This window comes from Coregonus lavaretus (genome assembly GCF_964263955.1).
Source record: "Coregonus lavaretus genome assembly, chromosome: 10".
Lineage (NCBI taxonomy): Eukaryota > Metazoa > Chordata > Actinopteri > Salmoniformes > Salmonidae > Coregonus > Coregonus lavaretus.
The window spans coordinates 38,040,292-38,183,972 of record NC_139997.1 but is presented as its reverse complement, the minus strand read 5'-3'; the positions used below and the strand labels follow the sequence as shown (position 1 = coordinate 38,183,972).

The window sequence follows — 143,681 nt, the reverse complement described above, 5'->3', positions numbered from 1 at the left end:
AACACTTTGTAGTCAATTTTGACACTAGAATAACTGTTTCTGACTCATATCGATGCCACATAGGCCATTTTCAAATGGATTCGTTGCTTTTTAAAGGCAGTCTCTCTTTAGGTTGTCCTCTTTTTCATTTAATATATACTGTAGATCTCAAAAATCATGGGCTGCGTTTTTTGGTTTTAAAAACAGAGTCTGGTGCATTTAGCATTTGAACGAGCGAGAGCTGGCTCTGGTCTGAATAACTCGACTGCCCCCGCATGGACATAAAGAGAACTGCGTGTTTTCAGGCTCATTTGACTTTCCTGATGCACGGGAAAATGTTCCACGACAAAAGAGTGATCAAATTAAGATCCAACATCTGTATACCTGCAGGACCAGCCATGTATTAGTGGCTTCAATAACACAAAAAACATCCAGTTAGCCCCTGTAGGCCTAAGCCCTTTGATCGCAATTTCTACTAAGCTAACATATGGAATTGTTTTAAGATGGTCATAAAAATGATAATTTAGCCATTTGATTTTGAATTTTAGGACCCCTGTAAGTATAAGAAAATGTATATTAAAAATGTATTTGATGAAACATTGAATTTGGCCTTTACTACTATAGCCCATAGAAACACATTGAATATAACATTTGTACATGGCAAAACAGACAGTCAAAAAATAAATCATAAGGAGTAAGGTTTTGAAGTGTATGTCCCATATTGAGAGATATAAGAAAACTCAGGATTTTATTATTTTAAATTTAGACCCATGTGTGGTCAAGTTATTCGTGGCACTTGTTACCCCTTATGCACTTTGTGCCATTTTACAGCCCAGTACTGGGTTACCTTCAGAAGACTCCCCTGAAGCTTGTGTGCGTTGTAGAGCACACAAGCTTCCTTCAGATGACACCTTTGTTTTCGTGATAGTCTCATCTTTCGATGATGGTGACTACTTAGTTTGTGGCTCAAACAGTTCAGGTTTTACAGATGATTTTGTGACGATTTTCTTGTCCGGATCCTCTCATGTGTATTACAAGAAGGCTTTCACCAGCCCCATGTTATGGAATAGGCGCAAACTTTATTTCCACACATTACATAGCTAGAATAATTTTTGTCTTTATCTGTTGTTGTCTAGTACTGTCTTTTTGCTAGCTAGGGCCATTTACTTTAAGTGCTGTCTCTCTTCCCAGTAGCCTACTTGGTGTGTGAACTGCTGACTGCTCAGAATTTGCAGATAGGCCCTCCTGTAGCTCAGTTGGTAGAGCATGGCGCTTGCAACGCCAGGGTTGTGGGTTCGATTCCCACGGGGGGCCAGTATGAAAAATGTATGCACTCATTAACTGTAAGTCGCTTTGATAAGAGCGTCTGCTAAATGACTAAAATGTAAATGTAAATGTGTTGTATTCGTAATCAGTGGCTGTATTGGAGGGGGAGTGGTTTCTCCTCTCCTAGGCAATCAGCAATTAGGTGAAGAGGTGTGCTCTTCACCTTTGCAAGGCAATTAGCAATTAGTATTAGGCAAAACCAAGACCGTCACCGAAACAAAGACGGTTCTGCCGGAGGAGGGAAGTGGAAAGGGGAGAATGTAAGGAACTTGTCTGTCGGCCCTGCATTAAAGACCAAAATTGTGATAAATAAAAAAGTATACCAGTTTCATTTAAGGACCAAAAAAATTTAGAGCTGCGCCATACAGGTTGCAAAATAGTTGGGAGGAGATTTTGGATGTACCGATTCCATGGTTTATGTACCGATTCCATGGTTTATGTACCGATTCCATGGTTTATGTACCGATTCCATGGTTTATGTACCGATTCCATGGTTTATGAACCGATTCCATGGTTTATGTACCGATTCCATGGTTTATGAACTGATACACAAAACGACACCGGATTCAAACGTAGAGGTTTTCAATTTAAATGATTATACAAAATTCTTGCAACCAATAGAATGTTACATATATGGGGGATACAACCATCCCAGCTCTGCAGATTTTGCTGCGAAGAGACAGAATCATTGGATCACTTGTTTTGGTACTGCCCATATGTAGGTTGTTTTACATACTACATACAGTGCATTCGGAAAGTATTCAGATCCCTTCCCTTTTTCCACATTTTGTTACGTTACAGGCTTATTCTTAAATGATTAAATAAATACAAATCCTCATCAATCTACACACAATATCCCATCATAACAAAGTGAAAAAAGGTTTTTAGAAATGTTTGCATATGTATAAATAATATGAAACTGAAATACCTTATTTACATAAGTATTCAGACCCTTTGCTATGAGACTCAATTGAGCTCAGGTGCATCCTGTTTCCATTGATCATCCTTGAGATGTTTCTGAAACTTGATTGGAGTCCACCTGTGGTAACTTCAATTGATTGGACATGATTTGGAAAGGCACACACCTGTCTATATCAGTGGCGATTTTAGCATGTAAATCTTGGTGGGGCAAAAAATTTTTGGGGGGGGATGCATGCAAGCAAAGCCACTAAACAACACAACACAACACTAAACAATACATCAATTGCACTATAACCGTGACAAACGGTGCCCACAAACTGTTAGGGCCTACATAAAGCTGTCTCAACAGCAGTCACAACGCCTTACCACTGCTCCACCTGGCTATCAGCGGAGCCTTGTCTGGCAGCGAAACAGTTCATTCAGCCTCAAAAAAACATAGCTGATATGGCTGACTTGCTTAAACAAATGTGGTTTCTACTGACAATTGAGATGTACAGACTATGGCATAAGGGGACGACAAGCAGATAAGAGGCAATCCGTAATTTCGATTAAGACATTAATGAGCGAGCTAGGACGGACGTAGTCAATATAACTATTTGTTCTGCACTTTTGAAATGTACAGCGACATCATTCAGAACATGGGCCGTTCTTACAGCTTTTATTGTCTGCTTATATGCCCCCTTTATTTATCCTACGGTTCTGAGCCCCCTTTATTTATCCTGTACAACAAGTCAAAACCGTAGCATAAATAAAGGGGGCATATAAGCAGACAATAAAAGCTCTTACAATATTTGATGATGTCACGTTCGTTTAAGGACGGGTCAGACCAAGGCGCAGCGTGAAATGCGTACATGTTTATTACAATAATAAACACACGACAAAACAACAAACCAAACGTGAAGTCCTAAGGCTGAACACTAAACAAGCCTCAACACGGAACAAGATCCCACAACTAACTAGTGCCAATAGACTGCCTAAGTATGATCCCCAATCAGAGACAACGAGCGACACCTGTCTCTGATTGGGAATCACACCCGGTCAAACATAGATATACAACACCTAGACTGCAACATAGATATACACAACATAGAATAACACACCCTGACTCAACATATAAGAGTCCCCTGAGTCAGGGCGTGACAGATGATTACATTTCTCTAAAACAGGTTATAGGCTACATGTACACCACCAAGTCAGAACAATAGGTGAAATTAAGAGGGGAAAATAGACCAAATTATTAGGGTGAGGCACATGTAGCTACTAACAGCTTACTACACAACATACACTTAGTATTACTTTTTTAGCTACAGTATACATATCTACCTGTCATATTACATCATTTATGCAGCAGCATACAATACATTTTCGGACTCACCTTGTTGTGCTGTGCTCACTTGAACAGGAAGGTGGCGTGATGGTCCTTCGTGGGCAAATTCTGTCATCAAACTTTGTTGTCAAAATCTGGCATTCTCTGGATTATGGTGCTTTCAAGACAACTGGGAACTCGGAAGAAAACAAGGTCAAATCAGGTTGACGTCAGTGATCTTCAGGTCGTAGCTCTAGAAAGAGGCCCGAGTTCCCAACTTACAATTCCGAGTTGGATGACCGTTCAAAATGTATTTTCCAGTCGGAGCTCGTTTTTTCCCGAATTCCCAGTTGTCTTGAACTCACTGAAGTCAGATTTCCCTGTTCCGAGTTAACAGTTGATTTGAGCGCAGCAGAAATCATGCTGTATTGACAGCATGGCCAATGTTGAATGTTTAACATTTTAAGCTTGGAAAAGAGACCCTTAAACCCAGACTTGGGACCACACAACCACTCCACTGAATAGCAGGCTAGTGATTGCTTTGCAATGCTTGCAGTTAGCAACTGATTCCTTCCAAACCACTCATTGTTGAATTTGCCATTTCCAACTTGTTGTGTAATGTTTATGTCTAATGGCCGATGAGCACCGATACGTTTTATCTATAATTTCTCTTCAATATTTCTCTTCATATGACAAGGATGAAAAAGGATTTGCCAGTAGATTGTCGAATTGATTCATGATGATGACTGCTAGCTAAGATTTTGAAAGTATGATGTTGACATGATCAGTCCAATCAAAGCTACTGTAGATATAATGTGATTTGACGTCATTTTATCTGTGGCGAACGACATTGAGCCTTATTGGATGGGCACTTCTAATGTAACTCTATGGCAGCACCCAAGGGGCTTGAATTTTCGAGCTCTACCCTTAGATTTGGCGGTGACGTAGTTTCCCCATGAGTGAGAGAACACTGAGCCAATCACGACGCAACTAGAGAATATATCCAACCCCTACACTGAGCTAGGCTGAAACAAATGCATTTTGGAGCTGCCTTAAAAAAAGAGACCATGTTTGTATGCAGCTTTATTAACTCAATGTTTTTGACGTTTTTTTTTTACATTGTTTGCAAACTGATGTGTGACATGTATCAATGCCAAAATAACATCTAATACTTTTTTAATTTGAATTGTTTTTGCTAAAAATGCGGGGCTCAAAACAGGTGGGGCCCTGCCACTCCTGCCCTGAATGACGGGTCGCTACTTGTCCAAATAAGGTCCCAACGTTGACAGTGCCTGTCAGATCAAAAAACAAGCCATGAGGTCAAAGGAATTGTCCGTAGAGCTCCGAGACAGGATTGTGTCGAGGCACAGACCTGGGGAAGGGTACCAACAAATTTCTGCAGCATTGTAGGTCCCCAAGAACACAGTGGCCTCCATCATTCTTAAATGGAAGAAGCTTGTAACCACCAAGACTCTTCCTAGAGCTGGCCACCCGGCCAAACTGAGAAATCGGGGGAGAAGGGCCTTGGTCAGGGAGGTGACCAAGAACCCGATGGTCACTCTGACAGAGCTCCAGAGTTCCTCTGTGGAGATGGGAGAACCTTCCAGAAGGATAAACATCTCTGCAGCACTCCTCCAATCAGGCCTTTATGGTAGAGTGGCCAGACGGAAGCCATTCTTCAGTAAAAGGAACATCACAGCCCACTTGGAGTTTGCCAAAAGGCACCTAAAGGACTCTCAGACCATGAGAAACAAGATTCTCTGGTCTGATGAAACCAAGATTGAACTTGTTGGCCTGAATGCCAAGCGTCACGTCTGAAACTTGGCACCATCCCTACGGTGAAGCATGGTGGTGGCCGCATCATGCTGTGGGGATGTTTTTCAGCGGCAGGGACTGGGAGACTAGTCAGGATTGAGGGAAAGCTGAACAGAGCAAAGTACAGAAAGATCCTTGATGAAAACCTGCTCCAGAGCGCTCAGGACCTCAGACTGGGGCGAAATTTCACCTTCCAACAGGACAATGACCCTAAGCACACAGCCAAGACAACGCAGGAGTGGCTTCAGGACAAGTCTCTGAATGTCCTTGAGTGGCCAAGCAAGAGCCCGGACTTGAACCCGATCGAACATCTCTGGAGAGACCCAAAAATTGCTGTGCTGCAACGCTCCCCATCCAACCTGACAGAGCTTGAGAGGATCTGCAGAGAAGAATGGGAGAAACTCCCCAAATACAGGTGTGCGAAGCTTGTAGCGTCATCCCCAAGAAGACTTGAGGCTGTAATCACTGCCAAAGGTGCTTCAACAAAGTACTGAGTAAAGGGTCTGAATACTTCTGTAAATGTGATGCTTCAATTTTTTTTTTTTAATACATTTGCAAAAATGTCTAAACCTTTTTTTGCTTTGTCATTATGGGGTATAGTGTGTAGATTGATGAGGGGGGGGGGGAACAATTTAATCAATTTTAGAATAAGGCTGTAACGTAACAAAATGTGGAAAAAGTCAAGGGGTCTGAATACTTTCTGAATGCACTGTATGTAGTATGTAAAAGCTGGAAGTAGAAGCCTAAGTATTGTTGTCCATTAGTTTACTACAATTTTTGGAGGGTTGGCAGGTTTAGAGGAAAATAATAAAGAAGGAAAATATATTCAAATAGTTTAATCCAATTAGGGGAGGGGTGGCAGGGTTAGGGGAAAATAATAAAGGAACATATATTTAAGATATATATATATATATATATATATATATATATATACAGTGGGGGAAAAAAGTATTTAGTCAGCCACCAATTGTGCAAGTTCTCCCACTTAAAAAGATGAGAGAGGCCTGTAATTTTCATCATAGTTACACGTCAACTATGACAGACAAAATGATGGGGAAAAAATCCAGAAAATCACATTGTAGGATTTTTTATGAATTTATTTGCAAATTATGGTGGAAAATAAGTATTTGGTCAATAACAAAAGTTTCTCAATACTTTGTTATATACCCTTTGTTGGCAATGACACAGGTCAAACGTTTTCTGTAAGTCTTCACAAGGTTTTCACACACTGTTGCTGGTATTTTGGCCCATTCCTCCATGCAGATCTCCTCTAGAGCAGTGATGTTTTGGGGCTGTCGCTGGGCAACACAGACTTTCAACTCCCTCCAAAGATTTTCTATGGGGTTGAGATCTGGAGACTGGCTAGGCCACTCCAGGACCTTGAAATGCTTCTTACGAAGCCACTCCTTCGTTGCCCGGGCGGTGTGTTTGGGATCATTGTCATGCTGAAAGACCCAGCCACGTTTCATCTTCAATGCCCTTGCTGATGGAAGGAGGTTTTCACTCAAAATCTCACGATACATGGCCCCATTCATTCTTTCCTTTACACGGATCAGTCGTCCTGGTCCCTTTGCAGAAAAACAGCCCCAAAGCATGATGTTTCCACCCCCATGCTTCACAGTATGTATGGTGTTCTTTGGATGCAACTCAGCATTCTTTGTCCTCCAAACACGACGAGTTGAGTTTTTACCAAAATGTTCTATTTTGGTTTCATCTGACCATATGACATTCTCCCAATCCTCTTCTGGATCCTCCAAATGCACTCTAGCAAACTTCAGACGGGCCTGGACATGTACTGGCTTAAGCAGGGGGACACGTCTGGCACTGCAGGATTTGAGTCCCTGGCGGCGTAGTGTGTTACTGATGGTAGGCTTTGTTACTTTGGTCCCAGCTCTCTGCAGGTCATTCACTAGGTCCCCCCATGTGGTTCTGGGATTTTTGCTCACCGTTCTTGTGATCATTTTGACCCCACAGGGTGAGATCTTGCGTGGAGCCCCAGATCGAGGGAGATTATCAGTCGTCTTGTATGTCTTCCATTTCCTAATAATTGCTCCCACAGTTGATTTCTTCAAACCAAGCTGCTTACCTATTGCATATTCAGTCTTCCCAGCCTGGTGCAGGTCTACAATTTTTTTTCTGGTGTCCTTTGACAGCTCTTTGGTCTTGGCCATAGTGGAGTTTGGAGTGTGACTGTTTGAGGTTGTGGACAGGTGTCTTTTATACTGATAACAAGTTCAAACAGGTGCCATTAATACAGGTAACGAGTGGAGGAGCCTCTTAAAGAAGAAGTTACAGGTCTGTGAGAGCCAGAAATCTTGCTTGTTTGTAGGTGACCAAATACTTATTTTCCACCATCATTTGCAAATAAATTCATTAAAAATCCTACAATGAGATTTTCTGGATTTTTTTCCCTCAATTTGTCTGTCATAGTTGACGTGTACCTATGATGAAAATTACAGGCCTCTCTCACTCTTTTTAAGTGGGAGAACTTGCACAATTGGTGGCTGACTAAATACTTTTTTCCCCCACTGTATATATATATATATATATATATATATATATCTATATATATATACACACAATTGAAGTCGGAAGTTTACATACACTTAGGTTGGAGTCATTAAAACTTGTTTTTCAACCACTTCACAAATTTCTTGTTAACAAACTATAGTTTTGGCAAGTCGGTTAGGACATCTACTTTGTGCATGACACAAGTAATTTTTCCAACAATTGTTTACAGACAGATCATTTCACTTATAATTGTCACGCCCTGGCCTTGAGAGGCCGGTTGTCTTTAGTTGGTTTGGTCAGGGCGTGAGATTCTATGCTAGAAATTCTATGTTTTTGTTCTAGGTATTGTATTTCTATGTTTGGCTGGGTGCGATTCCCAATCAGAGACAGCTGTTGCTCGTTGTCTCTGATTGGGGTTCATACTTAAATAGCCTGTTTGCCTACCTTAGTTATGGGATCTTGTTCCGTGTTAGGCTTGTATGTGTTTAGCCTGAGGACTTCACGTTATGTTGTTTCTTGTGTTGTTTAATGTTTATTTGGTTTAATAAACATGTTCGCATACCACGCTGCACCTTGGTCTGATCCGTCTCTCAACGATCGTGACAATAATTCACTGTATCACAATTCCAGTGGATCAGAAGTTTACATACACTAAGTTGACTGTGCCTTTAAACAGCTTGGAAAATTCCAGAAAATGATGTCATGGCTTTAGAAGCTTCTGATAGGCTAATTGACATCCTCTGAGTCAATTGGAGGTGTATCTGTGGATGTATTTCAACGCCTACCTTCAAACTCAGTGCCTATTTGCTTGACATCATAGGAAAATCAAAAGAAATCAGCCAAGACCTCAGAATTAATTTTTTTGGACCTCCACAAGTCTGGTTCATCCTTGGGAGCAATTTCCAAACACCTGAAGTTACCACGTTCATCTGTACAAACAATAGTACGCAAGTAGAAACACCATGGGACCACGCAGCCGTCATACCGCTCAGGAAGGAGACCCGTTCTGTCTCCTAGAGATGAACGTACTTTGGTACGGAAAGTGCAAATCAATCCCAGAACAACAGCAAAGGACCTTGTGAAGATGCTGGAGGAAACAGGTACAAAAGTATCTATGTCCACAGTAAAACAAGTCCTATATCGACATAACCTGAAAAGCCGCTCAGCAAGGAAGAAGCCACTGCTCCAAAACCGCCATAAAAAAGCCAGACTACGGTTTGCAACTGCACATGGGGACAAAGATCGTACTTTTTGCAGAAATGTCCTCTGGTCTGATGAAACAAAAATATAACTGTTTGGCCATAATTACCATCGTTATGTTTGGAGGAAAAAGGGGGTTGCTTGCAAGCCGAAGAACACCATCCCAACCGTGAGGCACGGGGGTGGCAGCATCATGCTGTGGGGGTGCTTTGCTGCAGGAGGGACTGGTGCACTTCACAAAATAGATGGCATCATGAGGAAGGAAAATTATGTGGATATATTGAAGCAACATCTCAAGACATCAGTCAGGAAGTTAAAGCTTGGTCGCAAATGGGTCTTCCCCTACCTTTGACCAATTGTGTGCCACCCATGGTTCTCCCGGTCGCGGCCGGCTGCGACAGAGCCTGGACTCGAACCACTGCGCCACTCAAGTTTAATGGCTGTGAAACTGAGGATGGATCAACAACATTGTAGTTACCCCACAATAACCTAATTGACAGAGTGAAAAGAAGGAAGCCTGTACAGAATAAAACATATTCCAAAACATGCATCCTGTTTGCAATAAGGCACTAAAGTAAAAGTGCAAAATGTGGCAAAACAATTAACCTTTTGTACTGAATACAAAGTGTTATGTTGAGGGCAAATCCAACACATCACTGAGTGCCACTCTTCATATTTTCAAACATAGTGGTGGCTGCATCATGTTATACGTTTGCTTGTCACCGGCAAGGACTAGGGAGGTTTTTGGGTAAAAAGAAACTGAATAGAGCTAAGCACAGACAAAATCCTAGTGGAAAATCTGGTTCAGTCTGCTTTCCAACACACTGGGAGACAATTCACCTTTCAGCAGGACAAGAATCTAAAACACAAGGCCAAATATATAGTGGAGTTGCTTACCAAGATGACATTGAATGTTCCTGAGTGGCTTACTTACAGTTTGACTTAAATTGGCTTGAAAATCTATAGCAAGACTTGAAAATGGCTGTCTAGCAATGATCAACAACCAACTTGTCATTATGGGGTATTGTGTGTAGATGGGTGAGAATTAAAAAAAAATCAACTTTGAATTTGGGCTGTAACACACAACAAAATGTGGAATAGGTCAAGGGGTATGATATTCTGAAGGCACAGTAAGTGGAGATTTTCTATTTTCTCCCTCTCACCTGTCCATCTCCTCATTTGAATTCCATGCTGTCACTGTCACTTGTCCGCTCAAGCTTAACGTTGTTGTCATCTGTCGGCCACCAGGTGCCCTTAGAGTTCTTCAATGAGCTTGACACCTTGATAAGCTAATTTCCAGACGATGGCTCACCGCTCTTCGTACTTGGCGACTTCAACCTCCCGACGTCTGCCTTCGATTAATTTCTTTGCAATTCTTTCTGTCGCCTCCTTGACTATTTTGACCTAACCCTTTTCCAGTCCCCCCCCCCACAAATCATTCTCCCTCCTGTCTCCTGATTCTGCCTCTTTAATCCTACTCTCCTCCCTTTCCGGATCCTATGACTCACACTGTCCCCTTTCCTCCCGGCCGGCTCGGCCCTCCCCTCCTGCTCCATGGCTGAGTGACTCACTGCGAGCTTACAGAACAGGGCTGCGGGCAGCTGAGTGAAAATTGAGGAAAACTAAACTTCCTGAGGACCTATCATCCTTTCTCTCCCTCCTCTCTACCTTCTCTTTCTCTATACAGTGGGGGAAAAAAGTATTTAGTCAGCCACCAATTGTGCAAGTTCTCCCACTTAAAAAGATGAGAGAGGCCTGTAATTTTCATCATAGGTACACGTCAACTATGACAGACAAATTGAGAGAAAAAAAATCCAGAAAATCTCATTGTAGGATTTTTTATGAATTTATTTGCAAATGATGGTGGAAAATAAGTATTTGGTCACCTACAAACAAGCAAGATTTCTGGCTCTCACAGACCTGTAACTTCTTCTTTAAGAGGCTCCTCTGTCCTCCACTCGTTACCTGTATTAATGGCACCTGTTTGAACTTGTTATCAGTATAAAAGACACCTGTCCACAACCTCAAACAGTCACACTCCAAACTCCACTATGGCCAAGACCAAAGAGCTGTCAAAGGACACCAGAAACAAAATTGTAGACCTGCACCAGGCTGGGAAGACTGAATCTGCAATAGGTAAGCAGCTTGGTTTGAAGAAATCAACTGTGGGAGTAATTATTAGGAAATGGAAGACATACAAGACCACTGATAATCTCCCTCGATCTGGGGCTCCACGCAAGATCTCACCCCGTGGGGTCAAAATGATCACAAGAACGGTGAGCAAAAATCCCAGAACCACACGGGGGGACCTAGTGAATGACCTGCAGAGAGCTGGGACCAAAGTAACAAAGCCTACCATCAGTAATACACTACGCCGCCAGGGACTCAAATCCTGCAGTGCCAGACGTGTCCCCCTGCTTAAGCCAGTACATGTCCAGGCCCATCTGAAGTTTGCTAGAGTGCATTTGGATGATCCAGAAGAGGATTTGGAGAATGTCATATGGTCAGATGAAACCAAAATAGAACTTTTTGGTAAAAACTCAACTCGTCGTGTTTGGAGGACAAAGAATGCTGAGTTGCATCCAAAGAACACCATACCTACTGTGAAGCATGGGGGTGGAAACATCATGCTTTGGGGCTGTTTTTCTGCAAAGGGACCAGGACGACTGATCCGTGTAAAGGAAAGAATGAATGGGGCCATGTATCGTGAGATTTTGAGTGAAAACCTCCTTCCATCAGCAAGGGCATTGAAGATGAAACGTGGCTGGGTCTTTCAGCATGACAATGATCCCAAACACACCGCCCGGGCAACAAAGGAGTGGCTTCGTAAGAATCATTTCAAGGTCCTGGAGTGGCCTAGCCAGTCTCCAGATCTCAACCCCATAGAAAATCTTTGGAGGGAGTTGAAAGTCTGTGTTGACCAGCGACAGCCCCAAAACATCACTGCTCTAGAGGAGATCTGCATGGAGGAATGGGCCAAAATACCAGCAACAGTGTGTGAAAACCTTGTGAAGACTTACAGAAAACGTTTGACCTGTGTCATTGCCAACAAAGGGTATATAACAAAGTATTGAGAAACTTTTGTTATTGACCAAATACTTATTTTCCACCATAATTTGCAAATAAATTCATTAAAAATCCTACAATGTGATTTTCTGGATATTTTTTTCTCATTTTGTCTGTCATAGTTGACGTGTACCTATGATGAAAATTACAGGCCTCTCTCATCTTTTTAAGTGGGAGAACTTGCACAATTGGTGGCTGACTAAATACTTTTTTTCCCCCACTGTATATCATGCTAAAGCCACTTTCTATCACTCTAAATTTCAAGCTTCTGCCTCTAACCCTAGGAAACTATTTTCCACCTTCTCCTCCCTCCTTAATCCTCCACCCCCTCCCTCCTCCCTCTCTGCAGACGACTTTGTCAACCACTTTGAAAAGAAGGTTGGTGACATCCGCTCCTCATTCACTCAGTTTATTGAGTCCACTGGTCCCACAGAACTACCCAACGCCTTGCCTTTTTCTCCCCTCTCTCTCCAAATGAAATCCTGTGACTCGTGAGATCCAGCCACCTGACAACCTGCCCGCTCGACCCCATCCCCTTCTCCCTTTTCCAGACCATCTCTGGAGACCTTCTCCCATTCCTCACTTCTCTCATCAACTCATCCCTGACCACTGGCTGTGTCCCCTCTGACTTAAAAATGGCCTGAGTCGCTCCCCTCCTCAAGAAACTAACACTCGACTCCTCTGACGTCAAAAACTATAGACCGGTATCCCTTATTAATTTTCTTTCCAAAACGCTTGAGCGTGCTGTCTCTGACCAACTCTCTCGCTATCTCTCTTAGAACAATCTTCTTGACCCAGCCAGTCAGGCTTCAAGACAGGTCACTCAAATGAGACTGCTCTTCTCTGTGTCATGGAGGCTCTCCGCACTGCCAAAGCTGACTCTTTCTCCTCTGTTCTCGTCCACCTTCGACACCGTGAACCATCTCCTCCTCTCAACCCACTCAGGGCTTGACGTCTCAGGATCTGCAAACATTTGGATTGCATCTTACCTAGCAGGCCGCTCCTACCAGGTGAAGTGGAGAGGATCTGTGTCTGCACCATGTACTCTCACTACTGGTGTCCCCCAGGGCTCAGTTCTAGATTCTGTCATATCCTCACATGGTCTCTCCTATCATTGCTATGCAGATGACACTCTGCGTGCCTGGCAGATATCTCAGCTTGGATGTTGGCCCACCACCTAAAGCTCAATCTTGACAAGACAGGGCTGCTCTTCCTCCCAGGCCTGCCCGCTCAAAGAGCTCTCCATCACGGTTGGCAACTCCAGTGTCCCCCTCCCAAAGTGCAAAGAACCTTGGCGTGACCCTGCACAACACCCTGTCGGTCTTTGCAAACATCAAAGCAGTGACAATCTGGACCCTTTCTTTCTAAAATTAGCCGCCGAAATTGTCGCAACCCCTATTACTAGCCTGTTCAACCTCTCTTTCGTAACGTCTGAGATCCCCAGAGATTGGAAAGCTGCCGCGGTCATCCCCCTCTTCAAAGGGGGTAACACTCTAGATCCAAACTGTTATAGACCTATATCCATCCTGCCCTGCCTTTCGAAAGTATTTGAAAGCCAAGTTAACAAACAGATCACGGACCATTTCGAATCCCACCGTTCCTTCTCCGCTATGCAATCCGGTTTCCGAGCTGGTCATGGGTGCACCTAGGCACGCTCAAGGTCCTAAACGATATTATAAACACGATCGATAAAAATCAGTACTGCGCCGTCTTCATCGACCTGGCCAAGGCCTTCGACTCTGTCAACCACTGCATTCTTATTGGCAGACTAAATAGCCTTGGTTTCTCTAATGACTGCCTCACCTGGTTCACCAACTACTTCTCAGATAGAGTTCAATGTGTCAAATCGGAGGGCCTGTTGTCTGGACCTCTGGCCGTCTCTATGGGCGTGCCACAGGGTTCAATTCTCGGGCCGACTCTATTCTCTGTGTATATCAATGATGTCGCTCTTGCTGCTGGTGACGCTCGGATCCACCTCTATGCGGACGACACCATTTTGTATACATCTGGCCCTTCATTGGACACTGTGTTAACAAACCTCCAAACGAGCTTCAACGCCATACAACACTCCTTCCGTAGCCTCCAACTGCTCTTAAACACTAGTAAAACTAAATGCATGCTCTTCAACCGAACGCTGCTTGCACCCGCCCACCCGACTAGAATCACTACTCTCGGCAGGTCTGACCTAGAGTATGTGGACAACTACAAATACCTAGGTGTCTGGTTAGACTGTAAACTCTCCTTCCAGACTCACATTAAGCATCTCCAATCAAAAGTTAGATCTAGAATCGGCTTCCTATTTCGCAACAAAGCCTCCTTCACTCATGCTGCCAAACATGCCCTCGTAAAACTGACTATCCTACCGATCCTTGACTTCGGCGATGTCATTTACAAAATAGCCTCCAACACCCTACTCAGCAAATTGGATGTAGTCTATCACAGTGCCATCCGTTTTGTCACCAAAGCCCCATATACTACCCACCATTGTGACCTGTACGCTCTTGTTGGCTGGCCCTCACTACATATTCGTCGCCAAACCTACTGGCTCCAGGTCATCTATAAATCAGAGCTAGGCAAATCCCCATCTTATCTTAGCTCACTGGTCACCATAGCAACACCCACCCGTAGTCTGCGCTCCAGCAGGTATATCTCACTGGACATCCCCAAAGCCAACACCTCCTTTGGCCGCCATTCCTTCCAGTTCTCTGCTGCCAGTGACTGGAACGAACTGCAAAAATCTCTGAAGCTGGAGACTCTTATCTCCCTCACTAACTTTAAGCACCAGTTGTCAGAGCAACTTACCGATCACTGCACCTGTACACAGCCTTTCTGACATTAGCCCACCCAACTTAGCCCATCCCCATATTGTTATTTATTTTGCTAATTTGCACCCCAGTATCTCTATTTGCACATCATCTTTTGCACATCTATCATTCCAGTGTTATACGAAATTGTAACTATTTTGCACAATGGCCTACTTACTGCCTTACCTCCATAACTTACTACATTCGCACACACTGTATATATATTTTCTGTTGTATTTTTGACTTTATGTTTTGTTTACCCCATATGTAACTCTGTGTTGTTGTTTTTATCGCACTGCTTTGCTTTATCTTGGCCAGGTCGCAGTTGTAAATGAGAACTTGTTCTCAACTGGCTTACCTGGTTAAATAAAGGTTAAATAAAAAAATAAAAATAAAAACTTGCTCCTGCAGGTTCATGCTCCGTAGAGTACGACCCTACCTCACACACAGAAAGCGGCGCAGGTCCTAATCCAGGCACTTGTCATCTCCCGTCTGGACTACTGCAACTCGCTGTTGGCTGGGCTCCCCACTTGTGCCATCAAACCCCTGCAACTTATCCAGAACGCTGCAGTCCACCTGGTGTTCAACCTTCCCAAGTTTTCCCATGTCACCCCGCTCCTGCGCACACTCCACTGGCTTCCAGTTGAAGCTCGTATCGACTACAAGACCATGGTACTTGCCTACAGAGCAGCAATAGGAACTGCCCCTTCCTACCTTTAGGCTATATTCAAACCTTACACTCCAACCCGAGCACTCCGTTTGGACACCTCTGGTCTCTTGGCCCTCCCACCCCTACGGAGGGCAGCTCCTGCTCAGCCCAGTCCAAGCTCTTCTCTGTCCTGGCACCCCAATAGTGGAACCAGCTTCCCCCTGAAGCTAGGACAGCACACTCCCTGCCCATCTTCTGAAAACATCTGAAACCCTACCTCTTCAAAGAGTATCTTAAATAATCCCAGAGCCCCCACCCCCTCAAAATGTATTTTTTGGAATACCTTTCGTGAACTAACACTCACACTTGGCTTTTTTCCCCCTTACTAGCTTACTAGCTAATAGCTATTTTGAGGAAAAATGTACTTACTATGACTGTGATATGTGGTTGTCCCATCTAGCTATCTTAATATGATGAATGCACTAACTGTAAATTGCTCTGGATAAGAGCGTCTGCTAAATTACTAAAATGTCAATGTAAATCACACACACACTCCTTCTTCCTTAATGAGTCTGGTTTAATTAAGTGAACATAATCTTCTGGTGAATGCCCAATACAGCTCTTACAGCAAACAAATACATGGCCAGTGTATTTAATACTGACTGGCTATGTGCAGCATACACAGAACAGTCTCCCATCATTACTTTGTGGTTAGAGACTGACTGACTATTTGCATGATGATCAGAGCAGTCATGGCTCATTTCTGCTGATTCTTTGTATGGGTGTGCATTATATTATCGAATGATACCCTCGTACCCTTATGTATTAAAGATGTGAACACGATTTTAGTCACCATATGCCAACAGCTACACAAAGCTTGGATTAAACATTGAATCACTGGACTGCCTCCGATTATGACATGTAGGAGAAATCTATCCTGGTGCCTTGACCCAGGTCTACTCTCTGCTCCGTTTGGTGCTTGTGTGTCTAGCGGATGCAGAGAGCTGCACAGTGCACACCCCCCTCAGGCAGTCCATCTCCCAGGGCTGTGATTTACAGCCAGAGGAAAGAGCCATTGGCAGGTTTAAAACACTCTGTTAACAGGCCAGCTCCCCAATGCCAAATATAACACAGCCTGGCAGCTATTCAATAAGACTCCTAACACACTACTGCTGTGACTCTCATAGATATTCTAAAGACTGTTACTGCTGTGACTTTCAGAAATATTCAATTATATCATTACTGCAGTGACGCTCAGATATTCAATAACAGCGATTCCCCAGACTCCTGGTACATTATCTCTCAGAGGTGACATACAGTGCCTTCGGAAAGTATTCAGACCCCTTGACTTTTTCCACATTTTGTTACGTTTTATTCTTAAATGGATTAAATTGAAGAAAAAAAATCCTCAGCAATCTACACACAGTACCCCATAATGACAAAGTGAAAACAGGTTTTTAGAAATGTTTAAAAATAAATAACAAATACCTTATTTACATACAGTGCCTTGCAAAACTATTCATCCCCTTGGCATTTTTCCTATTTTGCTGCATTACAACCTGTATTTTAAATGGATTTTTATTTGGATTTCATGTAATGGAAATTAAAAACATAACTTGTTTTAAAAAAAATCTACAGAATCAGTAACGGAAAAGTGGTGCGTGAATATGTATTCACCCCCTTTGCTATGAAGCCCCTAAATAAGATCTGGTGCAACCAATTACCTTCAGAAGTCACATAATTAGTTAAATAAAGTCCACCTGTGTGCAATCTAAGTGTCACATGATCTGTCACATGATCTCAGTTTATATACACCTGTTCTTAAAGGCCCCAGAGTCTGCAACACCCCTAAGCAAGGGGCACCACCAAGCAAGTGGCACCATGAAGACCAAGGAGCTCTCCAAACAGGTCAGGAGCTGCAAGGCTCCACAGCGGAGATTGGAATATCTGTCCATAGGACCACTTTAAGCCGTACACTCCACAGAGCTGGGCTATACGGAAGAGTGGCCATGAAAAAAGCCATTGCTTAAAGAAAAAATAAGCAAACACGTTTGGAGTTCACCAAAAGCCATATGGGAGACTCCCCAAACATATGGAAGAAGGTACTCTGGTCAGATGAGTGTAAAATTGAGCTTTTTGGCCATCAAGGAAAACGCTATGTCTGGCGCAAACCCAACACCTCTCATCACCCCGAGAACACCATCGGCAGGGACTGGGAAACTGGTCAGAATTGAAAGAATGATGGATGGCTTGAAATACAGGGAAATTCTTGAGGGAAACCTGTTTCAGTCTTCCAGAGATTTGAGACAATGACCCTAAGCATACTGCTAAAGCAACACTTGAGTGGTTTAAGGGGAAACATTTAAATGTATTGGAATGGCCTAGTCAAAGCCCAGACCTCAATCCAATTGAGAATCTATGGTATGACTTAAAGATTGCTGTACACCTGCAGAACCCATCCAACTTGAAGGAGCTGGAGCAGTTTTACCTTGAAGAATGGGCAAAAATCCCAGTGGCTAGATGTGCCAAGCTTATAGAGACATACCCCAAGAGACTTGCAGCTGTAATTGCTGCAAAAGGTGGCTCTACAAAGTATTGACTTTGGGGGGGTGAATAGTTATGCACGCTCAAGTTTTCAGTTTTTTTGTCTTATTTCTTGTTTGTTTCACAATAAAAAATATTTTCCTTCTTCAAAGTGGTAAGCATGTTGTGTAAATCAAATGATACAAACCCCCCAAAATCTATTTTAATTCCAGGTTGTACGGCAACAAAATAGGAAAAATGCCAAGGGGGGTGAATACTTTCGCAAGCCACTGTAGGCATTTAGACCCTTTGCTATGAGACTTGAAATTGAGCTCAGGTGCATCGTGTTTCCATTGGTCATCCTTGAGATGTTTCTACAGCTTGATTGGAGTCCACCTGTGGTAAATTCAATTGATTTTACATGATTTGGAAAGGCACACACCTGTCTTTATAAGGTCCCACAGTTGACAGTGCATGTCAGAGCAAAAACCAAGCCATGAGGTCGAAAGAATTGTCCGTAGAGCTCCGAGGCAGGATTGTGTCGAGGCACAGATCTGGGGAAGGGTACCAAAAACTGTCTGCAGCATTGAAGGTCCCCAAGAACACAGTGGCCTCCATAATTCTTACATGGAAGAAGTTTGGAACCACCAAGACTCTTCCTAGAGCTGGCGACCAGGCCAACTGAGCAATCGGGGGAGAAGGGTCTTGGTCAGGGAGGTGACCAAGAACCCAATGGTTACTCTGACAGAGCTGTAGAGTTCCTCTGTGGAGATGGGAGAACCTTCCAGAAGGACAACCATCTCTGCAGCATTCCACCAATCAGGCCTTTATGGTAGAGTGACCAGACAGAAGCCACTCCTCAGTAAAAGGCACATGACAGCCCGCTTGGAGTTTGCCAAAAGGTACCTAAAGACTCTCAGACCATGAGAAACATGATTCTCTGGTCTGATGAAACCAAGATTGAACTCTTTGGCCTGAATGCCAAGCGTCACATCTGGAGGAAACCTGGCACCATCCCTACGGTGAAGCATGGTGGTGGCAGCATCATGCTGTGGGGATGTTTTTCAGCAGCAGGGACTGGGAGAGTAGTCAGGATCGAGGCAAAGATGAACGGAGCAAAGTACAGAAAGATCCTTGATGAAAACCTGCTCCAGAGCGCTCAGGACCTCAGACTGGGGTGAAGGTTCACCTTCCAACAGGACCATGACCCTAAGCACACAGCCAAGTCAATGCAGGAGTGGCTTCGGGACAAGTCTCTGAATGTCAATGAGTGGTCCAGCCAGAGCCCAGACTTGAACCCGATCCAACATCTCTGGAGAGACCTGAAAATAGCTGTGCAGAGAAGAATGGGAGAAACTCTAAAGACTCCTTCTGCTGTGACTTTCAGAAATACTCTATAATATCATTACCGCAGCGACGCTCAGAGATATTCAATAACACCGATTTCCTAGACTCCTGTTCGAGATACAATAACATTGTTTCTACAGTGACTCTTACAGATAATACACTCTACAGTAGTGTCGTTCATAAACACATATGTATACTTGAGTTACTAAGCTCCTGGTGATATTCAATAAGGGAGCACTTCAGGCCAACACAAATGGCCTCAAAGTTCTCACCTTGAAAAAAATTGTTTTCGCAAGTAGTCTTGATTCCCAAAATTCCCTGCTGTCTCCTGTCCTCCATGCTTGATTTAAGGCACATCTGGACAGTTATTTTCACATCTGCTAGTGCCTAAATGAATCAAAACACAGAAGGCCAGAGCAGCGTAGAGTCAGTTACAGTAGGAGCACATACATCCTTCATCACTTTCAGAGCAGAGGTCAAACAGAAACTCACAAGCACGCGTGCACAGAAACACACACACTTCATATTGTGTTAGAGCAGATGAGCACCCCGGTAGAACTCAGTAGTCTGTTAGTACTGCTGTTAAAATAGGCAGAGTGCTTACTTAAAGGAGAAGTTCACTTTATTTGAACCAAATTTCTATTTTCGATGTAAATGGCATGTTATAAAGTGCCCAGACACTTTTTTTGTGATCTCACTTGTTTTTGAGAAACGTACCCCATCAGCGATATACTTCTTCATGCTTGTTCAGCAGTTGAAGGGGCACAGAAAAACATGAACAACGGCTCCAAAAACACCCAAATACGTAATTTTAGAAATGGCAATGCTCTCAGTATAGTGATGCAGGTCTTTATTAAATGTTGTACACATTAAATTGTGTAATTCTAACTTTATCTGCAACGTTATATTCCATTTTGTGAGGGAAAAGTATTGTGAGCTACACGGAGCAGTATCGCTCTAGATGCATAAAACTGAATATACATTTTATATTTACATAGAAAATAGAGATTTGGTTCAAATAAAGTGAACTTCTCGTTTAACCTCACTATCTCTCTCCTGTAAGATCTTCCAATGACTGTATATGAGATCACCACAGTGATCTGGGGAAAGGGGGGTCGAGGTAGGATGGAGAAGAGGTGGGGAGGGGATTCTTGTGCTGCTGCCAGCATTGAAGAATGTCCACAGAAGAGCAAAGGCCAGCACTTTTCAGAAAGCTGCTGTAGTGTAGAGTGGTGATCTCTCCCTCCTCCCTCCCTCCCCCATCAGCTCCAAATCATGGGCCTCCCATGGGGAGCGCCTCCTCTCCCCTCCTCACATACAGAGCAGGACGACCAGTCTGAGCTCAGCTCCCATGCTAATTATCCATATGTTCATCTGCAGCAGCAGTTCATCTTTGTCATTGCCACATGCTGCTGTGCTGTGCTGAACTAAACCCTGCTACCTCCACCATCCCTACACGGTACACATGCCTTTCCATGGGCCACTAGCTGGTTGACATAATTTACTTAGCCATTTTTTTCTAAACCCCTTCCCTCCAATCTCTAAAACCATCCCCCAACACCAGAGGAGGCTGGTGGGAGGAGCTATAGGAGGACAGACTCATTGAAATGGCTGAATTGGAATAAAGGGAACGTATCAAACATGGAAACCACATGTTTGACTCAATTCCATTAATTCCATTCCAGCCATTACAATGAGCCCGTCCTCCAATAGCTCCTCCCACCAGCCTCCTCTGCCCCATACATGCACATTCACCTTCCAAATCAATACATGGCTGCATAAATTAGGTGCAGGCTAATCTTATTTCCTAATTGCCCCTGACAGCAGGTTGCTGCCATCCATCAGCCCTGTGCTACTGCTAGTAGTACTACTAGCACGGGCAGCAGAGAGAGCAGCACAGAAGGACCTGCATGCCAGGCTATGGAAGGGGTTGTTGCTCTTTCTTTTTCAGACTGACATAATGTCCATCAGACCATGTCATTTTTCTCTCTATCACTTCTTTCTCCTCTGTTGGATGGTGATACTGGAGGTGAGAATTCGTTAAGGTGTTATGATTTGAGTGCCTCTCTCATTCATACATACACACACACACACACACACACACACCTTCATCACCTTCAAACAACCCTCTGCATTCTCTGACACTCAGGTATTCCTGCAGTTTCTTTGAACACATTTTCACACAAAATTAACCATGAAATACCATAATCATGTCATGTAGCATCTTTCTTTGCTGAATTTCCTTATTTTCCTTTTGGGGTTTTTCTGAAATATATTTTCTGTGAAATGGAAATGGAATATCTCATACCGTTATTGCATTCAACAAATTAGTTGCAATTAGTAATGAATCATGAGAAAAAATAGAGCGTCGTTTGTCCCTGAACTTTTGTTGTCGACGATCATTTTGCTTACGGTTTTCGTGTACACCTCTGGCGCCACCCTGTGGATGTGGATACGATATCCTAATAAAATCCATCTGACTTCTAGTTCTTTTCTTTTACTCCAGGTGATCTTTGTTCATTCGGTGATACTAACAGTTAATGCAATCAAATTAATTGATGGTGGTTTCAAGGATCAAGACCATTTGGACTATTATGCTCTTCAAAAGACAGACAGACATATGCAATATAAAGCAGGCTTTCAGAGCAAACCCAGCAATTGTCTGTAAAGGAATGTATTGACTGAGATGAATGAAGCCAAAATGAAATGAATAATGTATTATCTGACTATCTCACTGTAAATATGAAAATGGCAGTACCGAAGATACTGGTAATCAGAGACATGTACAGTAGTATTTAGAGCGCTGCTGGTAACTAACCAGGTTTCCCCTTTAGTCTGTGGCAGTACTGTAATAAAGGACCAATCAGATATGCCATTACACGCATGCGCGCAGGACCTACTTTCACTGTATTTTGATCCTTCTAACATTAGACTGGAGAGGTTGGGAATTCCCCAGGACAACTCTTTAGCAAGACGCCTTGACTTGTAAACAACTTAACACGGTAACATTTATTTTACTCCTTAAATAACCTTTTAAAATATGAACTTTGATGATATCAGTTAGAGCTTAGTTGCAGCGCCATGCCTGGTCCTAGCACTTTAACTTGCTAGCTAGCCAACTGCTAGTGCAGACAGTTGCCAGCTTGACAGCACAGCTAGCCTGCTACTTTGCTTTAGCAAACGGTCTATCAGGTTAGCTACTAAAAGTAAATATACATCAATTCTAACCAGCTGTTATTGCTATTATTGCAAAGGAGTCTATACAAATTGCATAGCTAGCTAGCAACAGTATTCGTAATGGCTGGTATTCAGCCCAGGTGCGATTCTGGAATGCCGACTACACGGCCTGAACTTCGCTTCGGGCTTGACAAACACGAAGCTCTGGGTACTTCTTCACCGGAGGATTGGTGCGACAGTGGGCTAGAATGTCTTAGTGGAGCAGCGCTGAGTCTGGATGACCCCTTCAGCAATGAGACATCCCAAACCTGGGGGCCCAGGGCCCCTCCTTACACGACCTCCTACCCATCACTGGATGAGACTGACAAGCGCCCCATGGACTGTAGTTCACCGGGAGGTGAAGAGAGGTTGGACTCCGCTATAGGGGACTCAATTACAGATGAGACGATGGGGAGTATATCACAGGGGCTGGGGACCATGCACCTGAATGAACCAGTTATCAGTGATACAGTGGATGACAGTGGGAGGCAAGCAGCACCAAGCCCGGAGGAGGAAAGACGGAGAGAGATGTTCAACACACTGAACTTTGTGTCTGAGGATGGAGACACGTGAGCAGCCTCTCCTTACTATTCACATGATGAACAGCAGTTTGTTGGCTATTTGTACTTGTTATCTCAAACATCTCCTATGCTCATAGGGCTCTTCACTTGGCTCTTATCCACGAGCACTGGGCCTTCGTACAGTACCTTCTGGGGGTGATAGCACTGGACCGGAGCTGGGTGCCTTACCTGGACATCCAGAACCATTTGGGACAGGTAAGCTCAGGGACACACTGCTGCATTAGTAACACTGGAGTATTTACGGGGGAATTTGCGATAAAATATCTAAAGGAACGTATTATTAAAGACTTTCCAAATGTAGGTCTGTTGTAGACCGACTTCCTCTCTGCTAACCGTCATGTAAAAATAAAAGTCCTGCAAGTGTGCCTTATGTGGACAAAAAAGGAATAACTTGTGGGGGACTTTTATTTTGACATGAGGTAAGCAGAGAGGAAGTGGGTCTACAACAGACCCACGTTTGGGAAGTCTGTTTAGTAATACATTCCTTTAGATATTTTGTAACAAATTCCCCCCCTTTTAATGACCAACCGTCCTGCCCACCGGCACAGTAAGTTGAAATGGAATTGTATTTAACTTCTGGCTTCCCACAGACTGTTATTGCGCAACCCAATACAATAGGGAGCAACGCTGTAGGTTAAATCCATTTGAATTCAATCACTTGACAACACCCCTTTTGATTTGAACGAAACCTTCCATATATATTTTCCCATTGTAGAAATGCTCAGAACAGTGACTTTTTGGACCTGAATGCCAATACATTCAAGAGATAAAGGTGGTTGAAGTTGACCTATTTTGCATACCCCCACCATACAATGAGACATCCATGTCTTCATCACTGTAATGGATAAACGGTTGAGATTCATATCATTTAAAAGATTACAAACCGGGTTGTCAAACTGTTTTTATAATTTCTTTAAAATACACACGCACACACACACACACATACACATACACAGTGCATTCGGAAAGGATTCAGACCCCTTCACTTTTTCCACATTTTGTTACATTACAGCCTTATTCTAAAATTGATTAAATCATTTTTCCCCTTATCAATCTACACACGCCATAATGACAAGCAAAAAACAGGTTTTTAGAAATGTTTGCAGATTTATAAAAAATAAACTGAATTATCACATTTACATAAGTATTCAGACCCTTTACTCAGTACTTTGTTGAAGCACCTTTGGCAGCGATTACAGCCTTGAGTCTTCTTGGGTATGACACTACAAGCTTGGCACACCTGTATTTGGGGAGTTTTTCCCATTCTTCTCTGCAGATCCTCTTGAGCTCTGTCAGGTTGGATGGGGAGCATCGCTGCACATCTATTTTCAGGTCTCTCCAGAGATGTTCGATCAGGTTCAAGTCTGGGCTCTGGCTAGGCCACTCAAGGACATTCTGAGACTCGTCCCAAAGCCACTTCTGCGTTGTCCTGTTGTAAGGTGAACCTTCACCCAAGTCTGAGGTCCTGAGAGCTCTGGAGCAGGTTTTCATTAAGGATCTCTCTGTACTTTGCTCCGTTCATCTTTCCCTCGATCCTGATTAGTCTACCAGTCCCTGCCGCTGAAAAACATCCCAACAGCATGATGCTGCCACCACCATGCTTCACCGTAGGGATGGTGCCAGGTTTCCTCCAGACGTGACGCTTGGCATTCAGGCCAAAGAGTTCAATCTTGGTTTCATCAGACCAGAGAATCTTGTTTCTCATGGTCTGAGAGTCCTTTAGGAAAAAATTCAAAAAAACGGTTTTTGCTTTGTTATTATGGAGTATTGTGTGTAGATTGCTGGGGGAAATATTTTATTTAATCCATTTTAGAATAACGTAACAAAATGTGGAAAAAGTAAAGGGGTCTGAATAATTTCAGAAGGCACTCTATATTTTTGTTCAGCACATTATTGCACCCACCCTGTATTCAAGAGTATGCTGTGTCTCAACCGATGGCTGGCACAACACAAAAACCTCAGATGATGTAAAGCAGGGTCTAAGTAAGCTAGAACATATGCAAATATGGAAAAAAATCGGGAGTTGACATTTTATTTTACAATTGCCGTTAAAGGTTACATTTTTATTACAAAACATTTGACAACCCTGTTTGTAAGCATTTAGATGATATCAATCTCAACTATTTATATTTTCCAGTGATGAAGATATGCATGTTTCATGGTATGGTGTGGTACGCAAAATGGGTCAACTTTGAGCACCTCTATCTCCTGAATGTTTTGGCATTCAGGTCCAAAAAGTAACTTTCTGACCATTTCTTCCGTGGGCAAACACATATGGAAAGTTTGGTTTAAATCAAAAGGGATGCTGTGAAAAAGTGATTTAATAAATACACCAGCATTGCTAATAGCTAAGTGTTACACTGCTCTACTGAACTGAGATTCGCCACGCCAGCATATGGGGATTTCACAATGGGGGATTTATTACTGCTAAATAGCTAACAAAATGGCTACATGGACTATCTGCATTGAACCTCACACTGACACTCCAACACACACACTCCACCCATTCATACTTACTCTACATACACGCATACAATCATCATACGCTGCTGCTACTCTGTTGATCTTATATCCTAACGCCAAGTCACTTTACCCCTATACCAGTGGAGGCTGCTGAGAGGAGGATGGCTCATAATAATGGCTGGAACGGAGCGAATGGAATGGCTTCAAACACATGGAAACCATGTGTTTTGATGTATTTGAAACCATTCCACTAATTCCTCTCCAGCCATTACCATGAGCCCGTCCTCCCCAATTAAGGTGCCACCAACCTCTTGTGCCCTATACATATCTAGCCCTACCATGTCAGTATTCCTGCACATTGTAAATATGGTATTGGTACTGACCCTGGAACTGACCCTGTATATACAAAAGTATGTGGACACCCCTTCAAATTAGTGGATTTGGCTATTTCAACCACACCCATTGCTTACATGTGTATGAAATAGAGAACATAGCCATGCAATCTCCATAGACAAACATTGGCAGTAGAATGGCCTTACTGAAGCGCTCAGTGAGTTTCAACGTGGCACCGTCATAGGATGCCACCTTTCCAACAAGTCAATTCGTAAAATGTCTGCCCTGCTAGAACTGCCCCGGTCAACTGTAAGTGCTGTTATTGTGAAGTGGAAATGTCTAGGAGCAACAACGGCTCAGCCACGAAGTGGTAGGCCACACGAGCTCACAGAACAGGACTCCCGAGTGCTGTAGCACGTAAAAATTGTCTGTCCTTGGTTGCAACACTCACTACCGAGTTCCGAACTGCCTCTGGAAGCAACGTCAGCACAAGAACTGTTCGTCGGGAGCTTCATGAAATGGGTTTCCATGGCCGAGCAGCCACACACAAGCCTAAGATCACCATGCGCAATGCCAAGCGTCGGCTGGAGTGGTGTAAATCTTGCCGCCATTGGACTCTGGAGCAGTGGAAACGCATTCTCTGGACTGATGAGTCACGCTTCACCATCTGGCAGTCCGACGGACGACTCTGGGTTTGGCGGATGCCAGGAGAACGCTACCTGTCCAAATGCATAGTGCCAACTGTAAAGTTTGGTGGAGGAGGAATAATGGTCTGGGGCTGTTATTCATAGTTCGGTCTAGGCCCCTTAGTTCCAGTGAAGGGAAATCTTAACGCTACAGCATACAGTGGCATTCTAGAAGATTCTGTGCTTCCAACTTTGTGGCAACAGTTTGGGGAAGGCCCTTTCCTGTTTCAGCATGACAATGCCCCCGTGCACAAAGCGAGGTCCGTACAGAAATGGTTTGTCGAGATTGGTGTGGAAGAACTTTGACTGGCCTGCACAGAGTCCTGACCTCAACCCCATCGAACACCTTTGGGATGAATTGAAACGCTGACTGCGAGCCAGGCCTAATCGCCCAACATCAGTGTCCGCAGCAATGTTCCAACATCTAGTGGAAAGCCTTCCCAGAAGAGTGGAGGTTGTTTTAGCTGCAAAGGGGGACCAACTCCATATTAATGCCCATGATTTTGGAATGAGATGTTCGACGAGCAGGTGTCCACATACTTTTGGTCATGTAGTGTAGCTTACTTACTTTCTCGTATTTTTATTTCTATTTCTGGTGTATTTTTTGTTCTACTTTATTTTATAGTATATATTTTACTACTGATATTGATTACTGCATTGTTGGGAAAGCGCTTACACATGGGACAATAAAACTAACATGCAATTAACACATGTCCACTTCCATTTTCTTGGTCTCCTTACCCTTCTCTTGTCCCTCTCACGTCGCCTCCTTTGGTTACTATTCGTCCACTTATTTTCTTCTCCCTCCTTACTTCCTCTCTGTCTGTCAGACTGCCCTTCACCTGGCTGTCATAGTGGACCAGGCCCAGTTTGTGCGAGGGCTGCTGTGGGGTGCTGCGAGCGCTGAAGTCCAGGAGAGGGGAGGGAACACACCACTGCACCTGGCCGTCAGGGAGCTGAGGCAGGACTGTGTACGAGAGATCACCTCCAACTGCCAGAGCACTGACTACCTGCATGTCACCAACTACTCAGGTACACGGATCACCCAGAGGACATGGAGCCAGTTATTGTACCGTTAGAAACTCTGCATACTGTAACTATCATCCCTGCTTACCTTTGTTTCTCTATTTGTAATGTCTCCCTCCCGCTCTCTCTCTTTCTCGCTCTCTCTTTCAGGGGTGAGTGCACTGCATTTGGCAGTACAGAGGGGCAAGGAGGACATAATCAGCATGCTGATTGAGGCAGGAGCCAATGTTAACCAGAGGGTGAGTAGCCCACATGAGTTACTGTATCAGACTGCTGTAGACAGGGTGGGTCCTCTAAGCCCGCTAGGTTCCAACATGCCTCAGTACTTCATCCATCAAACTCATTATTAAAGGTCCCCTTACTTAATGAGCAAGGTTATGATGATGCCTCTCTCCCCTCCTGCCCCTCCAGGACCTGGGCTCAGGCCGCTCCCCTCTACACTGGGCCGTGGAGTCCCAGAGCCCCAGGCTGGTGCAGCTACTGCTGCAGGGGGGGGCCAATGTAGACCAGCCCTCCTATGCAGGCCACACAGCCCTCTACTGCGCCCTGCACAGGCCCAACAAGGAGGTACAGGCCCTGCTCAAGGCTAGAGGGGCCTCTGACACACAGGCCCAGGATGAAGAGGAGGAGAGGGAGAGCGAAGATGTGAGGGTGGTCTGGGGGAGTTACAGTTAGCATTGTACATGTTTGAGCTTCCTTTTTTTGTCTGTCATAAACTTGTTGACATTTCATGGCTGTAAGTGTTATTATGACGATTAACTCTGCTGTTCTCTCTGTTTTCCTCCTGTAGGAGGAGTTTGATGACGTTGTTATCAATGGACAACGAGTGCACTAACCATGAACAAGGACACTAAGCCACATGGAGCCATGGCGCTGCTGCTTGGCTAAGCTATAGATGTAGATTGTGCATTTGTGTGTGTGGTTTGTGTATGTATGTGTGCCTGTAAATTGTATAAAGCAAGGCTGCTGGGGAACTCCAGTTCTCAACCCAGTCAGGAACTAAGTCGTTCGATTTAGCTGATCACAGTTGTTCCTTCTTCAAATTAGTTCCCTTAAATTGTGCAGCGTGCGAGCTAATATTAGTTGGATCACATGGTTTTAGTGTCTGGAGCTAAGCTTACCAAGACTAGTGTTGCCTACCCTAAGCATGGGAGAATGATCCAACCATGGACTCAGCTGTGTGCTGTCAAACTCGAATCATGGCCCCACCCACTAGTGGCCACATCTCTTGTAGAAATCAAATTTTATTTGCCACATGCGCCGAATACAACAGGTGTAGACATTACAGTGAAATGCTTACTTACAAGCCCTTAACCAACAATGCAGTTTTTAAGAAAAAAATCCAAAAATCAAATAATTAAAAAGCAGCAGTAAAATAAAATAACAGTAGTGAGGTTATATACACGGGGTACCGGTACAGAGTCAATGTGCGAGGGCACCGGTTAGTCGAGGTAATTGAGATAATATGTACATGTGGGTAGAGGTAAAGTGACTATGCATAAATAATAAACAGAGTAGCAGCAGCGTAAAAGAGGAGGGTGGGGGTGGGGTGGGGTGGGGCAATGCAAATAGTCCGGGTAGCCATGATTAGCTGTTCAGGAGTCTTATGGCTTGGGGGTAGAAGCTGTTAAGAAGCCTTTTGGACCTAGACTTGGCGCTCCGGTACCGCTTGCCGTGCGGTAGCAGAGAGAACAGTCTATGACTAGGGTGGCTGGAGTCTTTGATAATTTTTAGGGCCTTCCTTTGACACCACCTGGTATAGAGGTCCTGGATGGCAGGAAGCTTGGCCCCAGTGATGTACTGGGTCGTATGCACTATCCTCTGTAGTGCCTTGCGGTCGGAGGCCGAGCAGTTGCCAAACCAGGCGGTGATGCAACCAGTCAGGATGCTCTCTGGTGCAGCTGTAGAACATTTTGAGGATCTAAGGACCCATGCCAAATCTTTTCAGTCTCCTGTGGGGGAATAGGCTCTTCACGACTGTCTTGGTGTGTTTGGACTTGGACCACCCCACCGTTAGCTCACATTTAACTCCTCTGCTTATGGGCTGCTGATACCCCTCTTCAGGGGAATCTAGAGTGCAAAGTCAGAAAAGGTTTTGATGTCTAAATACCCAGTAACACATTGATACTGCAGTGTGCTGTAAAACAGTCCCGTTGGATTGGATTTGTTTATTTAAAATATATATATATATATATCAATAAGCTAAAGAGTTGCAGCTCAATTAAGTTCTCAAATGACCCATACTGTATGTTTTAAGTTCAAGCTATTGCTAAGGGGCAGATATAGCTGGTATTTGGGGACTCTTTTGTTTAGCTTTACCTTCTGTATGTTTAAATAGCCTATCACTTTATCATCATGATTTTCTTGCCTCTGATGCTGATCTTTAGCTGCATGTATTTTTTTCTTTTATTTATTTTTCTCATAATGCTAATCTGTAAAATTAGGCTATAGATAAGAGATGTGGGTTTGGGATTAAAGCAGTTGGATTATCTGAGATGTTTGCATTATTAACAGGTCAGGGTTGGGGGAAGATGTGAATGTACATAAGGTAGGGGTTTATGCATGCCAAGGTAAGTAGTTAACAAGGGATGGAAAGAGAAAGGAGAGGGGCAAACTCAACACATTGGTACTAAATCATTTTAGCTTCCAGTTGAAAGAAATGATAAATTAACGTATTCGAGAACCTCTGCAAGTCTACATGAATTGAGATTTATTGACCATGGGTGATGTGATCCAACTATTTCAGTAATGGATCAATCCCTGAATAGGAGTGCTCTAACCAGGGCCTGGAATACCCTGGAGTGATGTCGTCATTCAGTCCATTTGATGTACAGTTCACCAATTAAAGACAGAACTACAAGAAGCAAACACAGGGACCGACCCAGAACAATGGTTGGAGATCCCTGGTCTAAAATAATGTGGTGTATATTCGCTTTGTGTATTTTGACTTATTTTTGTATTATTTTGAAGGACTGACTGGTGATTTGACAGGCTAGGATGCCTCTGTGTTTGCTCGTCAGCAGGAGCATGGTGTGTACATGATTATTGTAATTAAAACTGGAAAATAAATACAGTATTAAGAATGTATGCAGTGTCTGCTGTTTATTCTCACTGAACACTCAAAAGTATAGATGTAGCCAAACTTTACTTCAGTGCACTACTTTGATACCGTTTGCACACAGTTACAGCATCCGGGAGCCGAGGCTACGTTATTATATGCACACTTTCATGGTTTATCTAACTTGCAAAGAGTTTGACACAGTTTCGCAGGCTATTGTACAATCCATTCGGCTGCTTCTGACCATCAATCATCTTTACAATCTCATATGGTACCTGCACTCACATTCGTCACACTCGTCAGGGACTCCTTCGTCCTTGAATCCAAAATTGAGTCTGCGCTTCTTAACATTTTAATTATGGGGAAGCTGGTGTAGTAACTTGGGTCCAAATACTGCTATATTCATTTCGAGAATAAATAATTAATGTATACTCAAGTAGGCCTGATGTTTTTAAATGTTTATAGTTGAAACGTATTGAGTAATTTAGTTAGCTGAAACTGCAACATTCAAAGTGAGCCAGGCCAACTTCATTTAACAATTTTTCATCATCCCAATATCAATTTTTGTGAAAACGGCGCGTTTCTATGTTTTGTAGTAAAAAATATGCACGCCAGATGATATCATCAAAAACACTTTTGCATCATGTGATTTTAACCAACTATGAGCAGGCAAAGGTTAGTAAAGTACCAGATAATGTAAAAAAAATAAAAAATAATCGGGATGCCTTATAACAATAATAATTTGCCATTTAGCAGACGCTTTTATCCAAAGCGACTTACAGTCATGTGCGCATACATTTTTACGTATGGGTGGTCCCGGGGAACGAACCCACTTCCCTGGCGTTACAAGCGCCATGCTCTACCAATTGAGCTACAGAGGACCACATGCCTTCAGAAAGTAAATACTTAAATCTAAAATGTAAATGTATTCACACCGCTTGACATTTTCCACATTTTGTTGTGTTACAGCCTGAATTTAAAATGGATTCAATTGAGATTTGTTTTACACTGGCCTACACACAATACCCCATAATGTCAAAGAGGAATTATGTTTTCATTTTTTCCCCAAATTAATTCAAAATGAAAAGCTGAAATGTCTTGAGTCAATAAGTAGTCAACCCCTTTTATGGCAAGCCTAAATAAGTTCAGGAGTAAACATTTGCTTAACAAGTCATATACAGCGCATTCGGAAAGTATTCAGACCCCTTCCCTTTTCCCACATTTTGTTACATTACAGCCTTATTCTAAAATTGATTAAATAAAATGTTTTCCTCATCAACCTACACACAATACCCCATAATGACAAAGCGAAAACAGGTTTTTAGAAATTGTTGCAAATGTATTAAAAATCTAAAACAGAAATACCTTATTTACATAAGTATTCAGACCCTTTGCTATGAGATTCGAAATTGAGCTCAGGTGCATCCTGTTATCATTGATCATTCTTGAGATGTTTCTACAACTTGATTGGAGTCCACTTGTGGTAAATTCAATTGATTGGGCATGATTTGGAAAGGTACACACCAGTCTATTTAAGGTCCCACCGTTGGCAGCGCATGTCATAACAAAACCCAAGCCATGAGGTCGAAGGAGTTGTCAGTAGAGCTCCGAGACAGGATTTTGTCGAGGCGCAGATCAGGGGAAGGGTACCAAAAAATGTCTGCAGCATTGAAGGCCCCCAAGAACACAGTGGCCTCCATCATTCATAAATGGAAGAAGTTTGGAACCACCAAGACTCTTCCTAGAGCTGGCCGCCTGGCCAAACTGAGCAATCGGGGGAGAAGGGCGTTGGTCAGGGAGGTGACCAAGAACCCGATGGTCACTCTGACAGAGCTCCAGAGTTCCTCTGTGGAGATGGGAAAACCTTCCAGAAGGACAACCATCTCTGCAGCACTCCACCAATCAGGCCTTTATGGTAGAGTGGCCAGACGGAAGCCACTCCTCAGTAAAAGGCACATGACAGCCCGGTTGGAGTTTGCCAAAAGGCACCTAAAGACTCTCAGACCATGAGAAACAAGATTCTCTTGTCTGATGAAACCAAGATTGAACTCTTTGGCCTGTATGCCAAGCATCACATCTGGAGGAAACCTGGCACCATCCCTACGGTGAAGCATGGTGGTGGCAGCATCATGCTGTGGGGATGTTTTTCTGCGGCAAGGACTGGGAGACTAGTCAGGATCGAGGCAAAGATGAACGGAGCAAAGTACAGAGAGATACTTAATGAAAACTTGCTCCAGAGCGCTCAGTACCTTAGTCTGGGGTGAAGTTTCACCTTCCAACAGGACAACGACCCTAAGCACACAGCCAAGACAATGCTGAAGTGGCTTCGGGACAAGTCTCTGAATGTCCTTGAGTGGCCCAGAGCCCAGACTTGAACCCGATCGAACATCTCTGGAGAGACCTGAAAATAGCTGTGCAGCAACGCTCCCCATCCAACCTGACAGAGCTTGAGAGGATCTGCAGAGAAGAATGGGAGAAACTCCCCAAATACAGGTGTGCCAAGCTTGCAGCGCCATACCCGAGAAGACTCGAGGTTGTAATCGCTGCCAAAGGTGCTTCAACAAAGTACTGAGTAATGGGTCTGAATACTTATGTAAATGTGATTTTTCAGTTGTTACTTTTAATACATTAGCCAACATTTCTAAAAACCTGTTTTTGCTTTGTCATTAAGGGGTAATGTGTGTAGATTGATGAGGGGAAAAAAAACAATTTAATACATTTTAGAATAAGGCTGTAACCTAACAATGTGGAAAAAGTCAACGGTTCTGAATACTTTCCGAAGACACTGTATATTTTTGATGTTGGGGTTGTGCTGGAGATGAAGTTGAACAATTTTGAAATGTCCCTTTAAACATCATGTTTTTGAATTTGGGAACAGATGAAAATGTATTATATAGTTACAAAATATGGAATGCAGTTGTTTACTTTGAGTAGGCAGGGCAAACACAATTTGTTGATTTTTGGTATATCATCAAAATAAATCAATTGCAGCACGTTTTTTTCGACTCATTCAGCAGTTTTTACCTGATTAAGTACAATACCATTGGAAATTAATGTTGAAAGTTCTATTCATATTCCTAAAACTTAAATTGAAAATTATGCTTTGACTGCTTCCTGTTGACAAGACATTTTGATAAATAGCCCAATGTCAAAACACAGCTTTAAAAACCTCTTAGATGTAAAGTCCCCTGTTTAGGGGACCTGCGTGGTTCTGGTACCGGTTCCGACCGACATTTTCACTTATAAATCGATCTATGGACACCATTGATTAATAGCCCTGGTTCCCACGGACACAGTAGTACTGTAAATTTTTTGTGCCTGTGTGACATAGGATTTGAAATCTGAAACAACTTGAAGCTGGGATGTCCCTCCTACCATTTCATTCACTCTTCTGACTGTCCTTCAACTCCTGGCTTAAACCTACAGTGGGGAGAACAAGTATTTGATACACTGTCGATTTTGCAGGTTTTCCTACTTACAAAGCATCTAGAGCTCTGTAATTTTTATCATAGGTACACTTCAACTGTGAGAGACGGAATCTAAAACAAAAATCCAGAAAATCACATTGTATGATTTTTAAGTAATTAATTTGCATTTTATTGCATGACATAAATATTTGATACATCAGAAAAGCAGAACTTAATATTTGGTACAGAAAGCTTTGTTTGCAATTACAGAGATCATACGTTTCCTGTAGGTCTTGACCAGGTGTGCACACACTGCAGCAGGGATTTTGGCCCACTCCTCCATATAGACCTTTTCCAGATCCTTCAGGTTTCGGGGCTGTCACTGGGCAATACGGACTTTCAGCTTTCTCCAAAGATTTTCTATTGGGTTCAGGTCTGGAGACTGGCTAGGCCACTCCAGGACCTTGAGATGCTTCTTACGGAGCCACTCCTTAGTTGCCCTGGCTGTGTGTTTCGGGTCGTTGTCATGCTGGAAGACCCAGCCACGACCCATCTTCAATGCTCTTACTGAGGGAAGGAGGTTGTTGGCCAAGCTCTCGCGATACATGGCCCCATCCATCCTCCCCTCAATACGGTGCAGTCGTCCTGTCCCCTTTGCAGAAAAGCATCCCAAAATAATGATGTTTCCACCTCCATGCTTCACGGTTGGGATGGTGTTCTTGGGGTTGTACTCATCCTTCTTCTTCCTCCAAACACGACGAGTGGAGTTTAGACCAAAAAGCTCTATTTTTGTCTCATCAGACCACATGACCTTCTCCCATTCCTCCTCTGGATCATCCAGATGGTCATTGGCAAACTTCAAACGGGCCTGGACATGCGCTGGCTTGAGCAGGGGGACCTTGCGTGCGCTGCAGGATTTTAATCCATGACGGCGTAGTGTGTTACTAATGGTTTTCTTTGAGACTGTGGTCCCAGCTCTCTTCAGGTCATTGACCAGGTCCTGCCGTGTAGTTCTGGGCTGATCCCTCACCTTCCTCATGATCATTGATGCCCCACGAGGTGAGATCTTGCATGGAGCCCCAGACCGAGGGTGATTGACCGTCATCTTGAACTTCTTCCATTTTCTAATAATTGCGCCAACAGTTGTTGCCTTCTCACCAAGCTGCTTGCCTATTGTCCTGTAGCCCATCCCAGCCTTGTGCAGGTCTACAATTTTATCCCTGATGTCCTTACACAGCTCTCTGGTCTTGGCCATTGTGGAGAGGTTGGAGTCTGTTTGATTGAGTGTGTGGACAGGTGTCTTTTATACAGGTAACGAGTTCAAACAGGTGCAGTTAATACAGGTAATGAGTGGAGAACAGGAGGGCTTCTTAAAGAAAAACTAACAGGTCTGTGAGAGCCGGAATTCTTACTGGTTGGTAGGTGATCAAATACTTATGTCATGCAATAAAATGCAAATTAATTACTTAAAAATCATACAATGTGATTTTCTGGATTTTTGTTTTAGATTCCGTCTCTCACAGTTGAAGTGTACCTATGATAAAAATGACAGACCTCTACATGCTTTGTAAGTAGGAAAACCTGCAAAATCGGCAGTGTATCAAATACTTGTTCTCCCCACTGTATGTCAAAGCCGCTGACAAAGCACATGCCTGCAATCCTTTATCATTCATCAAAAATAATATATAGATAAGAAAAATGTTTTACAACGTTCTGTTTGTCATAGATGGACAATATTAATATTATATGAAAGGAAAGTTCCTAACAAATTCAGGAAGCCAAGCTAGAGCTCTGTGTGACATTCACAGCGGTGGGGGCAGACGTTTTGATCAAGAGAGACCTTTAGAGAATATGCACATTTTCTCTAACACTAAACATACAAATATGTATTTTACAGTTATAAGGAAAGTGAAACCTTATAGTTAGTGGTTTTCTAATTTCATTATACTATATTTAGAAAGCATATACAGTATCAGTCAACTTTGGACACACCTACTCATTCTAGGGTTTTTCTTTATTTTTACTATTTGCTACATTGTACAATAATAGTGAAGACATCAAAACTATGAAATAACACATATGGAATCATTTAGTAACCAAAAAAGTGTTAAACAAATCAAAATATATTTTATATTTATACAGTTTTGTTGAATAGGAAATGCATCATATAAAATATTTCAAATTTTCATATTTTTATCATATTTGTACTATACTTGAGCTTGTGTCCTCAAAAGTGACTACACCTCAGCAATTTATAAAAAAATTTACCAGAAAGGTGAGATTTTAACATTTCTTGGAGTATGCAGCATTACTAGTTATTGTTTATAGTACTCTCATTATAAATATTTACTTTCGGGATAACATACAGTCGTGGTCAAAAGTTTTGAGAATGACACAAGTATTGGTCTTCACAAAGTTTGCTGCTTCAGTGTTTTTAGATATTTTTGTCAGATGTTACTATGGTATACTGAAGTATAATTACAAGCATTTCATAAGTGTCAAAGTGTTTTATTGACCATTTCATTAAGTTTTTGCAAAGAGTCAATATTTGCAGTGTTGACCCTTCTTTTTCAAGACCTCTGCAATCTGCCCTGGCATGCTGTCAATTAACTTCTGGGCCACATCCTGACTGATGGCAGCCCATTCTTGTCAGAATTTGTGGGGTTTTGTTTGTCCACCCGCCTCTTGAGGATCGACCACAAGTTCTCAATGGGATTAAGGTCTGGGGAGTTTCCTGGCCATGGACCCAAAATGTAGATGTTTTGTTCCCCGAGCCACTTAGTTATCACTTTTACCTTATGGCAAGGTGCTCCATCATGCTGGAAAAGGCATTGGTCGTCACCAAACTGTTATTGGATGGTTGGGAGAAGTTGCTCTCGGAGGATGTGTTGGTACCATTCTTTATTCATGGCTGTGTTCTTAGGCAAAATTGTGAGTGAGCCCACTCCCTTGGCTGAGAAGCAACCCCACACATGAATGGTCTCAGGATGCTTTACTGTTGGCATGACACAGGACTGATGGTAGCGCTCACCTTGTCTTCTCCGGACAAGCTTTTTTCTGGATGCCCCAAACAATCGGAAAGGTTCATCAGAGAAAATGACTTTACCCCAGTCCTCAGCAGTCCAATCCCTGTACCTTTTGCAGAATATCAGTCTGTCCCTGATGTTTTTCCTGGAGAGAAGTGGCTTCCTCGCTGCCCTTCTTGACACCAGGCAATCCTCCAAAAGTCTTCGCCTCACTGTGCATGCAGATGCACTCACACCTGCCTGCTGCCATTACTGAGCAAGCTCTGCACTGGTGGTGCCCCGATCCCGTAGCTGAATCAACTTTAGGAGACGGTCCTGGCGCTTGCTGGACTTTCTTGGGCGCCCTGAAGCCTTCTTCACAACAATTGAACCTCTCTCCTTGAAGTTCTTGATGATCTGATAAATGGTTGATTTAGGTGCAATCTTACTAGCAGCAATATCCTTGCCTGTGAAGCCCTTTTTGTGCAAAGCAATGATGACGGCACGTATTTCCTTGCAGGTAACCATGGTTAACAGAGGAAGAACAATGATTTCAAGCACCACCCTCCTTTTAAAGCTTCCAGTCTGTTATTCTAACTCAATCAGCATGACAGAGTAATCTCCAGCCTTGTCCTCATCAACACTCTCACCTGTGTTAATGAGAGAATCACTGACATGATGTCAGCTGGTCCTTTTGTGGCAGGGCTGAAATGCAGTGGAAATGTTTTTTGGGGGGGGATTAAGTTCATTTTCATGGCAAAGAGGGACTTTGCAATTAATTGCAATTCATCTGATCACTCTTCATAACATTCTGGAGTATATGCAAATTGCCATCATAAAAACTGAGGCAGCAGACTTTGTGAAAATTAATATGTGTCATTCTCAAAACTTTTGACCACGACTGTAGATTACATTTTAAATTGCATGTAGTTACAATTAAAAGGTTTTAACGTGTACAAATCAATAACCAATATGCAGAAATTGTTTGTGATATATGCACCAATTTGTAAGTCGCTCTGGATAAGAGCGTCTGCTAAATGACTTAAATGTAAATGTAAATATATTGATAACATAAACATAAAATGTACTATCTACACATACTGTACATGTGCAAAAGTAGTACTATTGAATACTTTGATAGACTACTACAGTATATCAATCTTATAACTTTTGGTTGTGGGGCAGTTAAATCACCAAAATGGCTAATCTACAGTTGTTGCGTGTGAAAATGGAAAGAAGAAAGACATACAGTGGCTTGCGAAAGTATTCACCCCCCTTGGCATTTTTCCTATTTTGTTGCCTTACAACCTGGAATTAAAATTGATTTTGTGGGGTTTGTATCAATTGATTAACACAACATGCCTTCCACTTTGAAGATGCAAAATATTTTTGGGGGTGAAACAAACAAGAAATAAGACAAAAAACTGAAAACCTGATAGTGCATAACTATTCACCCCCCTGGTGACTGGTGTTCTCGGGGTGATGAGAGGTGTTGGGTTTGCACCAGACATAGCGTTTTCCTTGATGGCCAAAATACTCAATTTTAGTCTCATCTGACCAGAGTACCTTCTTCCATATGTTTGGGAAGTCTCCCACATGCCTTTTGGCAAACACCAAACGTGTTTGCTTATTTTTTTCTTTAAGCAATGGCTATTTTCTGGCCACTCTTCCGTAAAGCCCAGCTCTGTGAAGTGTACGGCTTAAAGTGGTCCTATGGACAGATACTCCAATCTCCGCTGTGGAGCTTTGCAGCTCCTTCAGGGTTATCTTTGTTCTCTTTGTTGCCTCTCTGATTAATGCCCTCCTCGCCTGGTCCGTGAGTTTTGGTGAGCAGCCCTTACTTGGCAGGTTTGTTGTGGTGCCATATTCTTTCCATTTTTTAATAATAGATTTAATGGTGCTCCGTGGGATGTTCAAAGTTTCAGATATTTTTTTATAACCCAACCCTGATCTGTACTTCTCCACAACTTTGTCCCTGACCTGTTTGGAGAGCTCATTGGTCTTCAAAGTGCCCCTTGCTTAGTGGTGTTGCAGACTCTGGGGCCTTTCAGAACAGATTGAAGTCGGAAGTTTACATACACCTTAGCCAAATACATTTAAACTCAGTTTTTCACAATTCCTGACATTTAATCCAAGTAAACATTCCCTGTCTTAGGTCAGTTAGGATCACCACTTTATTTTAAGAATGTGAAATGTCAGAATAATAGTAGCGAGAATGATTTATTTCATCTTTTATTTCTTTCATCACATTCCCAGTGGGTCAGAAGTTTACATACACTCAATTAGTATTTGGTAGCATTGCCTTTAAATTGTTTAACTTGGGTCAAACGTTTCGGGTAGCCTTCAACAAGCTTCCAACAATAAGTTGGGTGCATTTTGGCCCATTCCTCCTGACAGAGCTGGTGTAACTGAGTCAGGTTTGTAGGCCTCCTTGCTCGCACACACTTTTTCAGTTCTGCCCACAAATTTTCTAGGATTGAGATCAGGGCTTTGTGATGGCCACTCCAATTCCTAGACTTTGTTGTCCTTAAGCCATTTTGCCACAACATTGGAAGTATGCTTGGGGTCATTGTCCATTTGGAAGACCCATTTGCGACCAAGCTTTAACTTCCTGACTGATGTCTTGAGATGTTGCTTCAATATATCCACATAATTTTCCTTCCTCATGATTCCATCTATTTTGTGAAGTGCACCAGTCCCTCCTGCAGCAAAGCACCTCCACAGCATGATGCTGCCACCCCCGTGCTTCACGGTTGCGATGTTGTTCTTCGGCTCGCAAGCATCACCCTTTTTTCATTATGGCCAATCAGTTCTATTTTTGTTTAATCAGACCAGAGGACATTTCTCAAAAAAGTACAATATTTGTCCCCATGTGCAGTTTGGCTTTTTTAGAGCAGTGGCTTCTTCCTTGCTGAGCAGCCTTTCAGGTTACAGTGGGGGGAAAAAAGTATTTTGTCAGCCACCAATTGTGCAAGTTCTCCCACTTAAAAAGATGAGAGAGGCCTGTAATTTTCATCATAGGTACACGTCAACTATGACAGACAAAATGAGGAAAAAAAATCCAGAAAATCACATTGTAGGATTTTTTATGAATTTATTTGCAAATTATGGTGGAAAATAAGTATTTGGTCAATAACAAAAGTTTCTCAATACTTTGTTATATACCCTTTGTTGGCAATGACACAGGTCAAACATTTTCTGTAAGTCTTCACAAGGTTTTCACACACTGTTGCTGGTATTTTGGCCCATTCCTCCATGCAGATCTCCTCTAGAGCAGTGATGTTTTGGGGCTGTCGCTGGGCAACACGGACTTTCAACTCCCTCCAAAGATTTTCTATGGGGTTGAGATCTGGAGACTGGCTAGGCCACTCCAGGACCTTGAAATGCTTCTTACGAAGCCACTCCTTCGTTGCCCGGGCGGTGTGTTTGGGATCATTGTCATGCTGAAAGACCCAGCCACGTTTCATCTTCAATGCCCTTGCTGATGGAAGGAGGTTTTCACTCAAAATATCACGATACATGGCCCCATTCATTCTTTCCTTTACACGGATCAGTCGTCCTGGTCCCTTTGCAGAAAAACAGCCCCAAAGCATGATGTTTCCACCCCCATGCTTCACAGTAGGTATGGTGTTCTTTGGATGCAACTCAGCATTCTTTGTCCTCCAAACACGACGAGTTGAGTTTTTACCAAAAAGTTCTATTTTGGTTTCATCTGACCATATGACATTCTCCCAATCCTCTTCTAGATCATCCAAATGCACTCTAGCAAACTTCAGACGGGCCTGGACATGTACTGGCTTAAGCAGGGGGACACGTCTAGCACTGCAGGATTTGAGTCCCTGGCGGCGTAGTGTGTTACTGATGGTAGGCTTTGTTACTTTGGTCCCAGCTCTCTGCAGGTCATTCACTAGGTCCCCCCGTGTGGTTCTGGGATTTTTGCTCACCGTTCTTGTGATCATTTTGACCCCACTGGGTGAGATCTTGCGTGGAGCCCCAGATCGATGGAGATTATCAGTGGTCTTGTATGTCTTCCATTTCCTAATAATTGCTCCCACAGTTGATTTCTTCAAACCAAGCTGCTTACCTATTGCAGATTCAGTCTTCCCAGCCTGGTGCAGGTCTACAATTTTGTTTCTGATGTCCTTTGACAGCTCTTTGGTCTTGGCCATAGTGGAGTTTGGAGTGTGACTGTTTGAGGTTGTGGACAGGTGTCTTTTATACTGATAACAAGTTCAAACAGGTGCCATTAATACAGGTAACGAGTGGAGGACATAGGAGCCTCTTAAAGAAGAAGTTACAGGTCTGTGAGAGCCAGAAATCTTGCTTGTTTGTAGGTGACCAAATACTTATTTTCCACCATAATTTGCAAATAATTAATTTTTTCTCAATTTGTCTGTCATAGTTGACGTGTACCTATGATGAAAATTACAGGCCTCTCTCATATTTTTAAGTGGGAGAACTTGCACAATTGGTGGCTGACTAAATACTTTTTTTCCCCACTGTATGTCGATATAGGACTCGTTTTACTGTGGATATAGATACTTTTGTACCTGTTTCCTCCAGCATCTTCACAAGGTCCTTTGCTGTTGTTCTGGGATTGATTTGCACTTTTCGCACCAAAGTACGTTCATCTCTAGGAGACAGAAAGCGTCTCCTTCCTGAGCGGTATGATGGCTGCGTGGTCCCATGGTGTTTATACTTGCATACTATTGTTTGTACAGATGAACGTGGTACCTTCAGGCGTTTGAAAATTGCTCCCAAGGATGAACCAGAATTCTGAGGTCTTGGCTGATTTTATTGATTTTCCCATGATGTCAAGCAAAGAAGCACTGAGTTTGAAGGTAGGCCTTGAAATACATCCACAGATACACCTCCAATTGACTCAAATGATGTCAATTAGCCTATCAGAAGCTTCTAAAGCCATGACATCATTTTCTGGAATTTTCCAAGCTGTTTAAAGGCACAGTCAACTTAGTGTATGCAAACTTCTGACCCATTGAAATTGTGATACAGTGAATTATAAGTGAAATAATCTGTCTGTAAACAATTGTTGGAAAAATTACTTGTGTCATGCACAAAGTAGATGTCTTAACCGACTTGCCAAAACTATAGTTTGTTAACAAGAAATTTGTGGAGTGGTTGAAAAACAAGTTTTAATGACTCCAACCTAAGTGTATGTAAACTTCCGACTTCAACTGTATACTGAGATCATGTGACAGACCATGTGACACTTAGATTGCACACAGGTGGACTTTATTTAAGTAATTATGTGACTTCTAAAGGTAATTGGTTGCACCAGATCTTATTTAGGGGCTTCATAGCAAAGGTGGTGAATACATATGCACGCACCACGTTTCCGTTATTTATTTTTTTGAATTTTTGTAACAAGTTATCTTTTTCATTTCACTTCACCAATTTGGACTATTTTGTGTATGTCCATTACAAGAAATCCAAATAAAAATCCATTTAAATTACAGGTTGTAATGCAACAAAATAGGAAAAACGCCAAGGGGGATGAATACTTTTGCAAGGCACTGTCCAGTAGGACAAAGCGAGCTTCTGTCAGAAGATGGGAGGGAATAAAAGGCAGGATCATGTGGACCACAGAAATAGAATGAATTCCATTTCTATGATGTGGACAACACTTAGGAAAGCAAAGCAACTCTGAATCATTCATGCTGTTGGTCTCATCTAAATAGATGCATGATTTACTTTTGTAAAACGTTCTGTGTAAATTAAGTTTGATTTTAGTTGAATGATTATGTAATGATCAAACAGTTCAGAGTATTGAAGGAAATGCATAGGTCTGCTGTTCAAAGTCAGATAGAAACTAGAATTTTATTATAGTGTTTCAAGTTAAGTTTTTAATGTCACATGTACAAGTACAGTGAAATGCATTTCTTGCATCAATGTAGCACTAAAAATAACATAAGGTAGAACAAAAACACACACGAAATAAAAATAAGAACATGAGAAAGTAAGAAGCTAGATACAGGGTCAGTTCCAATACCATATTTACAATGTGCAGGATTACTGGAGTGATAGAGGTAGATAAACTATTTATACAAAAGTATGTGGACACCCCTTCAAATTAGTGGATTCAGCTATTTCAGCCACACCCGTTGCTGACAGGTGTATAAAATTGAGCACACTGCCATGCAATCTCCATAGACAAACATTGGTAGTAGAATGGCCTTACTGAAGAGCTCAGTGATTTTCAACGTGGCACCGTCATAGGATGCCACATTTCCAACAAGTCAGTTAATCAAATTTCTGCCATGCTAGAGCTGCCCCGGTCAACTGTAAGTGCTGTTATTATGAAGTGGAAACGTCTAGGAGCAACAATGGCTCAGCCGCGAAGTGTTAGGCCACACAAGCTCACAGAACAGGATCGCCGAGCGCTGAAGCGCGTAAAATTGTCTGTCCTCTGTTGCAACACTCACTACCGAGTTCCAAACTGCCTCTGGAAGCAACGTCAGCACAATAACTGTTTGTCGGGAGCTTCATGAAATGGGTTTCCATGGCCGAGCAGCCGCACACAAGCCTAAGATCACCATGCGCAATGCCAAGCGTCGGCTGGAGTGGTGTAAAGCTCTCCGCCATTGGACTCTGGAGCAGTGGAAATGCGTTCTCTGGACTGATTAATCACGCTTCACCATCTGGCACTCCAATGGACGAATCTGGGTTTGGCGGATGCCAGGAGAACGCTACCTGCCCCAATGCATAGTGCCAACTTTAAAGTTTGGTGGAGGAGGAATAATGGTCGGGGGCTGTTTTTCATGATTCGAGCTAGGCCCCTTAGTTCAAGTGAAGGGAAATCAATGCATATTCAATTACATTCTAGATGATTCTGTGCTTCCAACTTGGGGAAGGCCCTTTCCTGTTTCAGCATGACAATGCCCCTGTGCACAAAGCGAGGTCCATACAGAAATGGTTTGTCAAGATCGGTGTGGAAGAACCTGACTGGCCTGCACAGAGCCCTGACCTCAACCCCATTAAACACCTTTGGGATTAATTGGAACGTCGACTGCGAGCCAGGCATAATCGGCCAACATCAGTGCCCGACCTCACTAATGCTCGTGGCTGAATGGAAGCAAGTCCCCGCAGCAATGTTCCTGCATCTAGTGGAAAGCCTTCCCAGAAGAGTGTAGGCTGTTTTAGAAGCTAAGGGGGGACCCACTCCATATTAATGCCTATGATTTTGGAATGAGATGTTCGCCGAGTAGGTGTCCACATACTTTTGGTAATGTAGTGTATGTATAGGGTAAGGTGACTAGGCATCAGGATATATGATAAACAGAGTAGTATCAGCATAAATGATGATTGTATGGGAGTGTGTTCGTAGTCAGTATAAATGTGTGTGCATGTTATGTGTGTGTTGGAGTGTCAGTGTGCATGAGTGTGTAGAGTCCTGTGAGTGTGCATAGAGACTGCAAAAATAAAATGAAAAGGGTAAACTCAGATAGTCCGTGTAACCATTCTGTAAGATATTTAGCAGTCTTATGGTTTGGGGATAGAAGCTGTTCAGGAGCCTGTTGGTGTCGGACTTGTTGAACCGGTACTTCTTGCCATGCAGAAGCAGAGAGAACTGTCTATGGCTTGGGTGGCTGGAGTCTGGCCCCATTGATGTACTGGGCTGTCCGCACCACTCTCTCATGCGATCGAGGGTGGTGCTGTTACCATTGCCATCTCAAACAAAACATTTTGCTCATTAAAATTCCAAAAATGTCTCTTTATAATAATGCAAAACGTACCTAAATATCACTCACGCATTATTATAAAGGCACATTTTAGGAATTTTAATGAGCAAATTTTTTTCTGAGCTGGGGTTGAGTAACTGGGGGGGTTGTGTCAACTATCACTGACGTGGATCAGGCCCTTAACCCTATAATTTTTTTATTTCCCTGTTTAAGGGTAAAAGACCAATGTAATCCTTGGTTTACATGTGAATTGTCTGAGAAATGACAGGAAATAAATTTAGCTTGGGCTAAGGCTAGATGGACTGATTCTACATCTGATTGGCAGTCCTTCAGATATTTGAGAAATAGATGTCTATCCCTGGTTAAAAAGGCAAGATCAACATATTTCTTGAATTGTTTTTCAGTGGTGGTAATCCAGCCAACTTCTGGAAAGTGGTAAAATCTTTTAAACAAAACTCCACCCCCTCGTTGCCCCAGCAGGTTGACAGCCTCTGGTCCCATTCTAGACAAAATAGAAATTTGTGATGCTTTTAATAACCATTTTGCTTCAGCTGGCCACCTGTTTGAAAGGATCATCTCTGAAAATGCATCTCATCCCACTAGAGGGGGTCCTTTAGTCACCTCAGAACAGATTGTAGAGAATGATGCACGAACAGACTCAAATACTTTATTTTCATTTCAAACCTTTGATGTCTATGATGTACTTTGCTAAAGATTTATGTTTAAAAAAAAGCCTAGGGGCTGATTCAATTGATTCCTTCTTATTGCAGCTCTCTGCCCCACTTATTGCAGAACCACTGACCTATATTTTTTACTTGACAATTGTTTCTGGTGTTAGCTCTAAGATCTGGAAAGCCGCAAATGTCCTCCCCCTACATAAAAGGAGGAGATCCTTCTGCCTTAGGTAACTACCGTCCAATTTACAAATTATATTGCCTTCCCAAAGTTTTAGAATCTCAGACTAAGTTTCTTCTCACTCTATTCTTAATGTGCACCAATCCTGTTTTAGACCTGGACATAGCACAGTTTCAGCTGCTACCCTTGTTTAAGATGTGTTAAATTGTTAAATCATTGTGCTGCCTTATTTATAGACCTTTCCAAGGCCTTCAATACCGTTGACCATCACATTCTTATTCAAAGGTTGACTGAAATAGGCCTGGATCAGGCTTCTTGCAAGTGGTTTGAAAATGATCTGTCAGACAGGACTCAATGTGTGATCTCTAATGGTGTTAAGTCTAGTTTTCTGGATATTACAAAAGGTGTACCGCTGGGGTCGGTACTAAGACCTGTTCTCTTTACTATTTATATAAATAATAGTCTATCTGTTAAAACTTGTAATATTCATCTGTATGCAGATAGCACTTATGTCTGCCATTGCCCCAACTGTTGAACAGGTTATATTAGAGCTGTAATCTGACCTTGTTACCTTTCAAAAAGCCCTGGTTGGTTTCAAACGTGTACTTAATGCAATCAAGACTAAATACATGTTCTCTAGTTCTCACAATAATGTTTCAGATGGACTACATATTTATTAATTGGATGGTTCTCCCATTGATCGGGTTCCCGCCTACAAATATCTGGGCAAATTAATGTTTAAAAAAACATACGGATGACCTAGTTAAAAAGCTAAGATTTAAAGTGGGCTTCTTTTTTTAAAATAGATCATGCCTCTCCCTAAATAGCAGGAAGCAGATTGTACAGTCAACTTTCCTGCCAGTTCTTGACTATGGTGACACCATTTACCAGATTGCAGCAGCCACTACTCTTAAACCTTTGGATGCTGTCTACCATAGCGCCCTTCGTTTTTATCACTGCTTTTAATACTCACCACTGCATCCTGTATCAAAAGATTGGCTGGTCCTCATTAAAGTCACGTAGATCAATTTATTACTCCCATTTTGTTTACAAAGCCTTACTACACAAGCTCCCAACTTACCTAACTTCGTTGCTAACGTATAAAAGAATGAGATACCAATCCTGTTCACAGGGTTGGTTAACTCTTCAGATTCCACGGAATTAGGTAAATCCGCTTTTAGTTTTCACGCTCCACATTTTTGGAATCACTTACAAAATTCATTACATTTGGATTCCCTGGTGCCAATAGGGCATTGATGATACGAGTTCACCGAGGTGTGCAATTGTTTTGATTGATTGATTTAGTAACTTGTTTATGATGGCTGTGATGTTAGTGATGTTCTAGTGTAGTGTACTTGTAGTTGTATTTGCTATATTTTTTTGCTTTGTGGTCTCAGGGCACCATTTAAAATGAAATAAAAGTTAACAGTAAAATACCAAGCAGTGATGCAGCCAGTCATGATGCTCTCAATAGTGCAGCTGTATACCTTTTTGAGGATTTGAGGGTCCATGCCAAACCTTTTCAACTTCCAGAGGGGGAAGAGGCGCTATCGCGCTTTCTTCACGACTGTGCATGTGTGAGTGGACCATTTAAAGTCCTTAGTGATTTGGACACAGAGGAACTTGACGCTCTCGACCCGCTCCACTGCAGCCCCGTTTCCTGTAGTCCACGATCAGCTCATTGGTCTTACTGACGTTGAGGGAGAGGTTGTTGTCCCGGCACCACACAACCAGGTCACAGACCTCCACCATGTAGGCTGTCTCATCGTCGCCGGTGATCAGGCCTACCACCGTCGTGTCATCAGCAAACTTAATGATGGTGTTGGAGTCGTGCATGGCCATGCAGTCGTGGGTGAACAGGGAGTACAGGAGGGGACTAAGCATACACCCCTGTGGGGTTCCTGTGTTGAGGGTCAGCGTGGAGGAGGCAATGTTGCCTACCCTCACTACCTGGGGTTGGCCCATGAGGATGTCCAGGCTCCAATTGCAGAGGGAGGTGTTCAGTCCCAGGGTCCTAAGCTTAGTGACGAGCTTGGAGGGGACAATGGTGTTGAACGCTGAGCTGTAGTCAATGAACAGCATTCTCACATAGGCATTCCTCTTATCTAGATGGGTGAGGGTAGTGTGGAGTGTAATTGAGATTGCGTCATCTATGGATCTGTTGGGGCAGTATGTCTGGTGTCTGAGATGATGGAGTTGATGTGTGCCATAACCAGCCTTTCAAAGCATTTCATTACAGATGTGAGTGCTACAGGACGGTAGTCATTGTGGCATGAAGCCTTAAGAGTTCTTGGAAACAGGAATAATGGTAGTTATCTTAAGACGTGGGGATTACACACTGGGACAAGGAGAGGTTGAAAATTACAGTGAATATGCCTGCCAGATGATATGCGCATGCTCTGAGAACAGGCCCGCAGCCTTGCGAGTCTTGACCTGATTAAAGACCTTACTCACGTAGGCCTCGGAGAGCGAGATCACCCAGTCCTCTGGGTTGGTGGGGGCCCTCATGCACGGTGTTGTTATTGTCGAAGCATGCATAAAATCCATTGAGTTAGTCTGGAAGAGAGGCATTGTTGGGCAGATCACGGCTGGGTTTTCCTTTGTAATCCGTAATGGACTGTAGCCCCTGCCACATGCAGCGGGCGTCGGAGCCTGTGTAGTATGATTCCACCTTATTTTTTCATAGCGGGACTTGTACTTGTTCCTGTCCTTAGCCGTAGCCTCAGGGTTGTCTGCGATAGGCCTGTGTGCGGAAGCCCTGTCCTTTAGATTAGCGCCAACCTCTGTGTTAATCCAGGGATTTTGATTGGGGAAGCAGCGAATCTTCACTGTGGGGACAACGTCACCGATGCATTTCCTTATGAAGCCAGTGACGGTGGTGGTTAGCTCGTCGATGTTATCGGCGGAGTCTCGGAACATATTCCAATCAGCTCTAGCAAAGTCCTGTAGCATAAACTCTGATTCTGATGATCATTTCTCAAATGGTCCTATTGGACTCACTTTGTCTTGTTGGCATTATGCAGTGCAACTTTAATCAGATGTCGTTTTCCCTGCTGCAAATCCATTCATTAATTCAAGCTTTGCTAACATCCTGTTTCTGGTTGTTGTGGTCAGTCATAAAATGCAGTCTGTGTTGAAACGAGAGAAAATAAATCATGGTTCTACAATTATTATGTTTTGCTTTCTGAATTTGAAGACTTGTTGTTGTGGTGGAAGGGAGGAACTCATAAGGAATTGAACGTTTTAGGCTATTATTTGGGTAGAGAAATATGATGGTGCATCTAGTGATGACAGCTCTTTAAAAGTATTTTTGTGGTAGTTGAAGAACTATGTAGAATAGGCTTGTATGTAAACCTACTGATAGCTAGCGATAGTTCCATCTAATAAATAAACTCTTTAAGCTAACAGTGATCACCATTTCAGCTTGAATAGCAGTGAAGTAGAGGAAGATGTCATACAGTAAGTTTCTGTCTAGCCTGATAGGAAAGTGTTTAGAAGTTTGAAAGAAAAGCAGAAAGGCATGACATTACAGCGCGAGCCCTACCCATGCTGTCGACGTTCAGGCCCTACCCTACCCTGGCCCGATTGATCAACACAAAATTAGAAATACAGTAACTTTCTCCGCTAGTATTGATAGGTGATTGTCTCGGTCTTGTAGCTTAATTGCCCAAAAGCACGACCATTTTGAATATCTACCTCTGTATTCCTATGGTTCTCATTCAAACCCATGTAAATCTAAGTGGGCTCAGTCTGAACATCTCAATGTTGGTTTGGAGTTGATAGCTTAAACAGTGAAAGAGGAGATGGACCTAGTTTTTATTTTTTTATTTACCATTGTAGTCTATGGCCCTTTTTTTGCGAGGCATGAGACAGCTGTTAGCTGGCGTTAGCTAGCTACTTTTCATCACTCGAAACTCAGACAAACTGTGGAACTTTTGATTGGTAGAAGATCATTCTGTTCTGATTTGAATAGCAGAGATGTAGACCAAGATGTCATAACCTTTACGTTTTTGCAAGTATCCATAGCAACGGCTATTTGGGCTGCTCAATGACAAGCTAGAGAGCGGTTAGCTGGCGTTAGCTGGCTGCTTTTCATCACTCTAAACTCAGACAGCTGTAACTTCTGATTAGCAGTCAATCATTTTGTTCCGATTCCAGATTTGAATACCAAAGAAGTAGACAAAGATGTCATACCCTGTAAGATTTTGTCTACATTTCTGGGAAAGTGGTCAAAATGTCAGTTGTTTATAAAAAATGTTAATGTGGTTACTAAAAACAGATAGTTAGACTGGTAGGAGATACTTTAGTTTTTCCAATTCTAGATTTGAATAGCAGAGAAGTAGAGGAAGATTTCATACGCTCTAACTTTTTGTCTAACTGTGGTTGGGAAAGTGGTCAAAGTATCTGATTTGTGTCAAAAGTTGCATTGTTCACAGTAAATGGAATGTTGGAAGTCTAGGAGTTGATGTCACAATGGTACATTTAGAATGTTGAAGAAATCCCATGAAAGTGAAAAAGGACTAAAAGCTTAATAGTTTAAAAAGTATAAAATATATCAAAAAGTTGAATGCAAACACACTGGTCCTGACTGTTCTGCACGTTTTAAAGTTTGAATGATGTTTCTAGCTTAAAACAATGTAAGAGAATGCTTCTCACAAGCCTTACTAATAAGAGGAATTATGACGAAGATTTAAAGTGGGGACTCTTGCTTCGCAAGCCCTATTAAATAGAGTCAATTCCAATAGGGCCTTGGTGAAATGTCTCCATTCTGATGAAAACCCAGATCTCCATCTAGGTACATGCTTTCATCATGCACTGTCCTCAGATGCCTCAGCAAGTCGTCATTTAGTTTAAAGCTCTTTCCACAGCGAGTACAGAGGAAAGACTCCTGGGAGTGAAGAAGTTTGTGTTTTGTCAGGGTGTGGCTGTGGTGGAAGCCCTCCCCACACACACTGCAGCGGAATGGCCTTTCTTCTGTGTGGATGTTCCTGTGCTCCTGCAGCCCTTTCAGCTGAGCAAAGACGTCCCCGCAGTCTGTACAGGTATAAGGGGACTCACCTGTGTGGGTCCTCATGTGACATTTCAGATTATACTTGTCCCTAAACTGCTTCCCACACTCAGAGCAGCCCAGAGCCTTATTATGGCTCCTGCGGTGGTGGGTCAGGCATTTCTGAGAGGCAAAGATTTGGGCACAGTCAGGACAGATGAATTTAGGGAAGGCACTGCAACTGTGTTTGCTGAGAAATGCAGCTCGTTTGTAGCTCTTACCACAGTCATGACAGCAGTGGCTTGGTCTATGGGAGGGATCTTCTTTGTTCTTCCGCTTCAGGCAGTAGGGTGTTTCTCCCTCTGTCTCGGCGGTGTTAGGGCTGGACGAGGAGATGTCAGGGGCAGATACACCTCTCTTGGCCCTTCCAAAGACGGGCATTTGATTTGCTATGTTTCTAAACTGACCCCTCTCAACATTCTCAGTATTTATAGCCACATCAGCAGACTGTGCCATCTCAGAGGCTGACCTGATCTCACCCTCTACCTCAGCCTGGTTATTGTATTTTATCTCCTCCTTAATCCAGTCCTCATGTTCAGCAAAATTGTCTTCCTCAACCAAATCATCTTCCCCATCAAGTCTCCTCTCCTCACTGTAAATGTCCTCCAGATGTCTGGCATCTATATTGAAACTACTGGACTGGCAGACTTTAGAAAAGTCTATCCTCTTCAGAAACAACCCTGGCCGCGGTCTTGTGACTTTCATCTTCTCACTGTTAACTTGATGTTCTGCATGTCTGAAAATAAACGGAAATAGACAGTATATCAACAAATGCATTCCAATAAACACACAATATTTGTAGGCAACATATTTTACACTTCCTTAATCTCTTTGGATGTGGAAGAAACACTCAAAACATGATCTGGCCCTACCCTGCTTCTTCCTCCTCTCTCAGTTGGTCTGCAGGGTATCCCTCTCCATCAGCGTGGTTGTCCATCTCACTGCTCTTATTCCCAGGTGTGTTGTTCAGGTACTCCTCAGCCATGTAGATAGCCTCCTCCATGTCCTGGGGGCACTGTTTCAGCACACAGTCTCCAACGTCTGTGGGCAGGAGCGACACAAACCTCTGCAGGGCCACACACCTCACCACCTCCGCAGCCGTTCTCCTCTCAGGCCGGAGCCAGTGCTGGGCAGCACTCTCCAGTCCCTGCCCCAAATCCCTGGGCCCTCTCTCAGGGTCGTACCTCAGAGAGCTGAAGTCCTGCTGCCGTCGGCTCTCTTCTGCCCTGACTTGGCTCCGCAGGCTGGCCCTCAGTGTCTCGTAGTCTGGCTCGCCTGACCTGAGGCGCTCCCCACCAAGGAGACCCCACTTCACATTAGAAAGCCTGGAGTTGGAGCCTGCCTTCTCCAAAAGCAGCAGGTAGGCCTCAGGATCCTTCACCTCCTCCATCTTCACATCGGGCTCCATTCTCCTGAGCTCCTCCTTCTCCAGTAACTGTGCCAGAGCCTCAGTCTGGATCTCCCCCTGTACAGCTAGGGCCTGTAGCTGCTGTCTGTGCACTGCTAGTAGGTTTGTAAATAACCGCACCACATCCATGGTTCCACTCTTGGAGTCTCTTGCAATGGCCTGTGAAATATGAAATGATTATAAATGTATGGTAATGACAGTGCCACTGGGCAATGAAGATAGCAACTTGGGTGTATAATAAATCCTGTGAAAATAAAATATTGATGCCAACTCTCAATTATGTCTCTAACACGTGATCCACGAGGTTGTGTTTAAAAGGCTGTACATGTAGCTATGATCTAAATTATAGCATCTAGCTAGTTAATCTTTCTGGCACCACATTCAGATGTTTGCATCATTTTCTCTCTGGATGAGGGCTAGCTAGCTAGCTAGCTAGCTAACGTTAGGTCAGTTAGGTGGGCTAGCTAGCCAAGTTAGCTGACAATCCAGGCAAAATAGACACATTCCACCATAAAATGTGATTATCAAGCTGACCAAAACCACAGGTAGAAAAATAACGTTACTCACCGAAAGACTGGGGCGTCGTTTTGTATTTTACTCGTATTGTATGTCTTGCAAGTTAGTCTACAGTTAGTTAGCTACGTACACCGTTTTTTATTGTTGTTTCCGGGGGTACCATTTGATCATGACAACGTCTGAGTCTGCTGGGTGTAACATGGTAAGCATTCCCCTCGTCTATTGTCCAAACATTATATGTAGCTAGCTAACGTTAGCTACTGAAACGTCCACGGCGAGTAATTAACCATCACAGGTAACTAATAATTTATTACAGTTGTTTTCCATTCTTTGAAAATCTATTTTGACATAATATGATCATTTTGATAGCGTTTTTTTTAAAATGTTTAAATCGCCCACCCAGCTAACTCCCGAGTCCTGGTACATTTGTCCACCTTGTTAACGTTAGCTAGCTACTACCTAAATTGCAGTGATGGTAGTGGAAATTTGACTAGTTTCAAATAATTAGCTAACAATTATTTTTCGGTGATAATAGATGCCTTTGTGATCAACCTGGACATTCTGTCCCTGCCAGCTAGTGAAAAGTATTTTTTACTTACCTCACCATAGGCACCTGCAATCAATATGGATGTGGTTGAGTTCCTGGTGTCCTTGCTGGATGTGCATAAACAACAGCTGAAAGCTCTGACCAGACAGGGGGAGATCCAGGCCAAGGTCCTCAGCCAGCTTGTCAAGGATGGTTTGACCAGAACCCTTGACCGGCCTTCACCCCAGGATGAAGAGGAACAGAGAAGGCCTAGGATGACACCAGGGAGAGATAAAGACCCGGAGGACTGGGGTGCTAGGCTTGCTGGGCTGCTGCAAGAGGAGACACAGAAGAAGTGTCAACCGATCAGACCCCAGGGGTTGTCAAATGCATTCCAGTCTAGAGTACTGGGACAGATGTGGACTGTGGAGGACCAGAGCAGGCAGGACTTCCTGTCTCTGCGGTACGAACCCCAGAAGGGAGCCAGAGAGCTGGGGCAGAGGCTTGACTCAGCTGCTAAGCACTGGCTTAGGCCTGACCTAAGGACTGCTGCACAGGTAGAGCAGTGTGTTGCCATGGAGCAGTTTCTGTCCCTCTTGCCAAAGGAGGCTGGTGCCTGGGTGCAGAAGCAGCAGCCTAGGGATATGGAGGAAGCGATCAGAATGGCTGAGCAGCGACTTGGGTCTGGTGTCTTCACCGTCTCCTCGCCTGCCCCTGACCGTACACAGACAGACACAGCACAGGGCTCAACAGAGACACAAGAACAAGGGTAGGTCAATGTGTGGCAGCTATTGAACTAATCATATCTGCAGTTATTCTATCATCCTCAGTGTCTTTAGTTTAATTGTTCAGTCACATGCAGGTCCTAAGAACGATTCACTATGATTAATCTTAATTTTTTGAATTTACAGGAGTGTCAAGATGCAGAGCACCAGTGATCACCCAGATGCTTTGACCAAGTCATTTCTCAACCAGCTGGAGACTGTTAAGTCTGCCCATTTCAGCCTAGAGATTCCAGACATGGGAGTAGCCAGCTACCAGGAGGAGAAGGATGAGCATAAGGGGGTCTCAGAGGAAGGGTCCATATTTGTGTGTAAGCAGGAAGTGGAGGACCCTGACTGGCATCAGGAGAGTGCTCCTCCAGAGCCTATCCAAATGTATGGGAGCACAACAGGACATGAGAGCATGTCTGTGGACACACCTTACATCTCCCCTCCCAGACACAACTCTCTCTCCTCCACCATGTACACTCATCCAACACCTAGAGTGTCCAGTCAGATCCCCTCCCCACAGTCGCCCCGATCCCAAGCTCCTGATGCCTATCATCCACATGTCCAGGATAGCCCAATGACAGACAGACTTCAGAGTAACAATCATTCTAGTGACGAGACGGAGCTTACTGCCAGGTACACAGGGCTAATCTCTGAAGACGGACAGCTGACCTGGGGGACCCTCCCAAGGGTTCCCTCACCCTCCTTCCACACTCGCCCTCCCTCGCCCTCGCCATCCCACCGGTGCCCAGACTGTGGCTGCTGCTTCACCCAGCAAAGGAGCCTGGAGGAGCACAGGAACATTCACACAGGGGCGAGGCCCTTCGTCTGTGGGGTGTGTGGGAAGGCCTTCTGCCACCGCCGTACTCTGAACAAACACACACGTATCCACTCCTGGGAGAGACCCTTTCAATGTACTGACTGTGGACAGACCTTCAAACTCAAAGACACCATGAAGAGGCACCAGGTGTCCCACAGCAGGCCAGGGACAGGGCCAGGGGCACGTCAGCTCTCTCACTCACCCTGATACTCCATCTAGCAGCTAGCTGCTCACTCAGCACTTCACCTGGCAGGGAGGAGGCCTCGTAGTAATCAGCACACAACAAGGACTGGTCAGATGGCTTTCTCTGGAAATATCCTAAATAGGCAGATTTGTGTGAGAACGCTACCAGTGTTTTCTGTTGGTGTGTTCCATAAACAGGACACTGCTTTGGATTTCACAGGTGAACTGGTTGTTTCCATGTAAACAAGCTCAAATTACTTCTGTTTCATTGCTCCCTTTGTGTTTTTGCAGAATGCCCCGCCATGGTCCAAGTTAGAGGTGTTTCATGCATTTGGATATTGTGATAGTTAATCTTGAATAATTATTTATTATGCAGAATTGTTTTTTTGTGATGTTTGTATTTCATTTAATTCTTCAGGAGAGCAGAGATCAGAACATATTGTGTCACAATGTACTGTACTGGTTTATGTATTTGTTGTTTTATGCGTAGTGTGTATATATATATATATATCAGTTGAAGTCAGAACTTTACATACACCTTAGCCAAATACATTTAAACTCAGTTTTTCACAATTCCTGACATTTAATCCTAGTAAAAATTCCCTGTCTTAGGTCAGTTAGGATCACCACTTTATTTTAAGAATGTGAAATGTCCGAATAATAGTAGCGAGAATGATTTGTTTCAGCTTTTATTTATCACATTCCCAGTGGGTCAGAAGTTTACATACACTCAATTAGTATTTGGTAGCATTACATTTAAATCGTTTAACTTGGGTCAAACGTTTTGGGTAGCCTTCCACAAGCTTTACACAATAAGTTGGGTGAATTTTGGCCTATTCCTCCTGACAGAGCTGGTGTAACTGAGTCAGGTTTGTAGGCCTCCTTTCTCGCACACGCTTTTTCAGTTCTGCCCACACATTTTATATAGGATTGAGATCAGGGCTTTGTGATGGCCACTCCAATACCTTGACTTTGTTGTCCTTAAGCCATTTTTCCACAACTTTGGAAGTATGCTTGGGGTCATTGTCCATTTGGAAGACCCATTTGCGACCAAGCTTTAACTTCCTGACTGATGTCTTGAGATGTTGCTTCAATATATCCACATAATTATCCTTCCTCATGATGCCAACTATTTTGTGAAGTGCACCAGTCCCTCCTGCAACAAAGCACCCCCACAGCATAATGCTGCCACCCCCGTGCTTCACGGTTGGGATGGTGTTCCCTCGGCTCGCAAGCATCCCCATTTTTCCTCCAAACATAACAATGGGCATTATGGCCAAACAGTTATATTTTTGTTTCATCAGACCAGAGGACATTTCTCCAAAAAGTACGATCTTTGTCCCCATGTGCAGTTGCAAACCGTAGTCTGGCTTTTTTATGGCGGCTTTGGAGCAGTGGCTTCTTCCTTGCTGAGCGGCCTTTCAGGTTATGTCGACATAGGACTCGTTTTACTGTGGATATAGATACTTTTGTACCTGTTTCCTCCAGCATCTTCACAAGGTCCTTTGCTGTTGTTCTGGGATTGATTTGCACTTTTCGCACCAAAGTACGTTCATCTCTAGGAGACAGAACGCGTCTCCTTCCTGAGCAGTATGATGGCTGCGTGGTCCCATGGTGTTTATACTTGCATACTATTGTTTGTACAGATGAACGTGGTACCTTCAGGCGTTTGAAAATTGCTCCCAAGGATGAACCAGACTTGTGGAGGTCTACAATTGTTTTTCTGAGGTCTTGGCTGATTTCTTTTGATTTTCCCATGATGTCAAGCAAAGAGGCACTGAGTTTGAAGGTAGGCCTTGAAATACATCCACAGATAGACCTCCAATTGACTCAAATGATGTCAATTAGCCTATCAGAAGCTTCAAAGCCATGACATAATTTTCTGGAATTTCCCAAGCTGTTTAAAGGCACAGTCAACTTAGTGTACAGTGAGGGAAAAAAGTATTTGATCCCCTGCTGATTTTGTACATTTGCCCACTGACAAAGACATGATCAGTCTATAAATTTAATGGTAGGTTTATTTGAACAGTGAGAGACAAAATAAACAAAAATCCAGAAAAACGCATGTCAAAAATATTATAAATTGATTTGCATTTTAATGAGGGAAATAAGTATTTGACCCCTCTGCAAAACATAGCTTAGTACTTGGTGGCAAAACCCTTGTTGCCAATCACAGAGGTCAGACGTTTCTTGTAGTTGGCCACCAGGTTTGCACACATCTCAGGAGGGATTTTGTCCCACTCCTCTTTGCAGATCTTCTCCAAGTCATTAAGGTTTCGAGGCTGACGTTTGGCAACTCGAACCTTCAGCTCCCTCTACAGATTTTCAATGGGATTAAGGTCTGGAGACTGGCTAGGCCACTCCACGACCTTAATGTGCTTATTCTTGAGCCACTCCTTTGTTGCCTTGGCCATGTGTTTTGGGTCATTGTCATGCTGGAATACCCATCCACGACCGATTTTCAATGCCCTGGCTGAGGGAAGGAGGTTCTCACCCAAGATTTGACGGTACATGGCCCCGTCCATCGTCCCTTTGATGCTGTGAAGTTGTCCTGTCCCCTTAGCAGAAAAACACCCCCAAAGCATAATGTTTCCACCTCCTTGTTTGACGGTGGGGATGGTGTTCTTGGGGTCATAGGCAGCATTCCTCCTCCTCCAAACACGGCGAGTTGAGTTGATGCCAAAGAGCTCGATTTTGGTCTCATCTGACCACAACACTTTCACCCAGTTCTCCTCTGAATCATTCAGATGTTCATTGGCAAACTTCAGACGGCCCTGTATATGTGCTTTCTTGAGCAGGGGGACCTTGCGGGCACTGCAGGATTTCAGTCCTTCACGGCGTAGTGTGTTACCAATTGTTTTCTTGGTGACTATGGTCCCAGCTGCCTTGAGATCATTGACAAGATCCTCCTGTGTAGTTCTGGGCTGATTCCTCACCGTTCTCATGATCATTGCAACTCCACGAGGTGAGATCTTGCATGGAGCCCCAGGCCGAGGGAGATTGACAGTTATTTTGTGTTTCTTCCATTTGCGAATAGTCGCACCAACTGTTGTCACCTTCTCACCAAGCTGCTTGGCGATGGTCTTGTAGCCCATTCCAGCCTTGTGTAGGTCTACAATCTTGTCCCTGACATCCTTGGAGAGCTCTTTGGTCTTGGCCATGGTGGAGAGTTTGGAATCTGATTGATTGATTGCTTCTGTGGACAGGTGTCTTTTATACAGGTAACAAACTGAGATTAGGAGCACTCCCTTTAAGAGTGTGCTCCTAATCTCAGCTCGTTACCTGTATAAAAGACACCTGGGAGTCAGAAATCTTTCTGATTGAGAGGGGGTCAAATACTTATTTCCCTCATTAAAATGCAAATCAATTTATAACATTTTTGACATGAGTTTTTCTGGATTTCTTTGTTGTTATTCTGTCTCTCACTGTTCAAATAAACCTACCATTAAAATTATAGACTGATCATTTCTTTGTCAGTGGGCAAATGTACAAAATCAGCAGGGGATAAAATAATTTTTTCCCTCACTGTTTATAAACTTCTGACCCACTGGAATTGTGATACAGTGAATATAAGTGAAATAACCTGTCTGTAAACAATTGTTGGAAAAATTACTTGTGTCATGCACAAAGTAGATGTCCTAACCGACTTGCCAAAACTATAGTTTAACAAGAAATTTGTGGAGTGGTTGAAAAACAAGTTTTAATGACTCCAACCTAAGTTTATGTAAACTTCCGACTTCAACTGTATATATATATTTGTATCAGATACTAGAACTGGAGGATGTGCATATTTCTTTACTTGCACAGATTTGAAAGAGAACCTTTGACAGATATTTTCTTGCCTTGAACATGTCATGTTATAAAATTGTCTGGATAGATGGAAAATTAATCACAAATATTTTTTTTACATAGGTAAACATTTTTACAAAGATTACATGTCACAGTATTAAAGTCAAAGGAATGATTCATAATGAGAATATGCTTAACTTCACTCATACGGTTTTATATTTTATTCAAATCTAATGAATTTAAATTATTCATAATGATTGTGTGTTTACGTAGTCCTATTTACATTGAGTAGATTCCCCTCAGTCTGTTATCACCGTGCTCAGTAAGGTTGGAGGTTCTCCTTTAGTTGGCAGAGGGACACAGAGGAGCCCACTCCAAAGCCTGCATACAGAGGCTCAGAGAACTGGGCCTTGAATTTGTGGATCAGCTCCATGGCCTCTGACACAGAGTAGAAGGCCACCGTGTTGGCAGCGTAGTCCAGGTACACTCCAATCCGTGTGGCCCGCGAGGCCTCTGGCAGGTCTTTGTCCATCTTGTTGTGCCATGCGGAGTAGCCCGAGTCAGAGCAGAGTAGGCTCCAGGACTTGTCGTTGTAGCCCAGCAGACTGTAGGAGTTCTTACCCTTGCGGCTGATGCTCTTGTAGGCCACTCCGATGGAGAACTCCCCGCTCCACTCTGCTTCCCAGTAGTACCTGAACCCACCCAGGCACTCTCTGCATAGAACCTGGGAGAAGCCATCGAAGCGTTCGGGGTGATCCGGGTAAAACTTGACCGTCTTCTTCCGCATCACTTTGTGGTTCCCCTCAGACAGAACCAGCTCTTTGTAGGCTGTGTTGGGGTCAAAGGTGAGCGGACAGGAATCTGAAAAAAATAGATTCATTGCCATTATCAGAAATTCTTTGAGTTGGTATAAAGAACAGACAAGGACAGACCACTCACATCTCAAGAAGTCTGCTCTAGTTTTGGGTTCCTGAAAATCTGCCCTGGTGGGAGCTGTATTAGAACAAAAAATGTATTATATCACCAGAGATATTCAGATTAAAAACAGATATTTATTCACAGATAATAAACCAATGTAAACTTCATAAATATGTACCTTTGAATCGTTTGTCTCCACCTCTTGGTGAAAGTATGTACACAGGGATATCACTTACTGTAAATGTAAAATTACAGTTGGTTATCGCAATGCTATAGTCTTGCTGTACAAAAGCTGTGTTGTAGGCATCTTAGTCGCATTAATAGACTAACCTAACTTGGAGATTTTGCTCAGCTCCTTCTTACAGATGTCATCTAGATGCTCCTTCATGCCGGTGACAGTCTTGGTGACCTCTCCGAAGGAGAACTGAGGGTTGATTAGGACTTTGGGCACCATGGGCTCAGGAGGAACACACAGCGTGGGGAAGTTCTACACAGCACAAAAATAAGAAATATATCAGTGAAGTTATACGTGATAGATTTTATGTGTACTTGTACTGTTTACATAACAATTACTAACTGTTAAAGCATATCGTAATGCCAATGCTAGATTCATATTTCTACCAGTCTATTATCAGTACTGACCCTGGTTCCTACAGCCCAGTGTCCCTCCTCCCTCCAGTCTAGTACCTGTAGGAAGTGGATGTTGTCCTCTGTGTCCAGGATCTGGCGCAGCTCGACGTCTCTGCGCTGCAGCTCCAGAATCTCCTGCTCCAGCCGCTCCACGTATCCCTCGGCCTGTGACATGGCTGCCTGCATGTTGGCCTTGATCAGCTGGCTCACCTCAGCATGCCAGCGCTCCACCGCCTGCAGCATCTCACTGAAGATCTTATCACTGTCCAACATCGCCCGCTGGGCATTGCTCTGAGGTTAGAGGAGGGAGATACTGCAAATTACACAATTATCATTGTGTTATTATATAATTAAAAACAAAACATTGCAAACGCAATTGTAATGATTGATTTAGTGCCTCTATGACAATATATGGTCCAAAAAATGTATAATGAATGATACTATGGCGCTAAATTGAAGGGATGTAGTCTCATTAAAAGTACCAGAAATTGACGTGGGAAATGGAAATGGACCTAACCTTGAGAACGTCAACATTGTGTCTCAACTCCTGCAGTTCCTTCATCCGCTCCTGAATGATGTGCTGGACCTCAGACTGGGTCACCAACAGGTTTTTCTGTTTAAGGAGAAGAAGAGGAGGAAGAGGAAGAGATGGTTAGTAAACTGTGAGGAGCCATAATACCCCTTTGTCTTTAGAAGTTTCAAATGAGTAAAGCCGTATCATTGCAGTTGTCATGTACTGTTAGAGCGATTAGTGAGGGTAGGCTGTTCCAGTGTGTAAGAGTAGTCTTGCCTGTTTCTCAGCGCGCTCCTCCTCAGCAGAGATGATGTTGTGGCTGCGGTGCTCCCTGACGGTACACAGCACACAGATACACATCTGGTCTGAGCGACAGAACAGCTCCAGGCCCTTCTCGTGTTGCGGACAGATCTTCCTGTCCAGGTGACCCGTCTCATCCACCAGCTTGTGCCTCTTGAAGGTGGCCGACTCGTAGTGGGGCTTGATGTGTGTCTCGCAGTAGTAGGCCAGGCACATCAGGCAGGACTTGACAGCTTTACTGCGGCGGCCCACACAGAAGTCACACAGCGAATCCCTCTGGAGGTAGGGGAAGGGCTGCAGCTCAGGCAGCTGCCGGCGCACCTGGGTCACGTTGGGCACGTTGCGCCTAAGGACGGGGCGAGGGGTGAAGGTGGCCCGGCATTGGGGACAGTTGTACACCCCCAGGTGGTCGTACTGGTCCCAGTAGATCTTGATGCACTCCAGGCAGTAGGTGTCTCCACAGGAGATGGTAACTGGGTCTCGCAGCATATCGGCACACAGAAGACAGGTGTAGCCATCTGGAGGCAGGGGGAAGTTCGGCTCTGCCATGGTCCTGCTGGGTCAGACTGTTTGAAGTACAGAATGACACTCCACTGACCTGTATTAAACGGGAGTGAGACTAAAGCAAGAGCGCAGTCCCCTTCCACTGGTATTTAAAGGTGAGGCTGTGTTTTACTGTAAACAGAGAATACATGGGAGTGGCCTCCCCACAAACACAAGCATTTCCAACAACCTGCATGAAACTGGGAAGTGAATATGACCATAGAGGAATGAACCCACATACCACCCAGCAACAGACACTCTTGGTTGGTTCTCTTTTGGCAAAATGTCTGTGATCATCATGATGAACTTGCCATTAATTGAAAGCATGTAATGGAGCAGTGATTGTAAACAGGGATGCAACATAATATTGCAGTATATTCAGAAGGCAAGTTGGTACAGCACTTTTGTTGACTCAGCAGCAGTAGGTTTCATGATGTCTGTTGATGTCAAAACAGCCTGCCCTGCCTCTTCTCCGTATAAAAGATAGGACACAGCACCAGCATGTGTATACCATATACAGTCATTGGGGATAGAGCCTTACAGTAAACATATCCTAAAGGACAAGGTCAAATCCCTACAAGTTCCTCTGGTGGGAAAAACATGCCCTCTGTATCACAGTATCAGTTAAATACTCCATGTGTGGTTATGCTGTAAATCATCTAGAATATAACATTATTGACATGATATTAGTGGTGCTAGTACCAGATAAGCCACTAGTGTGTTTCCATCAACATCCTTTCTTATGAAACTGATGGGTTTCACTTGTTCAATGATAATGTCACTTTGTTTCTAAGATGTGTCAAACATGAGGGGAGGGTTATGAATGAGTGAGTAAAGAAAACGTAATATGTTTCATATGAAAGATGTGCACAGAACATAAGACAAAAAATACTGTGGTCACAAATAGATAGAATTGCATGATATGGATTTCATGTTTAAATCAGATGTTAACTGTTCATGTATAATGCTGTCCTCATTTATAGGCTGTTCTTCATGTTCGTTAATACAAAGACCCTTTAGTCTCTGGACAGACAGACAGACAGAGGATAGGGCGTTGCAGCACCAGCTGTGAGCCAATCATAAAGGATGGAGAGGAGAGGGGGAAGGAGAAGGAGGAGAAAGGGATGGGGTAAGGTTGAGAGAAAGGGGGGAGTAAACAAGAACGCATGCTCACGAGAGAGGCAGCAAATGATGTCATGGCTTGTGCTGGTCTGTGCTCGCTCTTTTCCTCCCCACCCTCTGCTCTCCATCTCCCTCCCCTCTCTGTACATCGCTATCATCATTGTGAAGGTGGTGTGACTGGCAGGGCTAGGAGGAAGACACGCAGCATCAGCACAGGCATCCCCAACATCATCATCACTCAGAATTCCTTAACCTAACAGGTAAACAAGTCTACACTTAAAGTTATCCTGTACTTTAGTCTATGTATGGACCAGTAATAAAGAGGTCAAAACACAATACATGACAGCAAATCATAGAAATGAGCTAAGCCATCTATTTGACATAATTTATTATGCTCACTGTCCTCTTTTTGGTGTACTTCTCTTTTTAAATGTACTATACATATATCATGGGGCTATATTGCATGATGTTTCTGTTCAACTTGTGGAATGTATGTTAAATATGAATTTACATATATTAATGTTTCTTTACGTTTTGAGTATCAGATGCTGCATGGCCCAATTTTGTGTCCTACTTGTTTGTCTTTCTCTGGTCTGTTATTCTGATAATAATTAATGCAAGTGTGCTGAATCAATCTATTTGATCCAAGCCTTCATTACTTTATTGAACGATTACTTTACTTGATTAATCTCACAGCCCCCCCACCCCCCTCTAAAAAAACAACAACAACTAACTAACACCCCCCTTGCCTTTCTTGAACTAACACTCAACTTTTCGTACTAGCACTGACTTTGCTGATAGCTACTTTATTGAGGAAGAATTGACTTACTATGACTGAGATATGTGGTTGTCTCACCTAGCTACACCATACAGTGCATTCGGAAAGTATTCAGACCCCTTGACGTTACAGCCAAGAACCCAATGGTCACTCTGACAGAGCTCCAGAGTTCCTCTGTGGAGATGGGAGAACCTTCCAGAAGGACAACCATCTCTGCAGCACTCCACCAATCAGGCCTTTATGGTAGAGTGGTCAGACGGAAGCCTCTCCTCAGTAAAAGGCACATGACAGCCCACATGGAGTTTGCCAAAAGGCACCTAAAGGACTCTCAGACCATGAGAAACAAGATTCTGTGGTCTGATGAAACCAAGATTGAACTCTTTGGCCTGAATGCCAAGCGTCACGTCTGGAGGAAACCTGGCACCATCCCTACGGTGAAGCATGGTGGTGGCAGCATCATGCTGTGGGGATGTTTTTCAGCGGCAGGGACTGGGAGACTAGTCAGGATCGAGGGAAAGATGAACCGAGCAAAGTACAGAGAGATCCTTGATGAAAACCTGCTCCTCAGACTGGGGCAAAGGTTCACCTTCCAACAGGACAACGACTTTAAGCACACAGCCAAGACAACACAGGAGTGGCTTCGGGACAAGTCTCTGAATGTCCTTGAGTGGCCCAGCCAGAGCCCGGACTTGAACCCGATCTAACGTCTCTGGAGAGACCTGAAAATAGCTGTGCAGCGACGCTCCCCATCCAACCTGACAGAGCTCAAGAGGATCTGCAGAGAAGAATGGGAGAAACTCCCCAAATACAGGTGTGCCAAGCTTGTAGCGTCATACCCAGGAAGACTCGAGGCTGTAATCGCTGTCAAAGGTGCTTCAACAAAGTACTGAGTAAAGGGTCTGAATACTTATGTAAATGTGATATTTCAGTGTTTTTTATTTTATAAACCTGTTTTTGCTTTGTCATTATAGGGTATTGTGTGTAGATTGATGAGGGGGGGGGAAACAATTTAATCAATTTTAGAATAAGGCTGTGATGTAAGGCTGTAACTATTTCAGCCACACCCATTGCTGACAGGTGTATAAAATCGAGCACACAGCCATGTAATCTCCATAGACAAACATCGGCAGTAGAATGGCCTTACTGAAGAGCTCAGCGACTTTAAACGTGGCACCGTCAGGATTCCACCTTTCCAATAAGTCAGTTCGTCAAATTTCTGCCCTGCTAAAGCTGCCCCGGTCAACTGTAAGTGCTGTTATTGTGAAGTGGAAATGTCTAGGAGCAACAATGGCTCAGCCGCGAAGTGGTAGGCCACACAAGCTCACAGAACAGGACCACCGAGTGTTGAAGCGTGTAGCGTGTAAAAATCGTCTGTCCTCGGTTCCAACACTCATTACCGAGTTCCAAACTGCCTCTGGAAGCAGCATCAGCACAATAACTGTTAGTCGGAAGCTTCATGAAATGGGTTTCCATGGCCGAGCAGCCGCACACAAGCCTAAGATCACCTTGCGCAATGCAAAGTGTCGGCTGAAGTGGTGTAAAGCTCGCCGCCATTGGACTCTAGAGCAGTGGAAATGCGTTCTCTGGAGTGGTTAATCATGGTTCACCATCTGGCAGTCCGAAGGATGAATCTGGGTTTGGTGGATACCAGGAGAACGCTACCTGCCCCAATGCATGTTGCCAACTGTAAAGTTTGGTGGAGGAGGAATAATGGTCTTGGGCTGTTTTTCATGGTTCGGGCTAGGCCCGTTAGTTCTAAAGAAGGGAAATCTTAACGCTACAGCATACAATGACATTCTAGAATATTCTGTGCTTCCACCTTTGTGGCAAGAGTTTGGAGAAGGCCCTTTCCTGTTTCAGCATGACAATGCCCCCGTCCACAAAGCGAGGTCCATACAGAAATGGTTTGTCGAGATTGGTGTGGATTAACTTGACTGGCCTGCACAGAGCCCTGACCTCAACCCCATCGAACACCTTTTGGATGAATTGGAACGCCGACTGCGAGCCAGGCCTAATCGCCCAACATCAGTGCCCGACCTCACTAATGCTCTTGTGGCTGAATGGAAGCAAGTCCCCGCAGCAGTGTTCAACATCTAGTGGAAAGCCTTGCCAGAAGAGTGGGGGCTGTTATAGCAGCAAAGGGGGGACCAACTCCATATTAATGCCCATGATTTTGAAATGAGATGTTCGACGAGCAGGTGTCCACATACTTTTGGTAATGTAGTGTATCTTATGATGAATGCACTAACTGTAAGTCGATCTGGATAAGAGCATCTGCTAAATTAATAAAATGTTAAATATATATATATATATATATATATATATATATTGAAAACAACCCACTATAAAATACAGTGAGAAGTCCTACCATGGTTTGATTTACTCTGAAAATAATTGTGATATTTTTATCGAACAACAGGCTGCTCTCCAGCAATGATACATAATGGAACATTATTTAATTTAGTAGCTCTCAGAGAGCAGCTGAACTAACAGTAACAGTTCAAGATGGATGAATATATGTGTATGGGTGTGGGCGTCCATCATAAGTCAGCAGCCACAGCAGCCATTTCTTGGTGGGGCAGTTAATCGATCCAGCTAATGGAGTCATTAGGAACAAGTGTGTGTGTGTAATGCCCAGAGGACATGGTGTGCAGAATGTATCGCATTAATGACCAAATCTCTCCCAATACCTCCTAATTTCCTGTCTCAGTGGACAGTGTCCTCCCAATGTTATTTCAACATTATGGCAGTGCATTTGCTGTTAGTGTGAGAAACTACAGCTGTCTCGACTGTATGCCTTTGTCTTGCATCCCATCCTTAATGTTTTACCTCTCCCTCTCATCATTTCTCTCTCTCTCTCTCTGTATAAGACAGAATGGCAGAGGGCTCAGGATTAGTAGCGGAGGTGGAGACGGCCTTCAAGAAGTTTGCCATTCATGGGGACACCAAGGCTACTGGGAAGGAGATGAACGGCAAGAACTTTGCCAAACTCTGCAAGGACTGCCGGGTCATTGATGGCAAGAACATCACCGCCACCGATGTGGACATCGTCTTCACTAAAGTCAAGTGAGACTAGTTCCAGTTTCAAACCTCCACACTGACAGATCCACAGTCATCTTTCTAGTGAAAGAGGGAATACGGCCAGGGGTCCTCAGAATACCATATCAGGAGTAAAGGAAAAACTCTCCAAATGTTTTTCTGTGTATTTTAGGGCGAAGACAGCTCGTGTGATCACCTTTGAGCAGTTCAGCCAGGCCCTGTCAGAGTTGGCGCCGAAGCGTTTTAAAGGGAAGGGCCAGGAGGAGGCGCTGCAGCAGCTCTACGGCCTCATAGCAGGGAAGGAGCCTGCCAACGCGGGCGTCACCGTGAGTGTCTACCTCTCAGCAGCACACTGCCTGATAATATTACAGTCCCAGAGAGAGAGTGTGTGTATGCGTTCTTGTGTGTACTGTGTGTGTGTGCATATCTGTGTGATGGGTAAGCTCTTCCATTGTATCCTCATCTCTCATTCTCCCTTTCCCGCGCTTTCCCTCGCTCTTTCCCTTTCTCTCTCCCTCGCTCTTTCGCTTTCCCTTTCTCTTTCCCTCGCTCTTTCCCTCGCTCTTTCCCTCGCTATTTCCCTTTCTCTTTCCCTCGCTCTTTTTCCTGCTCATAGAAAGTGGCCAAGGCAGCGGCGGTGGACAGACTGACAGACACCACCAAATTCACAGGGGCACACAAGGAGCGGTTTGACGAGTCGGGCAAAGGGAAGGGCAAGGCTGGGCGAGTAGACATCCCAGATGCCAGTGGCTATGTGGGTGCCTACAAGGGCAAGGGCACCTATGAGGATAAGGTCAAGGAAGCATAGGCAAGACAGAGGGAGAGAGAGAGAGACCCCCCCCCCCCCCCCCCCAAATACTGTAATTTAAGTTAGAACTTTTTGTAAATGTAAATTAATGCACATACTGCGCAGGTAGGATGGGCTGGGCTGTCACTGAATGTTATAGTATTATATATCCTTTGAAGTTGCATGCTGGGGTTGGGGTGGTGGTTGGTAGGATGGAGAGGGGAGGGGAGGTGTAAGTGTGATGAGTAAACCTGAATAGAAAACAAAACAGTGACCAAATTCTATGTCAATAAAAACGTTAATAATATTGATATATATTCACCTTCCCAAGCTCTCCAACCCCTGACCCTATCCCTCCCAGCTTCACTAGATGCTTCTGTAGGAGTCATTTTGGCTTGTTTATGTGTTGTGGTTAATATATACTGAACAAAAATATAAACACAACATGAAACAATGTCAACAATTTTACTGAGTTACAGTTCATCAGTCAATTGAAATAAATTCATCAGGCCCTAATCTATGGGAAGGGGCGCAGCCATGCAGCATTTCTCCTTTGCCAAGATAATGCATCCACCTGACAGGTGTGGCATATCAAGAAGCTGATTAAACAGCATGATCATTACAAAGGTGGACCTTGTACTGGGGACAGTAAAAGGCCACTCTAAAATGTGAAGTTTTGTCACACAACACAATGCCACACGTTTTGAGGGAGCATGCACCAGAGCTTTTGCCAGAGAGTTGAATGTTCATTTCTCTGCCATAAGTCACCTCCAATATCATTTTAGAGAACTTGGCAGTATGTCCAATCGGTCTCACAACCGCAGGCCACGTGTATGGCGTCGTGTGGGCGAGCCATTTGCTGATGTCAACTTTGTGAACAGAGTGCCCCATGGCAGCGGTGGGGTTATGGTATGGTTAGGCATAAGCTACGGACAATGAACACAATTGCATTTTATCACAGAGATACCGTGATGAGATCCTGAGGCCCATTATCGTGCCATTCATCCGCCGCCATCACCTCATGTTTCAGCATGATAATGCACTACCCAATGTCACAAGGATCTGTACACAATTCCTGGAAGCTGAAAATGTCCCAGTTCTTCCATGGCCTGCATACTCACCAGAAATGTCACCAATTGAGCATGTTTGAGATGCTCTGGATTGACGTGTACAACAGCGTGTTCCAGTTCCCGCCAATATCCAGCAACTTCGCACAGCCATTGAAGAGGAGTGGGACAACATTCCACAGGCCACAGGCCACAATCAACAGCCTGCGAAGGAGATGTCGCGCTACATGAGGCAAATGGTGGTCACACCAGATACTGACTGGATTTCTGATCCACACCCTTACCAGTGAAATGCTTACTTACAAGCCCTTAACCAACAATGCAGTTTTAAGAAAATAATAGTTAAGAAAATATTTACTAAATAAACGAAAGTAAAAAAATAAAACAAAAGTTACACAATAACGAGGCTATATACAGGGGGTACCGGTACCGAGTCAATGTGCAGGGGTACAGGTTAGTCGAGGTAATTGAGGTAATATGTACATGTAGGTAGGGGTAAAGTATTCCCAGTCATGTGAAATCCATAGATTAGGGCCTAATGAATTCATTACCATTGACAACATTTTTTATATGAACTGCAACTCAGTAAAATCTTTGAAGTTGCATGTTGCGTTTATATTTTTGTTCAGTATACGTGATACATGACCCAACATTTAGTGCCCTCTAGTGTACAAAACAAGTTAAAACATCCCTAGACAGACAACATATAAAACACATTACATTTCATTTAGACAGGCCTCCTACAGCCTCAGTCAGCACTCCTATTACTGCAGGAACTCACTCAGCTCTCTACTACTACTACCACACATGTTGCATTATCATTGAGGTTGCTACTAACACGAATGACCTGGTATTATGCACTGCTTTCACCCACAGCCTTCTCAGCTGATGTCCTTAGCTTTCATCTGCTCTGCTATAATAACTGTATATTGTAAATATAGATAGTTGAATGGATGAATGAATAAACAAATGGCTAGATTATGTAATAGATTAATGAATGGTGAATGAATAAGAAGAGATTTACACTGTATCTGTACAGTATAGCGCTATGCTTGTGCTTTGGGAATGAAGAGAGAATAAGAGACCGATGAGGAAACTGCTCCACTCCTCTCCTCCTCTGAGAAAATGACTAAATCAATTGTTCTGTTGGAGGACTGGGAGCCTCCTGACTGCACTGCATTGTCTCCTATTGGGTTGTTGTTCTGTCCCTCCTGATCACTGTCTGTTGTGTTTTGTACCGTCTAGCTGTGTCTCCCTCTATTCTGAAGAGCTATAAAAGAGTATGTACACCTTCAAATAAATCTCTGAGCAGCAATTCAGACCATGTGAAATAGTTTTTTTCTCACAAACACACAGATGCATGTGTACGTGCATTTGTACGTGCATGCGCACACTCACACACACACTTTATCAAATTATATCAAAGTAGCAGGGATTAGTAATATTCCATGGGGTACTGCACACCCCAAAACACAGTATCTGTCCCTAATACCCTTACAAAGCCAGTCTGCCTCCTCTGCTAAGTCCCATACAATGACAGGTGGGGTGCAGCAAGGCTATAAAGTGAGGGAGAATCTCCCCAAGACACAGTCACCCCCTGTTTATCTGAGACCTGTGCTGAAATGAGAGGTGAGACTGACACACATGGAATGGTGTTTACTGTAGTTGACTGTTCTCTGTGGTATGGTGCTATGGTGGAACATCCCTCTGGGATAGGTGATGAATGATACTCTGCTTGCATGTGACATTCTCAGCCATGTTAAGTGGGAGTGTGCTTTACTGTAGCGCTCTGAAAGCACATGACAGTGCCTTCCTTGTATGTGAGGGTGTATCTGTGTTGTGTTTTGTCCTCACTCCCAGGTATCGTGCTGCTGTGTGTGTTTAGGACAGCCCTGGGACAGGTAGGACCGGGGAACTGAACCTACTCCTGGAACGGCCCGGGACAACCCTGCACCACCAGAACACTGTGTGAGAGAGAAAATACAGAGGAAGTGTATATATTTAAGTGTTTGTAATAGTCTGTTTGAGTCTCAGTGTGTGTGTGTGTGTGTGTGTGGGTATAGTGTATATGACAGACCCAGCATCCTGTGGCTGCTGTGTGATGCAGAGACAGGTGGGGCAGCTGTATAAATATTTCAACACTACTCTGACTCAACTAGAGAAACACCTGTAGACAGCCCAGACTGCATTGACTGACATTAAAGGTTAGAGTCTTATCTATGGCCTATATACTGTATCTGTGTGTTTTACTATCAGATTATTGACGATCCAAGTGCTCTAGTAGAAAGAATCGACTGAATCAACCCACTGGGCACAATTCAATGTCTATTCGACGTTGGTTAACGTAATTTCATTGAAATGACATAGAAACAACGTTGATTCAACCAGTGTGTGCTCAGTGGGAACTTAACTATTGAAATATTACCATTTATAGCTTCTCTAGGTCCTACACAACTCATCCTTCCCTGTATATCTCTGACCATTATTCTACCCTCCTTCCTCTACCTCCCTCTCTCCTCTCTCTCCTATCTAGAGAGCCGTACAGTGTTCTTGGTGGCGTTGACACACCGGTGTCGTGCGTGGGTCCAGTGAGGAAGCAAATCACCGTAGCATATGAGCACATGTTCATCAACCTGGGCCAGGCCTACGACGTGTCCTCAGGGGTGTTCCCCGCACCCCTCTCTGGGGTCTACAGCCTGGCCCTGACGGTGTGGAGCGATGCAGGCTCCCCCGGGTCCTGCTGGCAGCCTGCGCCAGCCTGTACCACAACGGCCAGAGCCTGGCCAGCACCGTGCTGGCCCTGCATCTGCAGCCTGGGGACACCATGTCTGTCTTTCGCCCCCTGGCTGCTTCCTCTGTGATGACCAGAGCCACTACAACAACTTCAGCAGCTTCGTGATCTACACCACCGACTGCCCGCTAGGAGCTCACTCAACATCATGACTAGAGTCTCTCTCTCTCTGTCTTTCCCTCTCTAACTTTGTTCTTGTCCCAGATTCTGCTCGTATTAGCTCTATCACCTGCTCAACAAGGCCTGTGGGATTCAAAATATTGTTGATGGCATATTACTCTAATAATGTTTACCAGACTTGGGGTTTCAACTAATCATTGGTAAAATACACTGAGTGTACAAAACATTAAGAACACCTGCTCTTTCCATGACATAGACTGACCAGGTGAAAGCTATGATCCCTTATTGATGTCACCTGTAAAATACACTTCAATCAGTGTAGATGAAGTGGAGAAGACTGGTTAAATAAGGATTTTTAAGACTTGAGACAATTGAGACATGGATTGTGTATGTGTGCCATTCAGAGGGTGAATGGGCAAGACAAAAGATTTAAGTGCCTTTGAAAAGGGTATGGTAGTAGGTGCCAGGTGCACCGGTTTGTGTGAATAACTGCAACGTTGCTGGGTTTTTCATGCTCAACAGTTTCCTGTGTGTATCAAGAATGGTCCACCATCCAAAGGACATCCAGCCAACTTTACACAACTGTGGGAAGCATTGGAGTCAACATGGGCCAGCATCCCTGTGGAATGCTTTCGACACCTTGTAGAGTCCAAACATGAATGAAGTAGCTACGTAGCATCACTTTGCATGTCTTAACCCTCCCCACTCTCTCTCTTCTCACTGCCTGTGGTCAGTGGCTTGGGAGGGTGTGCTGCCGTGCGGCCGCTGGGACAGTGAGTGTGCGTTTAAGCGCCAGCGTGGGTGCTCCATGAACTGGAGGAGCAGGTGTTCACCAGGATGATGACCCTGTGGCACAGCCTGTCCCAGCTGGACAACAGCATCCAGGAGGTCACAGGTACCAACATTATAGAAACATTATATCTGGTACACAGACAGACCAGGGAGGGGTAACCTCATTCTAATTCTATGGATGACCTCTCTGCTAACAGAGGCCAGGGCTGCTAATGATATACGCCGCAAAACACGTCCTTCCCACTGGGCACAGAAGTCAGTTCAATGTCTAATTTTGATTTACATTTGATTGAGCTCACATAGTTCAACGTGAAATCAACAAAAAATGTACCATGTCATTGGAATTAGGTTTAAAGTTGGGTGATAAAAGACAAGCATTCCCGAAATTCCTTTACCTTTAAGACTTTTTGCAAATCCAATCAGTTTTCCACGTTGACTCAACGTCATCATATTGACTTTTTTTTTAGATGGCGTGGAATTAATGTTGATTCAACCAGTTTGTGCCCAGTGGGTTATCTCTATCTGACTGAATAACTCACTCTCTCTCTCTCTTTCTCTCTCGCTCCAGGAGGAATGCGGATGGTGTTCACAGCCACCATGAGTCCCAAAAGCCACTGCTTCGGCCCCTTCACCAGTAACGTGCTGATTCCCTACACCGAGATCTCCCTCAACCATGACAATGGCTACAACCCTGCCCTGGGTATGCATACACATTAACCTTAAACCCGCTACACATATTTCACAGACAATACACTTAATAATAGTCCTATCCTGGACATGTATCCATCCATTTCAATAACTCCATCCCTCTGCTTCCTCTCCCTCCAGGTGTGTTCATGGCCCTCCGGATGGGCCTGTACTTCTTCTCCTGCACGGCCTACTCCCACGTGGGCGCGGCGGGCCAGAGGCTGTACCACAAGCTGCAGCTGATGAGGAACGGGGAGGTGGTGGTGTCCACGTGGGAGGATAACCAGGAGGACTCGGAGGACAGCGGCTCCCAGACCATCCTGGTCTTGCTGGATAGAGGCAGCCAGATGTACGCGGAGATGCTCTCTGAAAGACAGCTGTGTGGAGGCTGAAACCCATAGACAGACATACTGTACATCCACTGAGACACATAGGAAAAAACACATCCACTCATACATACAACTGTACTGAACTGTTAAAGCACATGTAAATTGTAGTCAACTCTGATCATTCTCCTTAAAAAAGCAATCTATGTATTTTTTTGAAAAATAAAAAACGTTTTCTCACTGAAGCAGTATCCAACTATTAATATTGTTTAATTTCACAGGCATCACCAAAGTGACTGCTGTGTTAGGCTACAAGGTTGTGTTGTTAGGCTACAAGGTTGTGGTGATTTATTATGATATACTGTGTAAAATGTTCATCATTAAACTGAATAATGAACTTGTAGAAACCCTCTTCTACCACCAGTTCAGAACTGTGTGTGTGAAAGGACTGTTTACTATCTTCTCCCTGACTCAGGTCTCATACACATGTGGTATTTCTCATCGGTGTGCTCTGGGACCACACATAGTTTCACAGGTTAGCTGGCCATGTTCACACACACTGGTTTGCTTCTCTCCTCTACCTGTGCAATTTCCACTCCCCCATCCCCTATCCCTCAAGCTGTCTGTCTGTCATCCTCTGCTTTATATAGGCTCATTTATATGCAGCACAGTTTATACTAATGTCCATCAGTAACATACTTTTTGCCAATGCAATAAGCTATATTTACTGTTAATAGATCAAGGTTATACCCTGAGCCCACCGGAGAAAGCTGGAGTGCCAGTAAGGTTTAAATGTAGCCAACCACTAAAATATCTAATGTGATTAATTAGGGTCTTCATTGGACCAATTCAGTTTAGGACATTAAACTATTTAGTGCTTTAGTGTAGACTAAACCCTGCAGATACAATAGCTATATGTGTCTAAGGTTTACTAGCTCAGCAACCCAAGGTCTGGTGGCTAAAGATATATCCTTGTTGCCAGGGGTAACGAGTCCAGTCTGGTGCCCTTGAATGGAGAACAATAGACAATAAAGACACAACTCACACCTGGAACCTATAAACAGAATAGCCTAGAGGCTAATATGACACTGATAAAACATTACCCAAAACCTTTCATTGGAATGACCTTTGGAGTCAGACAGTTACTTCATACTAATGCTGACTCCTCTCAGTGATGTCATCTGTGATGTCAATGTTTAACCTCGATGGCCTCTCAAGCTATGGCATGCCCCGCTTTTGCTGTCAAAGTAATGATGTCATGTACCACTGGCATGGGTGTGTTTATATGTGAGGGGATGTATGTTCTTTAGAGCCAAGAGGAAAACTAAATAAAAGGATGAGGAATTTAACTGAACACCCAACAAAGCTAAACAAATCAGCATTATTTGCACTTTGACTGACGCACTTACATTCTAGTTCCTCTCATTCACTCATGCCCTCACATACTTATCTTACTGTACTTCTCTCATGGAACAAAAGTGTATTCCATGGCTCCCAGACGTTTTCGTCTACCTTTTATAAAAAACGTAATAAACCACAAATAACAGAAAATTCATATAGGCAATAAAGTCAACTTCCCTCTAGCAGTGCCTCCTTCCTTACCCTCTCTAATTACTGAAAGCATCTCCCTCCCCCTGGTCTCCCATGTCCCCCTGGTCCCCCTAAACCACCGTACTCTCCACTTTCCCCCTCCCTCTCTCCCTCCCCACCGAGCACACACTGGTTGAATCAACGTTCTTTCCACGTCATTTCAGTGAAATTACGTTGAACCAACATGGAATAGACGTTGAATTGACGTCTGTGCCCAGTGGGTCCCTCCTTATGTTCTCTAGACAAAGTGGTAGAGGGAGATATTTGGAGAATTCCTAAAGCTGACCAAACCAAGCCCTTTGGCAGCGGTCCCTCATTCTCCCTGTCCTGCTCCCAAATAAGGAGGTACACTTACAGGGGAAAAGAGAAAGAAAAAACGGGTGTGTCATAGAATGAAATAAGAGGACTAGAAGCTCATAGAAAAATCGAGAGGAAAAAAAGCCCATATCCTTTTAAGGCTATGGTTTCCTCCCTCCCCTTCTTTTCTCTCCTCTCCTCCCCTCTCTCTCTCTCTTTTTCACTTGTGGTGAAGTAATTTCAGAGAGCGTGTTTGTTCTTTTTAAGCTGGCACTCCCTGAGAGCAGACTCTGTACTCTGTTGTAAAGGGGAAGAGAGGAACTCTTTCACACCAGCTCACAGAAACACAGGTCCAAAGCCACCTGAACTCATCTCAACAACTACAGCTGCTCCCAACTAAACACTGTAAGTACATGCCTGACTACTTCTTAACACCTTTGTCTCTGTCAGGCTCTACCTGTTATTCATACTGTTGAATTTCCAGGGCCAAGTTTTCAAAAGTTAGCTATCTGGATTTCGACTATCGGAGAGGATGAAATGTATAGAAATATACATTTAATTAATAGAGAGGATGAATCATTGACTTGAATGGGGACTCTAATTCTATTAATTTCTTTGCATTTAATCCTATCCGATAGTCAATCTGGATAGATACTTTTTGAAAAACTGAGCCCTGGTGTGTCAGACAGTGTCAAAATGGTGTCTAGTAGTTTCTCTGGCATGCTTGGTAAGTTGCTACTGACAGTGTTCTATTGATTTGGAAAGTCTCTTATAGGATTTCATGGATGAGAGTCAGGGCGAAAAGGGTGTAGACATACTCACATGGGGGAAAATCTGACCTAATCTATTTTATATTCAGTCTCTTGATTACACACACATGTCTCCCGAGTGGCACGAGTGGTCTAAGGCACTGCATCGCAGTGCTAGCTGTGCCACTAGAGATCCTGGTTCGAATCCAGGCTCTGTCGTAGCTGACCGCGACCGGGAGACTCATGGGGCGGCGCACAATTGGCCCAGCATCGTCCAGGTTAGGGGAGGGAATGGCCGGCAGGGATGTAGCTCAGTTGGTAGAGCATGGCGTTTGCAACGCCAGGGTTGTGGGTTCGATTCCCACGGGGGCCCAGTATGAATAAAAAATAAAAATAAAATGTATGCACTCACTAACTGTAAGTTGCTCTGGATAAAAGCGTCTGCTAAAATGACTAAAAAAAATAATTTAAAAAATAACACACACACACTGAACACACACACTCTGCCCTCTCACACTCAGTCACTGCATAGCATGTATCTAATTAATTAATTGCATAACATGTTATGAAGCCTCAATGAATGATGCTGTGGTTTTCCTCTCAGTTCCTGTGTCTAAAAGTCTCTCTGTAAGGCTCTGTTCTCTCTTCACTGCCCAGAGAGGCTTTATCAGATGGATCCTGTTCACTATCAGATCCTACTTCTTATCAAGTCCTGCTCTCAGCACTCTCTCTCACACACACTGGCTACACCCCTGTTTAAAACAGCTAGCTGCATGAAAGACAAATTCATAAAAGAATATAGGGGGTCTTTCTTTCCCATGATGTATGTGCTGTATCTTTGAGATGGAGATAGAGGTTTCTCAACATGCGGTCAGAGAGTGTTATGTAATACATGGTGCCTCCTCATTCCCTGTCCATCCTCTGGTACCAGTCTTCAGTGCAGCTGTGGTGTCAGAATGTGTATATGTGAGGGATTATGTGAACTATGCTGGTATGTCCAGGGGTCAATATATAACAGTGGATGTTTTAGTGGACGCCCTGACAAACACTGTGACAACATTTACATGGACAAGTTTCTTTCGGAACACTGCATGATGGATCTTTTGTGAAGTAACCCCAGTAGTTTTCACAGTCTGTTTCACATCCCTGAAATAATGTAATCTGTAACAGTAAAAATTTAGCAATGTATTAGTGAAGACACAGAGTACATATTGGGTAATAGGAAGTCAAGATGGCTTTAAAGGCTGATTAAGGGCAGACTGTTGTTTAGAGAGATCTGGTCTGGGCCTGTGGCAGCAGGCCTGGCCCTCAGAAGAGCAGCTGTCAGGAGCCAACAGGTCTATCCTGCCCCAATCTTTCCCGTCCATGCGCATCGAGCAGGTTCACTTCTATAAATATCTGGGTTTTTGGATTGACAATAATTTGACGTTTAAAAAACATACGGAGCTAGTTAAGAAGCTGAGATTTAAAGTAGGCTTATTTTATAGAAATAGATCATGCCTCTTCCTAAACAGCAGGAAGCAGATTGTACAGTCGACTTTCCTTCCAGTTCTTGACTATGGTGACACCATTTACCAGATTGCAGCAGCCACTGCTCTTAAACCTTTGGATGCCATCTACCATAGCGCCCTTTGATTTATCACAGGTGACAGTTTTAATACGCATCACTGCATCCTGTATCAAACGGTTGGCTGGTCCTCATTAATGTCCAGTAGATCACTTCACTACTCCCTTTTTATTTACAAAGCTCTACTACAACTGTTTGGATTTAATGAAAATAATTGTATTTGTGGTATTTGAAGCTGAAGTGTTGATTCTGTAACTTGTAGTTTATGTCATTTTTATTCCTCAGGGCACCATTGTAAATGAGACCCTGGTCTTAATGGGTTTAATAAAACATTTAAATACAATAGCAGACTATGCTTAGCCCCCCTCCTCTCCTTCCTCTGTTCCATTCCTGGGGAAAAGGGCAGTAAACAGATCTATAAACTCTCAATCACACATGGATGTATTCAGGTTCTGTGACACAGCACACAGACAGGTTTAACCCAATACTTTTCACACAGTTTATCGAGCCTTTTAGACACTTGATTTAAGGCTAGAGTGAGGTTTGGAAAGGTTAGGGTAATATAGGTAGTGATCTTATGGCCCCTGCCCCTTGCTGACCCATAACAGTCCTCATGAGCCAATCAAGAGCCTCCATGTTCAGATAAGGCCTGATCCAGCCAGTGATGTGTCTCTGTATTGAGGGGGGATCCTCTCTGGGCATGCTAAAACAGTGCTCAGAGGCAGATCCTCAGATTGTGAAACAGCCCTTCAGATTGGTTAGAGCAGAATCTGGTATTTATGATGGTATTTACAAGGGTTGTTGTTACAAACTGTTTCTGGTTGTGACATAGGGGAGAGTGGGGTAGGTTGAGCCATTTTTTACATTCAGCATCACTCCGTCAAGGGAAATATTACATTTTTTCTAAAAAAGATATCTACATATATTTCAGGACGTTCTGTATGCCTAGAAATAATGAGAATTCATGTAAACATTACAGTTTTGAAAACATAGCTTGTCCCAAAAAAGTGGTCTCTTGGCACAACTTACCCCGGGTATGGGGTAAGGCTAGGCCCTGTTGTTACCTCATTGCCCAGCGATAATGCCTTGCATTACGCCTGGGAAAAAAACACTTCAATTTGCCATTGGCTCAACCATTGCTCAACTTACCCCATTGCCATTGTCTCAACTTATCCCAAGGCAAACATTTTGACTATATTAACCCATAGAGCTACAAGGATGCACTTTCATGCTATGTTTAGTACCTCATATTGACGCTTATAGAGACACCAACTGATATATAGAACAATCTTAAAATGATCTACTTTGGTTTAGATACAAGCATCATGAAACCTCTAACACAATAAATTCATTTGACTTGAAAATCAGTTTTTTTGGACCTAACTTGCTTTTTCCATTTGGTTTCTTCCTTCACATACTCCATGAAATGATGACCTCTTCCTAAATATTTGGTCAAATTATTAATTTTGTGTTTGATTTCCTAGAAACAAGGGTGGCTCAACTTACCTCTTTGGCTCAACTTACCCCATTCACTCCTACAGTAACTTGGCTGACAGATAGAGAACAATGGGTCCCTCCTCCACATCCCATATAACATATGTAGTAAAAACTGTAGTCTGCTCTGCTGTGCTCTGCTCTGGGTGAGGAGAGATACTGACATGGAACTATGAGGTATTACAGTAGCTCTAATAGCTCTGGTCTGGGTGTCATTAGCTACTGGATGATGCATTAGGATTAGGAAGTAATGCTTTCTCTGTGTTAGAGCTGACCAACATAAACAAGTGCTAACAACTGACACAAACATGGCAGTGCACGCAACCACGCATATTGAGTAACATTGACAGAAATCCTCTGTTGAGAAAGAATCGATATACGTGTGGCCCGTCCATAACAGAATTATAACACAATGGATTGCACAAATACTATGCAAGCATGGCCAATCTGAATCGCCATCTTGTGTGTGTGTGTGTATGTGTGTGTATGTGTGTGTGTGTGTGTGTGTGTGTGTGTGTGTGTGTGTGTGTGTGTGTGTGTGTGTGTGTGTGTGTGTGTGTGTGTGTGTGTGTGGGTGGGTGTCGCGCGCAAGGTTGGGGAGTAACTGATTACATGTAATCTGATTAAACTTTTGAAAAACTCGATCATGATTACTTCTTGGATGACTTTTCCATTCAGAAAGGATGTTTGCAAAAAAATACATTATGACTCCTTTCTGTTTTCTCAATGACATTCAATTCAGCATTGAAAAAAGTTGCAAGTTTAATTTTGTTACACCTGAGCGAGTCTGACCACAAGTCAGAGACCACTATGATGACACACCAAATGCATTTGATGGATCCTTTTGTCTTCTTCTAATGCCTCTTAAAGGGAAAGTAACTGGACGTAATCAGATTACGTTACTGAGTTTGGGTAATCCAAAAATTACATTACTGATTACAACACAGACATTGACACATGCACACAAGCAGTGCCTCCACCTCCTTTCCAAACACATTAGAAGCCACAAGACTTGATACGGGACATTTAATACTATTGCAATAGCATGAATCAATGTGGATTTATAACTGATACCTGAATGTTGACTTTTGAGGCATGCATAAAGAGAAAGTAAAGAGGAGAGGAGCATGTTGCTGTTAATTCTAGCTCCTACTGATAAAATATTTTCTTACTCACCATGCAGCAACATGAGTAACCTTCTGAGCAATGTCCAGATAGTCACTATGCCATACTTTGACTCATACAGTAAGATCATAAGGTAATTTCTGTTGTAGACATTTATCCCAACAATCTCATCTAGCTAGCATAATGCCCTGTGCATTTACATACATTGCACAGTATACACTGGGCCATAGGGTTTGTCACTTGCAGGGGACTTTGATGGGCTCTAATACACAGAAGAGTGTGAGCAGGTCTATGAAAGTTTACTCTAACAGCTACCTCAGTGAGAGAGGAAGGACGTGACAGATGGGAGGACTGAGCCAAACAGGATGTAGACAGCAGGGTGTGGCCGGGGAGGAGGACAGGAAGCAGCTAGAAGTCAATGAGAGCAGCAGGCTCACAGAGAGATGACATTAACCTTTGACCCCCAGCTCTGAGAGGTTCTGTGAGAGTTATGGTTCAAGATCACAGCACAGGTGCTGAGACTTTTTGATTATACAGTCCAAGAATTGAGTCTAAATCTGAAGTCTCCATCTGGTGGTCCATTTGTCCATTTGCATGCTCTGGTCTACATGTGCCCCCCTGGCATAGTATTCTTCAAGTTGGGAGGCATTTAGGCTCTCTGTTATGAGTTCTGAACCCCGAACCCCAAACCCCGACCTCAAGATCAGATCAGAGTTCAGATCTATATCATAGGACTGCAGTCACATTTGCGGACCTACTGTACTTGTGTTGACTCATGGCCAGTTTGGAGGGTTTGGGCAGGCCAGGGACATGAATGTGAGCGCTGTTCCGTCTATTAAGTGGGTCTGTTGAGCCAAGACAAAAGGAGAAAGAGTTAAACTGCCACTGTTACACATATAGAAAAACTATCAAAGTATTCATGGAATTCTCAATGTGAGGAAGTGGCTCTTCACCTACAGACATTCGGGTTCATCATTTTTACTCAAAGTATAGATTTCTTTCAAGGTTTATTTAAGCCCAGTAGTGCTTTGTGTATTTATTAATTCAATCAGCCCAATTCTGATCTTTTTTCCACTAAGCTGCGTTTACACAGGCAGCCCAATTTTGACCAATCACATCAGATATTTGTCAGAGCTGATCTGATTGGTCAAAAGCCCAATATGTGAAAAACATATCAGAATTGGGCTGCCTGTGTAAATGCAGCCTAATTGGTCTTTTGACTAATCACATCAGATAATTTCACATCAGATCTTTTTAGAGCTGATCTGATTGGTCAAAATACCAATTAGGCTGCATTTACACAGGCAGCTCAATTCTGATATGTTTTTCACTTTATGGATGATCAGAATCCACTTTGTGGATGATAGTGAGACATGGAACAGGTCTGTGTGATGAGCATTTAGTGGAGGAAACGGTGGAGCATGTGTTGATATTTTGTGAGCTGTATGATGTAGATAGGGAGAGATTGTGTAAAAGGGTTAAAGAAGCTGGACAGGGTTTGGGTGGTGTAGTGGGGGGAGGGAAGTGGTGTCTAGTGCTCTGTTTTACTTTCTTAGAGGAACAGGACTAATGAAGATAATTTAATGTTGGTATGTCGTGACTGGCCTCACACTCCAGTACCGTAGGTGGCAGTGTATGCACCTTAAAAGTTGAATGCGATCTGCCAACCCAATTCCAAAGAAGAAAAGATCAGAATTGAGCTGCCTGTGTAAACTCAGCCCAACAGTTCTAAGTTTACTTATCCACCATCTCAAACCTCTATGGCAAATTGTGTTGATGTGGGGTGTATTCATTATGTCAATTCTGTAGCCAAACATTTCTTGAACGGAAGCAAACGGAACTAAACTGGGAGGGACCTACCTGAATTTGTCCATTAGAAACTCTTGGACTAATGATTACACCAGTATTTAATTGTTTCTTTGTTTCTATTAGCCGAACTCCAATGATATGGCTAATTGACACAGCTGATTTTAACCCTGGTAATTAGGTCACCTATCATTTTAAATAGGTGTGCCCAAATGTTTGTCAGTTGGATGTCTTTTAACCTAGGTGAGCCATAGTTTTAAACTGCCAATATAGTTAAGGATAAAATAAATATGATACCTTTGAATTGTTTTTTAATCTTTGTTTTTAAAGCCTTAAGGGTAAGGCCAGCTCTTTCACTCTGTCTTCTATACTTTGCCTTTACCTTATAGGTTAGCTTCTATGTAACTTAAGTGTATAGATGGTCGATACCATATGCAACAGAACAAACCAATGTTTGCCTGCCTTATCTGAAATGATATCTCTCTCCCTGTAGGAACAACAATGGCAAACAAAGGTCCCTCCTACGGTCTGAGCCGTGAGGTGCAGAGTAAGATCGATAAAAAGTATGACCAGGATCTGGAGGAGAGGTTGACTGAGTGGATCATTGCCCAGTGTGGCGCTGGAGTGGGCCAACCTGAGGCAGGCAAGACCGGCTGGCAGAACTGGCTCAAGGACGGATGTGTGAGTGCCTGTCCTTCTCACACCTCATGTCTGTGTGAATGTAGAGTGTCTTTAAATTAGTGTACCAGTCTTGCACAGGTAGTACATTTCTCACCCCTATCCCTCTCTCCAGGTGCTGTGTGAACTGATCAACAGCCTGTCCAGTGGGAACAAGCCCATCAGGAAGATCCAGAGTTCAGGCATGGCCTTCAAACAGATGGAGCAGATCTCCCAGTTCCTCAATGCAGCTGAGAAGTACGGCATCACCAAGACCGACATGTTCCAGACAGTTGACCTCTGGGAGGGTATGTCCAGCCAGCTGCTATCAGCTGTACCCCCTCCCTCCACATTACATGTCATACACATCACTTCTATTCGCAGCTCAACTAGCATGCTATACAGATGGATACAAGGTTTTAAATGATATTGTTGCTTAGTCACCCTGTCTAGTCACTCCAGCTACATTCACTGTTTTATACTATACAGTAGTTTAACTTAATAAACATGTCTGGATGTGCAGTATCAATGTCTATTGTCTGTAGGGAAAGACCTGGCTGCTGTCCAGAGGACCCTGATGGCCTTGGGAAGCATGGCTGTCACCAGGGACGATGGAACTTACCACGGCGACCCCAACTGGTTCCATAAGTGAGTTGGCGCCTCATTCTGTGTCCTTTCCTCTGTAAAAACAGTACTGTCATTATGGCTCTCTGCGTATTCCCATTTTGGTAATAAAGGCCAACATTTGATTAAAATATGTAGTGAAGGACATTACTTTGTCTGTGCAGGAAGTCAGTGGAGAACAGACGTGAGTTCTCTGAGGACCAGCTGAATGAGGGAAAGAGTGTCATCGGCCTGCAGATGGGCACCAACAAGGGGGCATCTCAGGCTGGCATGACTGGGTACGGGCGACCTAGGCAGATCCTGAACAACAACCCTTAAAACCATGACAATGCTCCGTCACCCTAGACCTGAGTATACTCCCTTTCTCGGCCCATCACTGAAGACTGAGACGCTATGTCTGTTAACTTGAACAAACGGGACCGACCCGAACTTCAAGACCAAACTGGACCAAAACTGGGACCAAAAACTCTCAAACACACACTGCATAGATGCACACAATCAACACATTCACACAACACAAAAACATGGTGTCCAAAGTCTGTACAATCATGTTTTGTTAAACATTTTGAACAATGGACACGGTTACATAGGAATGGGAAAATGTCCATATATACTGCACTCTGTTTAGTAATGAGTGAAAGTTGAAATAAGATGTTGCTAGAATATGCTGTTAATGGGAAAGATGCAGTAAGATGTCAATTCTAATCAAGATGTTGGACACCTTTCCAGAGCTCAATATTTTTGTATGTTGTATATTGACTATAAGAAATGATTATGAAATAAAGTTCAGTTTAATTTTAAATTATTCTGCTTTTGAATGGTTTATATTTACTGCCAGCATAAGGTTTATTTTATAACTGGCAGGGAGAGGGACAGAACGAGACTTCCGGCAGGATCCAGTGGAGGCGTATGACACTTCTCTTTCGCCTGCCAAGGTTTTGTTCAGCTTGAGTGCCCACTAAACTGCTCAGCATGAGGTTAGGCAGTAACTGGCTGGGGGGGGGGGGGTGAGACTGGGGAGAAAAAAGGAGATGGAGGGGTGCATGGAAAAGGTTCTGATGGGGGGGGGAAACAACATGAGGATACTTCTAGGGTGCGTGAATGGAGATGTGATGGTGCTCTACATTGGAGTACAGTGTCTAGAATCAGAACATTCCCTAAAAAGGACTGCTCCCAGCAGTGCGAGGGTACAGAGTGGGACCACTGCTTTCATTCTGTTAGACTGCATGTATACACAGTAATACAGTCTCACCTACTCTGACCAGCTAAACAAGTGAGTCATCAACGAACAGCAATTCTGACATGTCTGGAGACCCACACACTAACTGGATCAACTCTTAGCTACAAATGGGAGGTGTCTGTGCCAAACAGTGACAGCCTATAAACTAATCCATTAACCACTGAATACAATAAAGGACAAAGTGTGATCCACTGTAAAACCATGTAACCTCTGAATAGAATGATACTATGCCCTCGTAGTAGACCGATCTCTTTCAGCCAAAATATACACACTTTGACATGTTTACCATAGGAACACAGTGAGGTGTATAGCGGTGTGACTGATTTCCTTCTAGCTGTGGTTGAAAGTAATGTTAGGTGTGAACTAACATAGCGGGCATAGAAAGACGCTTGAGTGGAGTCCCCACATCCACGTATGGAATCATGTAGTAACCAGAAAAAGTGTTAAACAAATGAAAATATATTTGCACCCATCAGCTCTGTACCACATCGCCATGCGCCTCCCAAATGTTGTAACAATGAGGAGGGCTCTGTATAGCTCAGCATTGACATGATTGATTGACGGTACGGTTAGTGTATAAACACAAACTCACTTCCTTGACAACAGCTCGGCACTGCGCCGCGAAGCGCAAGAAGTATGAATGCCCTGACTTCTGCTGAGGCCAATCTTGCCCTGACCGAAAATGCTGCATGGCCAATGCACACATCGGATTGACCATGCGCCCAGATGTACAATGCACTTGTGCACATTCATTGTTTCATAACTTCATTGTTTGAGTTTGATTGTTAGTGTATATCTATTCCCCATTACATACAGTGCATTCGGAAAGTATTCAGACCCCTTGACTTTTTCCACATTTTCTTATGTTACAGCCTTATTCTAAAATTGATTACATTATTTTTTTTCCTCATCAATCTACACACAATACCCCATAATGATAAAGCAAAAACAGGTTTTTAGAAATGTTTGCAAATGTATTGCAAATAAAACATAAGTATTCAGACCCTTTGCTATGAGACTTGAAATTAAGCTCAGGTGCATTGATCATCCTTGAGATGTTTCTACAACTTGATTGGAGTCCACCTGTGGTAAATTCAATTGATTGGACATTATTTGGAAAGGTACTGACCTGTCTATATAAGATCCCACAGTTGACAGTGCATGTCAGAGGAAAAACGAAGCCATGAGGTCGAAGGAATTGTCCGTAGAGCTCCGAGACAGGATTATGTCGAGGCACAGATCTGGGGGAAGGGTACCAAAAAATGTCTGCAGCATTGAAGGTCCCCAAGAACACAGTGGCCTCCATCATTCATAAATGGAAGAAGTTTGGAACCACCAAGACTCTTCCTAGAGCTGGCCACCCGGCCAAACTGAGCAATTGGGGGAGAAGGGCCTCGGTCAGGGAGGTGACCAAGAACCCGACAGAGCTCTGACAGAGCTCCAGAGCTCCTTTGTGGAGATGGGAGAACCTTCCAGAAGGACAACCATCTCTGCAGCACTCCACCAATCAGGCCTTTATGGTAGAGTGGCCAGACGGAAGCCACTCCTCACTAAAAGGCACATGACAGCCCGCTTGGAGTTTGCCAAAAGGCACCTAAATACTCTCAGACCATGAGAAACAAGATTATCTGGTCTGATGAAACCAAGATTGAATTAGCCCTTAATGCCAAGTGTCACATCTGGAGGAAATCTGGCACCATCCCTACGGTGAAGCATGGTGGTGGCAGCATCATGCTGTGGGGATGTTTTTCAGCAACAGGGACTGTGAGACTAGTCAGGATCGAGGGAAAGATGAACGGAGCAAAGTACAGAGAGATCCTTGATGAAAACCTGCTCCAGACCTCAGACTGGGGCAAAGGTTCACCTTCCAACAGGACAACGACCCTAAGCACACAGCCAAGACAACGCAGGAGTGGCTTCGGGACAAGTATCTGAATGTCCTTGAGTGGCCCAGCCAGAGCCCAGATCGAACATCTCTGGAGAGACCTGAAAATAGCTGCGCAGCGACGCTCTCCATCCAACCTGACAGAGCTTGAGAGGATCTGCAGAGAAGAATGGGAGAAACTCCCCAAATACAGGTGTGCCATGCTTGTAGCGTCATACCCAAGAAGACTTAAGGCTGTAATCACTGCCAAAGGTGCTTCAACAAAGTACTGAGTGAAGGGTCTGAATACTGTGATATTTCTGTTTTTTATTTTTAATAAATTTGCAAACATTTCAAAAACCTGTTTTTGCTTTGTCATTATGGGGTATTGTGTGTAGATTGATGAGGGCAAATTTTTTTAAAATCAATTTTAGAATAAGGCTGTAACTTAACAAAATGTGGAAAAAGTCAAGGGGTCTGAATACTTTCCCAATGCACTGTATGGAAAAATACACAATTAAAAATGTAGAGTAATTGATTGGTAAAAAGAACATACTTTTTTCAGTTGACCATTGTTTTTTTTTTTGTCGAAGACGGCCCTAGAAAGGTTTATGTAATTATACTTTCCTGTGGATATATTGTCTCACATTCCTACTGCGAATAGGACCATCCACACAGACAACCGGTAAAGTACGTTAAAATATAATTTTATTCAACATTCTGGTTTGTAGAGGTCGTGAGAGGAAACTTTCCTGATTCAAAGCTAATTTCTGCCTGATGTAGAATTCAATGCAATTCAATGTTGGGTATCCACACAACATTGAGGCCATCTCCAGTTTGAAGTAGTACACACTGCCACCTTGAGTGTGTTGTTTGAACAGGTATAAAGCCAAGGTTGGTGATTCACTGCCACCTGCAGTTATGGAATGTTTCCTCATGAGTATAATTAATTGGCTGATCCCTCCCAGTGACCTGGATGGAATTATGTGATCCTTCCTTAACCCATAGGAAGTCCCAGTCAGTTGACTACTTAAAAATGGTGAAAGTCCTCAATGGCGCTGCCCATGCTAAAACAGGCTTTTTGAGTCCTCTACCTCTTTGGTTTGCTGTAGATAGATACAAGACTGAAGGCACATTCCTCTGCCCAGGCGTTGCTGACGCCTGCCAGATCTTACAACGCCTGGATAGCAGTAGAGGCTGGTGGGAGGAGCAATAGGACGACAGGCTCATTGTAATATCTGGAATGGAATCAATGGAACAGAGTCAAACATGGTTTCCATGTGTTTGATATGTTCCATTTAATCCATTTCAGCCATTACAATGACCCTGTCCTCCTATAGCTCCTCCCACCAGCCTCCTCTGCTGGATAGGTATTTTACGTATCAGCTAACCACATAAATCAAATCAAATCAAATTTTATTGGTCAGATACACACATATTTAGCAGATGTTATTGCGGGTGTAGTGAAATGCTTGTGTTTCTAGCTCCAACAGTGCAGTAGTATCTAACAATTCACAACAATACACACAATACACACAAATCTAAAAGTAGAAGAATGGAATTAAGAAATGTATAAATATTAGGATGAGCAATGTCGGAGGGGCATAGACTAAAATGCAGTAGAATAGAATATATACATTTATTTTAACTAGGCAAGTCAGTTAAGAACAAATTCTTATTTACAATGACGGCCTACACCGGCCAAACCCGGACGACACTGGGCCAATTGTGCACCGCCCTATGGGACTCCCAATCACAGCCGGTTGTGATACAGCCTGGAATCGAACCAGGGGGTCTGTAGTGACGCCTCAAACACTGAGATGCAGTGCCTTAGACCGCTGCGCCACTCGGGAGCCCATACATATGAGATGAGTAAAGCAAAAATATGTAAACATTAGTACATCTGAGCCGTTGAATTGCGACTCCACTTTGTCTCTGTACTGATGTCTTCTGTACTGACATCAAGTGTTCCATTATTAAAGTGGCCAGTGATTCCAAGTTTATGTATATAGTGCAGCAGCCTCTAAGGTGCAGGGTTGCGTAACCGGGTGGAAGCCGCCTAGTGATGGCTTTTTAACAGTCTGATGGCCTTGAGATAGAAGCTGTTTTTCAGTCTCTCGGTCCCAGCTTTGATGCACCTGTACTGACCTCGCCTTCTGGATGATAGCGGGGTGAACAGGCCGTGGCTCGGGTGGTTGTTGTCCTTGATGATCTTTTTGGCCTACCTGTGACATCGGGTGCTGTAGGGCAGGTAGTTTGCCCCCGGTGATGCGTTGGGCGGTGCAGTTGCCGTACCAGGCGGTGATACAGCCCGACAGGATGCTCTCAATTGTGCATCTGTAACAGTTTGTGAGGGTTTTAGGTGCCAAGCCAAATTTCTTCAGCCTCCTGAGGTTGAAGAGGCACTGTTGTGCCTTCTTCACCACACTGTCTGTGTGGGAGGACCATTTCAGATCGTCAGTGATTTGTACGCCAAGGAACTTGAAGCTTTCCACCTTCTCCACTGCGGTCCCGTCGATGTGGATAGGGGTGTGCTCCCTCTGCTTTTTCCTGAAGTCCACGATCAGCTCCTTTGTTTAGTTGACGTTGAGTGAGAGGTTATTTTCTTGGCACCACACTCCCAGGGCCCTCACCTCCTCCCTGTAGGCTGTCTCGTCATTGTTGGTAATCAAGCCTACTACTGTTGTGTCGTCTACGAACTTGATGATTGAGTTGGAGGTGTGCATGGCCATGCAGTCATGGGTGAACAGGGAGTACAGGAGGGGGCTGAGCACGCACCACATTTACATTTACATTTTCGTCATTTAGCAGACGCTCTTATCCAGAGCGACTTACAAATTGGTGCATTCACCTTTTGATAGCCAGTGGGACAACCACTTTACAATATGTTTTTTGTTTTTTTTGTGTGGGGGGGGGGGGGGGGTAGAAGGATTACTTTATTCTATCCCAGGTATTCCTTAAAGAGGTGGGGTTTCAAGTGTCTCTTGAAGGTGGTGAGTGACTCCAATGTCCTGGCGTCGTGAGGGAGCTTGTTCCACCATTGGGGTGCCAGAGCAGCGAACAGTTTTGACTGGGCTGAGCGGGAACTGTGCTTCTGCAGAGGTAGGGGGGCCAGCAGGCCAGAGGTGGATGAACGCAATGCCCTCATTTCGGTGTAGGGACTAATCAGAGCCTGAAGGTACGGAGGTGCCGTTCCCTTGTGGAGCCCCTGTGTTGCGGATCAGCGAATTGGAGGTGTTGTTTCCTACCTTCACCACCTGGGGTCAGCCCTTCAGGAAGTCCAGGACCCAGTTGCACAGGGTTGGGTTTAGACCCAAGGCCCCCGAGCTTAATGATGAGCTTGGAGGGTACTGTGGTGTTGAATGCTGAGCTATAGTTAATGAACAGCATTCTTACATAGGTATTGTTCTTGTCCAGATGGGATAGGGCAGTGTGCAGTGCGATGCCGATTGCATAATCTGTGGAGCAAATTGCGGTAAGCAAATTGAAGTGGGTCTAAGGTGTCAGGTAAGGTAGAGGTGATATGATCCTTAACTAGCCTCTCAAAACACTTCATGATGACAGAAGTGAGTGCTACGGGGCGATTGTCATTTAGATCAATTACCTTTGCTTTCTTGGGTACAGGAACAATGGTGGACATCTTGAAGCAAGTGGGGACAGCAGACTGGGATAGGGAGAGATTGAATATGTCCGTAAACACTCCAGCCAGCTGGTCTGCGCATGCTCTGAGGACGCGGCTAGGGATGCCGTCTGGGCCGGCAGCCTTGCGAGGGTTAACACTCTTAAATGTCTTACTCACGCCGGCCACGGAGAACGAGAGCCCACAGTCCTTGGTAGCATGCCGCGTCGGTGGCACTGTGTTATCCTCGAAGAAGGTGTTTAGCTTGTCCGGAAGCAAGACATCGGTGTACGCGACGTGGCTGGTTTTCCCTTTGTAGTCCGTGATTGTCTGTAGACCCTGCCACATACGTGTCGTGTCTGAGCCGTTGAATTGCGACTCCACTTTGTCTCTGTACTGACGTTTTCATATGTTAAAGCAATCTGTTAGTCAATGACACATTCGATGATGTGGCATGCAACCATTGGTTGATGCAACGTCTGACAGCTGAGATGGTTTTAACGTGTAAATTCGGATAGCCATGCTTGCTTCGCCCTCATGTTGGTGCTAGCAAGCAGGCTAGGTAGTGCTAGGTATCAACAGACAATCCAGTAGGAGCTGGAAACTATAGTTAGCTTCGATTGGTCAATCACAACGCAATTTCATGGAGTATTTGAATAAAGTTCAGCTTATTCCAACTTTGGTCCCGCCCTGTTCACATCCCTCGCCAATGTTTGCGTCGCCCAGCGGTCCCCCGCCCGTTCGTTGAAAATGAAAACCTGACTGTTGATAGTCATCCAGAATATGCATATCATCAGAGTGGCATACCAATAAGAACATTAAATGCATCCCATGACATTTTCACATGTAGGCCTAACATGGTGACCAAACCGGCCGCGTTGTAAGTTGCTCTGGATAAGAGCATCTGCTAAATTACTAAAATGTAAAAATGTTGTGTGCGCGAGCATTGCAAAATAAATGCACACATTCATGTTATTCAATCATTTCATCCAAACTGCTCACGTGCGCTTCAACAGGCATCTGCATAGCCAAGCCAAGTTATATTTTAGATGCTTGATGCGCTGCAAGTCCCGCCTCTTCCATCAACTCATTGGTTTTCAGGAGCATACTAACGCACCTGGGGGATAAAAAATTGGTCGTGGTAAAACACCGTTGGTTGCCAACCGCCATATAGAATCCGCAGAAGAAGAAGAGGATAGATTAATCAAAGGAAACTAACTAAAAACGAACTAAGTTTCCCCTTTTTTCTGTGGATTAATTGTTGTTGTAGAGAACACGATTTTGCCACTCAAAATGGGTCAAAAATCTACAAAGATCCAGCAAAAGAAGGACCATATGCATTTAAGGTCAAATAACAAACCAATGTTTATCTCCCAGGACAAATTAGATAGCAACAGCAAGCTAGCAAAATGTCCATGAATGTTTCATGTGAGTTTCGACCTGTCCCCAATTTAATATTGTTGGTTAGTTCACAGTTCGATTTGGTATTTTAACCCGCGTGTCATGAATGCGTCTGTTTGGGATAGACAAAATCAACATGGGCACGAGTGGAACCGGTTTGGTCAGCATGTAACACAAATACTTTGACACTTCTGTAGTGCTCATGTACATCATTTGTTTACAAAGCATACCGTCTTTTGCATAGCATTACAACAAACTCACCCTCTCTGGTGGCAACATGCATTTCAAACATCATGAAGTTAAACAAGTTAATAAAAACAAATGTGATGTAAGGCCAACTGAGCTTGTAAATGAAGGTCTACGACGCTCGCCCAAGAGAGACGACGAGTGGCGAGCTCAGGAGAGAGAGAGCGTGACGGTGGATGGTGGTTGGAAGAGCGCGCTTATTTGAAATGGAAAAGCGTCACGGTAGCTATTGATAAAGAAGAACATCAAGACGCGCTCTGTGGGATGCACTGTTGAGCGCTACATCCCAAGGGGTTCGTGCTGATTGTACGGAGATTGTGACAGACGGTTAAATGGCGTCCCTTGAGAAGGCAAGAACAAGATGTATGTCAGGAGAAGTGCAGTATTATCATAAGAATAATTTAAAATTAAATTTTAAAGAAGAAGTATACTTGGAATACGGAGGAGGAATGGAGGGGAAAAAGAGAAGCAGAGGAGGTCTAAGAGAGAGAGGGAGGAAAAGGGTGAGATTGAGTCGGGAAAAAATGCAGGAAAAAGGGAGATGGTTTGTTAAAGAAGAATGGTAGAAAGTATAAGCAGAGTGAGCTGAAGACAGGAGGAGAAATGGAAGTGAATGAGGGCGAAGTATTGGAGGTGATAGGTGTGGTGAAGTTCTTGGAGCCCGAGGATTGCACTGAGGGTCAGGATAAAGATGAGTCTGTGACAGTAGGAGTGAAGTTTTTGGAGAAGGTGGAACCTTGTCTTTTGGCTGATCCATTTGTGGTTTCAGGGTGGATGAAAACAGAGTTGGGTGCTGTGGAATCGGTGAGGATAACCAGAGGTGGTCTTGTGATAATTGTTTGTGTTTCTGCTCATTAGAGGGAGCAGGAGCTCCATGTTAAACAAATGGGGGCAAGAGATGTGAATTGTTTTGCGCTCGAGAAAAGGGCACCATTGAAAGGAGTGATTACTGGGGTAGCAGTAAATGTAAAAGTTGACCAACTGAAGGGGAAGATTCCCGGTGTTTATGATGCTCGTCGTTTGGTGCGACGCAGACAGGGTGGAGTGAGTGGTGAAACAGAAGAATCATTGTCTGTTCTTTTGAGTTTTGATGTTGAGTCTTTGCCTGACAAAGTGATGTTAGGATATATAAGTTATCCTGTAAGAGCTTTTGTGCCGAATACATTACGTTGTTACAGGTGTCAAGCTTATGGGCATGTGGCAGCAGTGTGAAGGAGGGAGGTTACTAGGTGTGAGAAGTATGTTACTAGGGCATGAGACAAAGGAATGTGTAGCATTGGGGAAAGTAGTGGTATGTGTAAATTGTAGGGGTGCCCATGGGGCTGGGGATCAGAAATGTCCGGTGCGAGAGAGGCAGGTTGAGGTTTCCAGGGTTAGAGTAGTGCAGAAGTTGTCATATGCTGAGGCAGTGAAGAAAGTAGAGGAAGATGGGTCAAGGGGGAGGGATCCTGAGAGGAGTGGTGAGAGTAGTAGATCTGTACCAGTACAGAGGGATAGGCCAACAAGTGATATGTTTCAGTAAGATTGGATTTTTAGCATTTATAGCAATGGTTATCAACTGTACTGCAGGGATGGAACGTAAGTCGCAGAAAATTGAGGTTGTGGTGGCCGCTGCAGATAGGTATTTGGGTGTGCGAGACTTGACATCAGAAAAGTTATAAGGTGTGTTAAGTGGTGGTGTCTCATCCTTTCAGGTTGTTGGCCTGATGTAGGACTAAATATATTTGAATAGTGGAGTAGGGTGGTGTTCTTTTATCATTATTATTATTATTATTATCATTTTTGTTTTTGTGAGTGTAGTGTTAGATCACATATGTCAGAGTCAAGGCCCGCGGGCCACATCCGGCCCGCGAGAAGGTTTTTTACGGCCCCTGGGATGATCTTGATTTATTATTAGAACCGGCCCGCAGACCGCAGCAAGCCGGCAGCCCGCAGATCTTTTACACGCACCAATACTACATTTCCCACAATGCAACGGTGACGCACCGAGCAGTAGGCTGCTTCATTTCAATATTTATTGGCACAGCAGTCGTCAGCATCACAGTAAAATTAACTTTCAGATACCCATCAAAAATGGCAAAACGGAAGGTGGACACTGAGAACCGGGGGTTTCAAACAAGGTGGGAGTCGGAGTACGACATTATGAAACGTTATGAAACGAAACACGCGGACAAAAACAAGAATATGGACATGGAACAAAGGCTACAAAAGGCAGAGGAATTAAAACGAGGCCTCAAATCTCGACAGGCTCTGTTCAAAAAAGCCAAATCACAAGGCCAGGCTGCTGTCAAGGCCAGTTTTATTTTGGCAGAAGAGATCGCTAAATCAGCCCGGCCATTTACGGAGGGGGATTTCATCAAAAACTGCATGATTAAAGTTTGTGACGAAGTTTGCCCAGAAAAAAGGCAACTCTTTTTAAATGTGAGTCTGAGCAGAAACACCATTGCCGAGAGAGTAGACCAGTTGTCCATCAATCTAAAAGAGCAGCTTGTGAAAAAGGGAAAAGATTTCATTGCATATTCCTTGGCTGTGGATGAGAGCACCGACATTTCTGACATTGCCCAGTTGTCAATTTTCATCCGCGGAGTGGACTCCAGCCTAAGCGTGACAGAGGAGTTTTTGGCTTTACGTCCTATGCATGGCACAACTACGGGGCATGATTTGTATGAAGAGGTGTCAAGATGTGTAAATGAGATGGAGCTGCCTTGGGAAAAACTCGTGGGTTTGACAACCGACGGAGCACCTGCGATGTGTGGACACAGGAGCGGACTGGTGGCGAAGATACGGGAAAAGATGCAAGAGGAAAACGCGACAGGTGAGCTGACAGCTTATCATTGTATCATACACCAGGAAGCGTTGTGCGGTAAAGCCTTGAAAATGGAGCATGTAATGAGCATCATCACGCGCACAGTTAACTTTATCAGAGCCAAAGGTTTGAATCACCGCCAGTTCAAGGCATTTCTGACGGAGTTAGAAACGGAGCATGGTGATTTGCCTTATCACACAGAGGTGCGATGGCTAAGCCAGGGAAAGGTGCTTCAAAGATGTTTCGAGCTTCGTGAGGAGATTTGTCTGTTCTTGGACAGCAAAGGGAAAGACACAACACAACTCCGAGACGAAATGTTTCTGTGTGAAATGGCTTTTCTGTGTGACATTACGAGTCATCTGAATGCAATGAACTTGCAGCTGCAGGGTCGGGATCATGTCATCTCTGATATGTACAGTACAGTGAAGGCATTTAAAACCAAACTGACTCTGTGGGAGACGCAGATGCGGAAAGAAAATTTGAGCCACTTTCCCAGCTGCCAGACCATGAAAGAGAAGCTCTCTACCAGTGCGTTCCCGAGCGCACAGTTGGCTGATAAAATAGGTATGCTTGCCGCTGACTTTCGACGCCGATTTGCTGACTTTGAAGCACAAAAAAGCAGGTTGGAACTGCTCGGTAACCCATTTGCTGTTGACGTGGAAAGCTCACCACCAAACCTCCAAATGGAGTTGATTGACCTCCAATGCAATGATGCACTGAGGGCAAAATATGCGGCAGTGGGTGCTGCGGAGTTCGCCCGTTTCCTCCCCGACACAATGCCCCAGCTGCGCATCCAGGCTGCTCAAACGTTGTCTATGTTTGGCAGCACATACCTGTGTGAACAACTGTTTTCTTTGATGAACCTGAACAAAACATCACACAGAAGTCGACTTACTGCTGAACACCTCCACTCAATTCTGAGGATTTCCTCAGCTCAGAGCCTTACCCCGAATATTGATGAACTTGTGGAAAAGATGGGACACCACCAAGTATCACCCTCAACCTCAAACAAGTGAACATTACTGTGCAATCACATATTTAGAGTTTTTACTCAGTTCAAGTTTAAAAGTTAAAGTTTAATATTTGTTTTCACTGCATGTTACTTCTCCTTAAACAAAGTGTTGTTTTTGATTAATAGATTTTTGCACTTTATTTTATTGTATTTCAATCCAATTATATTTTAAAAATATTTCAGTTGAGTGGATGATAGAAAATTGCTATTATTGTTTTTTTCTTTGAAGTAAATTTAGCCCACTTTTGCTAAAATAGAAAATATAGGCTACTGATGGTGCCTTGAATACCGGTTTCTTTCATTTAATGTTCATGTTATGGGGATTTTTATATAAAGGAAATTTGTCTTTTGTGTCTGTTGAAAATTAAAGATTACTGACAGAGCCATAAGAAAATATTGCTTTATTTATCTGATCATATTGGAATATATTTGTTAGGTTTTCAGTAGGTTCAATTAGGTTCACTAGACTATATGCGTCATTTAAAAAAATTTCAATGAACATTCGAACAGTCCGGCCCTCGGCTTGTAGCTAAATTTTTTATTTGGCCCTCCGTCCATTTGACTTTGACACCCCTGTGTTAGATGGTAGGTTTTATTTATTTTTTATTTTTCAAGCAAAGTATAAGGGAGTTGTACTCCAGTCTAGTAGGTGGCGGTAATGCAATATTTATTGGATGCCAACCACCGTTAAACCTCATCAAAGAAGAAGAAGAAGAAGCTGCCCAAGAGCAGTGATGATCTCAGTGAGCTTATCCGGAAGTGTACGTCAGCAAACGTGCAATGTTTATAATTTTCTAACGTGGTTTGTGGATGAGGAAACAGACAACTCAACATCTTAATTTGCCGTTTTTGATTACTAATAATGCAACTTGTCATTTAAGCTTCAGTTTCCTAACACGCTTACCGCTGTTTAATTCCAATTTCTAGTCATAGAAACTAGCTAACTAACGTTATGGACGACATCGACTGGGGATTGGCGCTTGAGGAGGACATGGCGCGGTAAATCCGGTGATTTATCTTGGGGGCTGTTGTTTGTTATGAGGGGTGGGTGATGACACGCTGTTATATCAGCTGAATACGCCTACCTAACGAAATATTTACCCTAGCTAAATTTTTTCTTTGTTCCCCCAGCGAAACCGCTGCCACGGGAAACCCTGAGCAGCAATACAACCCATGGTCCAACCAGTCCAACCCCTGGTCAGATCCAGGCTGCACCTCGGGATCTATAGGGGAGCTGGACAAGTTGGCCTCAGGGGATGGACACCATGTCACTCACTCTGAGGAGAAAGGCTTCCAGGTATAATTAGTTTATATAGGACAGTAGTAGCCTACAGCTGTAATTTCCCAAAGAGAATTGTGGGCATGTGACAGAAAGTAATCATAAGTGTTGGGTCTCTTGCAGACAGATGCCTGGACAGCAGACAAAGATGTTAACACAGATCAGGATTGGGAGTCACTGATGGTAATGTGTTCACTCTGGGGGCATGACTGGGGCATGGGGAGTCACTGTGGTAACTTAAACACAACATATATATCTGTACATGTTCATGACACAAGTTGACAACCTCTCTGTCATTCTTATTCTGTGGTTACATTATCCCCTCCCTCTCTTTCTCCTATTTACCCCCCTTCCCTTCCTATTTTCCTCCCCTCTCTGTCTCTTCTATTCTTTCTTTCTTTCTTTCTTTAGCGGTCAGTGGATGAGTACAGCACTCACCTGGCCCTGCACTATGAGGAGCTGATGAAGCAGCAGCAGGAGGAGGAGGCTGATCATGGCAACCTCGTAGACAGCCTGGTTCAGAAGAAAGATGAGGGGATCCACCAGCAGCAGGTCTGTGTTCAAACACACATCTCTGCTGTATGCTACATATAGGCCTACTTGTGTCTTTTCATCAGCTTGAGCTGTTGTACATCTTTGGACTTATTAACTGCGAGTGACTATATAAATATTTTCAGGCGCTGCTGGACAAAATTGAGTCTCTGCGTGTGAAGCTACAGCTGAACTGCTGCAAGACCACCCGCAAGAACTTTGCAGTCAAGAAGCAAGACCTCAGCGCAGAAAAAATCAAAATGGAGGAGGAGAGGAACAGGTAAAGAAGAGATGGTGAGAGGAAGGTGGAAAAAGAGAAATTGTGGAAAACCCTTTGAGGTGTGGGACAGATGGTAGGCTAGGTGGTGGCCACCTCAACAGAACTGTGACATGATGTCCTGTTAGTCAGCCATTTTCCTCTGTCTGTCCTTCTACCAGACTGTCTCAGGAGCTGAAGGAGACCACCAGGAAGCTGGCATTGCTGATAGAGGAACAGAACCAGGAAAAGTAAGATTACTGAGCCACACTCCTACCCCTACACTTCATATAACCTAACCAGAGACAACACATCACATACAGTGTCATGCTACACAACACACCTTGTCCACAATATAATGCTATACAACACACCTACTGTGCTCATCTATAGGCTGATGTGGGAGAGGGAGCTAGCAGACCTGAACACTGAGATGGAGCGGCTACAGAAAGAGTCAGATGAGGCCACTCAGACAGCTCTACGGGATGAGGTCAGTCTGTCTGTCCATATTTATCATCAGTCAACCATCACAACCCTATGACGCTGAGCGTTCACTCTGATTCACCTATCCACATTTCTCCATGGAGTTTGATTTGAAGACAATCAGGGATTAACCCTGATTTGTATTCTGATTTATGTTCAACAGATTGCAGCTCTGGAAATGCAGAGAGATGTGACCATGGCTGAGGTGGATGACTGGCTGAAAGAGGCTGACCAATACATAAACACACTTAGGTACTGTACTGAGCATGACCCTATGACTAAAGCTGGATGTAGCCTACATATTGTAGCTTCTTCCATAAAGGCTGTGCTTCAGTGATTGGTTGTGTGTCCTCTGTCTGCAGATTTGACCTCTCCCAGCAGCACATGCACCAGAGGCTGGAGTGGGAGAATAATGTGGCTGTTGTTCACAGCAGTTTGGCGGGACTGCAGGTGAGGAACAAGAGGGATGGTAGACCACTGCCTCTCATTGGATAAATGCAGACTAGGGGGGACTTTATTATTGACTCTCTCTCTCTCTCTCACTCTCACTCTCACACTCACACTCACACAGAATCAGTTCAAGGAGAACCTTCACCTGCTGCAAAAGGGACAACCGATGGAAAGCCTCCCTGGAGTCACATTACCACACTTACCCCAAGTCCCCACGGTGTGTGTGTGATACATACACTACCAGTCAAAAGTTTGGACACACCTACTCATTCAAGGGTTTTTCTTTATTTTTACTATTTTTTACATTGTAGAATAATAGTGAAGACATCAAAACTATGAAATAACACATATGGAATCATGTAGTAAATGAAAAAGTGATAAACAAATCAAAATATATTTTACATTTGAGATTCTTCAAATTGCCACCCTTTGCCTTGATGATAGCTTTGCACACTCTTGGCATTCTCTCAACCAGCAATCACCTGGAATCAGTCTTGAAGGAGTTCCCACCTATGCTGAGCACTTGTTGGCTGCTTTTCCTTCACTCTGCTGTCCGACTCATCCCAAACCATCTCAATTGGGTTGAGGTCGTGGGATTGTGGCGGTTGGACTCCAGACCAAAGGACACATTTCCACCGGTCTAATGTCCATTGCTCGTGTTTCTTGGCCAGGGGTCTTGTTATTGGTGTACTTTAGTAGTGGTTTATTTGCAGCAATTCGACCATGAAGGCCCGATTCACACAGTCCTCTCTGAACAGTTGATGTTGAGATGTCTGTTACTTGAACTCTGTGAAGCATTTATTTGGGCTGCAATTTCTGAGGCTGGTAACTCTAATGAACTTATCCTCTGCAACAGAGGTAATTCTGGGTCTTCCATTCCAGGTGAATACCTCATGAAGCTGGTTGAGAGAATGCCAAGAGTGTGCAAAGCCGTCATCAAGGCAAAGGGTGGCTACTTTGAAGAATCTCCAATATAAAATATACTTTGATTTGTTTAACACTTTTTTGGTTGTGTTATTTCATAGTTTTTATGTCTTCACTATTATTCTACAATGTAGAAAATAGTTAAAATAAAGGAAAACCCTTGAATGAGTAGGTGTGTCCAAACTTTTGACTGGTAGTGTATATGTGTAGTTGATTCTGACAAAGACAGTCCATGCCAGTAATTCATGTGAATACTGTATCTGTTGTTAACGGAACCATTTCTCTGCAGGTGGACTTGATGATGAGTCAGATGATGTACGCTCCACCCTGCCCCCCTTTTCAACATTTTCAGATGGGCCCTCCTAACGCTGTGGGGATGCCCTTCCAACCCCAGCAGCACCACCCGGCTGCTTTCACAGCCCCAGCCAGATTAACCCCCCCACCTGTCCCCTCCTCTACTCCCCCTACCTCCGCTCTACCCCTCCACCCAGCCGCCCCACCTGTTTCCCTGCCCACCACCATGGCCTCCGCCCAGCCCCTGCCCTTCAGTAACCCCCCTGCCGCTGGCAAACTGGACAACCTACTGAAGAGACTGGGGGACATATTTCCACAGTGCAACAGGTGAGCTCAAAGTCTGTCACTTACTCTGAATTTAGTAATTCAGTAAAAGATCTTGCAGACTATAATCAATAAATATAGATTCTAGTCTCATTCTTTCTGTTTCCCTCCCTCTCTTTCTTCTCTATCTCTCTCTCTCTCTCTCTCGCTCTCTCTCTCTCTCTCTCTCTCTCTCTCTCTCTCCAGAACTCAACTCATGTCAGTGCTGCAGCAGATTAAGAATTCTCGTGGCACCATGGCTGGCATGTCTATGGACGAGGTCACACAGCAGGTGGCACATAGACTGGCACAGAGCGAGAAACCGGTAAAAAAATCACACAAACTCATACTGAGACACATACACACTAAGGGTACACACACACACCAACACAGTCTAAACCTTAACCTAACCTTTATCCTCCACAGGCTCCAGGGCCTATCAGGCCTCTTTCTGCTGCCAGGGGCGTTCCTGGCCCTCCAGGCCCAATCCAGAGGCCTCCTGGCCCCATCCAGAGACCCACAAATCTCGCTCAGAGACCTGCAGTAACTCAAGTCTTCCAGACAAGGCCCCCACAGGTACAAACCACTACCAACCCGCAGAGGGCACAATTGAGAATTTTAGGCTTGGGTGACGATGTGCTGATGTGCTGCTTCTCTCTCTCTCTCCAGCCTGTGGCTCCCATTAATCGTAAGCTGTGCTTGATGTGCCAGAACCACGTGGAAGCAGACAGCCAGCACTCCATGAGCTGCGCCCACACTGTACATAAGGATGTAAGTCCTACACTGAATTAAAAAACGCATAGATTACTGAAAACTGTATGGCTCAGTTAGTAAAGCATAGCGCTTACAATGCCAGGACTGTGGGTTCAATTCTCGGGGCCACCCATACGTAAAATGTATGCACGCATGACTAAGTCGCTTTGGATAATAGCATCTGCTAAATGGACATCAAAAGATGATACTTACATTGCTATAACCCTGACTATGCTTAAACTAGTTAGGCACTGTTAGCTGATGTAAAGCTGATGATTTGCTCCTCTGTGTTTCAGTGCATCAGTGTATGGCTGCAGTCCAGCAAGAACAACACCTGCCCCTTCTGCCCAGCCAAGTGAAAGGAGGAGCAAAAAAGACCGAAAGAGAACATATTACAGAAGACATGAAGGGAAAGAGGAGCTGAACACTGATAGCGTTCTGTTCAGCGTCACAGAACTGAAGAGGGAGATGGTGGAATATGATTCACACCAACTCTACCTACACAGAGCAGTCATGGTGACGTATTACTATTCACCTACAGTGCATTCGGAAAGTATTCAGATCGCTTGACTTTTTCCACTTTTTGTTACGTTACAGCCTTATGCTAAAATTGATTAAATTAAAAATGTTCCTCATCAATCTACACACAATATCCCATAATGACAAAGTGAAAACAGGTTTTTAGACATTTTTGCAAATTTATTAAAAATAAAAAACAGATACTTTATTTACATAAGTATTCAGACCCTTTGCTATGAGACTCGAAATTGAGCACAGTTACATCCTGTTTCCATTGATCATCCTTAAAATGTTTCTACAACTTGATTGGTGTCCACCTGTGGTAAATTCAATTGATTGGACATGATTTGGAAAGGCACACAACTGTCTATATAAGGTCCCACAGTTGACAGTGCATGTCAGAGCAAAGACCAAGCCATGAGGTTGAAGGAATTGCGCGTAGAGCTTCGAGACAGGATTGTGTCGAGGCACAGGTCTAGGGAAGGGTACCAAAACATTTCTGCAGCATTGAAGGTCCCCAAGAACACTGTGGCCTCCATCATTCTTAAATGGAAGAAGTTTGGAACAACCAAGACTCTTCCTAGAGCTGGCCGCCCGGCAAAACTGAGCAATCGGGGGAGAAGTGCCTTGGTCAGGGAGGTGACCAAGAACCCGATGGTCACTCTGAAAGAGCTCCAGAGTTCCTCTGTGGAGATGGAAGAACCTTCCAGAAGGACAACCATCTCTGCAGCACTCTACCAATCAGGTATTTATGGTAGAGGGGCCAGACAGAAGCCACTCCTCAGTAAAAGGCACATCACATCCCGCTTGGAGTTTGACAAAAGGCACCTAAAGGACTCTGACCATAAGAAACAAGATTCTCTGGTCTAATGAAACCAAGATTGAACTCTTTGGCCTGAATGCCAAGCGTCAAATCTGGAGGAAACCTGGCACCATCCCTACGGTGAAGCATGGTTATGGCAGCATCATGCTGTGAGGATGTTTTTCAGCGACAGGGACTGGGAGACTAGTCAGGATCAAGGGAAAGATGAATGGAGCAAAGTACAGAGAGATCCTTGATGTAAACCTGCTGAGCGCTCAGGACCTCAGACTGGGGCGAAGGTTCACCTTCCAACAGGACAATGACCCTAAGCACACAGCCAAGACAATGCAGAAGTGGCTTCGGGACAAGTCTCTGAATGTCCTTGAGTGGCCCAGCTAGAGCCCGGACTTGAACCAGATCGAACATCTCTGGAGACACCTGAAAATAGCTGTGGACGCTCCCAATCCAACCTGACAGAGCTTGAGAGGATCTGCAGAGAAGAATGGGAGAAACTCCCAAAAGACAGGTGTGCAAAGCTTGTAGCGTTATAACCAAGAAGACTCGAGGCTGTAATCGCTGCCAAAGGTTCTTCAACAAAGTACTGAGTAAAGGGTCTGAATACTTATGTAAATGTCATACACTGCTCAAAAAAATAAAGGGAACACTTAAACAACACAATGTAACTCCAAGTCAATCACACTTCTGTGAAATCAAACTGTCCACTTAGGAAGCAACACTGATTGACAATACATTTCACATGCTGTTGTGCAAATGGAATAGACAACAGGTGGAAATTATAGGCAATTAGCAAGAGACTCCCAATAAAGGACTGCTTTGCAGGTGGTGACCACAGACCACTTCTCAGTTCCTATGCTTCCTGGCTGATGTTTTGGTCACTTTTGAATGCTGGCGGTGCTTTCACTCTAGTGGTAGCATGAGACGGAGTCTACAACCCACACAATTGGCTCAGGTAGTGCAGCTCATCCAGGATGGCACATCAATGCGAGCTGTGGCAAGAAGGTTTGCTGTGTCTGTCAGCGTAGTGTCCAGAGCATGGAGGCGCTTCCAGGAGACAGGCCAGTACATCAGGAGACGTGGAGGAGGCCGTAGGAGTGCAACAACCCAGCAGCAGGACTGCTACCTCCGCCTTTGTGCAAGGAGGAGCAGGAGGAGCACTGCCAGAGCCCTGCAAAATGACCTCCAGCAGGCCACAAATGTGCATGTGTCTGCTCAAACGGTCAGAAACAGACTCCATGAGGGTGGTATGAGGGCCTGACGTCCACAGGTGGGGGTTGTGCTTACACCCCAACACCGTGCAGGACGTTTGGCATTTGCCAGAGAACACCAAGATTGGCAAATTCGCCACTGGCGCCCTGTGCTCTTCACAGATGAAAGCAGGTTCACACTGAGCACGTGACAGACGTGACAGAGTCTGGAGACGCCGTGGAGAACGTTCTGCTGCCTGCAACATCCTCCAGCATGACCGGTTTGGCGGTGGGTCAGTCATGGTGTGGGGTGGCATTTCTTTGGGGGGCCGCACAGCCCTCCATGTGCTCGCCAGAGGTAGCCTGACTGCCATTAGTTACCGAGATGAGATCCTCAGACCCCTTCTGAGACCATATGCTGGTGCGGTTGGCCCTGGGTTCCTCCTAATGCAAGACAATGCTAGACCTCATGTGGCTGGAGTGTGTCAGCAGTTCCTGCAAGAGGAAGGCATTGATGCTATGGACTGGCCCGCCCGTTCCCCAGACCTGAATCCAATTGAGCACATCTGGGACATCATGTCTCGCTCCATCCACCAACGCCACGTTGCACCACAGACTGTCCAGGAGTTGGCGGATGCTTTAGTCCAGGTCTGGGAGGAGATCCCTCAGGAGACCATCCGCCACCTCATCAGGAGCATGCCCAGGCGTTGTAGAGAGGTCATACAGGCACGTGGAGGCCACACACACTACTGAGCCTCATTTTGACTTGTTTTAAGGACATTACATCAAAGTTGGATCAGCCTGTAGTGTGGTTTTCCACTTTAATTTTGAGGGTGACTCCAAATCCAGACCTCTATGGGTTGATACATTTGATTTCCATTGATCATTTTTGTGTGATTTTGTTGTCAGCACATTCAACTATGTAAAAAAAAAAGTATTGATTATTTCATTCATTCAGATCTAGGATGTGTTATTTTAGTGTTCCCTTTCTTTTTTTGAGCAGTGTATTACCGTTTTTTATTTTATTTATAGATTTGCACAAAAAAATCAAATGTTTTTTCTTTGTCATTATGGGGTATTGTGTGTAGATTGATGAGGAAAAAAACAACAATTTAATAAATTTTAGAATAAGGCTGTAACGTAACAAAATGTGGAAAAAGTAAAGGGGTCTGAAAACTTTCTAAATGCACTGTATGTGACACAATAAAAGGAAGTATTTTGTATTATGCATCCCTATATCGATACAGCTGACTAAATAATTTCATTAATTTTTAAAAGCTGACCAAAAGTACATCTATTGTTAAAACAACTGCAATGATAATCTGGAACCAACCATAACTTCTTTTTTGTTTTCACATTACTGATGTGTGTTAACCCATAGGGATATCATGTTTGTTATGTATGCCTTTTATTTATTGTAAAATATACCTCTGATACCCTTTGACATAATTATAACAACTGTGACATGATGTATGTTATTTTGTAAGTATGTTATTTCTAACTTCCATGCATTTGGTATGTTTATTGTTTCTAACTTTCATGATTCTATGTTAAAAAAGTATAATTTAGGTGGCAAAAAAAAAATACACAAGTGTTATGTTAAGTGCCTTATTAAAAGTCACACCCGAAGTATGACTCATTGAACTTAAAACTGTCCTGTTTAATTACCATCTGTTATAAACGATGAAAGAAAATTATCAAAGAACCATCACAGCAGTATTTTGGAGACCGTACATATTTTATTGACAAGATGTAATCTGTGGAGTAGAGAGCAAATGTTATATCTGGGTTGTAATCATTACTCCAAACAGTTGCAAAACATTTCGTTTTGCTACGAAAACTAGCATTTCTATTGGACAGGTTTTGAAAACAGGGAAGGACCTACCTGAATCTGTCCAATAGAACTGCTAGTTTTCATTTGGAGTGATGATTACACCCCAGGTACACCAAGTTTCTTTCACCAAGCTACAGCAAGCATGAAACTGAGACAGGCCACGTTCATGTGGATGGAATCACACAGTGAAGGTGGCCAATGTGGAGACATTCACCAGATAGTGTGTGTGTGCGACTTTCAGCAGTTCTTGGTTGTAATGTGCTGTTGCGAGGAGGCTGCCAGTTAGTGTGTTACATAGTTGAGGGGAGGTGGAGTCCTGACTGACCAGGTTCACAGGTTCTTATGCCTTCATGGCCGTGAAGATGGTTTCTTAGAAGTCCATGACCCTGCTCTTCAGGACCTCTAAGTAGGGCTCCAGCTTGCTCTGGAGGTCAGTGGTGTATGGGGACACTTTCTCCTCACCGACGGACTTCACAAGCTGCTCCTTGTACTAGTCAGCTCCTCCAGTCGCTCGGTCAGCTTGGTGCGGACAACCTCAACCATGGGGATCAGCTTGGACTTGGTCACCTCAACCTTGGCGCGCATCTCATCAACCAGGGGTTGTAGCTTGGCCCTCAAGGTGTCCATATCCTCGCGGCGCTTGGAGACATACTCCTGGAAGACGGGCTCAAGCTTCTTGCGGTACTCCTTAACGTGCTTCTGGAGGACCTGCTGCAGCTTCTCACGCTTGGGCTCTAGCTGGGTGTGGAGGTCCTCAACATCAGCCATCACCTTCTCATGCAACTGCTTGGTGGCCTCAAGGAACTGGGTGCTGAAGGCAACGCCGTAGGGGGCCAGCGTCTGGGAAGCGGTCTGGGCATACTCGTGCAGCTTGTCGAAGCTCTCGGACAGCTTCATCCTGGGGGTAGGGAGGGGGGTACAGAGAGGTGGAGGGTAAAATGAGGGAGAGACCAGAGCAATCGATTGCTATTATGAAAAGAAGGATGAGGGGTTGTAGGGAAGAGAACATGAAGACAGAATGATCTGATGGAAGTTAACCATGAGTGGAGCTATTTTTGTCTCTTACTTGTACTTAGCATATTCGGTTCCATCGAGGTGGTCCAGGGTCTTCTGGGCAGTCTCCTTCACATGAGTGACGTACACCATGGCAGCAGCCTTGCTGTGCTCCATCTGGGAGGGGGCATCATTCTGCAGGGCCCTGGCCTGGGAGCCTTTTGGGGGAACAACCACATGAAAGACCCAGGCTTTAGCTATAGTGCTCAGGCCTCCACACAAAACAATGTACGTCATATAACATTAGAGCTCATACTGACCTACTGCCAACAAGAGTCAGTGCAAGAGCGATGAATTTCATGGTGAAGGACAGAGAGAAGATTAGATAAAAATATTCAGAAGCAAGCCACAACATTCAATGTTTCACACAACCAAAAACATTTTAATCTAACACACACCAAACAAAGTACAAAATGCAGCTCTTCAACACAAGAATAACCCTTAAGTTACTTTTGATGCATATGATCCATATTTCAAATGACAAACATTTAATTCTTACATTTCTTTCCAATAACCTAATTTCAATAAGAATATCTGCTGTCTTTCAGCAACTTTTAGCTTGGTCATTCAATTCCTCCATTTTCCTATGTTGGCTATCTCCTATACTTTCCTTATAAGCCCCTTACCTCCCTTTGAGTGTCTTAGTGAGGCTGGTTGTCTCTTACCTGGGGGTGGTGCTGCTCTTTGAGTGAGGCTGATGCACAGGGCCAGGCAGCTTTTATAGGTCTCTGAGCAGGTGTGTGTGTGCTGTCTCAAACATGGACCTCAACCCCTTACAACCCAACTGGAGGAGCAAGTTCAAGGGTCATAAACAAAGAGGAGGAGGAGATTGAGCAAACAGACAAACATACCTACATGTACATGCTTGGGTTACTGGGTTTGCCTGATGTTATGTACTGGGGTTACTATCAATCCTCTGAATGTCTAAGTATTTAAATTTTTCTGGAATGGCAGATGACACTTATCTCTGTGTTGTTTCTGGTACGCAAAATCTTAGTACATAAATTGTATACATTAATACTGACATACTTTACATATGTAACTGGGTATATTCAATATCACTAAACATACCCCAGTGTTGGACGTCATGATGAACAATATTTGTTAGATCCATATACAGTAGGGATATCAAACTAATTTTGCCCAGGGGACCACATTCGGTCTTCGATGACGTCCGGAGGGCACTGAATTTTTACAATATTTCCTTGCTGTCAAAATTAGCAAAAAAGAGTTGATTGTTTTGAAAGTTTTCGATGCTCCCTGATTATCTAGCTTTCATTACGGGGATTATTAGCAAGCTGGACACAGTCAATGAACTGTATGAATGTAGGTCCATTATAATTTCTACACAGTTTCAGTTTGGTTTGAGTCATTTTAAATTATATTGAGTTTGTTTCCCCCAAAAAAACATATATATACAGTGCATTCGGGAAAGTATTCAGACCCCTTGACCTTTCCCACATTTTGTTAAGTTACAGCCTTATTCTAAAATGTCCTCATCAATCTACACACAATACCCCATAATGACAAAACGAAAACAGGTTTTTTGAAAGTATTCAGACCCTTTACTAGGAGAAAGACGAACGGAGCAAAGTACAGAGAGATCCTTGATGAAAACCTGCTCCTGAGCGCTCAGGACCTCAGACTGGGGCAAAGGTTCATCTTCCAACAGGACAACGACCCTAAGCACACAGCCAAGACAACGCAGGATTGGCTTCGGGACTAGTCTCTGAATGTCCTTGAGTGGCCCAGCCAGAGCCCGGACTTGAACCCGATCGAAAATCTCTGGAGAGACCTGAAAATAGCTGTGCAGCAACGCTCCCCATCCAACCTGACAGAGCTTGAGAGGATCTGCAGAGAAGAATGGGAGAAACTCCCCAAATACAGGTGTGCCAAGCTTGTAGCGTCATACCCAAGAAGACTCAAGGCTGTAATCGCTGCCAAAGATGTAGTACTTATGTAAATGTACCCTAGTGACTCCTGAAGTGCTTCTAAGTATCCCTTTTTACGTGTATGACTCCCAGTACCCTGCCCTGCACACAGCATGTACTGTACCGTGCAACATAGGGTTAATTAAGCAAAGTTCACATCTGAGTAGGCACCACTGTATTGATTGGCTAAATAGGGCCCATGATAGTCATATGGTACTCTTTACATTAACTCTAGAAACACTACCCTCACCCTTGGTGGATTGATGCTCCCTCTCTCATTGGTAGTTGAAATGGTACTTGACCTTCTGTCTCTTTCCTTTCCCCTCCTCCACCCCTCATGCCCCCCACCACCTCTCAATATCCCCTGTGCTCTCAGAGTTGTGTTGAACTGTACATGGTTAAAACCATGGTGGTGAGGTGGAAACATGGATATGTTATCTTGGTATCACCACGGTGTCAGTTAATGCTGGGGTTATAGGCATATACGTCCGTCTTATCTCATTGACTGTACTATATAATGCTCCATGCACTCTATCGCATTGCCCTCCCTCCCCTCTTCTTTCAGTGTTGAGGGGACAGAGGAATGATTCTAAAAGAATGTCAGTCGGTTCATACAGCACTAGGGTTTTAAGAATTAGTGCATATTTTCAGATGACAGAAAAGTATGACCTCCATGTACCAAGTCAGCCATAGCATTTTATTAGTCACAGTAAAACACACAACAGACATGGTGTCTTCCATTTTTTTTTTTTTACAGTAATCTGAATGGTATTATTAACTTCTAGTCGAAGCGAATCCTCATTCTATTGTTGATGTGCATTAACTCATGGACACCAAGACAAGTGTTGGCAACAAGCTATATCATTTATTTCTGCAATTTTATCCTGTCATTTTTACTATTTCTTTTGGGAGCTTTTGTAACTGTTTTACCACAAGTTGTGCAAACACCAACCACTATACCCATAACAGCAGAGACATCTAACAGGTAACTTGTGTAATTGTCAGCCAGAGATACAGAGGGATATGAGGGAGGGGGCTCATTCAAGAGACAGGGAGTTTTATCTTAAACGATAAGCCAACCCTCTTTTTCTCTCCCTCACATCCCTCTATGATATCCCACTGATAATGACCTGATTTACCTTGGTAACTGTTTTACTATAAATTGTGCAAGCTTTTGCTTTAGATTTGTCCTATCCAGTAGCCTTGGAAATACATTTATTGAGACAAGCCATCAGTCCATCTCATCGACAGTAAAAGAGGTCTGTCCCACTTGCAGAGGGCTCACATAGTAAAGGGCTCCCTCTAGAGGTTAAATGGGACTCCCGCAAGTTAGTAATGCAGTGACTGAATCGCAGATAGGCTATCTAATCACAAACCTTAATACATTTTCTCCACACTTGCACCTTAAAATCAAGTGACATGAAGCAACACCACAAATGTTGTACATACATGGTCCTTTATTGGAATGCTTAAGCATGTGAGAATAAGCCAAATATAGCGCACGGTTTGCACCAAATACAGATACTCACTAACGTTACTTCTCTTACAAACTACCACATTCGCAACACAAGGCCATCTATCCAAGCTTCACATATATGTATTATATACAAATGGGTAACTTCTAAACAGTCATACAACCATAAGTGACACATACACACTTCTCACCCACCTCGAGCTATGTTGAAGGTTCGTTCACACACACACACACACACACACACACACACACACACACACACACACACAGAGAGAGTGATGTATATTGGCAGAGCACAAGAAGAATACGTGTAGAGCTTAAAGGAGAATTTTGCTTTTTTACAACCAAATCTCAATTTCTTATGTAAATGGCATGTCCAGACCTTTTGAGAAACTTACCCAAATCAGTGATTCACTTCCTCATCCTCGTTGTGCAGTACGAGGGCTCCGGAAAAACATGAACAAAGGCTCCAAAAACACCCAAATACATCCTTTTAGAAACGGAAAAGCTCTCAGTATAGTGATGTAGGTCTGTAGATGTTGTACAAATGAAACACATAACTCAAGTGATACCTCTCCATCCATTCGAGCAGCAGGCTACAAGGAGAATGGAACAGCTGGATAGTGGAAACAGCTCAAGTCGCACAAAATGGAATATAAAGTTGCGGATAAAGTTCGAAAGACCTGCATCACTATACTGAGAGCGTTTCCGTTTCTAAAAGGACGCATTTGGTTGTTCTTGGTGCATTTGCTCATGTTTTTTCAGAGGCCACGTACTGCACAACGAGGATGAGGAAATTAATCGCTGGTTGGGGTAAGTTTCTCAAAAACAAGTGCAATCACAAAAATAAGGTGTTTGAACCCTTCTATAATATACCATTTACATCAAAATAGAGATTTGGTTGTAAAAAAGCAAAATTCTCCTTTAAGACGGTAGCTAGTAACATGAGAGCATTCGATGCTCAGCAAGATGGCATCAGTAACCACTTCAGTTCAACTGCACCAGGAAGAGACAAAACAGGGTTGTGACCTGTGGTTGGGCTTTTAGTGTAGTAGTAGACTAGTAAATCTATGTAATTCTGTGTCAGTAGCTTTATCATGATGCTACTGTTTAAGACGTCCTGCGACAATGTAATACGTTAGGAGGCAGGTGGTAGTGTGGACAGGGATGGGTGGGGGGGGGGGGGGGTTCTGTATACTACACACAACAAGACACAAAATAAGGACAGAAATTAAGAGCGGGCGATAGACAGAGTAAGCAGGTATTGGAGTCTGTAGGAGAGAGAGAGTGTTGTGCAGGGAGTGTAGTTTTCTATGTGTAAGAAAGGGAGAGAGAGCCGGTGTGTTACACAAGGCCGGTATGGGAGGATAGCTGGACTGTTTTGTGTGTCAAGGCACAGAGTGAGGGGGGGAGGAGAGAAGATCGTGGTTTAGAGCTTTTAAAGGGCTGTTGGTTTAGACTGGGGCATATGGAGCCAACTCAAACTGATTTCTAAGAGGGAATGTATATGAGTGTTTATTACTGTGCTGCTAAGCTGTGCCCAAGTAGGAAGCTACTTTACATTTCACTTGGCAAAGCTGACATTTTAGAGTCTACAACAGTGTCTGTGTGTGTGTGTCTCTCTCTCTCTCTCTCTCTCTCAGGGTCTATGCATGTTTGTCATTAGCCTCTCTATGTAGCTTGTGCAGGTGTCCCATCTCTCTCTATCCTCCTGGTAATAGATCTCTCTCTGACTCCAAGTGCTACTGTTGCTGCTACAGAGTGTACGATGTCTCTGGAAGTATTGTTGTCTCTCGCTCTCTTTCACCTCTCCACACCGTCAACTCCGTCTCCCCGCACACATGCACATGAACCCATGCACTCCCCCTCCGTTCCTGCAGTTCCAATTCCACTCATATGAGTGCCCATTCTCTCTGATTGGCCCCCTCATGTGAGTGACATCTTGATCTGACCCCTTCTCAATAGACAGGAGCATGCCTCACCCCTGACTATCCCCCCTCCCGTTCCCAGTAGAGGTAGAAGTTGCCACAGATCTTGCCCCTAACAACAGACCTAGGACCAGATCAGATCTAGGACATATCTAAGTCCAGATCAGATCTAGAACAGATCTAAGACCAGATCCTGGTTAGTTGATTGGGGCAAATTCCAGCTACTCCCCAGCAGAGTGAATGAGTGAGGCATGCCCCTGGCTGTGTGGGTGTGTGGCCCCTGGGCTGTGGCCCTCAGACCAGCGAGGCCCTCTTCTCCTCAGGCGTCTCCTCCAGTATCTGCAGCAGCAGGTCACTGAGGGGCTTGGCGATGGCCCGGTAGCCTGCTGCTGTCAGGTGCAGGAAGTCAAACATGTCCCGGGTGGAGATGGTCCCGTCAGAGTGCACAAAGCCCGCCCCCACATCCAGGAACTGGGTCTGGCCCAGCCGCGGCAGCCAGGAGCGCAGGAAGCCGTTCACCGCCACATTCTTCTCCCGCAGCGGGTTGGGCCGCTCGCCCCGTGCCAACAGACCCTGAAACGGACAGACAGGAGGGGTTAGTTACTACTGGGAGCTAAGGACACATCTGTAAATGCATGCATCCTCATATACAGTGCCTTCGGAAAGTATTCAGACCCATTGACTTTTTCCACATTTTGTTACGTTACAGCCTTATTCTAAAATTGATTAAATAAAAACATTTCCTCAGTAATCTGCACACGATACCCCATAATGACAAAGTGAAAACAGGTTTTTAGAAATGTTTACAAATATAAAAATAAAAAACAGAAATACCTTATTTACATAATTTTCAGACCCTTTGCTATGAGACTCGAAATTGAGCTCAGGTGCATCCTGTTTCCATTGATCATCCTTGAGATGGTTCTACAACTTGATTGCAGTCCACCTGTGGTAAATTCAATTGATTGGACATGATTTGGAAATGCACACACCTGTCTATATAAAGTCCCACAGTTGACAGTGTTGACAAAAACCAAGCCATGAGGTCGAAGGAATTGTCCGTAGAGCTCCGAGACAGGATTGTGTCGAGGCACAGATCTGGGGAAGGGTACCAAAAAATGTCTGCAGCATTGAAGGTCCCCAAGAACACAGTGGGTCCTCCATCATTCTTAAATGGAAGAAGTTTGGAACCACCAAGACTCTTCCTAGAGTTGGCCGCCCGGCCAAACTGAGCAATCGGTGAGAAAGGCCTTGATCAGGGAGGTGACCAAGAACCCAATGGCCACTCTGACAGACCTCCAGAGTTTCTCTGTGGAGATGGGAGAACCTTCCAGAAGGACAACCATCTCTGCAGCACTCCACCAATCAGGCCTTTATGGTAGTGGCCAGACGGAAGCCACTCCTCAGTAAAAGGCACATGACAGCCCGCTTGGAGTTTGCCAAAAGGCACCTAAAGACTCTCAGACCATGAGAAACAAGATTCTCTGGTCTGATGAAACCAAGATTGAACTCTTTGGCCTGAATTCCAAGCGTCACGTCTGGAGGAAACCTGGCACCATCCCTACGGTGAAGCATGGTGGTGACAGCATCATGCTTTGGGGATGTTTTTCAGCGGCAGGGACAGGGAGACTAGTCAGGATTGCGGAAAAGATGAACGGCGCAAAGTACAGAGAGATCCTTGATGAAAACCTGCTCCAGAGCGCTCAGGACCTCAGACTGGAGGCGAAGGTTCACCTTCCAACAGGACAACGATCCTAAGCACACAGCCAAGACAACGCAGGAGTGGCTTCGTGACAAGTCTCTGAATGTCCTTGAGTGGCCCAGCCAGAGCCCGGACTTGAACCCGATCGAACATCTCTGGAGAGACCTGAAAATAGCTGTTTAGCAACTCTCCCCATCCAACCTGACAGAGCTTGAGAGGATCTGCAGAGAAGAATGGAAGAAACTCCCCAAATACAGGTGTGCCAAGCTTGTAGTGTCATACCCAATAAGACTCAAGGCTGTAATCGCTGCCAAAGGTGCTTCAACAAAGTACTGAGTAAAGGGTCTGAATACTTCTGTGATATTTCCGTTTTTTATTTGTAATAAGTTAGCAGAAATTTATAAAAACCTGTTGTTTCTTTGTCATTATGGGGTATTGTGTGTAGATTGATAAGGGGGAAAAAAACAATTTAATCAATTTTAGAATAAGGCTGTAACCTAACAAAATGTGGAAAGGTCAAGGGGTCTGAATACTTTCCGAAGGCACTGTACATGATCATATCAGACTAACTGGTATAAAAAATAAAAATAAACTATTTTCTGTGTATTTGAGTATTTTCAAATACACAGTCCAAAACAAGTACTTTTATTTGAGTATTTGAATGGTTATTTGTAAAAACAAAATAGTCAACCAAATTGTGAGAGTATTTTCAAATACTTATTTCAAATACCCTGGGTTAAATGCATATTTGAGTCCGTGCAAATTGTATTTGAATTCCATCATTCTGAATTTGTATTAGGATATTGAATTATTTCATATTTTTGAATTTGTAATGCACAAATTGAATCATTTAATTAATAAATTGAACTTTTTCATGATTTGAAACTGAATTGAATGAATATTGAATTCAGTTTTACAATTCAAAATCAATGTAATTGAATTTCAATATTTCAATATTCTGTTTCAATATGGTATATATTGCATTCATTGTCCGTGTATCAAGTTTACAAACTATCATTTCAAGTTGATCAAAGATTAATATATTCACCTTCTCAGATGCATTCAGGTCAGTGTTAATTTTGGCACTCTTTTTTAGATTTAGTCTAGTCTTAGTCATTTTGACTAAAATATCATCAAGTCACATTTTTGCCATTTGAATAATGATTTAGTCTAGTTATTGTCAAAATGAGGAAAACTGTGGGCCATTTTAGTCAACTAAATACCCTTTCATTTTAGTCACATGTTAGTCACATTACGTTTGTATTGCCTCATTAACCTATAGTAAGCATCAATCACTGACTTCCATGTGCGCAAACATACATAGCCTTGTCCTACCAACATATTGTTCTGCATAACATCCTATTATCTTCCTAACTGCAGAAATATGACAAATATAATATGACATAAGAATTATCTGGTCATGTAAATTCCTAATTCAGCCTGCATAGATACTGCACATTACATACAAAACACAGAGACAGAGAGCGACCGAGAGAGAGAGAGAGAGAGAGAGAGAGAGAGAGAGAGAGAGAGAGAGAGAGAGAGAGAGAGAGAGAGAGAGAGAGAGAGAGAGAGAGAGAGAGAGAGAGAGAGAGAGAGAGAGAGAGAGAGAGAGAGAGAGAGAGAGAGAGAGAGAGCGAGAAGCACAATCACCAGACGGTGCAGCAAAGCAGCTGCTAATTAGGGATCCTAATAAATACTAAGTATTGGCAAAGTAGTATGGGTTGAACCTCAATCACTCAGTCGCGTCATTGCCATTGTTATCAAGGTTCCACAGACGCCGCACCCGCATTGATGTCCAAAAGTAGAACGGGAGATAATTAATTTGACCTAGAGTCCGAATCAAGTCCGAGTCCCAGTGCTCGAGTCCTGGTCCAAGTGCTCAAGTCTGAGTCCCTGGGTCCACATGAACTCAAAATAGAGTTAAATACCCAGTCAGATATAGTGTAGTGGCAAGAGGAATTTAGTCAAATTGTTTGCTATCCCTTTTCCTTTCTTTCTGTGCCAGCAAATGTTTTCATACAGGCTACTTACCAGGGCCACGTTCAGTTGAAAAACGTTCTTAAACGTTGCAGATAGAAATTCCAAGAATTGAGCCGACGTTATTCCTTATTCAACATGTCAGAGAGGCATGTTTGTTCTATATAGCATTATTTCAATTCGCAAGACAGAATGAATGTGTGCGTCAGCCGTCAAAAATGGAACCTTGCAATTCTTGAGCTTGGACGCTGCCATGGGACGTGATGCAATGTGAGCGCAACACGGGCAGTATAGCAGCTTTCATTGATTTCAAAGGAAGCATTCCCTCAACGGCTGATGTCTGATGGCAACGCCAGATGCACGATGGCTGTAGTGTAGCAGGGCCGTTACTGTGCTTTGATTGACGAACAGCAAGCTTGACTAGTTTATAAAAGGTGTCGAACTGACTGAAGAAAGTCGATCAAATCAAATTTTATTTGCCACATGTGCCGAATACAACAGGTGTAGACCTTACAGTGAAATGCTTACTTACAAGCCCTTAACCAACAATGCAGTTTTAAGAAAATAAAATAAAAAGTCTAGGTAGCCATGATTAGCTCTTCAGGAGTTATGGCTTGGGGGTAGAAGCTGTTAAGAAGCCTTTTGGACCTAGACTTGGTGCTCCGGTACCGCTTGCTGTGCGGTAGCAGAGAGAACAGTCTATGACTAGGGTGGCTGGAGTCTTTGACAATTTTGAGGGCCTTCCTCTGACACCGCCTGGCATAGAGGTCCTGGATGGCAGGAAGCTTGGCCCCAGTGATGTACTGGGCAGTACGCACTACCCTCCGTAGTGCCTTGCGGTCGGAGGCTGAGCAGTTGCCATACCAGGCGGTGATGCAACCAGTTGGGATGTTCTCGATGGTGCAGCTGTAGAACTTTTTGAGGATCTGAGGACCCATGCCAAATCTTTTCAGTCTCCTGAGGGGGAATAGGCTTTGTCGTGCCCTCTTCACGACTATCTTGGTGTGTTTGGACCATGATAGTTTGTTGGTGATGTGGACACCAAGGAACTTGAAGCTCTAAACCTGTTCCACTACAGCCCCGTCGATGAGAATGGGGTCGTGCTCAGTCCTCTTTTTTTTTCCTGTAGTCCACAATCATCTCCTTTGTCTTGATCACGTTGAGGGAGAGGTTGTTATCCTGGCACCACACGGCCAGGTCTCTGACCTCCTCCCTATAGGCTGTCTCATCGTTGTCGGTGATCAGGCCTACCACTGTTGTGTCATCGGCAAACTTAATGATGGTGTTGGAGTCGTGCCTGGCCATGCAGTCATGGGTGAACAGAGAGTACAGGAGGGGACTGAGCACACACTCCTGAGGGGCCCCTGTGTTGAGGATCAGTGTGGCAGATGTGTTGTTACCTACCCTTACCACCTGGGGGCGGCCCGTCAAGAAGTCCAGGATCCAGTTGCAGAGGGAGGTGTTTAGTCCCAGGGTCCTTAGCTTAGTGATGAGCTTTGAGGGCACTATGGTGTTGAACGCTGAGCTGTAGTCAATGAATAGCATTCTCACGTAGGTGTTCCTCTTGTCCAGGTGGGAAAGGGCAGTGTGGAGTGCAATAGAGATTGCATCATCTGTTGGGGCGGTATGCAAATTGGAGTGGGTCTAGGGTTTCTGGGATAATGGTGTTGATGTGAGCCATGACCAGCCTTTCAAAGCACTTCATGGCTACAAACGTGAGTGCTACGGGTCGGTAGTCATTTAGGCAGGTTATCTTAGTGTTCTTGGGCACAGGGACTATGGTGGTCTGCTTGAAACATGTTGGTATTACAGACTCAGTCAGGGACATGTTGAAATCGTCAGTGAAGACACTTGCCAGTCGGTCAGCGCATGCTCGGAGTACACGTCCTGGTAATCCGTCTGGCCCTGCGGCCTTGTGAATGTTGACCTGCTTAAAAGTCTTACTCGCATCGACTACGGAGCGCGTGATCACATAGTCATCCAGAACAGCTGATGCGCTCATGCATGCTTCAGTGTTGCTGGCCTCGAAGCGAGCATAGAAGTGATTTAGCTTGTCTGGTAGGCTTGTGTCACTGGGCAGCTCGCGGCTGTGCTTCCCTTTGTAGTTTAATAGTTTTCAAGCCCTGCCACATCCGACGAGCGTCGGAGCTGGTGTAGCACGATTCAATCTTAGTCCTGTATTGACTCTGTGCCTGTTTGATGGTTCGTCGGAGGGCATAGCAGGATTTCTTATAAGCGTCCGGGTTAGAGTCCCGCTCCTTGAAAGCGGCAGCTCTACCCTTTAGCTCAGTGCAGATGTTGCCTGTAATCCATGGCTTCTGGTTGGGGTATGTACGTACGGTCACTGTGGGGATGACATCATCGATGCACTTATTGATGAAGCCAGTGACTGATGTGGTGTACTCCTCAATGCTATCGGAAGAATCCCGGAACATATTCCAGTCTGTGCTAGCAAAACAGTCCTGTAGCTTAGCATCTGCGTCATCTGACCACTTCCTTATTAACCGAGTCACTGGTGTTTCCTGCTTTAGTTTTTGATTATAAACAGGAATCAGGAGGATAGAGTTGTGGTCAGATTTGCCAAATGGATGGCGAGGGAAAGCTTTGTACACATCTCTGTGTGTGGAGAAAAGACCGTCTAGAGTTTTTTTTCTCCTCTGGTTGCACATTTAACATGCTGGTAGAAATTAGGTAGAACGGATTTAAGTTTCCCTGCATTAAAGTCCTCGGCCACTAAGAGCGCTGCCTCTGGATGAGCGTTTTCCTGTTTACTTATGGCCTTATACAGCTCATTGAGTGCAATCTTAGTGCCAGCATTTGTTTGTGGTGGTAAATAGACAGCTACGAAAAATATAGATGAAAACTCTCTTGGTAAATAGTGTGGTCTACAGCTTATCATGAGATACTCTACCTCAGGCGAGCAAAACCTTGAAACTTCCTTAGTATTAGATTTTATGCACCACCAGCTGTTGTTTACAAATATACACAGACCGCCACCCCTTGTCTTACCGGTGTCAGCCGTTCTATCCTGCCGATGTAGTGTGTTATCCATGTCGTCGTTCAGCCACGACTCGGTGAAACATAAGATATTACAGTTTTTAATGTCTCGTTGGTAGGATAAGTTTAATCTTAGGTTGTCCAATTTATTTTAAAATGATTGAACATTGGCTAATAGGATTGATGGAAGAGGCAGTTTACTCGCTCGCCGTCGGATCCTTACAAGGCACCCTGACCTACGTCCACGATATCTCCGTCTCTTTCTCATGCGAATGACGGGGATTTGGGCCTTGTTGGGTGTCTGTATAATATCCTTAGAGTCCGACTCGTTTAACAAAAAAATATTCGTCCAATACGAGGGGAGTAATCGCTGTCCTGATATCCAGAAGCTCTTTTTGGTCATAAAAGACGGTGGCTGAAACATTATGTACAGAATAAATTACAAATAACGCGAAAAAACACACATAAAAGTACAATTGGTCAGAGAGTTGTTAAACGGCAGCCATCTTCTCCGGCGCCATTCTATCTCATATATCCTTGCCATTCAGAAATCATTTAACGTAGTTATATGGACATGGTATCGCATCGGGACAAGTAAACTAAAGACCTCGTTTGTGTTTTCGATATGAAGTCCATCAGGACTTGCCAGACAGTGATGTCAAATTGAGTGACTCGTCAGTAGCCTACCGAGCTCTACTCCCAAAACCATTATGGGACTCGTCTGAAGTCTGTAACGCTGATGTGTCAACATCTCTCTGTAGCGTCCAAATGATTTGGGCTACACACTAATATGACTCTCACGAACACGATTGTGTTCTTTGTTTTACTCTACGACACCCACAAGTGTCACGGGACTCGTCTGAAGGTAACCCGGTACCTGGACGAAAAATGAATGGAAGTGAATAGGGCATTTCCACGTCAAAAAGGTATACGGGTAATTACATGATAATAAAACCAATCTTATATCCCTCAGACATAGGACAGACACTTCAAAACATACTTCATTTTGATTTATTTTTCTTTTTGCCGTTTGTCGTTGTCCGACTGGCCAGTGTTGCCCGGAGTTCGTTCGCCAGGGGAGCCATCTCCTTCATCTCCTCCTCCTCCTCCTCCACAGCAAGAGGAGCACGCCAATCAACGATGGTCGCATGTCACGAGCCGTGGAAGCTGAAGACAGTGGCCTCCCGCAAAGCAGGCTACACTCCCAACGAGAGTCCCGGAGCGGATACAAACAACAAATAGTTTTGCCTCTCTGGAGCCAGATCCTCCTGCACCTTCGTCGCTGGGGTTACTGTGTCTGCGGCCTCTGTGCCTACTCCTTCCCCTACGATTTCTAAGTCAACGTCAGCCACCTTCCGTCCCTGCTCTGGATGGAGCGGGGCTTCTCCATCTGTCGAAGGCCTGCACCAGACACCGGGAACTACGGGCTCAAGTTATCCTGCCTCTCGCCTGTCCTTAAAGGGTTCTCCGAATCCTGTGAAGCGTGGGAGAGGGCGGATTTCCCCATCCTTCTTGCCAGCCGTGATTTTGGGCAGCTCCATGGTAAGAAATGTCACTGTTCCTGGTGCAAAAACACTGTGCTATCTATTGTAGTCCATGTGGGTTTTAATGACATTATGAAGGGCAGCTCTGAACAGTTGAAACTGATTGATTCTCTGCCAGGCACTAATAAAATACAAATCATATCTGGCCCTGTGCCCTCTCGGAATCGTGGCATTGAACGCTTTAGCAGGATTCTTTCTCTTCATAACTGGCTATGTGATTATTGCAGCTCAATGGGTGTAACATTTGTTGACAATTTTGATACCTTTTGGAAACAAAACACGTTTTATAAGGAGGATGGGATCCACCCGAATAATTTGGGTTCCTTGATCCTGTCACAGCACTATAAGGCAGCTCTGAAAAAGTGACTGTCAGCACCAAGATATGTTAAGGTAATCAGTGATATTTACTCTGAGTGCCACTTTTCAGCTTCTGTTCTCAATACTGATAAGTGTGTTGTAAATAGTTATCCTGTGCCTGTTAATTTACCTCCCTGCAATGGCTGTTAGTTCCAATGTTGAAACTATTGGTTTTGTCAATAGTTTTGACAACAGTTATATTTTGTTTGCAGACCTAAATTCCACAAATAGTTATGTTAGCTACAATAGGGAGACCACTGTTATTAGCCCCTCCAATACTATCAACAGGCTTGTATCTAGCTATCGTACTGCATGTGCTCACAAGCATAGAGGTGTTGTATATAGCAATCTTGTGCCCATTTCCTTGAAGTATTCTGTTACGTCTGAAACCACAAATCCAATATGTAATGATCTGGCTTGTATTGATACACCACTGGAATACAAGGACCGTAAAGGTTTGAAAATGAAACACTTAAACATACGTAGCCTATTGTCTAAAATGGATCACTTTAAGATCTGGGCCTTTCATGCAAATCCAGACATTTCTTTCTTGTCAGAAACATGGGTAACTGAGAAAATAATGGATTCTGAGATTGCTATAAATGGTTATACAGTATTCACAGCAGATAGGAAGGGTAAAGGGGGCGGTGTAGCTATTTATGTAAAATATCATCTTTCTGTTTCAATGTTTAAGTCTGTCACCATCCCAAAGCAATTAGAATTTTTGGCATTAAGTCTCCAATTAGGAAGTACCTACAATAACAATCATGGGAGTTTACCGTCCACCCTCTGCTAAGAAATGTGTGCTAATAAAACTGACTTAATAGCCTCCTTTTCAGCCTCTGAAGTGTTAATAGTTGGGGACTTTAACATTAACTGGGGAAACCATGACTGATTGTTTAAAGGATCTTTGTGTTAAATTAAATCTGACCCAGTTAATTAATAAGCCCACACGTCCAAATCTGAAGGACCCTACAAAAGCAACCTTGATCGTCCATATATTTACAAATACCCCAGAAAAATATATGTTGTAAGTGGGGTGTTTTCCTTAGATCTAAGTGACCTATTGTATGTATCAGGGATGTGTGAATACCTACAATCAATCCCCGTCTTATCAGAAAGAGGAATTTTAAACATTTCAATTAACAGGCTTTTTTACATGATCTTTAAATGCAGTGGTAATGGCGCCGGAGGAGATGGCTGCCGTTTTACGGGCTCCTAACCAATTGTGCTATTGTGTGTGTTTTTTCTCTTTATTTGTAACTTATTTTGTACATAATGTTTCTGCCACAGTCTCTTATGACCGAAAAGAGCTTCTGGATATCAGGTCAGCGATTACTCACCTCGTACTGGACAAAGATTTTTCTTTAACGAGTCGGACACAAAGGATTTTCTTCAGACACCCGACAAGGCCAAAATCTGCGTCATTCGCATGAGAAATAGACGGAGATATCGGGGACGTAGGTCGGGGTGACTTGTAAAGATCCGACAGCGAATGGGTAATCTGCCTCTCCCATCAGTCCTATTAGCCAACGTACAATCATTGGATAACAAAATGGATGAACTACGATCATGGATATCCTACCAACAGGACATTAAAAACTGTAATATCTTATGTTTCACCGAGTCGTGGCTGAACGACGACATGGATAACATACAGCTGGCCGGATATACGCTGTATCTGCAAGATAGAACAGCTGCCTCTGGTAAGACAAGGGGTGGCAGTCTGTGTATATTTGTAAACGACAGCTGGTGCACGAAATCTAATATTAAGGAAGTCTCAAGGTTTTGCTCGCCTGAGGTAGAGTATCTCATGATAAGCTGTAGACCACACTATTTACCAAGAGAGTTTTCATCCATATTTCTCGTAGCTGTCTATTTGCCACCAAAAACCGATGCTGGCACTAAGACCGCACTCAATGAGCTGTATAAGGCCATAAGCAAACAGGAAAACGCTCATCCAGAGGCGGCTCTCCTAGTGGCCGGGGACTTTAATGCAGGGAAACTTAAATCCGTTTTACCTAATTTCTACCAACCAGAGGAAAAAAATTACTCTAGACCACCTTCATTCCACACACAGAGACGTGTACAAAGCTCTCACTCGCCCTCCATTTGGCAAGTCTGACCATAACTCTATCCTCCTGATTCCTGCTTACAAGCAAAAACTAAAGCAAGAAGCACCAGTGACTCGGTGAATAAAGAAGTGGTCAGATGACGCAGATGCTAAGCTACAGGACTGTTTTGCTAGCACAGACTGGAATATGTTCCGGGATTCTTCCAATGGCATTGAGGAGTACACCACATCAGTCACTGGCTTCATCAATATGTGCATCGGTGACGTCGTCACCACAGTGACCGTACGTACCCCAACCAGAAGCAATGGATTACAGGCACCATCCGCAATGAGCTAGGGAGTAGAGCTGCCGCTTTCAAGGAGCGGGACTCTAACCAGGACGCTTATAAGAAATCCCGCTAAGCACACAGCCAAGACAACGCAGGAGTGGCTTCGGGACAAGTCTCTGAACGTCCTTGAGTGGCCCAGCCAGAGCCTGGCCGGACTTGAACCCGATCGAACATCTCTGGAGAGACCTGCAAATAGCTGTGCAGCGACGCTCCCCATCCAACCTGACAGAGCTTGAGAGGATCTGCAGAGAAGAATGGGAGAAACTCCCCAAATACAGGCGTGCCAAGCTTGTAGCGTTATAACCAAGAAAACTAGAGGCTGTAATCGCTGACAAATGTGCTTCAACAAAGTACTGAGTAAAGGGTTTGAATACTTATGTAAATGTCCTATTTCATTTATTATTATTTTTATATACATTTGTAAAAAATTCTAAAAACCTGTTTTTGCTTTGTCATTATGAATTGTGTGTAGATTGATGAGAAAAAAACCCAATCAATTTTAGAATAAGGCTGTAACGTAACAACATGTGGAAAAATACAAGTAAAATGTATGAAATCAATGATTCAATTTCTGCTTTACAAAATCAAATATATTAAATTCCAATTCAATATCCTAACAGAAATTCAAAATTATGGAATTCAAATACAATTTCTGTTGGCAATGAAATCACTCCATATTATAAAATACTTTCCAAGTGTATTTCCCAATACATTAAAATATTCAACTACTTGTCTTTTCAAATAAAATATACCTGAATACTTACTTTGTATGTACAGTGTGTGGAAGTAATTGAGATATTTGAAATAGTTTCAGAACCCAGGTCTGGCTCATATAAACGTCCCTTTTTCAGGACCCTGTCTTTCAAAGATAATTAGTAAAAATCCAAATAACTTCACAGATATTCATTGTAAAGGGTTTAAACACTGTTTCCCATGCTTGTTCAATGAACCATAAACAATTAATGAACATGCACCTGTGGAACTGTCATTAAGACACTAACAGCTTACAGACGGTAGGCAATTAAGGTCACAGTTATGAAAACTTAGGACACTAAAGAGGCCTTTCTACTGACTCTGAAAACACACCAGGGTCCCTGCTCATCTGCGTGAACGTGCCTTAGGTATGCTGCAAGGAGGCATGAGGACTGCAGATGAGGCCAGGGCAATAAATTGCAATGTCTGTACTGTGAGACGCCTAAGACAGCGCTACAGGGAGACAGGACGGACAGCTGATCATCCTTGCAGTGGCCGACCACGTGTAACAACACCTGCACAGGATCGGTACATCCGAACATCACACCTTGGGGACAGATACAGGATGGCAACAACAACTGCCCGAGTTACACCAGGAACACACAATCCCTCCATCAGTGCTCAGACTGTCCGCAATAGGCTGAGAGAGGCTGGACTGAGGGCTTGTAGGCCTGTTGTAAGGCAGGTCCTCACCAGACATCTCCGGCAACAACGTCGCCTATGGGCACAAACCCACCGCGCTGGACCAGACAGGACTGGCAAAAAGTCCTCTTCACTGACGAGTCGTGGTTTTGTCTCACCAGGGGTGATGGTCGGATTCGGGTTTATCGTCGAAGGAATGAGCGTTACACCGAGGCCTGTCCTCTGGAGCGGGATCGATTTGGAGGTGGAGGGTCCGTCATGGTCTGGGGCGGTGTGTCACAGCATCATCGGACTGAGCTTGTTGTCATTGCAGGCAATCTCAACGCTGTGCATTACAGGGAAGACATCCTCCTCCCTCATGCGGTACCCTTCCTGCAGGCTCATCCTGACATGACCCTCCAGCATGACAATGCCACCAGCCACACTGCTCGTTCTGTGCGTGATTTCCTGCAAGACAGGAATGTCAGTGTTCTGCCATGGCCAGCGAAAAGCCCGGATCTCAATCCCATTGAGCACGTCTGGGACCTGTTGGATCAGAGGGTGAGGGCTCGGGCCATTCCCTCCAGAAATGTCCGGGAACTTGCAGGTGCCTTGGTGGAAGAGTGGGGTAACATCTCACAGCAAGAACTGGCAAATCTGGTGTAGTCCATGAGGAAGAGATGCACTGCAGTACTTAATGCAGCTGGTGGCCACACCAGATACTGACTGTTACTTTTGATTGTGACCCCCCCTTTGTTCAGGGACACATTATTCAATTTCTGTTAGTCACATGTCTGTGGAACTTGTTCAGTTCATGTCTCAGTTGTTGAATCTTGTTATGTTCATACAAATATTTACACATGTTAAGTTTGCTGAAAATAAACGCTGTTGACAGTAAGAGGACGTTTCTTTTTTTGCTGAGTTTAGTACCGTATTGACACTGAGGTGATAAAGCAAACCAAATTACCCAAGGGACAATTAAACTGAATACATACCCTGCATGAGATTGCATAATGGTACACTCCAGACACACACTGTACACAAATAACAAAAACCTTCACTTACCAGAATAACAACCTTAGTCTTAGGAAGACGGGAGGTGAGCAGTTGTGCAATGGCAAGGATTCCCCCTGCAACTTGCTCTGCCGAGTGCTCGTGATTGTTGGTTCCTACCCACACCACCGTCACCTGGAGGGGTCCAACGAGGTATATATTAGCTTAAATCAGGTGTTATAATTCTGATCTGGATGAAAAGCACTCCAGGACCACAACTGTCCACCTGTGCTGTGCCCTTTCGTCTCTCAGGGCCTGTGCTGGCCTGATTGAGTCTCACCTTGGGCCCAATGTTGTCCAGTTCTCCATTCTGCAGCCTCCACAGCACATTACAGGTGGTGTCTCCCCCGATGCCAAAGTTGAGCGCGTGCAGAGGAGAAAAGAGCTCCCGCCAGATCTATGGAGTGAGTCATGTAGCAGGTTGAAGATCCAGGACAAGGGTTAGTGTAAAATACTACCACACAAAGCATAGACACAACAGGCTCTAACTACTATGATTGAAAAACACCAGTGTCATAACAAAAGGTAAACAACTAACACAAGCACAGTGGTCAACACACACACAGGATTATAACTGATATAATGCACAGCAACATGTATGACACACACACACCAGGGTTTCCATTGTGGCGCTGGACATTTGACCGGCAGCATTCTAATTTAAAAGACATTTAAGAAATGTACCGGACCCATATGCATTGGGTGTGTAACCTGATTAGGGCATCCACCCACAGTGCTCAGAATGACATAAATCACATTTAGTTTATGGTAATTCATCTTAACAGAACATAAAACTCAAGGAAGCAACGGCGTCTGTCCTTCTTACCGAATTCCGATGCACAATTTGAAGATGTCCACATTTAATTTTCCTTAGCCAACAAGACGTGTAACGAACAGCAAAATCACTAGCTTATGTCAATCTACTATCCCTCATAGTAGTAAAGTTTACCTATTCTATTGGTCAGCTTGTCGTTCTGTGCAATAAATAAATAGTCTATTCCAAACAGACACTGGGAAAGTTGTGGGACGATAGATCCCAAATTCATACAACCAGTAGGCCTAGGCTACAGCCAAACAAATTAAAAAGCATTGAGGCTCATGCAACACATCAGAATGTTTAGCTTAAAATGTTGATAAACTATTATTTCTTCATATTATAAACGCAGCAATGCGCAAATGGCAGTAGGCTACACGCGACTGTTCTTTCCCTAATGCAATTAGCGGGAAAACACCATTGTCAAAAGCGCACCGCACATGTGAGCGGTTTCATGAGACAGAGATGAACATATCCATTAGAGATTTTGAAAGAGGGGAGATCTAAAGATGCAACAACTAGCATGGGTTGCTAATATGACTAGGATTGTGCATTTGGCTATTGGACAATGAAAGAAAGTTGATTTGAAAACCAATACAACATGAGAGAAATAGGCTACTGGTTTCAATGGCATATGGAAGTCTATAAAATAATTGCCTGCATGTTTGGTTAGATTTTGGCTAAGCTACTTTGAAGCAAGGTAAGACATGCCTCATTATATGCAGTAAAACATTCAGGTTTCAAACAATTAGGCATACATTTTCAAAATGGATAAGCCTACTGACTCCAGCTCATTGCAAAGTGGTGTGTGACCTGCTGAGGCTTGCCTAGTTGCCTATGCACTTGAATGGCAAATGGGAAGCTTGATTTAATTACCAGTTGAGAAATAAAAATAGTAGCTCTTTTTAATCTTGGCCATCGTTTTTAACACGTGATTGCATTTAGAATTGTTGTGTAATGATTGGGCTTACAAAAGCACGTTTCACTCCAGCAGCAACCAACAGCTAGCTGTTTGAGCTGTAGCAGCAGCTCTCACGCTACATCGGCTGGTATCAATCAATAGACTAAAATGTATTATTTTGCAATGGAATATTTTTATTCTCCTGGATAATTTGCCAGCGCCAATGTCATTTATACTTTTTTGGGGCCAAAGGCCGACTGTTACCGGCTAACGGAAACCCTGACACACACACACACACACACACACACACACACACACAGTATGTTGTATACACAGGCAGCTGTCCTCTCTCACCTCGTACTGCTGCATTAGCTGCACCATGGAGTCTCCAATAAACAGCACCTCTGGCTCTGCGTCCTTACACTCCTGAACAAACCGCGTGTGCTGCAGAAACACAACACGTCATCACCAGGCAGACACTCTACAGCCAAAAAGTTATACAGCTGCACCATCGAGAGCATCGTGACTGGCTGCATCACCGCATCATCGTTCACTCTGCTACCGTCTGGCAAACGGTACCGGAGCATCGGCTCCCGGACCAACAGGCTCGGAGACAGCTTCTACCCCCAAGCCATAAGACTGGGCGGTATACCTTATATACTGTATATATACCGTATACAGGGGTATTTGGAAAAAGCCATGGGATGGTTTTTCAATACCATTTAAACTATTTATTTTAATACATTTGAATATTTGTAGCTACTTAAGTAAATCCCTGCAGTCAACTTGTGCAATTCGTTAGGAGAGAAAGAAGACTGCGTTCTTCATTTCATATAATTTTCATTATGAAGCTTACCGGTAGTCCCCAGTCACATCACATGGTGTTTGTTTACAAGCACCATGTGATGTTTACCAGCTAGATATCTTATAACTATTATATTAACTGTCTAAAATGTGCTAAATGCTCTCTAGTTGTGCATTTAGTTTGCTAATTTAGTAGCTAGTGGTTAGCTTCTTCCGAAATCAAGCATTCCCTTGACCATGCAGTATTTACGGTGACACGGCCTCAGCAGAAGTCAGGGCATTCATACTTCTTGCGCATCGCGGAGCAGCGCAGAGCTGTTGATCAGAGCTGTTGTGAAGGAAGTTTTCAAGGAAGTGAGTGTGTTTATACAGCACCTCCCGTCCCCACCTACCATCAACCAATCATGTCCTCCGCATTGTTAAAACATTTGGGAGGCGCATGGCGATGCGTTACGGAGCTCAATTTGGTCTCTGCATGCCTCCGGAGGCTCCGCAATTGCATCACAGCATCAATACGGAGCCTCCGACCACATTTTCGGATTAAGCATAAATTGGCTTCACACACACACACCGACAACTAGAGGTCTTCACAGGTTCAAAAAGTTGAACCCGTTCTGAAATGGACCTGGGGCTTTCCCACCCAGACCTGATATGAATAAATCATTTTAAAAAATATAGATTCCCGTTCCGAACGGACCAGAGAAAAACTAGACCCATTCCGTATAGACCTGGTCGGATCCAGATCCGGTCTGAGTGAGGGAAGCAGCAGAAAAGTCATTTTTTAAGCTACTTTATTAACTGGAGCTGATAAAGCGCGAGAAGGGGGAGAGAGGTGCCACTCTAGCAGGCGGGGGAGGGGCCGTACTGTGAACGAGTGACACGGGAGCAGGGAGGGAGAGACAGCAACCGACCAAGCAGACTCACGCTATAGTAGACTAATAGCTGCCATAGCTAAGTTATTTATCATCAAATATGTTTACGTAGTACCCATCTTGACTGAGTCAAACCGGGAGAAGCTAGTTAAGCTAGCTAACGTTAGCTAGCTAGGCTAATTGAGGCTGCAGTGGATCCGCTTTCCCATCCTACAGTTATAAATAACAACTCCATTCAGAATATTAAGTAGCAGCCTACCTGTTGGCTCTTGGTCGTTGTACCCGATCCTTCTCCTTTAACTTTTAACTCCATCTTCCATTGTTTAGATATCTCCTAACTTTTGCCACACAGAGGCTCTATGACTGTAGCCTATTGCCGCTTCGATGACTTATGATTGGCCGCCAATAACAAGCTACACACGCCACCTTCCACTCTCGTGAAAAGCAAGAGCAGCAACATAAATCTCTCGCTCTCTCTCTCAAAATTACACATACCCGAGACAATCATATCTGAACCGACCCAGACCCGAATTCTAAATTGCGAGCTCACAGAACAGAGCTCCGGGCAGCTGAGCGGAAATGGAAGAAAACTAGACTCCCTGCGGACCTGGCATCTTTTCACTCCCTCCTCTCTACATTTTCTTCATCTGTTTCTGCTGCTAAGGCCACTTTCTACCACGCTAAATTCCAAGCATCTGCCTCTAACCCTAGGAAGCTCTTTGCCACATTCTCCTCCCTGCTGAATCCCCCCCCCCCCTCCCCCTCCCCCTCCCCCCTCCTCCCTCCTCCCTCTCTGTGGATGACTTCGTCAACCACTTTGAAAAGAAGGTTGACGACATCCGATCCTCGTTTGATAAGTCAAATGACACTGCTGGTCCTGCTCACACTGCCCTACCCTATGCTTTGACTTCTTTCTCCCCTCTCTCTCCAGATAAAATCTTGCGACTTGTGACTGCAGGCCGCCCAACAACCTGCCCGCTTGACCCTATCCCCTCCTCTCTTCTCCAGACCATCTCCGGTGACCTTCTCCCCTACCTCACCTCGCTGATCAACTCATCCTTGACCGCTGGCTATGTCCCTTCCGTCTTCAAGAGAGCGAGAGTTGCACCCCTTCTCAAAAAACCAACACTCGATCCCTCTGATGTCAACAACTACAGACCAGTATCCCTTCTTTATTTTCTCTCCAAAACTATTGAGCGTGCCGTCTTTAGCCAACTCTCTTGCTATCTCTCTCAGAATGACCTTCTTGATCCAAACCAGTCAGGTTTCAAGACTGGTCATTCAACTGAGACTGCTCTTCTATGTGTCACGGAGGCTCTCCGCACTGCTAAAGCTAACTCTCTCTCCTCTGCTCTTGTCCTTCTAGACCTGTCTGCTGCCTTTGATACTGTGAACTATCAGATCCTCCTCTCCACCCTCTCCGAGCTGGGCATCTCCGGCGCGGCTCACTCTTGGATTGCGTCCTACCTGACCGGTCGCTCCTACCAAGTGGCGTGGCGAGAAGCTGTCTCCGCACCACGTGCTCTCACCACTGGTGTCCCCCAGGGCTCAGTTCTAGGCCCTCTCCTATTCTCGCTATACACCAAGTCACTTGGCTCTGTCATATCCTCACATGGCCTCTCCTATCATTGCTACGCTGACGACACACAACTAATCTTCTCCTTTCCCCCTTCTGATAACCAGGTGGCGAATCGCATCTCTGCATGTCTGGCAGACATATCAGTATGGATGACGGATCACCACCTCAAGCTGAACCTTGGCAAGACGGAGCTGCTCTTCCTCCCGGGGAAGGACTGCCTGTTCCATGATCTCGCCATCACGGTTGACAACTCCGTTGTGTCCTCCTCCCAGAGTGCGAAGAGCCTTGGCGTGACCCTGGACAACACCCTGTCGTTCTCCGCTAACATCAAGGCGGTGACCCGATCCTGTAGGTTCATGCTCTACAACATTCGGAGAGTACGACCCTGCCTTACACAGGAAGCGGCACAGGTCCTAATCCAGGCACTTGTCATCTTCCGTCTGGATTACTGCAACTCGCTGTTGGCTGGGCTCCCTGCCTGTGCCATTAAACCCCTACAACTCATCCAGAATGCCGCAGCCCGTCTGGTGTTCAACCTTCCCAAGTTCTCTCACGCCACCCCCCTCCTCCGCACACTCCACTGGCTTCCAGTTGAAGCTCGCATCTGTTACAAGACCATGGTGCTTGCCTATGGAGCTGTGAGGGGAACGGCACCTCCGTACCTTCAGGCTCTGATCAGTCCCTACACCCAAACGAGGGCATTGCGTTCATCCACCTCTGGCCTGCTGGCTCCCCTTCCTCTGCGGAAGCATAGTTCCCGCTCAGCCCAGTCAAAACTGTTCGCTGCTCTGGCATCCCAATGGTGGAACAAGCTCCCTCACGACGCCAGGACAGCGGAGTCACTCACCACCTTCCGGAGACATTTGAAACCCCACCTCTTTAAGGAATACCTGGGATAGGATAAATCCCCCCCCCCCCCCCCCCCAAAAAAAAAAAAAAAAAAACATTGTAAAGTGGTTATCCCACTGGCTATAAGGTGAATGCACCAATTTGTAAGTCACTCTGGATAAGAGCGTCTGCTAAATGACGCAAATGTAAATAAAGTCACGGGTCCAGGATCGGGTATTCGGGTACAAGTGGATCCGTGAAAACCTCTTACCGACAACACAAACACACGTGGGTGATTCTCACGAACTTGGTACATTTTGGAAAGCCAAAGACAAACATTTTTATTTTGTAATGGATAAAATACCATCTCAAATTATTGTCTATGTTAAATTAAATATTTTAACTGTTCAGATTTCAAATATTTTGTACACATTTTCCAAGGCCATGCACAAAAACATCTAATTGAAAAAAAACATAGCAAGGTGAAAATTTATAAACTTTAATTGCCTAAGATACAGGAGTTATTACAACAATATTCCATTTGAAATAAAGGTCATTTTGATTAAGTATATTTTCATTTTAATCAGTTCTCATTACCGTAACATGTGGCATGTTCATAACCTGGATTTTTTAAATGATTTCTGTTTTAAACTATTATTAATATTTAAAAAGTACATACATAAAGAGCTAAATGTAATTTTATGCACAGCTCAAATATTTTGAATTCTGTAATATTATTCAGGAATATTTTATCATTGATGATGCATTTCGGTAATGACATCCATGTTACGGTAGATGAGACCGCATTACGGTAATGAACAAATGGTACTTCATTATGAGCAAAAAATATAATTTTTAACCATCTGAAGCATTAAGAACAACAAATGAATCATTAACTCCACATCACTGCCCAGCTCTACCACCCCCCCCCCCTACCACCCCCTCCCAGTACTTCACGTTTTTTTGTGTTCTTTAGGAGTTAAGTCTGCCACAGACTTAAGAAGTCAATTTCTCTTTCGTTTTTGGTACCTGTGAAATATAGAAATTAATCAAATTAAATGTCATGACAGCCACTCTCTTTATGAACAGTCCCTTCCTATTCTTGTGTAATTACATAAAACAGCTAAACACCATTAGTATGCAATTACAATGCAATAACATGATTACAGTGATACTAGTGTAGGCTAACGACAGTGTTTTAACCAGTGCCTAAAATAATGCTAATCACTAATGCTAATCACTAACTAGCTAGCTGGCTAGCTAAATGCCATTTAGCTAAATGCACTAGCTAGGGCAAAGCAAACATTAGCACTAATACAGGTTGCTACCAGTGGTGGTGTAGATCAGCATGTTGTTTGTGCAACGCATGTTCTGAATCAGATAGCCTATTCTAAAATGTTTGTCTAAATGCTATTCAAATGTGATTAGGGTCCCCTGGGAAACACCAACCAACACTTTGGTTCCTACCCTGTCATAATTCCTACCTGGCTTTTTCATTTGTTGTCATGCCAAACACCAACCACAGAATTAGAATAATAATCATTATAATTCTATGATTCCAATAGTTCACCCAAATGTTTTGGATCTATAGCGCAAGTTAAATCGCAATCTTTGTTTTTGCCCATATCATGCAGCCCTACTAACAACTTGGTAACTTTACCAGTATATGCAAACATTTGGTGGCACAGAAAGAAAGGAAAATGTATATCTTCTTCAGGAGATGTACTTCAAAAATAAGTAGGTAGGCTATATCTTAAAAATCTATTTTTCTGTTTCTTCTAAATTGTATGTGGTGCTCCTAACTTTTCTACCAATGAAAAACAGTGCTACCAATGTTTTTATTTTATTTATTAGAGCCCTGGTTACAACACAGGTATAAAAGCAATGTCAAGTGCATTGTTACCAAACCTTTCTGTAAGGACAAGTGAGTCATCAATAACACTTGTCTGCAACCTCTCTTTCCTTTCTTCTGTACTCCTTAAGCAGCTCTGGATTTCTGTACAGTTGCTCTCTATGCTTCTCCACCCTAGCTTTTGATGCAGCCCTCTTTCTTTCCTAATCTGCCAATCTTAATAACAAGAACTTTAGATTAATCAGATTGTTCTGTTTATTAGACTAATACATTATTAAACAACCCCTAAAGGAGCATTACACTCAAACATGTTAAGTTTGTCAGATGTTTTTATACCTCAAAAGTCTTATAGGGATAGTTCACCCAAATTACAAAATTACATTGGTACATTGGTTTCCTTACCCTGTAAGCAGTCGATGGACAAGGTATGATAGCAATCCATGATTTGGTTTTGTTTAGTATTTATAGCACAAAACCAAGTGGATATCCTCGATATAAGCATTGTCACACTCCATATCCATTCATCATCTCAAAATGTAAAACATTTATTGTATAGCTCAATAAAGTTACTTTAAGATGATTTGGAAATGAAATGCGAAAAATTATAATATCAGGGATATTGACTTACATTGGTTTTGTGCTATAAATGCTACAAAGTTGGAGACAGTGACCAGGTAAACAAAACCCAAGCATGGATTGCTGTCTTGTCTCGTTCATAGACCGCTTACAGGGTAAGGAAACCAATATGCCGTTTTGTAATTTGTGTGAACTATCCCTTTAAGTCCACATCCCAGGCCATTCATTGTGTAAATACACCCATTATGCAAAAAAATATACAATAAATGAATGAAAAAGAGAAGCACCAAATAATAATAAAAAAATAATTGTTCCTGTTGGTGTTGAGGCATACAGCTGGCTCTACACAATCAATGGCATGAGATGTGTATTAATCTTGTGAAAAGCATGAGCTGGCGCACACCCAAAAAAGTTAGTAGAGGTGCTGATTAAGAGCGAGTAAACTGTAGGCTATAAAAAATAAATAGAGTCGCACATGGAAAGTATTCAGACCCCTTCATTTTTCCCACATTGTTACATTATAGCCTTATTCTAAAATGGATTAAATCCCCCCCCCCCATCAATCTACACACAATACCCCATAATGACAAAGCAAAAACAGGTTTAGACATTTTTGCAAAAAACTGAAATATGACATTTACATAAGTATTCAGACCCTTTACTCAGTACTTTGTTTAAGCACCTTTGGCAGCAATTACAGCCTTGAGTCTTCTTGGGTATGAAGCGACAAGCTTGGCACACCTGTATTTGGGGAGTTTCTCCCATTCTTCTCTGCAGATCCTCTCAAGCTCTGTCAGGTTGGATGGGGAGTGTCGCTGCACAGCTATTTTCAGGTCTCTCCAGAGATGTTCGATCGGGTTCAAGTCCGGGCTCTGGCTGGGTCACTCAAGGACATTCAGAGACTTGTCCCGAAGCCACTCCTGCGTTGTCTTGGCTATGTGCTTAGGGTCGTTGTCCTGTTGGAAGGTGAACCTTCGCCCCCAGTCTGAGGTCCTGAGTGCTCTGTAGCAGGTTTTCATCAAGGATCTCTCTGTACTTTGCTCCGTTCATCTTTCCCTCGACCCTGGCTAGTCTCCCAGTCCCTGCCGCTGAAAAACATCCCCACATCACGATGCTGCCACCACGCTTCACCGTAAGGATGGTGCCAGGTTTCCTCCAGATGTGACGCTTCGCATTCAGGCCAAAGCGTTTCATTATACCAGAAAATCTAGTTTCTCATGGTCTGAGAGTCCTTTAGGTGCCTTTTGGCAAACTCCAAGCGGGCTGTCATGTGCCTTTTACTGAGGAGTGGCTTCCGTCTGACCACTCTACCATAAAGGCCTGATTGGTGGAGTGCTGCAGAGATGGTTGTCCTTCTGGAAGGTTCTCCCATCTCCACAGAGAAACTCTGGAGGTCTGTCAGAGTGGCCATTGGGTTCTTGGTCACCTCCCTGATCAAGGCCTTTCTCACCAATTGCTCAGTTTGGCCGGGCGGCCAACTCTAGGAAGAGTCTTGGTGGTTCCAAACTTCTTCCATTTAAGAATGATGGAGGACCCACTGTGTTCTTGGGGACCTTCAATGCTGCAGACATTTTTTGGTACCCTTCCCCAGATCTGTGCCTCGACACAATCCTGTCTCGGAGCTCTACGGACAATTCCTTCGACCTCATGGCTTGGTTTTTGTCAACACTGTCAACTGTGGGACTTTATATAGACAGGTGTGTGCATTTCCAAATCATGTCCAATCAATTGAATTTACCACAGGTGGACTGCAATCAAGTTGTAGAACCATCTCAAGGATGATCAATGGAAACAGGATGCACCTGAGCTCAATTTCGAATCTCATTGCAAAGGGTCTGAATACTTATGTAAATAAGGTATTTCTGTCTATTATTTTTAATACATTAGCAGTATTTTCTCAAAACCTGTTTGTCATTATGGGGTATTGTGTGTAGAGTGATGAGGATTTTTATTTATTTAATCCATTTTAGAATAAGGCTATAACATAACAAAATGTGGAAAAAGGGAGGGGGTCTGAATACTTTCCGAATGCGCTGTAAGCTCCCAGGAAATTAATGTATTGGGTAAACCACCAACGTTTCGGCATCATCTTGAATTCATCATGAGAATCAATGTTTGAATTTGAGTGTTATGTCCCTTTAACACAGTTTATATCAAAGTTTGTCAGATGCTTTCAGACCTCAAAAGTAGTGTAATGTCAAGAAGAATCCAAATCGCATGCCAACAATTAGAACATCATACTATATGCCTCAACCCCAAATGGTTTGTATTGCTTTTATTCGGAACCCCATTCATTAGCTGTTGAAGAAACACCAGCTTTTCTTCCTGGGGTCCACACAAAACATAGAACATGACAAAATACAGAACACTAATGGACAGGAACAGCAACACAAATTTTAACTAAGAACACTACGACTAAAGAACAATAGGACTATTTTAAAAAGTAATAAGAAAGAGAAAATAAATGAAAATTAATAAATTAATAATACTACAAATAATGTGTGGGTGTGTGTGTAGAGTGTGTGTGTGTCTCCGCATTGTTCCTTGAGATGTGTTTTATCTGTTTTTATCGCTTGCCTGAGTTGGAAGAGAATTCCATGTAGTCATTGATCTATACAGTACTGTGCGTCTCCCAGCCTCTGTTCTGGACTTGGGGACTGTGAAGAGACCCCGATTGCGTGTCTTGTGGGGTATGTATAGGTTTTGAGCTGTGTGTTAACTGGCTTAACAGACAATTCGATACTTCCAGCATGTCAATACTTCTTACAAAGACCAGCAGTGATGCAGTCAATCTCTCAACCAGGAGAGTCTGACCTGCATGTTATTGACATTGGCCCTCCGTGTACATTTGAGGGCCAGACGTGCTGCTCTGTTCTGGGCCAGCTGCAGCTTTCTCTGTCCTTTTTTGCCACACATGACCGTACAACTGGGCAATAGTCAAGATGCAACAAAACCAGAGCTTGCAGGACTGATTTTTTTCCTCCAGGTTTTCCCTCTTAAAAATGACTTTTCTAAAAGAAAAACAACAAAATTGAATGTGCTAACAATGCTTAAACCACATCAGGAGAAATAATGTTAGGTCCAGTAAAGGAGTCAATGGAACGCAGATCGTTCCATTGCCCAGATTAGCACACATTTAACAAATCTGATATAACAAAGTGGATATTCGTCGAATCCGTCATGATTTATGTATTGTAACAGGCCCACAATGTGGTTACTTAAGTCCGATTTTGATATTTTCGCTTCATAACATTTAGAAGTTGTCCCTTTTCAGGTTTAGAAGAAGTGACTGCTAAATGCCAACTCCTGTTCATATATTCTGGTTAGCATAGCTAGCATACAGAAATTGGTGGTGGTAGTCAGTCTCTTTTAACTAATGCAGTTGATTGGTGATAATGACATGAACATCTGTTGAGGTTGACATCCATGCAAGCATTATACTCAGATTTTTACCTCAACATAGTGTGAAATTCACATATAAACAATAGCCTTAATGTAGGCTAATTTTGCTGCGGGGCAATGAGGAGATACGGGATCTTTCCCCCCCCCCCCATGCGTTTCCTAGGCAATTCCATTGTTTTAATCGAGTTCGATTGACCTCTTTACCTCATTTATTAGAAGCCCTTAGCAAATTTAGCTAACAATGGCAGGAGCCATTATGACTCAGCTAAATATTTCGACATCATCAATTTATGCTCTTTCTAATCTATTATACTGTAAATAGTTGAATCAATAATGTTGCTCAAACATAAAGTATTACACAGTTATGGTAATGATAATCTAAAATGGGTAAATGGGGTGTACGAGGACAATTATCACATTTTAACATAATAAAAGAGAAGAGACTAGCTTACCTTACATTATGGGTAAAAATAAATATTTAAAAAACACTGTACTTTGTACAGGGACTTGAAGAAATACTACAGTAATGTGAAACACGTGCTCGGACACATGACTGTTTGTAATGTGAATACCCAGAAATTATAACTGTCTTTGAATATGTACCACTTTAAAACAATATTTCAGTGGTTTTAATTAAATATGTTAGTTATTTTGGTAACACTTTACTTGACACCCAGCATCATAACACATTATGACACGGTCATAACCATGTCATAACAGCTGACATAACCTGTCATAATATGGTCATAACACTGTCATGACCCATATATTACATATATACACCTGTTGTGACATATTGCATTATTTTATGGCTGGTTATGACACCTACATAAGAGGGTCAAAACCCACATTTATTGAAATGTGTTTTTTCCCTGCCAAGAAGTTTCCTTTCATTTGAACGTTTTTTAAGTCCTTTGTTGTTGTTGTAATGAATTCTTTACATACATATTTTTTTCCCATCATATTTTAAATAACTAGTAGAAAATACACTTTATGACAATATCATAAGGCATTATGACCATCATAATCTTATAAGCCAGATAGGCCTATCAGGTACATGCACTTATGTCAGTCAGAAGTCACAAAGAGGGTGTCTTGTCCTGCAGCTGAAATCTGTTCCTACATTCATCCCAGTCATCAGAAACAGAGCATTGGGGTAGGTGCATGTCTGACATCAATGTGTGTGCAATTACAATGATAATTTAATATGGTCAATTTCTGAAAATGTAATATAACATAAACATACTGTTGACAAGTAGGCTATGGTGTAACGGAATGTTTTGCCTTGTGTAGGTTTTGACACTTATGTAGGTGTCATAGCCAGCCATAAAATAACACAATATATGTCACAACAGGTCTAAATATGTGTAATGACAGTGTTATGACAGGTTATGACAAGTTATCAGCTGTTATGACATATTATGACATGGTTATGACCGTGTCATAACGTGTTATGATGCTGGATGTCAAGTAAAGAGTTACCGTTATTTTTTATCAATTAAATGAATGTAAAGTCCTTTGACCCGAACGCATAATTCATTTTCTGTTAACAGTAAGATTTAGGCCCAAAACAGGTTAACGAGCCAGAAACCAAGCATAGTGAGCCTTAATATGAAAATAAATTATTTACGTTTTTTAGAGTGCCTTCAGAAAGTATTCACACACCCAGCCTGAATTTAAAATGGATTAAATTGAGATTTTGTCACTGGCCTACACACAATACCCCATAACGTCAAAGTAGAATTATGTTTTAGATTTTTTTAAACAAATTAATACCATTTGAAAAGCTTAAATGTCTTGAGTCAATAAGTATTCAACCCCTTTGTTATGAAAAGCCTAAATAAGTTCAGGAAAAAAATGTGCTTAACAAGTCACATAATAAGTTGCACGGACTGTGTGCAATAGTGTTTAACATTATTTTTGAAGGACTGGCTCATCTCTGTACCCCACACATACAATTATCTGTAAGGTCCCTAAGTCGAGCAGTGAATTTCAAAAACAAATCGAACCACAAAGACCAGGGAGGTTTTCCAATGCCTCGCAAAGAAGGCAACCTATTGATTGATGGGTAAAAAAATAAAATAAAATAAAAAGAAGACAGTGAATATCCCTTTGAGCATGATGAAGTTATTAATTACACTTTTGGTGGTGTATCAATACACCCAGTCACTACAAAGATACAGGCGTCATTCCTAACTCAGGTGCCGGAGAGGAAGCAAACCGCTCAGGGATTTCACCATGAGGCCAATGGTGACTTTAAACAGTTAGTTTAATGGCTGTGATGGGAGAAAACTGAGGATGGATCAACAACATTGTAGTTACTCCAGAATTCGAAACTAACTGACATTGAAAAGAAGGAACCCTGTACAGAAAATAAATCTTCCAAAACATGCATCCTGTTTGCAACAAGGCACTAAAGTAATACTGCAAAAAATGTGGTAAAGCAAGTAACTTTTTGTCCCGAATGTTTGGGGCAAATCCAATACACTACTGATTACCACTCTCCAAATTTTCAAGCATAGTGGTGGCTGCATCATGTTATCGGTATGCTTGTAATCGTTAAGGACTGGGTAGTTTTTCAGGATAAAAATAAATGGAATGGAGTTAAGCACAGGCAAAGTCCTAGAGGAAAACCTGTTTCAGTCTGCTTTCCACTAGACACTGGGAGATGAATTCACCTTTCAGGAGGACAATAACCTAAAATAAGGCCAAATTTACACTGGAGTTGCTTACCAAGAAGAAAGTGAATGTTCCTGAGTGGCTGAGTTACAGATTTGACTTAAATCTGCATGAAAATCTATGGCAGTAATTGTAAATGGTTGTTTAGTAATGATCAACAACCAATTTGACAGAGCATGTATAATTTTGAAAATAATAAATGGGCAAATGTTGTACAATCCAGGTGTGCAAAGCGCTTAGAGACTTACCCAGAAAGACTCACAGCTGTAATCAATGCCCAAGGTGATTCTAACATTTATTGACTGAGGGGTGTTAATACTTATGTAAATGATTGTGTGAGATTTTTTTTTATTATTTAATAAATTTTGAATTTAGGCCTTTCTGAAGGCACTGTAGCTGAATTCATCACAGACATTATTATGGTTTCAGTTGGTTTCATGTGAATCACCCACACACACTTTTACAATCATCATATGCTGCTGCTATTCAGTTCTTTATTTTACTCTTATTATTATTATTAATCCTGATGCCTAGTCACTTTACTCTGCATTCATGTACAGATCTAGCTCAAATACCTCATACCCCTGAAACATTGATCTGGTACTGGTACTCCCTGTATATAGCTCCATTCTTGTGTATTTTATTCCTCGTGTTACTAGTACTCCCTGTATATACACTACATCACCAAACATCTCATTCCAAAATCATGGGCATTAATATGGAGTTGGTCCACTCTTCTGGGAAGGCTTTCCACTAGATGTTGGAACATTGCTGCGGGTACTTGCTTCCATTCAGCCACAAGAGCATTAGTGAGGTCAGGCACTGATGTTGGGCGATTAGGCCTGGCTCGCAGTCGGCCTTCCAATTCATCCATTACATTACATTACATTTTAGTAATTTAGCAGACGCTCTTATCCAGAGCGACTTACAGTTAGTGAGTGCATACATTTTTCATACTGGCCCCCCGTGGGAATCGAACCCACAACCCTGGCGTTGCAACTGAGCTACAGGAGGCCCAAAGGTGTTCGATGGGGTTGAGGTCAGGGCGCTGTGCAGGCCAGTTGTTCTTCCACACCAATCTTGACAAACAATTTCTGTATGGACCTCGCTTTGTGCACGGGTGCATTGTCATGCTGAAACAGGAAACTGTTGCCACAAAGTTGGAAGCACAGAATCGTCTAGAATGTCATTGTATGCTTTAGCGGTAAGATTTCCCTTCACTGGAACTAAGGGGCCGAGCCCGAACCATGAAAAACAGCCCCAGACCATTATTCCTCCTCCTCCAAACTTTACAGTTGGCACTATGCATTGGATGCCAGCATTCTCCTGGCATCCACCAAACCCAGATTCGTCCGTCGGACTGCCAGATGGTGAAGTGTGATTAATCAGTCCAGAGAACGCGTTTCCACTGATCCAGAGTCCAATGGCGGAAAGCTTTACACCACTCCAGCTGACGGTTGGCATTGTGCATGGTGTTCTTAGGCTTGTGTGCGGCTGCTCGGCCATGGAAACCCATTTCATGAAGCTCCCGACGAACAGTTATTGTGCTGACGTTGCTTCCAGAGGCAGTTTGGAACTCAGTAGTGAGTGTTGCAACCGAGGACAGACGATTTTTACGCACTACGTGCTTCAGCACTCAGCGGTCCCGTTCTGTGAGCTTGTGTGGCCTACCACTTCGCAGCTGAGCCGTTGTTGCTCCTATACGTTTTCACTTCACAATAACGGCACATTCAGTTGACCGGGGCAGCTCTAGTTGAGCAGAAATTTGAAGAACTGACTTGTAGGAAAGGTGGCATCCTATGACGGTGCCACGTTGAAAGTCACTGAGCTCTTCAGTAAGGCCATTATAATTTTTCTACATATTTTTTCGTGATATCCAATTAGTAGTTACAGTCTTGTCCCATCGCTGCAACTCCCGTATGAACTCGGGAGAGGCGAAGGTTGAGAGCCATGCGTCCTCCGAAACACGACCCTGCCAAGCCACACTGCTTCTTGACACACTGCTCGCTTAACCCGGAAGCCAGCCGCAACAATGTGTCGGAGGAAACACTGTACAACTGGCGACCGAAGACAGCGTGCATGCGACTGGCCCGCCACAAGGAGTTGCTAGAGCGCGATGGGACAAGGACATCCCGGCTGGTCAAACCCTCCCCTAACCCGGATGATGCTGGGCCAATTGTGAGCCGCCTCATGGGTCTCTGGGATCGAACCCGGGTCTGTAGTGACACCTCAAGCACTGCGATGCAGTGCCTTAGACCGCTGCGCCACTCGAGAGAGCACAGTAAGGCCATTCTACTGCCAATGTTTGTCTATGGAGATTGCATGGCTGTGTGCTCGATTTTATACACGTCAGCAATGGGTGTGGCTGAAATAGCCGAATCCACAAATTTGAAGGGGTGTCCACATACTTTTGTATATATAGTGTAGCTCCATTCTTGTGTATTTTATTCCTTGTATTACTATTTTTCATTTTATTATTATTTTTAACTCTGCATCTTTGGGAAGGGCAAGTAAGCAAGCATTTCACAGTTAAGTCTACACCCGTTCTATTTGTCTCATGTAACAAAAAATCAATTTGATTTGTTACATACTGGTGGAGATGGAGATTGAATTTAGGATGGACTTGATTCTCTGTTACATCCATGTTAGGTTTCCTCTATGTTTTCTACACACACGTATTACCATGAATCAGTGACCAAAGGGTTTTGCAGAGTCAGAGTCCTCCGGGTCAGTTGCTGATAGGACAGTATGATGTAGTGAGGCAGAGGCAGTAGGGTCGACTAACCTGGGACATCCAGCGGTCGTCTCCCTGTATATCCTCCACTGCCTGGGCCACTGCTGCTGGGTTCATCTCATCACCACTCATCCTATCAGAGACACACATCACAGAGGAATTAACGTTACCATACACACAATAAAAAATCATATGTCCATTAATATGCCCTGAAGAATAACATCTGGTAGGTTATTGACAGAAAGTTGTTGAGGCTAGCTTCTAGCTTTCGGTTTAGCAACAGAGTGGGTGGTGAGAGACAACAGTGCCTGCTGGGAGGCCTCACAGACAGCCAGGGGTGGGATGGTTGGGAGTATCTAATGACAACACCGAGGCAAGGGCAATGAAGCTAAAGGGCTGGAATTGAGCACAAATCGTATCTGCTAATAACAACAACCCACTGTCCGTAGCCCTAGCAATTCAGCAAGCTTAATTTGAGTTTGAATGATGAAATCGAAAGGGCCATGACATAAACAGCAGCGTTAATAACTGCGGACTGTCTGTAGCTGTTGTCTCTCCCGAACAACACACAAGACACGCCCGCGAGTCAGTCAGTCCGTGAAACCGCCGTACCCTACCCTCGTACCTGGAAGCTACTGGTGATGGCCAGTTCTTGTCAATATAACCAGAATATTTCCTCGCGCACAGAGGCTGCACGGCTCGGATGTTGTGCATCCAAGGATGATAGTGCGTCGGTGCGGATTCTGCTCTCGCGCTTGGATGCTAGCAAGCTAACGTTAGCTGGCTAGCAACTCACCCTGATAAATTAGCTCCTCGTTTCCTGTCAATAAACAACTACGATACAGCTTCTCTGTTACTCTAACTCCAACAATGAACTATCTGCAAAATAAATGTCTCAGAGATTGTTCTAAATGTGAAACTTATCGGTCGAGTCGACCCAACCTCCCGCTCTTCAGCATCCGTAGATCCCGTTTGCTCCTTCAATTTCTCTCTCCAGCAGGGTTGCCAGGTGAAGCTAAAATTCCAGTACATTTACAAGTCAAAACCCGCCCAAAAGACCTGAAACGAGGCAAAAAATAATAATTCACAGGAAGAGAGGAGTTGGCATATTTATACAATTAAACTTTTTCCATAACGTTATGGGGCCAATTAAGAAGGAATATCACAGTAACTTGTAACGACGTTAGAAGCAAGATTCGGGTTTCCTCAAAATAATAATTATTGCAAGGTATGACATGACGTAATAAAGGAATTTGAATATGTGGCAAGAGAAAAGATAATTCGCCCTTATTAAACTCGCCAGATCAATTGCACAAGGGGGTATGGAATATAGCCAATATACCACGGCTAAGGGCTGTCCTTAAGCATGAGGCAACGCAGCTGTTAGCCGTGGTGTATTGGCCATATATCACAAACCCCTGAGGTGCCTTATTGTTATTATAAACTGGTTACCAATGTAAATAGAACCATAAAAATAACTGTTTTGTCATACCCGTGGTATACGGCTGTCAGCCAATCAGCATTCAGGGCTCGAACCACCCAGTTTATAATTGTAAATTAATCCCCTTTGCGCATGTATTTGTATTTATTATTCTTCCTGGGGTCTGGCAAAATTAAGGCAGTTATACAATCTTAAAATCATTACAATACATTCATAACAGATTTCACAACACACTAAGTGTGTGCCCTCAGGCCCCTACTCCACTACCACATATCTACAACACAAAATCCATGTGTACGTGTGTGTATAGTGCGTATGTTATCACGTGTGTGTATGCATGTGTCTGCGCCTATGTTTGTGTTGCTTCACAGTCCCCGCTGTTCCATAAGGTGTATTTTTAACTGTTTTTTACATCTGATTCTA

At 43.7% G+C, this 143,681-nt stretch overlaps 9 protein-coding genes across 11 annotated transcripts; 5 read left to right on the top strand and 4 right to left on the bottom strand.

Moving 5' to 3' along the window:
• Nucleotides 1-22,361: 22,361 nt before the first annotated feature.
• On the top strand, nt 22,362-29,083 carry LOC311136039 (NF-kappa-B inhibitor alpha-like). 2 transcript variants are annotated; one of them, XM_084170105.1, is made up of 6 exons: nt 22,362-23,232; nt 23,322-23,439; nt 27,557-27,758; nt 27,903-27,991; nt 28,164-28,319; nt 28,543-29,083. In XM_084170105.1, the coding sequence occupies exons 1-6, from the start codon at nt 22,745-22,747 to the stop codon at nt 28,585-28,587; spliced, it is 1,098 nt and encodes a 365-aa protein (XP_084026231.1). In that variant the 5' UTR covers nt 22,362-22,744; the 3' UTR covers nt 28,588-29,083. The 2 variants fall into 2 exon arrangements, with proteins under 2 accessions (XP_084026231.1, XP_084026230.1); XM_084170104.1 differs by having other exon boundaries at nt 28,164-28,397.
• A 20,504-nt stretch (nt 29,084-49,587) lies between these two features.
• Nucleotides 49,588-52,896, bottom strand: LOC311135650 (uncharacterized protein). The gene is made up of 3 exons (XM_084169676.1): nt 52,800-52,896; nt 51,697-52,391; nt 49,588-51,560 (listed from the first exon to the last, which is right to left on the bottom strand). The coding sequence occupies exons 2-3, from the start codon at nt 52,359-52,361 to the stop codon at nt 50,510-50,512; spliced, it is 1,716 nt and encodes a 571-aa protein (XP_084025802.1). The 5' UTR covers nt 52,362-52,391; nt 52,800-52,896; the 3' UTR covers nt 49,588-50,509.
• A 73-nt stretch (nt 52,897-52,969) lies between these two features.
• LOC311135649 (uncharacterized protein) lies at nt 52,970-56,021 on the top strand. Its single transcript, XM_084169675.1, has 3 exons — nt 52,970-53,043; nt 53,358-54,043; nt 54,186-56,021. Exons 2-3 carry the CDS (start codon nt 53,373-53,375, stop codon nt 55,069-55,071), a joined length of 1,557 nt encoding a protein of 518 aa, XP_084025801.1. The 5' UTR covers nt 52,970-53,043; nt 53,358-53,372; the 3' UTR covers nt 55,072-56,021.
• A 3,134-nt stretch (nt 56,022-59,155) lies between these two features.
• On the bottom strand, nt 59,156-61,747 carry LOC311135561 (tripartite motif-containing protein 16-like; the record flags this gene model as incomplete). Its single annotated transcript, XM_084169573.1, has 7 exons — nt 59,156-59,697; nt 59,776-59,829; nt 59,933-59,989; nt 60,085-60,241; nt 60,442-60,675; nt 60,902-60,997; nt 61,175-61,747. The coding sequence occupies 7 exons, from the start codon at nt 61,745-61,747 to the stop codon at nt 59,156-59,158; spliced, it is 1,713 nt and encodes a 570-aa protein (XP_084025699.1).
• A 4,769-nt stretch (nt 61,748-66,516) lies between these two features.
• On the top strand, nt 66,517-69,852 carry LOC311136111 (tubulin polymerization-promoting protein family member 3-like; the record flags this gene model as incomplete). The annotated part of the gene is made up of 3 exons (XM_084170193.1): nt 66,517-66,707; nt 66,853-67,006; nt 67,297-69,852. 3 exons carry the CDS (start codon nt 66,517-66,519, stop codon nt 67,486-67,488), a joined length of 537 nt encoding a protein of 178 aa, XP_084026319.1. The 3' UTR covers nt 67,489-69,852.
• Nucleotides 69,853-75,222: 5,370 nt separating this feature from the next.
• LOC311136507 (transgelin-2-like) lies at nt 75,223-83,964 on the top strand. Its single transcript, XM_084170656.1, has 5 exons — nt 75,223-75,542; nt 82,372-82,559; nt 82,672-82,843; nt 83,081-83,183; nt 83,324-83,964. Exons 2-5 carry the CDS (start codon nt 82,380-82,382, stop codon nt 83,475-83,477), a joined length of 609 nt encoding a protein of 202 aa, XP_084026782.1. The 5' UTR covers nt 75,223-75,542; nt 82,372-82,379; the 3' UTR covers nt 83,478-83,964.
• A 12,116-nt stretch (nt 83,965-96,080) lies between these two features.
• On the top strand, nt 96,081-104,793 carry LOC311136083 (RING finger protein 214-like). Of its 2 annotated transcripts, XR_014613840.1 has the most exons (16): nt 96,081-96,346; nt 96,479-96,644; nt 96,750-96,809; nt 97,038-97,178; nt 97,304-97,437; nt 97,596-97,664; nt 97,807-97,903; nt 98,060-98,148; nt 98,259-98,346; nt 98,468-98,563; nt 99,560-99,891; nt 100,075-100,192; nt 100,294-100,443; nt 100,537-100,638; nt 100,917-101,247; nt 104,244-104,793. XR_014613840.1 is itself a non-coding variant. In XM_084170157.1 (15 exons), the coding sequence occupies exons 1-15, from the start codon at nt 96,300-96,302 to the stop codon at nt 100,977-100,979; spliced, it is 1,752 nt and encodes a 583-aa protein (XP_084026283.1). In that variant the 5' UTR covers nt 96,081-96,299; the 3' UTR covers nt 100,980-101,315. The 2 variants fall into 2 exon arrangements, 1 of the variants encoding a protein (XP_084026283.1); XM_084170157.1 differs by lacking the exon at nt 104,244-104,793 and having other exon boundaries at nt 100,917-101,315.
• A 658-nt stretch (nt 104,794-105,451) lies between these two features.
• On the bottom strand, nt 105,452-106,334 carry LOC311136322 (apolipoprotein A-Ia-like; the record flags this gene model as incomplete). Its single annotated transcript, XM_084170442.1, has 3 exons — nt 105,452-105,878; nt 106,047-106,191; nt 106,298-106,334. 3 exons carry the CDS (start codon nt 106,332-106,334, stop codon nt 105,452-105,454), a joined length of 609 nt encoding a protein of 202 aa, XP_084026568.1.
• A 4,335-nt stretch (nt 106,335-110,669) lies between these two features.
• On the bottom strand, nt 110,670-142,804 carry LOC311136510 (platelet-activating factor acetylhydrolase IB subunit alpha2-like). The gene is made up of 6 exons (XM_084170660.1): nt 142,443-142,804; nt 141,869-141,950; nt 126,846-126,935; nt 125,057-125,173; nt 124,789-124,911; nt 110,670-111,939 (listed from the first exon to the last, which is right to left on the bottom strand). The coding sequence occupies exons 1-6, from the start codon at nt 142,529-142,531 to the stop codon at nt 111,661-111,663; spliced, it is 780 nt and encodes a 259-aa protein (XP_084026786.1). The 5' UTR covers nt 142,532-142,804; the 3' UTR covers nt 110,670-111,660.
• Nucleotides 142,805-143,681: the final 877 nt, after the last annotated feature.

What these genes read in the sequence shown, in the direction of transcription:
- LOC311136039 (XM_084170104.1), top strand. Translation starts at nt 22,745, where the DNA reads ATGGCTGGTATTCAGCCCAGGTGCGATTCTGGAATGCCGACTACACGG. An exon ending in GTGTCTGAGGATGGAGACAC is followed by an intron (nt 23,233 to 23,321) that starts GTGAGCAGCCTC and finishes CTATGCTCATAG; the next exon opens with GGCTCTTCACTTGGCTCTTA. An exon ending in AGGAGAGGGAGAGCGAAGAT is followed by an intron (nt 28,398 to 28,542) that starts GTGAGGGTGGTC and finishes TTCCTCCTGTAG; the next exon opens with GAGGAGTTTGATGACGTTGT.
- LOC311135650 (XM_084169676.1), bottom strand. Translation starts at nt 52,361, where the DNA reads ATGGATGTGGTGCGGTTATTTACAAACCTACTAGCAGTGCACAGACAG. An exon ending in AGAGAGGAGGAAGAAGCAGG is followed by an intron (nt 51,561 to 51,696) that starts GTAGGGCCAGAT and finishes GTTTATTTTCAG; the next exon opens with ACATGCAGAACATCAAGTTA.
- LOC311135649 (XM_084169675.1), top strand. Translation starts at nt 53,373, where the DNA reads ATGGATGTGGTTGAGTTCCTGGTGTCCTTGCTGGATGTGCATAAACAA. An exon ending in ACAGAGACACAAGAACAAGG is followed by an intron (nt 54,044 to 54,185) that starts GTAGGTCAATGT and finishes TTGAATTTACAG; the next exon opens with GAGTGTCAAGATGCAGAGCA.
- LOC311136507 (XM_084170656.1), top strand. Translation starts at nt 82,380, where the DNA reads ATGGCAAACAAAGGTCCCTCCTACGGTCTGAGCCGTGAGGTGCAGAGT. An exon ending in GACAGTTGACCTCTGGGAGG is followed by an intron (nt 82,844 to 83,080) that starts GTATGTCCAGCC and finishes TATTGTCTGTAG; the next exon opens with GGAAAGACCTGGCTGCTGTC. An exon ending in GACCCCAACTGGTTCCATAA is followed by an intron (nt 83,184 to 83,323) that starts GTGAGTTGGCGC and finishes TTGTCTGTGCAG; the next exon opens with GAAGTCAGTGGAGAACAGAC.
- LOC311136083 (XM_084170157.1), top strand. Translation starts at nt 96,300, where the DNA reads ATGGACGACATCGACTGGGGATTGGCGCTTGAGGAGGACATGGCGCG. An exon ending in AGGATTGGGAGTCACTGATG is followed by an intron (nt 96,810 to 97,037) that starts GTAATGTGTTCA and finishes TTCTTTCTTTAG; the next exon opens with CGGTCAGTGGATGAGTACAG. An exon ending in ATGGAGGAGGAGAGGAACAG is followed by an intron (nt 97,438 to 97,595) that starts GTAAAGAAGAGA and finishes TCCTTCTACCAG; the next exon opens with ACTGTCTCAGGAGCTGAAGG.
- LOC311136510 (XM_084170660.1), bottom strand. Translation starts at nt 142,531, where the DNA reads ATGCACAACATCCGAGCCGTGCAGCCTCTGTGCGCGAGGAAATATTCT. An exon ending in CCATCACCAGTAGCTTCCAG is followed by an intron (nt 141,951 to 142,442) that starts GTACGAGGGTAG and finishes TGTCTCTGATAG; the next exon opens with GATGAGTGGTGATGAGATGA. An exon ending in ACGACCGCTGGATGTCCCAG is followed by an intron (nt 126,936 to 141,868) that starts GTTAGTCGACCC and finishes GTGTTTCTGCAG; the next exon opens with CACACGCGGTTTGTTCAGGA.